This window comes from Oncorhynchus mykiss, chromosome 25 (genome assembly GCF_057628025.1).
Source record: "Oncorhynchus mykiss isolate SJ-2025 chromosome 25, ASM5762802v1, whole genome shotgun sequence".
NCBI lineage: Eukaryota > Metazoa > Chordata > Actinopteri > Salmoniformes > Salmonidae > Oncorhynchus > Oncorhynchus mykiss.
Genome location: NC_143046.1, coordinates 86,269,161 through 86,413,339, shown reverse-complemented (window position 1 = coordinate 86,413,339; position 144,179 = coordinate 86,269,161). Strand labels below are relative to the sequence as shown.

At 42.2% G+C, this 144,179-nt stretch overlaps 2 protein-coding genes across 2 annotated transcripts; both read left to right on the top strand.

The window, feature by feature from the left end:
- Positions 1-34,213: 34,213 nt before the first annotated feature.
- On the top strand, positions 34,214-96,011 carry LOC110505924 (gamma-2-syntrophin-like). The gene is made up of 17 exons (XM_036962738.2): positions 34,214-34,420; positions 42,439-42,576; positions 52,170-52,226; positions 54,108-54,165; positions 55,488-55,531; positions 55,886-55,927; positions 57,938-58,025; positions 59,204-59,295; positions 64,137-64,264; positions 70,717-70,846; positions 72,634-72,672; positions 76,754-76,870; positions 77,739-77,810; positions 78,031-78,240; positions 94,086-94,178; positions 94,337-94,447; positions 95,737-96,011. The coding sequence occupies exons 1-17, from the start codon at positions 34,352-34,354 to the stop codon at positions 95,860-95,862; spliced, it is 1,614 nt and encodes a 537-aa protein (XP_036818633.2). The 5' UTR covers positions 34,214-34,351; the 3' UTR covers positions 95,863-96,011.
- Positions 96,012-99,381: 3,370 nt separating this feature from the next.
- tpo (thyroid peroxidase) lies at positions 99,382-143,406 on the top strand. Its single transcript, XM_090219337.1, has 16 exons — positions 99,382-99,463; positions 100,825-100,915; positions 101,055-101,215; positions 101,541-101,673; positions 102,052-102,181; positions 110,587-110,793; positions 110,959-111,477; positions 116,757-117,015; positions 117,897-118,067; positions 118,247-118,484; positions 118,879-119,087; positions 128,712-128,752; positions 129,918-130,073; positions 140,473-140,551; positions 140,775-140,850; positions 143,280-143,406. Exons 1-16 carry the CDS (start codon positions 99,382-99,384, stop codon positions 143,404-143,406), a joined length of 2,679 nt encoding a protein of 892 aa, XP_090075463.1.
- The last annotated feature ends 773 nt before the right edge of the window (positions 143,407-144,179 follow it).

Genomic DNA, 144,179 nt, shown 5'->3' with positions numbered 1-144,179 from the left:
CATTGGGCGATTGTCATTGGGTCTACACTCTTCTAGCCTGAATTAATGTACAGTGGGGCAAAAAAGTATTTAGTCAGCCACCAATTGTGCAAGTTCTCCTACTTAAATAGATGAGAGAGGCCTGTAATTTTCATCATAGGTACACTTCAACTACGACAGACAAAATTAGAAAAAAAATCCAGAAAATCACATTGTAGGATTTTTAATGAATTTATTTGCAAATTATGGTGGGAAAAAAAGTACTTGTTTGTTGGCAATGACAGAGGTCAAACGTTTTCTGTAAGTCTTCACAAGGTTTTCACACACTGTTGCTGGTATTTTGGCCCATTCCTTCATGCAGATCTCCTCTAGAGCAGTGATGTTTTGGGGCTGTGCTGGGCAACACGGACTTTCAACTCCCTCCAAAGATTTTCTATAGGGTTGAGATCTGGAGACTGGCTAGGCCACTCCAGGACCTTGAAATGCTTCTTACGAAGCCACTCCTTCGTTGCCCGGGCGGTGTGTTTGGGATCATTGTCATGCTGAAAGACCCAGCCACGTTTCATCTTCAATGCCCTTGCTGATGGAAGGAGGTTTTCACTCAAAATCTCACAATACATGGCCCCATTCATTCTGTCCTTTACACGGATCAGTCGTCCTGGTCCCTTTGCAGAAAAACAAAGCATGCCCCAAAGCATGATGTTTCCACCCCTGCTTCACAGTAGGAATGGTGTTCTTTGGATGCAACTCAGCATTCTTTGTCCTCCAAACACGACGAGTTGAGTTTTTACCAAAAAGTTATATTTTGGTTTCATCTGACCATATGACATTCTCCCAATCTTCTTCTGAATCATCCAAATGCTCTCTAGCAAACTTCAGACGGGCCTGGACATGTACTGGCTTAAGCAGGGGGACACGTCTGGCACAGCAGGATTTGAGTCCCTGGCGGCGTAGTGTGTTACTGATGGTAGGCTTTGTTACTTTGGTCCCAGCTCTCTGCAGGTCATTCACTAGGTCCCCCCATGTGGTTCCATTAATACAGGTAACGAGTGGAGGACAGAGGAGCCTCTTAAAGAAGAAGTTACAGGTCTGTGAGAGCCAGAAATCTTGCTTGTTTGTAGGTGACCAAATACTTATTTTCCACCAAAATGTGCAAATAAATTCATTAAAAATCCTACAATGTGATTTTCTGGACTTTTTTCCCTAATTTTGTCTGTCATAGTTGAAGTGTACCTATGATTAAAATTACAGGCCTCTCTCATCTTTTTAAGTGGGAGAACTTGCACAATTGGTGGCTGACTAAATACTTTTTTTGCCCCACTGCATGTGTCTGTCTGACAAAAGAAAAAAACAGTTGGGACAGCTGAAAAGATATGGGACTGTTCTGAGATGACAGCTGAAAAGATATGGGACTGTTCTGAGATGACAGCTGAAAATATATGGGACTGTTCTGAGATGACAGCTGAAAGGATATGGGACTGTCCTGAGATGACAGCTGAAAAGATATGGGACTGTCCTGAGATGACAGCTAAAAAGATATGGGACTGTTCTGAGATGACAGCTGAAAAGATATGGGACCGTCCTGAGATGACAGCTGAAAAGATATGGGACTGTCCTGAGATGACAGTTGAAAAGATATGGGACTGTTCTGAGATGAGAGCTGAAAAGATATGGGACTTTTCTGAGATGACAGCTGAAAAGATATGGGACTGTTCTGAGGTGAGAGCTGAAAATATATGGGACTGTTCTGAGATGACAGCTGAAAAAATACGGGCTGTCCTGAGATGACACCTGAAAAGGGACTGAGATACAGGACTGTCCTGTGATGACACCTGAAAAGGGACTGAGATACAGGACTGTCCTGTGATGACACCTGAAAAGGGACTGAGATACGGGACTGTCCTGTGATGACACCTGAAAAGGGACTGAGATACAGGACTGTCCTGTGATGACACCTGAAAAGGGACTGAGATACAGGACTGTCCTGTGATGACACCTGAAAAGGGACTGAGATACGGGACTGTCCTGTGATGACACCTGGAAAGGGACTGAGATACAGGACTGTCCTGTGATGACACCTGAAAAGGGACTGAGATACGGGACTGTCCTGTGATGACACCTGGAAAGGGACTGAGATACGGGACTGTCCTGTGATGACACCTGGAAAGGGACTGAGATACGGGACTGTCCTGTGATGACACCTGAAAAGGGACTGAGATACAGGACTGTCCTGTGATGACACCTGAAAAGGGACTGAGATACGGGACTGTCCTGTGATGACACCTGAAAAGGGACTGAGATACAGGACTGTCCTGTGATGACACCTGAAAAGGGACTGAGATACAGGACTGTCCTGTGATGACACCTGAAAAGGGACTGAGATACAGTACTGAAAATAGTTGATAAAATATTGAATTTGTCCTTTAATACTATGGCCCATAGAAACACATTGAATAACACATTCATAAATGGCAGTAAAGACAATCCTAAGGAATAAGGTTTTGAAGTGTCTGTCCTACATCTAAGATATAAGATAAGATATAAGATAAGATATAAGATAAGATATGAGATATAAGATAAGATATGAGATAAGATATAAGATAAGATATAAGATAAGATATGAGATAAGATATAAGATAAGATATGAGATAAGATATAAGATAAGATATGAGATAAGATATAAGATAAGATATGAGATAAGATATAAGATAAGATATGAGATAAGATATAAGATAAGATATGAGATAAGATATAAGATAAGGTATGAGATAAGATATAAGATAAGATATGAGATAAGATATAAGATAAGATATGAGATAAGATATAAGATAAGATATGAGATAAGATATGAGATAAGATATGAGATAAGATATGAGATAGGATATAAGATAAGATATGAGATAAGATATAAGATAAGATATGAGATAAGATATAAGATAAGATATGAGATAAGATATGAGATAAGATATAAGATAAGATATAAGATAAGATATAAGATAAGATATGAGTTAAGATATAAGATAAGATATGAGATAAGATATAAGATAAGATATAAGATAAGATATAAGATAAGATATGAGATAAGATATGAGATAAGATATGAGATAAGATATGAGATAAGATATAAAATAGCAGGAAATATTTTCGCCTTTTTGGACACACATTTATCCCCTTATTTTTGTTGGTACTAACTACAGTTCTTTGCGAAAGTATTCATCCCCCTTGGTGTTTTTCCTATTTTGTTGCATTTCAACCTGTAATTTAAATAGATTTTTATTTGGATGTCATGTAATGGACATACACAAAAGAGTAAAAATTTAGTGAAATGAAATGAAAAAAATGACTTGTTTCAAAAAATTAAACAAAATATAAAACTGGAAAAGTGGTGCGTGCATATGTATTCACCCCCTTTTCTATGAAGCCCTGAAATAAGATCTGGTGCAACCAATTACCTTCAGAAGTCACACAGTTAGTTAAATAAAGTCCACCTGTGTGCCATCTAAGTGTCACATGATAAGTCACATGATCTCAGTATATATTCACCCGTTCTGCAAGGCCCAGAGTCTGCAACACGACCAAGCAAGCGGTACCATGAAGACCAAGGAGTTCTCCAAACAGATCAGGGACAAAGTTGTGGAGAAGTACAGATCAGGGTTGGGTTATAAAAATATATCAACATTTTTGAACATTAAATGTATTGTAAAAAATGTAAAGAATTTGGTACCACAACAAACCTGCCAAGAGAGGGCCGCCCACCAAAACTCACACACCAGGCAAGTATGGCATTAAACAGAGAGGCAACAAAGAGACCAAAGATAACCCTGAAGGAGCTGCAAAGCTCCACAGCAGAGATAGGAGTATCTGTCCATAGGACCACTTTAAGCCGTACACTCCAGAGTTGGGCTTTACGGAAGAGTGTCCAGAAAAAATCCATTGCTTAAAGAAAAAAATGAGCAAACACGTTTGGTGTTCACCAAAAGGCATGTGGGAGACTCCCCAAACATATGGAAGAAGGTACTCCGGTCAGATGAGACAAAAATGTAGCTTTTTGGCCATCAAGAAAAATGCTATGTCTGGCGCAAACCCAACATTTCTCACCACCCTGAGAACTCCATCCCCACAGGGAGCTAGGGTATAACAAATGCTGCCCTGCCATACCCACTGATGTCCCTGCCCTGGGCCCCCGTAATACACACTCTATACACACCGGACACACGCACACACAGACAGACAATACAGACAGACAATACAGACAGACAATACAGACAGACAAGACAGACCAGACAGGGAACATCAGAATAGACAAACAGTGATGTTGAAGGTTAGGTAGCCTCAGATATCGGAGGAAAACTGCTGGAAATAGACATCAGCAGAGACTGAGAAATAGACATTAGAATGTAAAATCGAGGGAGATTCCAGTCAGCTGAGGTCACCAGCCCAGGTCAACACCTGCACAATGATTCCCGTAGCAACCAAAACGCCCCCTTGACAACGCTGAAACCACCCCAGAAGCCCCCTGTTGAATCAACAAGTTCTCTACGGAGACGATATATTTTATGGTGGCTGGTGGGGTGGTTCTGAAAACACCACACACACACACACACACACACACACACACATCGTAGTTAAGACATTCTGCCACAAAGTAGGCTACCAGGATAAATATAGTTTGTCCATGTAATGTATCTGTCTATCTTACCTTCAGTAGATGCACACGCCCGGCCCACAAAACAACGAACGACAGATGTGCGTGAACAGCAGGAGATTCTGCGCGCAGCCTATGGAGACTTTAACCATGACATCATAAAAATAATGCTTTATTTGTCCAGTGCCTTATGAGTTTTTATTTTCTTGGGATATCTTCCACCTTTAAAGAGGGTATGTACTGTAGAACATTTGTCTCTGGAGATGCTGTAGAACCAAAAAAAAAAAGGTCCCTAATTGGACATAAATTCTGTCCAGAAATAACCAATGGCCAATTGGGGCACAACTTCCCACACCCATGAGCAAAAGCATATCGTTTGCCTAAAAATATTATTTGTGTGGTTTCCTGAGATAATATTCTATTACAGTGCATTCGGGAAAGTATTCTGTCCCCTTCACTTTTTCCACGTTTTGTTACGTTGTAAAATGTATTACATTTATTTTATTTCTTCATGAATCTGCATACAATACCCCATAATGACATCACAATACCCCATAATGACATCACAATACCCCATAATGACATCACAATACCCCATAATGACATCACAATACCCCATAATGGCATCACAATACCCCATAATAACATCACAATACCCCATAATGACATCACAATACCCCATAATGACATCACAATACCCCATAATGACATCATAATACCCCATAATGACATCACAATACCCCATAATGATAAGGCAAAACAGGTTTTTAGAAATGTTTGCAAATGTATTACTATAAAAAACTGAAATATTACATTTACAGTAGTATATTCAGACCCTTTACTTAGTACTTTGTTAAAGCACCTTTGGCAGTGATTACAGCATTGAGTCTTCTTGGGTATGACGCTACATGCTTGGCACACCTGTATTTGGGGAGTTACTCCCATTCTTCTCTGCAGATCCTTTCAAGCTCTGTCAGGTTGGATGGGGAGCATCGATGCACAGAGATGTTCGATTGGGTTCAAGTCCGGGCTTTGGCTGGGCCACTCTTGGAAGGTGAACCTTCACCCCCAGTATGAGTTCCTGAGTACTCTGGAGAAGGTTTTCATCAAGTATCTCTCTGTACTTTTATCTGTTCATCTTTCCCTCGATCCTGACTAGTCTCCCAGTCCCTGCCACTGAAAAACATCCCCACAGCATGATGCTGCCACTATCATGCTTCACAGTAGGGATGGTGCCAGGTTTCCTCCAGATGTGACAGTTGGCATTCAGGCCAAAGAGTTTAATCTTGGTTTCATCAGACCAGATAATCTTGTTTCTCATGGTCTGAGAGTATGCCTTTTGGCAAACTCCAAGTGTGCTGTCATGTGATTTTTACTGAGGAGTGACTTCCGTCTGGCCAGTCTACCATAAAGGCCTGATTGGTAGAGTGCAGCAGAGATGGTTGTCCTTCTGGAAGGTTCTCCCATCTCCACAGAAGAACTCTGGAGATCTGGCGGAGTGGCCATTGGGTTCTTGGTCACCTCCCTGACCAAGGCCCTTCTCTCTCCCCCGATTACTCAGTTTGGCCGGGTGGCCAGCTCTAGGAAGAGTCTTGGTGGTTTCCAACTTCTTCCACTTAAGAATGATGGAGGCCACTGTTTTCTTGGGGACCTTCAATGCCTAGACACAATCTTGTCTCAGAGCTTTACGGACAATTAATTTGACCTCATGGCTTGGTTTTTGCTCTGACATGCACTATCAACTGTGGGATCTTATGTAGACAAGTGTGTGTCATTCCAAATCATGTCCAATCAATTGAATTTACCACAGGTAGACTCCAATCAAGTTGTGAAAACATCTCAAGGAAAATCAATGGAAATAGGATGCACCTGAGCTCAATTTCGAGTCTCATAGCAAAGGGTCTGAAAACTTACAGTTGAAGTCGGAAGTTTACGTACACCTTAGCCAAATACATTTAATTTCCGTTTTTCACAATTCCTGACATTTAACCCTAGTAAAAATTCCCTGTTTTAGGTCAGTTAGGATCACCACTTTCTTTTAAGAATGTTAAATGTCAGAATAATAGTAGAGAGAATGATTTATTTCAGCTTTTATTTATTTTATCACATCCCCAGTGGGTCAAAAGTTTACACACACTCAATTAGTATTTGGTAGCATTGCCTTTAAATTGTTTAACTTTGGTAAAATGTTTTGGGTAGCGTTCCACAAGCTTCAGGGCTTTGTGATGGCCACTCCAATTCCTTGACTTTGTTGTCCTTAAGCCAATTTGCCACAACTTTGGAAGTATGCTTGGCGTCATTGTCCATTTGGAAGACCCATTTGCGACCAAGCTTTATCTTCCTGACTGATGTCTTGAGATTTTTTGTCAATATATCCACATAATTTCCCTGCCTCATGACGCCATCTATTTTGTGAAGTGCACCAGTCCACCTGTAATGTGGATATAGATTCTTTCGTACCTGTTTCCTCCAGCATCGTCACAAGGTCCTTTGCTGTTGTTCTGGGATTGATTTGCACTTTTCACACCAAAGTACGTGCATCTCTAGGAGACAGAATGCGTCTCCTTCCTGAGGGGTATGACGGCTGTGTGGTCCCATGGTGTTTATTCTTGCGTACTATTGTTTGTACAGATTAACATGGTACCTTCAGGTGTTTGGAAATTGCTCCCAAGGATTAACCAGACATGTGGAGGTCTACAAATTTTCTTGGCTGATTTCTTTAGATTTTTCCATGATGTCAAGCAAAGAGGCACTGAGTTTGAAGGTTGGCCTTGAAATACATCCACAGGTACACCTCCAATTGGCTCAAATGATGTAAATTAGCTTATCAGAAGCTTCTAAAGCTATGACTGTTATGGTGAGTGAATGAGGACCCAAAAGCGAACTAACTTAAACAGAGCTTCTTAAATAACCAAACATAGGTAGGCTCAGATAGACCGGCAGATTCCGACAGGACAGGACAAGGTTACAGCAAACATGACGATAGTCTGGCTCAGGCATGAAACACAACAAACAAGAATCCGACAAGGACAGGAACAGAAACAGAGAGAGATATAGGGACCTAATCAGAGGGAAAAAGGGAACAGGTGGGAAACGGGGTGAATGGGTAGTTAGAGGAGACAAGGAACAGCTGGGGGAAAGCGGGGGAGAAAAGGTAACCTAACAACGACCAGCAGAGGGAGACAGGGTGAAGGGAAAGGACAGAGACAAGACACAACATGACAGTACATGACAGTACCCCCCCACTCACCGAGCGCCTCCTGGCGCACTCGAGGAGGAAACCTGGCGGCAACGGAGGAAATCCTCGATCAGCGCACGGTCCAGCACGTCCCGAGAGGGAACCCAACTCCTCTCCTCAGGACCGTACCCCTCCCAATCTACGAGGTACTGGTGACCACGGCCCCGAGGACGCATGTCCAAAATTCTACGGACCCTGTAGATGGGTGCGCCCTCGACAAGGATGGGGGGGGGGGGGGGGAAGACGAGCGGGGGCGCGAAGGACGGGCTTGATGCAGGAGACATGGAAGACCGGGTGGACGCGACGAAGGTATCGCGGAAGAAGAAGTCGAGGAGCTGTTCTGACCAAGACGCAGGGTTACGAAAAGAAAGACTGCGTAAGATGCGACCAATAGTCTGATTGGCCCGTTCTGCTTGACCGTTAGACTGGGGGTGAAAGCCGGAAGAGAGACTGACGGAAGCCCCAATCAAACGGCAAAACTCCCTCCAAAATTGAGACGTGAATTGCGGACCTCTGTCCGAAACGACGTCTGACGGAAGGCCATGAATTCTGAAAACATTCTCGATGATGATTTGTGCCGTCTCTTTAGCAGAAGGAAGCTTAGCAAGGGGAATGAAATGAGCCGCCTTAGAGAACCTATCGACAACCGTAAGAATAACAGTCTTCCCCGCTGACGAAGGCAGTCCGGTGACAAAATCTAAGGCGATGTGAGACCACGGTCGAGAGGGAATAGGAAGCGGCCTGAGACGGCCGGCAGGAGGAGAGTTACCGGACTTAGTCTGCGCGCAGACCGAACAAGCAGCCACGAAACGACGCGTGTCATGCTCCCGGGTGGGCCACCAAAAACGCTGGCGAATGGAAGCAAGCGTACCCCGAACGCCAGGGTGGCCGGCTAACTTGGCAGAGTGAGCCCACTGAAGAACGGCCAGACGAGTAGGAACGGGAACGAAAAGAAGGTTCCTAGGACAAGCGCGCGGCGACGGAGTGTGAGTGAGCGCTTGTTTTACCTGCCTCTCAATTCCCCAGACAGTCAACCCGACAACACGCCCCTCAGGGAGAATCCCCTCGGGGTCAGTGGAGGCTACTGAAGAACTGAAGAGACGAGACAAAGCATCAGGCTTGGTGTTCTTAGAGCCCGGACGATAAGAAATCACGAACTCGAAACGAGCGAAAAACAGCGCCCAACGCGCCTGACGCGCATTAAGTCGTTTGGCAGAACGGATGTACTCAAGGTTCCTATGGTCAGTCCAAACGACAAAAGGAACGGTCGCCCCCTCCAACCACTGTCGCCATTCGCCTAGGGCTAACCGGATGGCGAGCAGTTCGCGGTTACCCACATCATAGTTACGTTCCGACGGCGACAGGCGATGAGAAAAATACGCGCATGGGTGGACCTTGTCGTCAGAGAGGGAGCGCTGAGAAAGGATGGCTCCCACGCCCACCTCTGACGCGTCAACCTCGACAACGAACTGTCTAGAGACGTCAGGTGTAACAAGGATAGGAGCGGATGTAAAACGATTCTTGAGGAGATCAAAAGCTCCCTGGGCGGAAACGGACCACTTAAAGCACGTCTTGACAGAAGTAAGGGCTGTGAGAGGAGCTGCCACCTGACCGAAATTACGGATGAAACGACGATAGAAGTTCGCGAAGCCGAGAAAGCGCTGCAGCTCGACGCGTGACTTAGGGACGGGCCAATCAATGACAGCTTGGACCTTAGCGGGATCCATCTTAATGCCTTCAGCGGAAATAACAGAACCGAGAAATGTGACGGAGGAGGCATGAAAAGTGCACTTCTCAGCCTTCACAAAAAGACAATTCTCTAAAAGGCGCTGGAGGACACGTCGAACGTGCTGAACATGAATCTGGAGTGACGGTGAAAAAATCAGGATATCGTCAAGGTAAACGAAAACAAAGATGTTCAGCATGTCTCTCAGGACATCATTGACTAATGCCTGAAAGACAGCTGGAGCGTTAGCGAGGCCGAAAGGAAGAACCCGGTATTCAAAGTGCCCTAACGGAGTGTTAAACGCCGTCTTCCACTTGTCCCCCTCCCTGATGCGCACGAGATGGTAAGCGTTACGAAGGTCCAACTTAGTGAAAAACCTGGCTCCCTGCAGGATCTCGAAGGCTGAAGACATAAGAGGAAGCGGATAACGATTCTTCACTGTTATGTCATTCAGCCCTCGATAATCTATGCAGGGGCGCAGAGACCCGTCCTTCTTCTTGACAAAAAAAACCCCCGCTCCGGCGGGAGAGGAGGAGGGGACTATGGTACCGGCGTCAAGAGCTACAGACAAATAATCTTCGAGAGCCTTACGTTCGGGAGCCGACAGAGAGTATAGTCTACCCCGGGGGGGGGGTGGTTCCCGGAAGGAGATCAATACTACAATCATACGACCGGTGTGGAGGAAGAGAGGTGGCCCTGGACCGACTGAACACCGTGCGCAGATCGTGATATTCCTCCGGCACCCCTGTCAAATCACCAGGCTCCTCCTGTGAAGAAGAGACAGAGGAAACAGGAGGGATAGCAGACATTAAACATTTCACATGACAAGAGACGTTAGAATTACTAGACCAATTAATGGAAGGATTATGACAAACTAGCCAGGGATGGCCCAAAACAACAGGTGTAAAAGGTGAACGAAAAATTAAAAAAGAAATGGTTTCACTATGATTACCAGAAACAGTGAGGGTTAAAGGTAGCGTCTCACGCTGAATCCTGGGGAGAGGACTACCATCCAGGGCGAACAAGGCCGTGGGCTCCTTTAACTGTCTGAGAGGAATGTCATGTTCCCGAGCCCAGGTCTCGTCCATAAAACAGCCCTCCGCCCCAGAGTCTATTAAGGCACTGCAGGAAGCTGACGAACCGGTCCAGCGTAGATGGACCGACAAGGTAGTGCAGGATCTTGAAGGAGAGACAGGAGTAGTAGCGCTCACCAGTAGCCCTCTGCTTACTGACGAGCTCTGGCCTTTTACTGGACATGAAGTGACAAAATGACCAGCGGAACCGCAATAGAGACAGAGGCGGTTGGTGATTCTCCGTTCCCTCTCCTTAGTCGAGATGCGGATACCTCCCAGCTGCATGGGCTCAGCACCCGAGCCGGCAGAGGAAGATGGTAGTGATGCGGAGAGGGAGGCGACGGAGAGCGCGAGCTCCCTTCCACGAGCTCGGTGACGAAGATCAACCCGTCGCTCAATGCGAATAGCGAGTTCAATCAAGGAATCCACGCTGGAAGGAACCTCCCGGGAGAGAATCTCATCCTTTACCTCTGCGCGGAAACCCTCCAGAAGACGAGCGAGCAAGGCCGGCTCGTTCCAGCCACTGGAGACAGCAAGAGTGCGAAACTCAATAGAGTAGTCTGTTATGGATCGATTGCCTTGACATAGGGAAGACAGGGCCCTGGAAGCCTCCTCCCCAAAAACAGATCGATCAAAAACCCGTATCATCTCCTCCTTAAAGTCCTGATACTGGTTAGTACACTCAGCCCTTGCCTCCCAGATTGCCGTGCCCCACTCACGAGCCCGTCCAATAAGGAGAGATATGACGTAGGCGACACGAGCAGTGCTCCTGGAGTAAGTGTTGGGCTGGAGAGAAAACACAATATCACACTGGGTGAGGAACGAGCGGCATTCAGTGGGCTCCCCAGAGTAACACGGCGGGTTATTGATTCTGGGCTCCGGAGATTCGAAAGCCCTGGAAGTGGCCGGTGGATCGAGGCGGAGATGGTGAACCTGTTCTGTGAGGTTGGAGACTTGGGTGGCCAGGGTCTCAACGGCATGTCGAGCAGCAGACACTTCCTGCTCGTGTCTGCCTAGCATCGCTCCCTGGATCCCGACGGCTGAGTGGAGAGGATCCGAAGTCGCTGGGTCCATTCTTGGTCGGATTCTTCTGTTATGGTGAGTGAATGAGGACCCAAAAGCGAACTAACTTAAACAGAGCTTCTTAAATAACCAAACATAGGTAGGCTCAGATAGACCGGCAGATTCCGACAGGACAGGACAAGGTTACAGCAAACATGACGATAGTCTGGCTCAGGCATGAAACACAACAAACAAGAATCCGACAAGGACAGGAACAGAAACAGAGAGAGATATAGGGACCTAATCAGAGGGAAAAAGGGAACAGGTGGGAAACGGGGTGAATGGGTAGTTAGAGGAGACAAGGAACAGCTGGGGGAAAGCGGGGGAGAAAAGGTAACCTAACAACGACCAGCAGAGGGAGACAGGGTGAAGGGAAAGGACAGAGACAAGACACAACATGACAGTACATGACAATGACATCATTTTCTGGAATTTCCAAGCTGTTTAAAGGCACAGTCAACTGTGATGTGGCTGATATCTTTAGATTTTTTTTGAAGGTAGGCCGTGAAATACATCCACATGAACACGTCCAAGTGACTCAAATGTCAAGCAAAGAGGCACTGAGTTTGAATGTCTATGTGTCAGGGGAGAAGCTCCAGGTGGTATCCGATTTTAAGTACCTTGGCATCATACTTGATTCCAACCTCTCTTTTAAAAAGCATGTGAAAAAGGTAATTCAAATAACCAAATTCAACCTAGCTAATTTCCGATTTATACGAAATTGTTTGACTACAGAGGTAGCAAAACTGTACTTCAAATCTATGATACTCCCCCACTTAACATACTGCTTGACTAGTTGGGCCCAAGCTTGCTGTACAACATTAAAACCTATTCAGTCTGTCTACAAACAGGCTCTCAAAGTGCTTGATAGGAAGCCCAATAGCCATCATCATTGTCACATTCTTAGAAAGCATGAGCTCTTGAGTTGGGAAAATCTTGTGCAATACACCGACGCATGTCTTGTATTCAAGATCCTTAATGGCCTGGCTCCCCCTCCACTCAATATTTTTGTTAAACAGAAAACCCAGACATATGGCAGCAGATCCACAAGGTCTGCCATGAGAGGTAGTTCCCCTAAGGAAAAGCACCTTTAGTAAATCTGTATTCTCTGTGAGAGCTTCCCATGTCTGGAATACACTGCCATCAGACACACATAACTGCACCACATATCACACTTTCACAAAATGCTTGAAGACATGGCTAAAGGTCAATCAGATTTGTGAACATGGTCCCTAGCTGTGTGTTGTTGCCGCTTTCCATGTTGTCTGTTGTCTGTAGCTTGTGAGGTGTGGAAACACTTTGTTGCTTTTATGAATTTTGTCTTGCTGCTTTTTGTTTTATGTTGCTCTGTCTGTATGCTACGTCTTGGTTGTCTTATGGTACTCTGTCTGTATGCTACGTCTTGCTTGTCCTATGTTGCTATGTCTGTATGCTACGTCTTGCTTGTCCTATGTTGCTATGTCTGTATGCTACGTCTTGCTTGTCCTATGTTGCTCTGTCTGTATGCTATGTCTTGCTTGTCCTATGTTGCTATGTCTGTATGCTACGTCTTGCTTGTCCTATGTTGCTCTGTCTGTATGCTATGTCTTGCTTGTCCTATGTTGCTATGTCTTGCTTGTTCTATGCTGCTATTGTCTATATTGTAATTGTTTTTAATAACCTGCCCAGGGACTGCGGTTGAAAATTAGCCGGCTGGCTAAAACCGGCACTTTTACTGAAACGTTGATTAATGTGCCCTGTCCCTGTAAAAAAAAAAAAAATGATGTAAATTAGCCTATCAGAAGCTTCTAAATCCATGACATCATTTTCTGGAATTTTACAGTACGGTATTTCTGTTGTTTATTTGCAATAAATCTGCAAACATTTTCAAAAACCTGTTTTCGCTTTGTCATTATGCGGGATTGAGTGTAGATTGATAAGAAAAAAACTAGTTTTTAATCAATTTTAGAATAAGGCTGTAACAAGTGAAGGGATCTGTATTCTCTCTGAATGCACTGTACATGTTTATGAATCATACAGCCAAATTCCAAGACAAATTGTGACGTAAACAATAATCATCTAGTACAGTGGCTTCAGGAAGTCTTCACATCTCTTGACTATTTCCACATTTTGTTGTGTCACAGCCTGAATTTAAAATGGCTTATATTGATATTTTGTGTCACTGGCTTACTCACAACACCCCATGATGTCAAAGTAGAATTATGTTTTTCAAAAGTTTATCAAATGAATTGAACATGAAAAGCTGAAATGTCTTGAGTCAAAAAGTATTCAACCCCTTTGTTTTGGCAAGCCTAAATAAGCTCAGGAGTAAAAATGTGCTTAACAAGTCACATAATAAGTTGCATGAGTGCAATAAAAGTGTTTAACTTGATTTTTGAATGACTACCTCATCTATGTACCCCACACATACAACTGTTTGTAATGTTCCTCAGTTAAGCAGTGAATTTCAAACACAGATTCAACCACAATGTCCAGGGAGGTTTTCCAATGTCTCACAAGGAAGGGCACCTATTGGTAGACAGGTAAAAATAAGAAACGGACATTGAATATCTCTTTGAGCATGGTGAAGTTACTAATTGCACATTGGATGGTGTATCAATACACCCAGACACTACAAAGATACAAACGTCCTTCCTAACTCAGTTGCCAGGAAGGAAGGAAGGAAGGAAGGAAGGAAGGAAGGAAGGAAGGAAGGAAGGAAGGAAGGAAGGAAGGAAGGAAGGAAGGAAGGAAGGAAGGAAGGAAGGAAGGAAGGAAGGAAACTGCTCAGGGATTTCACCATGAGGCCAATGGCGACTATAAAACAGTAACAGAGTTTAATGGCTGTGATAGGAGAAAACTGAGGATGGATCAACAACATTGTAGTTCCTCCACAATACTAACCTGATTGACAGAGTGAAAAGAAGGAAGCCTGCACAGACTAAAAAATATTAGAAAAACATGCGTCCTGTTTACAGCAATGTACTAAAGTAATACTGCAAAAGATGTGGCAAAGCAATAAACCTTTTGTCCTGAATACAAAGTGTTATGTTTTGGAAAAATACAATACAACACATTACCTCATATCACTCTCCAAATTTGCAAGCGTAGTGGTGGCTGCACCATGTTATGGGTCTGCTTGTAATCGTTAAGGACTGGGGAAAATTCTAGAGGAAAACCTGGTTCAATCTGCTTTCCAACAGTCCACCAATACTTTCTGAAGGCACTATATACAATGTATATTTTTGTGAAATGCAGACTTCATATGGATAAATTGGTTTCCAGAGCTCTGTTAACTCTACTGTGTTTTGTCAAAGAGTGGATGGTGTGCTAATGCTGAGTGGTCACTTCTCGTGGCTGGAGTTCTTGGGGGAGATTTATATGGCAGAGCCATCAGCAGTTTGTTTACAACTGTGCCAAGTTTGTGTCGGATCGCGGCCTGCCCCGGAGCGCTGTCAGATCAATAGCCGGGATGATCCGAGACCTGTTCCCTCAGCTAGCTGGTCAGTCAGATCTTTAACCTTTATTCAGCGATTCTTAAACTTTTTTCACCTCGAGAAATTGACCATCCTCCAGTGAACCAAATCGTCCACCAACAACCAAAATTAAGAAGAAACTGTTTGTGATTCTAGATATATTCTCATAACTTGTGACCAACCTCTGACATGCCCAGGGCCCACTTTGGGTCCCAAACCATAGTTGAAGAAACCCTGCCTTTCTCATATTGATATATTGCATGTTTATTTCCCCTAGATTGGACTTGCCCAAAATGCTTTCCTTAATCTCTGATTGGCTGACAGTGTTTGCCCCGCATCCCTCCTGTTCACCAGAGCACACTCTTCCACTTCCTAACTGACACCTGTGTCACTGGGCGTGTGTCTGTGTTGAAGTGATGGTGTATATACACAAAGTTCTGTTGCCATCATCTAGGCAAATGCTGCTACAAGCTGTTGTGGGCGGAACCAGTCACCTGTCAATCAGACAGAAACACCTGGAGGTGGATGTACCCCCTACACCCTTCCCCCAGGCACAGGTGATATAGAACGTGTGTGTGTGGTTCCACTCTCTCTCTCTGGACGATGAGTGTGTTCTGTCTCTCTGGACAATGATGAGGGTGTATTGTCTCTCAGGGTGATGATGAGGGTGTACTGTCTCTCAGGGTGATGATGAGGGTGTTCTGTCTCTCAGGGTGATGATGAGGGTGTACTGTCTCAGGGTGATGATGAGAGTGTTCTGTCTCTCAGGGTGATGATGAGTGTGTACTGTCTCTCAGGGTGATGATGAGGATGTTCTGTCTCTCAGGGTGATGATGAGTGTACTGTCTCTCAGGGTGATGATGAGGATGTTCTGTCTCTCAGGGTGATGATGAGTGTGTACTGTCTCTCAGGGTGATGATGAGAGTGTTCTGTCTCTCAGGGTGATGATGAGGGTGTACTGTCTCTCAGGGTGATGATGAGTGTACTGTCTCTCAGGGTGATGATGTGGGTGTTCTGTCTCTCAGAGTGATGATGAGTGTGTACTGGCTCTCAGGGTGATGATGAGTGTGTACTGGCTCTCAGGGTGATGATGAGAGTGTTCTGTCTCTCAGGGTGATGATGAGTGTACTGTCTCTCAGGGTGATGATGAGGATGTTCTGTCTCTCAGAGTGATGATGAGTGTGTAATGTCTCTCAGGGTGATGATGTGGGTGTTCTGTCTCTCAGAGTGATGATGAGTGTGTAATGTCTCTGGAAGAGCTCCGGAGGCTCAAAGAGGAGGAGGGGCCAGACTGAACATACCACAGGACCATAGTCTAGACGGACAGGTAGACACACACACACACATACACACACACTGCTAGCTTGCCTGCCCCGGTCTGCTAATTGCTAGCTTGCCTGCCCCGGTCTGCTAACTGCTAACTTGCCTGCCCCGGTCTGCTAACTGCTAGCCCCTGTTAATTGATTGCTTGCTAACCCGGTCTGCTAACTGCTAGCTTACCAGCCCCGGTCTGCTAACTGCTAGCCTCAGCCTACTAACTGTTAGCGTGTTAGCATCGGCCTGCTAACTGTCTGAATCGCCGCGTCCCCAGTCAGCCCAACCACTCACTGGACCCATATGTTCACTTGGCTATGCATGCCTCTCTCTAATATCAATATGCCTCATCCATTACTGTCATGGTTAGTGATTACTGTCTTATTTCACTATAGAGCCTTTAGCCCTGCTCAATATGCCTTAACCAACCATGTTGTCCCACCTCCTATATATGCGATAACATCACCTGGTTTAAACGTCTCTAGAAACTATATCTCTCTCATCATTACTCAATGCCTAGGTTTACCTCCAATGTACTCACATCGTACCTTACCTTTGTCTGTACACTATGCCTTGAATCTATGCTATCGTGCCCAGAAACTTGCTCCTTTTACTCTCTGTTCCGAACGTGCTAGACGGCCAGTTCGTATAGCATTTAGCCGTACCCTTATCCTACTTCTCCTCTGTTCCTCTGGTGATGTAGAGGGTAATCCAGGTCCTGCTGTGCCTAGCTCCACCCCCACTCCTTAGGTGCTCTCATTGGTTGACTTCTGTAACCGCAAAGCCTTTGGTTTTATGCATGATAACATTAGAAGCCTACTCCCTAAGTTTGTTTTACTCACTGCTTTTGCACACTCTGCCAACCCAGATGTCTTAGCCGTGTCTGAATCCTGGCTTAGGAAAACCACCAAAAACCCTGAAATCTCCATCGCTAACTATAACATTTTCCGCCAAGATAGAACTGCCAAAGGGGGCGGTGTTGCAATCTGCTGCAAAAATAGCCTGCAGAGTTCTGTATTACTATCCAAGTCTGTACCCAAACAATTTGAGCTTCTACTTCTAAAAATGCACCTTTCCAGAAACAAGTCTCTCACTGTTGCCACTTGCTATAGACCTCCCTCTGCCCCCAGCTGTGCCCTCGATACCATATGTGAATTGATTGCCCCCCCATCTATCTTCTGAGCTCCTAGCTACTAGCTACTAGGTGACCTAAACTGGGACATGCTTAATAACACCCCTGCCATCCTACAATCCAAGCTTGATGCCCTCAATCTCACACAAATGATCAATGAACCTACCAGGTACAACTCCAAATCCGTAAACACGGGCACCCTCATAGATGTCATCCTAACTAACTCGCCCTCCAAATAGACCTCCAAGACCACCCCTCAATGCTGTCAAACGCTCCCTAAAACACTTAAGCAAGCAGGCCTTTCTAATCGACCTGGCCGGGGTATCCTGGAATGACATTGACCTCATCCCGTCAGTAGATGATGCCTGGCTATTCTTTAAAAATGCCTTCCTCATCATCTTAAATAAGCATGCCCTATTCAAAAAATGTAGAACTAGGAATAGATATAGTCCTTGGTTCACTCCAGACCTGTCTGCTCTTGACCAGCACAAAAACATCCTGTGGTGTTCTGCATTAGCATCAAACAGCCCCCGTGATATGCAACTTTTCAGGGAAGTTAGGAACAAATATACACAGGCAGTTAGGAAAGCTAAGGCTAGCTTTTTCAAACAGAAATTTGCATCCTGTAGTACTAACTCAAAAACGTTCTAGGACACTGTAAAGTCCATGGAGAATAAGAGCACCTCCTCCCAGCTGGGACACTGTAAAGTCCATGGAGAATAAGAGCACCTCCTCCCAGCTGGGACACTGTAAAGTCCATGGAGAGTAAGAGAACCTCCTCCCAGCTGGGACACTGTAAAGTCCATGGAGAATAAGAGCACCTCCTCCCAGCTGCCCACTGCTCTGAGGCTTGGAAACACTGTCACCACCGATAAATCCGCTATAATTGAGAATTGCAATAAGCATTTCTCTACGGCTGGCCATGTTTTCCACCTGGCTAACCCTACCCCGGTCAACTACCCGGCACCCTCCACAGCAACCCGCCAAAGCCCCCACCATTTCTCCTTTACCCAAATCCAGATAGCTGATGTTCTGAAAGAACTGCAAAATCTGGACCCCTACAAATCAGCCGGGCGAGACAATCTGGACCTTCTCTTTCTAAAATTATCTGCCGAAATTGTTGCAACCCCTATTACTAGCCTGTTCAACCTCTCTTTCGTATCGTCCGAGATTCCCAAAGATTGGAAAGCTGCCACGACCATCCCCCTCTTCAAAGGGGGTGACACTCTAGACCTAAATGGCTACAGACCTATGTCCATCCTACCCTGTCTTTCTAAGGTCTTCGAAAGCCAAGTTAACAAACAGATTACTGACCATTTCGAATCCCACCGTACCTTCTCCGCTATGCAATCTGGTTTCAGAGCTGGTCATGGGTGCACCTCAGCCACGCTCAAGGTCCTAAACGACATAATAACCACCATCGATTAGAGACATTACTGTGCAGCCGTATTCATCGACCTGGTCAAGGCTTTTGACTCGGTCAATCACCACATTCTTATTGGCAGACTGGACAGGTTTCTCAAATGATTGCCTCGCCTAGTTTACCAACTACTTCTCTGATAGAGTTCAGTGTGTCAAATCGGAGGGCCTGTTGTCCGGACCTCTGGCAGTCTCTATGGGGGTGCCGCAGGGTTCAATTCCCGGGCTGAATCTCTTCTCTGTATACATCAATGATGTTGCTCTTGCTGCTGGTGATTCTCTGATACACCTCTACGCAGACGACACCATTCTGTATACTTCTGGACCCTCTTTCTCTCACATTAAGCATCTCCAATCCCAAAATTAAATCTAGAATTGGCTTCCTATATCGCAACAAAGCATCCTTCACTCATGCTGCCAAACATACTGACCATCCTACCGATCCTCGACTTCGGTGATGTCATCTATAAAATAGCCTCCAACACTCTACTCAACAAACTGGATGCAGTCTATCACAGTGCCATCCGTTTTGTCACCAAAACCCCTTACACTACCTACCATTGAGACCTGTACGCTCTTGTTGGTTCGCCCTCGCTTAATACTCGTCGCCAAACCCACTGGCTACAGGTTATCTACAAGTCTCTGCTAGGTAAAGCCTCGCCTTATCTCAGCTCACTGGTCCCCATAGCAGCACCCACTCGTAGCACGCGCTCCAGCAGGTATATCTCACTGGTCACCCCCAAAGCCAATTCCTCCTTTGGTCATCTTTCCTTTCAGTTCTCTGCTGCCAATAACTGGAACAAACTGCAAAAATCTCTGAAGCTGGAGACTCATATCTCCGTCACTAATTTTAAGCATCAGCTGTCAGAGCAGCTCACAGATCACTGCACCTGTTCATAGCCCATGTAAACAGCCCATCTATCTACCTACCTCATCCCCATACTGTATTTATTTATTTATCTTGCTTCTTTGCACCCCAGTATCTCTACTTGCACATTCATCTTCTGCAGATCTACCATTCCAGTGTTTAATTGCTATATTGTAATTACTTCGCCACCACGGCCTATTTATTTCCTTATCTTACCTCATTTGCACTCACTGTATATAGACTTTTTGTTTTCTTTTGTTCTACTGTGTTATTGACTGTATGTTTTGTTTACTCCATGTGTAACTCTGTGTTGTTGTAAGTGTCAAACTGCTTTGCTTTATATTGGCCAGGTTGCAGTTGTAAATGAGAACTTGTTCCCAACTGGCCTACCTGGTTAAATAAAAATAAAAACACACACCACTGTGGAGTGGAGTACTGTGACTATGTAGTTGTACTGTTTCTCCAGAAGGAGGCAGACCTTGTCCAGTCTACTGTGAAAGCCAGAGGAGAGCTGCTGCTGGGGAGAATGTTGAAGAAGAGCTGCTGCTAGGGAGACTGCTGAAAGAGGCTGGGGTTACAGACACAGCCAAACCCAAGAGGAGGTGAGAGGGTCTGGGGAAGAGGCTGGGGTTACAGACACAGCCAAACCCAAGAGGAGGTGAGAGGGTCTGGGCAAGAGGCTGGGGTTACAGACACAGCCAAACCCAAGAGGAGGTGAGAGGGTCTGGGGAAGAGGCTGGGGTTACAGACACAGCCAAACCCAAGAGGAGGTGAGAGGGTCTGGTAAAGAGGCTGGGGTTACAGACACAGTCAAACCCAAGAGGAGGTGAGAGGGTCTGGGCAAGAGGCTGGGGTTACAGACACAGCCAAACCCAAGAGGAGGTGAGAGGGTCTGGTAAAGAGGCTGGGGTTACAGACACATGTTTTGTTAAAAAAAACACAGTAATAAACAATATTTCAACTACAGTCCTTTAAAAGTTGTGAGCTTAGAGGTACCCAGCGTCATCACGGCGTCATTGCTCCAGACCACCACAAGGGGGAGTTAGAGCACTCATTATGCATTTGGGTCCCAAGGTTTTTATGTGACAAATCATATTGAGTGGTTCCAATGACGAATTTGACGCAAGCCACCAGTCCCTGGTGACTTTCTTCAGCAAAGATGGCTGACGAAACTTTATAGTGGAAACAAATGTAAGTAATTATAACGTCATAATGAGTCAAGCAAAAAATGTTCAATTGACAGGAATATGTTAGTCAAATGATTGTGCATATTTTTGTCATAAAGTTAATTTATGAAAATCGCTATTTAGCAAGTTTATTTCCAGTCAAATCCAAGACCAGGTGTATCAAACTCCATTATTTGAATGATGCTGTGTCTGCATGTATGTATTACATTTATACACTTCAACAGTGTTTACCACTCCTGCTCCTGGGACATCAGCGATTACACATTGCAACTATGCAATAGACTAGAAACATGATTTAAGTAAAGGCTGATTTGTAATTCATATATACAGAATAAAAAACAGTACTTTGTGCCAGCACGCCCACAAGCGAGCCACTCAGGCGGAGAATGACATGTGGAAGAGGGGGAGGAACGAGATGGGAGTAACAATCCAGGCTATTTCCTCTGAGACCTGCATAAGAATGCAATGAAAGAAGCAAGGAGCAGGTTTCGCACCCTCAACATTCTAGCCTGAAGTCCAGCACGCCATCGACTGTGCATAAATGTATTATTTGGGGTTGGGGCTGATTGTGGCTAAAAACAACTTTATCTTTTGGAATCATGAACATGAGGAAAGGGGACTATTATTATTAGCTTTTCACAAGCGTAGCAGGATGGGCTATTAGCTGAACAATACACTATTCAACCTTTACTAAAGAATTGTCTAATAGCAGAGCTAGGTGTGAACCCCCCCCCACCCCTCCCCAACCTGAGCTAGGTGTGAACCCCCCCCCACCCCTCCCCAACCTGAGCTAGGTGTGAACCCCCCCCCACCCCTCCCCAACCTGAGCTAGGTGTGAACCCCCCCCACCCCCCCCCCAACTTGAGCTAGGTGTGAACCCCCCCCCCCACCCCTCCCCAACTTGAGCTCGGTGTGAACCCCCCCACCCCTCCCCAACCTGAGCTAGGTGTGAACCCCCCCCCACCCCTCCCCAACCTGAGCTAGGTGTGAACCCCCCCCCCACCCCTCCCCAACCTGAGCTAGGTGTGAACCCCCCCACCCCTCCCCAACTTGAGCTAGGTGTGAACCCCCCCCCACCCCTCCCCAACCTGAGCTAGGTGTGAACCCCCCCACCCCCCCACCCCTCCCCAACCTGAGCGAGGTGTGAACCCCCCCCCACCCCTCCCCAACTTGAGCTAGGTGTGAACCCCCCCCCCCACCCCTCCCCAACCTGAGCTAGGTGTGAACCCCCCCCCCCCCACCCCTCCCCAACCTGAGCTAGGTGTGAACCCCCCCCCACCCCTCCCCAACCTGAGCTAGGTGTGAACCCCCCCCCACCCCTCCCCAACTTGAGCTAGGTGTGAACCCCCCCCACCCCTCCCCAACTTGAGCTAGGTGTGAACCCCCCCCACCCCTCCCCAACTTGAGCTAGGTGTGAAACCCCTCCCCTCCCCTCCCCAACTTGCAACAAATAATTTGTATATACCTTTCCACATCTACCTACACACTACACACCTACACACGGTTAATGTTCTGAAAAAAAGAATATATATATATATATTGGTCATTGCTCCAGAGTGGCGCAGTGGTCTAAGGCACTGCATCTTGGAGCAAGATGCTTTACTTCAGTCCCTGGTTCTAATTCAGGCTGTATCACATCCGCAGCCATAGGGCGGCGTACAATCGGCCCAACATCATCTGGGTTTGGCCGGGGTAGGCCGACATTGTAAATAAGAATTTGTTCTTACCTGACTTGCCTAGTTAAATAAAGGGTACATTTAAAAACAACTGGCGGCAACTGCAGCACAATCAATAGGAGGGGAACAGGGGCTGGTGCTGAAAATATAGCGAACTTGTTGCACGGCAACAGATGGGGGAAACCTACACCAGTCGAGCATTTCATTTCAACAATAATCTTCATTTGAATTTGACTTTACAAACAACAAGAGGGCTTAATTTGAGTATTTCTTCGGAGCCTAGACCTTTATGAAATAACTTAACTGGCTGAGGTAGGCTATGTGAGGGCGAAGGCCCATTTATAGAACTTAACTGGCTGAGGTAGGCTATGTGGGGGCGAAGGCCCATATAAAGAACTTAACTGGCTGAGGTAGGCTATGTGGGGGCGAAGGCCCATATAAAGTAACTTAACTGGCTGAGGTAGGCTATGTGGGGGCGAAGGCCCATATAAAGAACTTAACTGGCTGAGGTAGGCTATGTGAGGGCGAAGGCCCATATAAAGAACTTAACTGGCTGAGGTAGGCTATGTGGGGGCGAAGGCCCATATAAAGAACTTAACTGGCTGAGGTAGTCTATGTGGGGGCGAAGGCCCATATAAAGAACTTAACTGGCTGAGGTAGGCTATGTGGGGGCGAAGGCCCATATAAAGAACTTAACTGGCTGAGGTAGGCTATGTGGGGGCGAAGGCCCATATAAAGAACTTAACTGGCTGAGGTAGGCTATGTGGGGGCGAAGGCCCATATAAAGAACTTAACTGGCTGAGGTAGTCTATGTGAGGGCGAAGGCCCATATAAAGAACTTAACTGGCTGAGGTAGGCTATGTGGGGGCGAAGGCCCATATGAAGAACTTAACTTGCTGAGGTAGGCTATGTGGGGGCGAAGGCCCATATAAAGAACTTAACTGGCTGAGGTAGGCTATGTGAGGGCGAAGGCCCATATAAAGAACTTAACTGGCTGAGGTAGGCTATGTGGGGGCGAAGGCCCATATAAAGTAACTTAACTGGCTGAGGTAGGCTATGTGGGGGCGAAGGCCCATATAAAGAACTTAACTGGCTGAGGTAGGCTATGTGGGGGCGAAGGCCCATACAAAGTAACTTAACTGGCTGAGGTAGGCTATGTGGGGGCGAAGGCCCATATAAAGTAACTTAACTGGCTGAGGTAGGCTATGTGGGGGCGAAGGCCCATATAAAGAACTTAACTGGCTGAGGTAGGCTATGTGGGGGCGAAGGCCCATATAAAGAACTTAACTGGCTGAGGTAGGCTATGTGGGGGCGAAGGCCCATATAAAGTAACTTAACTGGCTGAGGTAGGCTATGTGGGGGCGAAGGCCCATATAAAGAACTTAACTGGCTGAGGTAGGCTATGTGGGGGCGAAGGCCCATATAAAGAACTTAACTGGCTGAGGTAGGCTATGTGGGGGCGAAGGCCCATATAAAGAACTTAACTGGCTGAGGTAGTCTATGTGGGGGCGAAGGCCCATATAAAGAACTTAACTGGCTGAGGTAGGCTATGTGGGGGCGAAGGCCCATATAAAGAACTTAACTGCCTGAGGTAGTCTATGTGAGGGCGAAGGCCCATATAAAGAACTTAACTGGCTGAGGTAGGCTATGTGGGGGCGAAGGCCCATATAAAGAACTTAACTTATTGAGGTAGGCTATGTGGGAGCGAAGGCCCATATAAAGAACTTAACTGGCTGAGGTAGGCTATGTGAGGGCGAAGGCCCATATAAAGAACTTAACTGGCTGAGGTAGGCTATGTGGGGGCGAAGGCCCATATAAAGTAACTTAACTGGCTGAGGTAGGCTATGTGGGGGCGAAGTCCCATATAAAGAACTTAACTGGCTGAGGTAGGCTATGTGGGGGCGAAGGCCCATATAAAGTAACTTAACTGGCTGAGGTAGGCTATGTGGGGGCGAAGGCCCATATAAAGTAACTTAACTGGCTGAGGTAGGCTATGTGGGGTCGAAGGCCCATATAAAGAACTTAACTGGCTGAGGTAGGCTATGTGGGGGCGAAGGCCCATATAAAGTAACTTAACTGGCTGAGGTAGGCTATGTGGGGGCGAAGGCCCATATAAAGAACTTAACTGGCTGAGGTAGGCTATGTGGGGGCGAAGGCCCATATAAAGAACTTAACTGGCTGAGGTAGGCTATGTGGGGGCGAAGGCCCATATAAAGAACTTAACTGGCTGAGGTAGGCTATGTGGGGGCGAAGGCCCATATAAAGAACTTAACTGGCTGAGGTAGTCTATGTGGGGGCGAAGGCCCATATAAAGAACTTAACTGGCTGAGGTAGGCTATGTGGGGGCGAAGGCCCATATAAAGAACTTAACTGGCTGAGGTAGGCTATGTGGGGGCGAAGGCCCATATAAAGAACTTAACTGGCTGAGGTAGGCTATGTGGGGGCGAAGGCCCATATAAAGAACTTAACTGGCTGAGGTAGTCTATGTGAGGGCGAAGGCCCATATAAAGAACTTAACTGGCTGAGGTAGGCTATGTGGGGGCGAAGGCCCATATGAAGAACTTAACTTGCTGAGGTAGGCTATGTGGGGGCGAAGGCCCATATAAAGAACTTAACTGGCTGAGGTAGGCTATGTGAGGGCGAAGGCCCATATAAAGAACTTAACTGGCTGAGGTAGGCTATGTGGGGGCGAAGGCCCATATAAAGTAACTTAACTGGCTGAGGTAGGCTATGTGGGGGCGAAGGCCCATATAAAGAACTTAACTGGCTGAGGTAGGCTATGTGGGGGCGAAGGCCCATATAAAGTAACTTAACTGGCTGAGGTAGGCTATGTGGGGGCGAAGGCCCATATAAAGTAACTTAACTGGCTGAGGTAGGCTATGTGGGGGCGAAGGCCCATATAAAGAACTTAACTGGCTGAGGTAGGCTATGTGGGGGCGAAGGCCCATATAAAGAACTTAACTGGCTGAGGTAGGCTATGTGGGGGCGAAGGCCCATATAAAGTAACTTAACTGGCTGAGGTAGGCTATGTGGGGGCGAAGGCCCATATAAAGAACTTAACTGGCTGAGGTAGGCTATGTGGGGGCGAAGGCCCATATAAAGAACTTAACTGGCTGAGGTAGGCTATGTGGGGGCGAAGGCCCATATAAAGAACTTAACTGGCTGAGGTAGTCTATGTGGGGGCGAAGGCCCATATAAAGAACTTAACTGGCTGAGGTAGGCTATGTGGGGGCGAAGGCCCATATAAAGAACTTAACTGCCTGAGGTAGTCTATGTGAGGGCGAAGGCCCATATAAAGAACTTAACTGGCTGAGGTAGGCTATGTGGGGGCGAAGGCCCATATAAAGAACTTAACTTGCTGAGGTAGGCTATGTGGGAGCGAAGGCCCATATAAAGAACTTAACTGGCTGAGGTAGGCTATGTGAGGGCGAAGGCCCATATAAAGAACTTAACTGGCTGAGGTAGGCTATGTGGGGGCGAAGGCCCATATAAAGTAACTTAACTGGCTGAGGTAGGCTATGTGGGGGCGAAGTCCCATATAAAGAACTTAACTGGCTGAGGTAGGCTATGTGGGGGCGAAGGCCCATATAAAGTAACTTAACTGGCTGAGGTAGGCTATGTGGGGGCGAAGGCCCATATAAAGTAACTTAACTGGCTGAGGTAGGCTATGTGGGGTCGAAGGCCCATATAAAGAACTTAACTGGCTGAGGTAGGCTATGTGGGGGCGAAGGCCCATATAAAGTAACTTAACTGGCTGAGGTAGGCTATGTGGGGGCGAAGGCCCATATAAAGAACTTAACTGGCTGAGGTAGGCTATGTGGGGGCGAAGGCCCATATAAAGAACTTAACTGGCTGAGGTAGGCTATGTGGGGGCGAAGGCCCATATAAAGAACTTAACTGGCTGAGGTAGGCTATGTGGGGGCGAAGGCCCATATAAAGTAACTTAACTGGCTGAGGTAGGCTATGTGGGGGCGAAGGCCCATATAAAGTAACTTAACTGGCTGAGGTAGGCTATGTGGGTGCGAAGGCCCATATAAAGAACTTAACTGGCTGAGGTAGGCTATGTGGGGGCGAAGGCCCATATAAAGAACTTAACTGGCTGAGGTAGCCTATGTGGGGGCGAAGGCCCATATAAAGTAACTTAACTGGCTGAGGTAGGCTATGTGGGGGCGAAGGCCCATATAAAGTAACTTAACTGGCTGAGGTAGGCTATGTGGGGGCGAAGGCCCATATAAAGAACTTAACTGGCTGAGGTAGGCTATGTGGGGGCGAAGGCCCATATAAAGTAACTTAACTGGCTGAGGTAGGCTATGTGGGGGCGAAGGCCCATATAAAGTAACTTAACTAGCTGAGGTAGGCTATGTGGGTGCGAAGGCCCATATTAAGAACTTAACTGGCTGAGGTAGGCTATGTGGGGGCGAAGGCCCATATAAAGTAACTTAACTGGCTGAGGTAGTCTGAGGCTTAACAGCCTAATAGAAGTAGGATTTATTTTATTTTATTTGGTCTACTTACAATTGCAACTGGTCAAAAATGTAGCATTCGACATAGAACAATCATTTAAATAGAAAAAGTCTGCACGTTCAAACTAAAACAATGTAATTAAAAAAGAAAGTACATATTTGTAAACCCCAAAATTTAAAAGTAATTGGAAAGGTAGATACAAATGATGTGTGTCATTGGTGTTTACAATAAAGAAAGAACAAGAATGTAAACAAGACGCTGTGTTTTTATGTACAGTAGTGATGGACAACTGGAGGCATTTTGAAAACACCTGTTTTGCACAACTATAGCAGGTGAAGCCCATCATGCAAACGGTTCCTATTAGCAGGACAATAGACTTTTTTTATAGCCCAACTACTGTGGTGAAAATCCCTCAACTTGCAATGTATTCGATTGCTTAAGTACTCTAAAGTGTTACATTTCTAACTCAAAACAGCAGTCCAGTATTTATTCATCAACATCTTTATGCTCTGTTAATAGAATAACAAGAAAAAAAAATGCAAATGCAGATGTTTTTATATAAACTACATTATTAGTCACACTTCCACCCAGCTCCACGACCACAGGTAAAACCTTGCTGAGATGATCAACGATTTCCCTTTTTCTCGGAATAGAAACACCATAATGTTAATAAAATTAATGAAGCCAAATTTCTTAAAATCAATCCCATTTACCATGTTATTAAAAAAAAGGTTTTAAATTCTTTGGTAATGCCAATATGGAAAACTATCAAATGCTTCTCAAAGATGCCCTCTGGTGGTCAAACTAGCAATAACTTGCATTAACAGAAAAAATGGCTGACAATTAGATAACGTGCCACAGAATGCTGCAGCAGCACGAAAAGGTGAGCTGCAGTATAACACAACCCTTTAAATGTGGAACCACTGTACTGCTTAAAAATTATGACAAGGGCTTTGATATGTTATTCATCAGGACAGATATATTTCCATTCAGTTATCAACATCGTAATAACACTGGGAGAAAGCTTAGTAATATGAATATGGTCAGATAAAGCAAAATGTCACATTGTTAACAATGCATTTGATGAAATCTTCAATGGGATGTACAGTATGAATGATGTTCTCAACTAATTATCAAGTCATATTTTTTAAGACAAATCACCTAACCAGTTACAAAATATGCTAATTCAAAAATAGTTATTCAGCAAAGAGACGGAATGTACATCAATCAAATCAAATCAAATTCGCAATCAAATCAAATTCTCAATCAAATCAAATCAAATCTTATTTGTTACATGCTTGTAAACCAACAGTGAAATGCTTACTTACGTGCCCTTCCCAACAATGCAGAGAGAGAAAAAATTATATATATTAGAAAAATAATAACATGACGACAGGGTTTTATGGCTTGGGAGTAGAAGCTGTTCAGGGTCCTGTTGTTTCTAGACTTGGTGCATCAGCACCGCTTGCCGTGCGGTAGCAGAGAGAACTGTCTATGACTTAGGTGGCTGGAGTCTTTGACCATTTTTAGGGCCTTCCTCTGACACCGCCTGGTATAGAGGTCCTGGATGGCAGGGAGCTCAGCCCCAGCTCAGCCCTAGTGACTACCATCTGTAGTGCCTTATGGTCGGATACCAGGCAGTTTCCATACCAGGTGGTGATGCAGCCAGTCAAAATGCTCTCAATGGTGCAGCTGTAGAACTGTTTGAGGATCCAATCAAAATCAAATCAAATCAAATGTATTTGTCACATACACATGGTTAGCAGATGTTAATGCGAGTGTAGCGAAATGCTTGTGCTTCTAGTTCCGACAGTGCAGTAATAACCAACGAGTAATCTAACCTAACAATTCCAAAACTACTACCTTATACACACAAGTGTAAAGGGATAAAGAATATGTACATAAAGATATATTTAATTTTTAACCCAGGCAAGTCAGTTAAGAACAAATTCTTATTTTCAATAATGGCCTAGGAACCGTGGGTTAACTGCCTGTTCAGGGGCAGAACAACAGATATGTATGTACCTTGTCAGCTTGGGGATTTGAACTTACGGTTGCTAGTCCAACGCTCTAACCACTAGGCTACCCTGCCGCCCCATATATGAATGAGTGATGGTACAGAACGGCATAGGCAAGATGCAGTAGATGGTGTTGAGAACAGTATATACATATGAGATGAGTAATGTAGGGTATGTAATGAGGGCCGAATCTTTTGAACCTCCTGAGGGGGAAGAAACATTGTCATGCCTTCACAACTGTGTTGGTTTGTGTGGACCATGATAGATTCTTAGTGACACCGAGGAACTTGAGGCTCTCGACCCACTCCACTACAGCCCTGTTTGTGTGGATGGGGGTGTGCCACCCCCCATTTCCTGTAGTCACGATCAGCTCCTTTGTCTTGCTGACTTTGAGGGAGAGGTTGTTGTCCTGGCAAAACACTGCCAGGTCACTGACCTTCACCCTATAGGCTGTCTCATCGTTGTCGGTGATCAGGCTTACTTACCACTGTTGTGTCGTCAGCAAACTTAATGCTGATGTTTCGGTGTCATGCGCGGCCACGCAGTTGTTGATGAACAGGGAGTACAGGAGGGTAATGGATCAGTGAAGCAATTATTTTTCTTTCGGCTCTATACTCCAAAAGTTTGGATTTGAAATAAACCAATGAATATGAATGTGAGATTTATTTGAGTGTATTTTTTATCCATATCAGGTGAACCATTTAGAAATTACACCACTTTTTGTACACCATCCCCCCATTTTAGGACACTAAAAGTTATGGGACAAATGCACCTGTATGTGTATTGAAGTAGTCAAAAGTTTAGTAGGTCCCATATTCCTACCACATAATGATTACACCAAGCATGTACTTTCTAAACGGTTCACCCGATATGGATGAAAATACCCTTCAGTTGAAGCTGACAGTCTGCACTAACCTCATACGCATTGTATCATTTCAACTCCAAAGTGCTGGAGTACAGAGCCAACAAAAAAAAACATGTCACTGCTCCAATAATTATGAAGGCCACACTGTATGTGAGAATGAATCGAGCGGACAGGAAGCAGGCTCTCTGTGGCAAGAACAAACGCTTCATGACCAATAAGTGGTGCGATAGGAGGGGGGGTAGCAATATAGGAACTTGCGAGCTTCTGCTTGGAATACTTGGACATCAAATGTCGTCCTTTTAACCTTCCGAGAGAGTTCTCAGGGATTATCGCCATGGCTGTGTACATCCCGACCCCTTAAGCTGGCACCAAAAAGGCTCTCAAAGATGTTCATTGGACCCTGAACAAACTGGAGACAGCGTATCCTGAGCCAGCATTCATTGTCGGAGGGGGACATTAACAAAAGTAATTTAAGGACTGTGCCGTATTACTATCAACACATTGACTTTCCAACTCACGGACATTCAACTCTTGACTACTGCTATGTGCCTTTTCCACAATTTTATAAGGCCCATCCTCCCTTTGGCAAAGCTGACCACGACTCCATTTTGCTCCTCCCTACCTGCAAACAAAGATTCAAGAGGGAAGTTCTGGTGGTCAGGTCTGTACAACGCTGGTCTGACCAATCAGAATCCATGCTACAAGACAGTTTTGATCACGTGCCCTGGAATATGTTTCGGGTAGATAGTATGGTTAAACTACAAACACGAACCTACGTAGATCGTTCAAGATGCCGAGACACAGGTATCGGGACAAAGTAGAGGAGAAATTCAGTGAGTCGGACACGAGGCATATGTGGCAGGAACTTCTAATGATTACTGATTACTAAAAGAAAGCCAGTCACGTCGCGGAAACCAATGCCGCCCTACCAGACGAGCTAAACACCTTTTTCTCACGCTTTGAGCATAACAACTCTGAGTTGCAGAGGAGAGCCCCTTGCGGTGTCCATGGAGGACATATGTAAGTCATTCAAGTGCGTTAACCCTTTCAAGGCAGCCGGCCCAGACATTGTGTTTTCGGACATTTTCTCTCTCTAGCTCAAGCCATTATCCCCACCTGCTTCACGATGTCCACTATCATCCTAAGTGTCCAAGAAGGGGAAAGTAACTGACCTGATTGACTACCGACCCGTAGCACTCACTTGCTTCGAGAGGCTAGTCAAAGATCACATCACCTCCTCTCTCCCCGACACACTTGACCCTAACACTCGACCCTACCGCCCGACAGATCCACGGAAGATGCAATTGCCATTGCACTGCACACTGCCGTCACCCAGCTGGACAAAAGTAATGCATATGTCAGGATGCTGTTCATTGACTACAGCTCTGCCTTCAATTCCATAGTGCCCTCTAAGCTCAACATAAAGCCCACAGCCCTGGGTTTGAACTCCTCCCTATGCAACTGGGTCCTGGACTTCCTGACAGGCCGCCCTCATGTGGTGAAGGTAGAAAACATTACCTCCTCCACACTGATCCTCAACATGGGGGCCCCACAAGGGTGCGTCCTCAGTCCCCTCCTGTATTCCCTGTATACCCACGACTGCGTGGCCTCACACAGTTCCAACTCCATCATCAAGTTAGCTGATGACACGACAGTAGTAGGGGCCTGATTTCCAACACCGACGGCGTGGTGCCAGGTAAACAACCTCTCCCTCAATGTCAGCAAAACAAAGGGAGCTGATTGTGGACTTCAAGAGGAACCAGGCCGGGCACGCCCAAATCCTCATCAATGTGGCCAGCATGTAGATGGTCAAAAACTAATAGTTCCTCTGCGTAGTCATTTCCGAAGAGCTGAAATGGTCAAACCACATTGACACCATGGTGAATAAGGCATGACAGCGACACTTCAACCTTCAACAAGAGGGCTCTCAAAATGTTCTACAGTTCCACCATCGGGAGCATACTGTCGGGTTGCATCACAGCCGGGTATGTCAACTCCACCGCCACTGACCACAAGGCTCTACAGAGGGTTGTTCGCTCAGCCGAACGCACCATCGGGAGCATACTGTCGGGTTGCATCACAGCCGGGTACGTCAACTCCACCGCCGCTGACCACAAGGCTCTACAGAGGGTTGTTCGCTCAGCCGAACGCACCATCGGGAGCATACTGTCGGGTTGCATCACAGCCTGCTACGTCAACTCCACCGCCACTGACCACAAGGCTCTACAGAGCGTTGTTCGCTCAGCCAAACGCACCATCGGGAGCATACTGTCAGGTTGCATCACAGCCTGCTACGTCAACTCCACCGCCACTGACCACAAGGCTCTACAGAGCGTTGTTCGCTCAGCCAAACGCACCATCGGGAGCATACTGTCAGGTTGCATCACAGCCGGGTACGTCAACTCCACCGCCACTGACCACAAAGCTCTACAGAGGGTTGTTCGCTCAGCCGAACACACCATTGGGTGCACACTGCCTGCCCTCCAGGGACCTCAGCCAGCCCAACCATGGCCTGTCCTCCCGGATTCCATCACTCAGACGCAGACAGTATGAGAGGTATCATGGCAAAAAACTGCACCTTGCCAAGCATTTGCCATACCAAGCAGTGATGCAGCCAGTCAAGATGCTCTCAATATTGTGCAGCTATAAAACGTTTTGAGGATCTGAGGACCCATGCCAAATCTTTTAAGCCTCCTGGGGGAGAAGAGGCATCAGAGCCAGCGTAGTAGGATTCTTCTTCCATAGAAAGATCTTATGCTTTGCAATAATGGAAAGATTTTCAGAGTTGACATGTTAGACTGCAGTGTTTCATTTTCGCTTCAATAATTGAAATAACACCTCAAGTACTTCCTCTCATCAGGTGCATCGATTTATTTTTGTCAAAACTGCAACATTTCGCTTGCACCATTTAAACAGGCTTCCAACGGGAAGTGCAAATGAATCCTTCCAATTTCTGAATCCCGGGCTGAATCAAACACATGGAATCTGAGACGACATAACTTGAGTATGAGGAGAGACATGCTAAAAACAGTACCACATTGGTTGCAGTGAGAGTGATCCATACCATGGGCAGTTAGGCTGGAGAAGAGGGATCTTTTTCCATTTGAGGGTGACGGAAATGTGTAAGAAGTGAAAAGCCCCTCTGCAGAGTCACACATATTCTAACCTCCAGGCTATTCCCGAAAACTGTAGACGGCAAAGAATATATTGTAAACTATATCCTCCTGTATTGTATTTACTCTAAAATGTTTATTCTATTCTACTTTCGTTTACTTTAGGTTCATTCTCATCGTTAATTATTTCTTATTGTTGTTGCATTGTCCAGAAGGAACCTGCCACCAGTAAGCATTTCGCTGGGTGTGTATCCTGTACATATGACATATAAAACGTGGAACTATATTGCCCTTACATCTGTTATTGTTAGCGTTCGGGAAGCATTCACAGCGTTGTGCTCCCTTTCCAAATACATTCTTAACAATGTTTTTCAAAACAACAATACATTTGAATCATGGATTGAATGTGTAAGATACATTTCGAGGTCTGTTGCCGAGAGTCTTGGACGTTTGAAGTCCTGCTCCCTTTGAAATATGACAAAATCAACATTAATTTATTCAAAATGTAGATGTTAACTATGTTCTTTATTATTGAGAGGAATAACTCATAGCCGTATGGCTGAAGGTTCTGTTGATTAGACACATAAAGGCCTAACTAACCATTTTAATCATGGAAATCCATGCTTAATAAAACATTAGTATACATTGTTTTTTTAATAATATAAAATGAATTTAATTTTCTTACAATGACAACAGGTGGAGACAACATACAGGCGGTGTGTTGTGCGCCTCACCAATCACGACACAGAACGCAGCGAAGAGCAGCCGTAGCTGTTTTAACCTCACTTATGGATTCATCTAGCTAACATTTTGAGCTGTGCATCTATTTTCAGATAGTTACCATTAATTGCGTGACTATCTACCAGATCTAGAAACACCGTCGGGAAATGTCACATAGCGACTAGACAGTGCACTGTTGAGCGAAGTAGTCTGCCTGCCTACCTTTGAAGTCTACCCCGTTGCGCACTGGCTATATGCTTGGTCAGTCTGCTCTTCCGTGTGTCTCTTGGTGAATGGGACGTTGTAAAACGGCATTAACCGACTATTGTTGGATAAATGACTCACTCATGAAAGTCTCTTCGAGGTCTTGCGGACAGAGCCAGCGGCTGAATGGGAAATGAATGTGACCGGGAAACAGCTACCAGAACAGATAGAGCGTCCAGCCAGCCTCTTGGTTCCAACTTGGGCAAGTACAGGCTCTCTCTCTCTGCCTTTTTAAAATACCCTACTAAATATGTATTTTGTTTAGTTTGTTTAATCAGATATGCCCCCAGTTCTGCTGGAAAGAAAATGTCAGGATTTAAAACAAAATATCACATCAGTAGATAATTTCCCCCATGGATGCTTGAGAAGCAGGAAGTAGGAGAATTTTTATAAATATTCCATCATGTAGCTCGCTATGCAGCTTGCACTCAAAGAAAGTTGTTTTTATTCTACCTTGACACAATCTATTCTGCATTCACGCGTTCATTGTGTTCCTATATGGATGAGTTCTTCTGTTCCTACATGGCGTGTGGTTCTCAATAATCGCCGATTTGTCCTCCTGCAACGCTATAGGTAAATAAGATGATCAAAGTAGATTGAAGTTGTGATTGTAAAAAGTACACAATGAACCCTTTTACCTTATTCTCAACCTGCTGGTAGAGCCTTTTTTTTTGACAGTGGATTTAAAAGTTGATGTGAAAACAATCTTAACTTGAACACGATTGGTCAACTCAGCCCCCTGCATCAATTGAAATAATTTGTATTCTTTTGGGTTTCTGCAGTTCAGTCATGGCTGTGGTACTCTAATTTAGCCCAGTCAGAGGGCTGTAAGAAAACTCGGGAGTTGGTCCCCAAAGATATGGGATAAAAGGCAGGAATTCGGTTGGTGAGGGATTAATGTTCCACTATTCCTGCTAGTACTGTAGAGACCTTGAAGAGGAGGAATGTGAAATAAATAGTCAAAATTTAAAAAGACTCAAAAAGCAAAAATTGGCCAACCAGGTGGTTCATATCTCAGTACTGTGGACTAAGAAAAGGGTACTTACTATATTATAACAAATACTTAATTTAGTCAAACATATGATTGAATTGTTGACAACACACTAGATTATGCATCATAACATAGCATTCATTGTCCTCTGAGATCAAGGTTTAATCCACCAATCTGATATTTCAGTCCCCCCCTCCTCCCTAACGTGACCTTAATTGTTACTTGTTAATAATTGTTGTTTGTTAATAATTGTTACTTGTTAATAATTCCCCCTTATGTTCTTCCATTAATGAAAGTGAATATCCCTAATTTATTTGTTTTTATAAAACAACCCTCCAATTTATTTATTTTTATTTCACCTTTTTTAAACCAGGTAGGCTAGTTGTTCTCATTTACAACTGCGACCTGGCCAAGATAAAGCATAGCAGTGTGAACAGACAACACAGAGTTACACATGGTGTAAACAATTAACAATATCAGACAGACCTGTAGTGATGCAAGTTGATTATTTGATATAAGAGAATCCACAGTTCCTACACCCATTTTTATTTAATTTTTTACGTATAAATTAAATGTAATTTTGATATCATAGATGGTCAGTCCTTGCACCCATAGCTCTGCCTATACATTTGAGAGTGGTTCCATTTCTCCAGGCCCATCCGTCTTTTTTTTTACACTACCAAAACAAATGCAGGGTTTGCAGTTTGTTATGGTTTCTAGCTTTTAAAAAGGTTGATATGACCGTAATCATAAGTAGAGCGGTAACTTCAGACACACACACACACACACACACACAAAGATAGTAGCGTACAAAACATTAAACAATAAAACATTCATAAGAACACAAGTGAATAACAGAAGCATTGTCTTCTGCTATGAATCTCAGTAATGATTCAAGGTGTTTAACCATTCATCTTCTTCCCACGGGATCAACAGCCCCTATTTCCACAGATGCTCTGGGTTTTTTTTTAAGGATAATTACAGAGACAATTGGACGTCTGTATACCATTTTGTTGTTTATTTGTTCTAAATGGATTTGATGCTCTGTTGCTTTTCAATGTGAGCCTCTAAACTGCCCCGGTCTGCCCTTTAAAACTCTTTAGAATTATGTTTACACTCTTCTTTTTCTGTTTAGATGACTCCACGTCCTATAGCTGTAGATTCAGCCATAAGGCTCAAGCCCAACGAATGGGAAAGATACTACCTGATCTAGTCATGTCAATTAGTTCCAGTCTTAAGTGTCATGGGATGGGCCAACCTGGCGCTCGTTAAGTCCCATCACTTCAGTTACATTCCCCAAGGAATGATCATCCATTGTGAGGTATATTCAATGTTCAACATTCCTGTCTGTGGTGCCAGAGGCCAAGCAGTATGTGTACTATCAAGCCATATTCTAGTCTGCCTTCAGGATCTGATCTTTTTGGGTTATTATTCTTTAATGAAACACCTCCTTTGATTTTTGCTGTAATGAAAACTGTGATGTACATGGGGGGGGGGGGGGGGGGGGGGGAGCATGCACAACTCCCCCTGGTCAAAGGCCTGGAGGTTCCTCTTAGCATGGAACATAATTACACCCCAGTGGAGTGTGAAAGTCGATGGAGTTGTAGCCAGGAAATCAATCAGGCTTAATATTAAACCATGTGAGTCCTACTGACGTTTCTGTTTGGAAAATGTCATATCCACAGCCATCTTGGTGGCTTTTAACTTGACTCTCTATATGATACTGGCTGTAAGCGATGCAATCTCAACCAGAAAATGATTCTCCTATATATGATTCCTATAAGTTCAGCTAGGCTGATACCGATTTTAAAATCCTTTCCTGAGATGTTTACTTATCAAATAAAAAAAAAATGCAACTCCTGCACTGCATTGTTATTAGTGACCCACAACATTTTCATTTTGATCTAAGGCAGAGAGAGAGACCTCATGAATTTGAATGATGTCCAATGCATTTCAAAATGAGATTTTTTTTTTTTGTTGCCTTCTCTAAAAATGGGATATTTCCGAAGTGTTTGCTCACACCAGGTTCTACTGATTTGCATAATACCTGTTTAACCTCGCTGTCATACTGCTGATGATGTGTAATTATTATTAATATTATATTTACTGTGTATCATTATGCTGGATTGTATTCCCCTTGAATTCCTGAATGATCACAGATCACAATAGGTGTACTTTTGGTGTAATTTTGACCGCCCAAAATGGTATTACAATTTAGGATATTCCCTTAAAAGTGTAAACAGATTATGCTTGGCCCTCAACTGAGCATCGCTTTGCTGACATTATCCCTCGAGGGAAGGTTTGAATGACCTCCAACCAGGGGGAAGGTTTAAATGACTTCCAACCAGAGGGAAGATTTAAATGACCTCCAACCAGAGGGAAGGTTTAAATGACCTCCAACCAGAGGGAAGATTTAAATGACCTCCAACCAGAGGGAAGATTTAAATGACCTCCAACCAGAGGGAAGGTTTAAATGACCTCCAACCAGAGGGAAGGTTTAAATGACCTCCAACCAGAGGGAAGGTTTAAATGACTTCCAACCAGGGGGAAGGTTTAAATGACCTCCAACCAGAGGGAAGATTTAAATGACCTCCAACCAGAGGGAAGATTTAAATGACCTCCAACCAGAGGGAAGATTTAAATGACCTCCAACCAGAGGGAAGGTTTAAATGACCTCCAACCAGAGGGAAGGTTTAAATGACTTCCAACCAGAGGGAAGGTTTAAATGACTTCCAACCAGGGGGAAGGTTTAAATGACCTCCAACCAGAGGGAAGATTTAAATGACCTCCAACCAGAGGGAAGATTTAAATGACCTCCAACCAGAGGGAAGGTTTAAATGACCTCCAACCAGAGGGAAGGTTTAAATGACCTCCAACCAGAGGGAAGATTTAAATGACCTCCAACCAGAGGGAAGGTTTAAATGACTTCCAACCAGAGGGAAGGTTTAAATGACTTCCAACCAGAGGGAAGGTTTAAATGACTTCCAACCAGAGGGAAGGTTTAAATGACCTCCAACCAGAGGGAAGGTTTAAATGACCTTCAGTTCACCTGTGTTCTACTGGGTTCATCTGTATTCTTCTTAGTTCATCTTTATTCTACTAAATTCACCTATATTCTACTGTATTCTACTTAGTTCACCTGTATTCTACTTAGTTCACCTGTATTCTACTGAGTTCACCTGTATTCTACTGAGTTCACCTGTATTCTACCGAGTTCACCTGTATTCTACTGAATTCATCTATGTTCTACTGAGTTCACCTATGTCCTACTGAGTTCACCTGTATTCTACTGAGTTCATTTGTATTCTACCACACCTGTATTCTACTGGGTTCACCTGTATTATTCTTAGTTCATCTGTATTCTACTTAGTTCATATTTATTCTACTAAATTCACCTGTATTTTACTAAGTTCATCTGTATTCTACTGAGTTCACCTGTATTCTACTTAGTTCACCTGTATTCTACTTAGTTCACCTGTGTTCATCTGAGTTCACCTGTGTTTTACTGAGTTCACCTGTGTTCTACTGAGTTCACTTGTATTCTACTGAGTTCACCTGTATTCTACTGAGTTCACCTGTATTCTACTGTGTTCACCTGCATTCTACTGTGTTCACCTGCATTCTACTGAGTTCACCTGTATTCTACTGACTTCACCTGTATTCTACTGAGTTCATTTTGATTCCAAACTGAGATCACAAAGGGAAACAGATAGAAGACCAAGCTTGACGATAGCACTGATTACGACACCTACTAAGAACACCCAGTACTTGCCATGTATCTATATCCTTTTGTGAATATATCTATCCATTGCTGCATGTGAAATAGTTTGTATGCTTTAATAATTAATGACATTATGACAAATGTTAAGAAAATGTTGAAAAATGTAATCATTTCAAATAAGCTACATTACGCGTTATGTTGGCTGACATTGCAGGGTGGCAGATAGCCTAGTGGTTAGAGCGTTGGACTTGTAACCAAAACTGTTGCAAGATCAAATCCCCAAACTGACAAGGTAAAAATCTGTCATTCTGCCCCTGAACAAGGCAGTTAACCCTCTGTTCCTAGGCCATTGAAAATAAGAATGTGTTCTTTTAACTGACTTGCCTATTTAAATAAATGTTAAATATATATATTTTTTAATTGTTAGCTACGCTATTCTTACGAACCACGTAGCTTTACAGCAGTTACCTAATGTTAGTTGGCTACTAATACATTGAAGTTGCCAGGCATTATATTAACTGTCTGCTATCTAACTAACTTCCCAAAGTTGAATGACTTGATTATTTACATTCTAAGTGTTATTAGTCATGCGATTCAACAACGATCTACTCCGATTTCAGAGCACTCTCGCGCAGAATAACTCATGAATTTACGAATGCTCGTTGAATATGGCCGGTGTCAGTAAACATAGGCAAAAATAAATGCAATTGTTGCCAGCAGCACAGATACAGTCACCAACGCGCTGGATAACATGAAAACAGCCTAATCAGCTCTGCTAGGGCGAGTAAAATAGTCAGTGAGGTGTTCTCTCACTTGTGTCTGGAAGTAGCTAGCCAACGTTAGCCAGTTAGCTTGGGTGCTTGACTGCCGTTGAAAGCTCGGATCAAACCTACTCCTCGGCCAGAGAGTTCTGTGTGGGCTCTAAACGCTCTGAGAGTGAAACACTCCGAATTTATGAACGGACAATCTGACAACGCACTGGATTTACATCTGACAACGCACTGGATTTACATCTGACAACGCTCTGGATTTACGAAGGGTTTAGCTAGTGATTTGTTATGCTAACAAGCTAGCAAGAGGTTGCATAACAATAGCATCAACTTCCGGTAGACAGGCGAAGCCTAGTACACTCAACTGCAAGGATACCGTTTGTTTACAGTATCCTAAAATGAACTAAAAGTATGTAGTTAGTATGGGTATTCAAACCAAGCTTATGTGTTCACTGTGTTCACTGCTATGAACTGTACTTCAGTTCAGTTTTAAGTGGCTTTCCCACTAAACTCGAACCACATTGTCATTCTGTAATCTGCGATGATGGAATTTATTAAAATTATTCAAAACAATACCTACCTGGAACCAGATGAAACATGGTGAGGTTTTTGTAAAAGGAAGTGTAGTTACTATGCAGTTCTCAGGTAATTATCATTTTAATAATTCATTTCTAAGTAACGTTCTAAGCAGTGGTCTGTAAAATAAAGTGTTACTATATTTACCCTAATGAGCTGCCCCATAATGCATCAGCATTTAAGACATCCTACACAAACACTTCATAGAAATAATCCATTATTTGAAATATTTATTCAACACTGTAATCATTTGTGACACTGGTGTGGGTCTGTTTACCAGATTACATTTGTTCTATGTCAAGATAAGACCAGTGTTACCATGAATCCCGAAATTCATGAATATTTAATGTACAGTATATTTTGTTTCACTGCCCAGCTCTGTTTCCTCCCAGTTCATAATTTTGTTATTGTAGCCTTTGGTAAGAACGTTGAGACGGTAACCTAAAGGTTGCTAGTTCGAATCCCCAAGCCGAAAATGTGCACAACCTGCCGATGTGCCCTTGAGCAAGTCACTGAATTATAATCGCTCCAGGGACGCTGGACAACGGTGACCCTGGGCTTGACTCCACTTTCCGAGGGTGTCTCAGAAGGATGTTGGGATATGCAGAACACACATTGCAATTTACACATGCGTATTAGTACGCACTTCTACACATGTGAAATAGAACAAATATAAACCAAATTATTATTATAAAATATGTTTCTATTGGGGTGAGAACTTTATTCATGAATTAATTAATTTATACTTATTTATTTATAGAGATGGTGGCAGTGCTCTTATTGTCCATTCAGGAACCCTCACCCATTCACCCACAATGTTGTCATTACGACTCTGAACCACTTCCCTGTGGTTTTTAACGTGTGGCTGTGTTCGGGCTTGTTAAACATCATGTTTGGCGGTACGTTACCACGGAAAAAACCTCCAACGACAAACGTAGTGAAAACCTCCATTTAGGTAGATATTATTTGCAGTCATTGGCTTATTGCACTAATAAGATGCCAGGATTCAATTTACGCTTTCTTTTCACCCCAACTGCATCCCCTAGAGAGAGGATGCCAGATATAATTATTGTCTTGTGTCCCCTCATGTATATTGTCCAGATGCGTTTTCCCTTAGTCGCTACATAACACTTTAAATAATAGTTATCTCCTTCTGGAAGTCAAGGGAAAATGCCTGACCTAAATTCCAAAACTGTCTTTGAAAAAGAATTGGGACCCTCCTCTACAACTTTAAAAGAGGCATGGATCAAACATTTGTGCTATCAAGAGATTACATCCCATCTACTTCCTAACGCGGTATGGGAATCAAACATAGGACCTTTATAGAGTCAAGTATTTTATTTAAAAGAAATGTTTTAACTAGGCAAGTCAGTTAAGAACAAATTCTTATTTACAATGACGGCCTGGGAACAGTGGGTTAACTGTCTTGTTCAAGGGCAGAATGACCGATTTCTACCTTGTCAGCTCAGGGATTCGATCTAGCAACCTTTCGGTTACTGGCACACAACACTAACCACCTGCCGCAAAAACCTGTTGTCTCTTTGTCATTATTGGCTATTGTGTGTAGATTGATGAGGGGAAACAATTAATTTAATACAATTTTAGAATAAGGCTGTAACCGTAACAAAATGTGGAAAAAGTCAAGTGGTCTGAATACTTTCCCGAATGCACTGTATGGTACTTAGGGCTTCAACAAAAAATGCTGCTTAGTTAAGCATTGTTTTAATTCAAATGTATTGTTTATTTTTATCTGTATTGCCTCTGATAAAATCCGATAATACCCGAGTGGAGCTTTGTTAAGAAAGACAGAGTTCTAGAATTTTCAAAGATTTGAAATAATTTGCCAAATGTGCTTTCTGTTCATTTTTGATCGTCCTTGCAGGTTTTTTTCCTTTCTTCTTCTAGCCTATTAGGACAAAAAGCAAGAGATGGAACGACAAACAAGGCGTAGAAATAATCCATGGAGGATATCATGTGAACAGAAGTAAAAGCACAACACTTTAGAGGGGGGAAAAAGTTTGTAAAAAAAAAAAATACAAAAGCCTTTTTTTTTTTTGTGAAGCAGCTCTTTGAGTTCCTGTTGTTAGTGAGAGAACTAGGTCACTATAGCAACACAGTAACTCAGGCAGGTAAAATGTATTTTTTTCTATCTATCTCAACAGACAAAATCTGGAATTGCCCTGCTGTATAACAAGGAGACCAGTAATACTTATGATGTCCATCTGAAGCTGACCAAAGAGGTGTTGACCATACAGAAGCTGGATGTGGTTTGCACGAGAGGGGGTGACCCACAATTAAATGTAAGTACTGAGGCTTTACCTTGACATTAGGGGGTGGGTTTGCCCATACTTGGGTTAACCAGGCACACATAACTAACACTTTAAACTCAAACTGGTATTTGTGCTCCTGTTACTCATTGTTCATTGACAAGAAATGACTTCAGTTCCGTTCACATTAATACCTATCCCTGATGATGACGAGACCACAGCTGACTCAAGCTTTTCACATCCTGACACTGATGTGTATAGCTTACGATAGCTTTAGTTGGATGTAATGGGGACATGAAAGATGTGATTCACATTTAGCCTTAGTATAGTAGCTTTAGTTGATATGCTTTGCGTCAACCCTTTCTAAAGAAGCCACACCCTCTTGTGTACATTTGTTTTAATATACTGTATTGAAAGTATCTAAAATGGCAGGGGCGGACTGGCCATCTGGCAATTCTGGAAAATGCCAGATGGGCTGCACCATTTTTTTTGTTGGGTCTGTTAAGATTTACAAAGTCAAGTGTTTCATCAAATAGAAGAGAATATGGATAGTTAAACATGTAAAGGGTGCCTTTAAATGTTTGGTCAAACAGTAAAATGCATTATCCTCATGATTCCGGTAATTCAATTGTCTGCCCTGCCGCTGTGCCTGTTCCCTCGCTTGGGCCTGCTGCTGTGATGAGCGAGCCACTCTCCTCTCCCTTGACGCGCTCAATCATTTTTTGTTTGTTCTGATTAAGATTTCAAAATGCAATTGCGGGAAAAACACAGCTTAGGAAGTTTCCTCACCTTGTCCACGTCGAAGAAAGGATGGTCTCAACTTGCTGTTTGTACAGTGCCTTCAAAACACAGGAAGTTGGTGGCACCTTAATTGGGGACGACTGGCTCGTGGCCGGAGCGGAATGGAATCAAATACATCAAACATGAGGCCATTCCATTCTCTCCATTATCCATTATTTATTAAGTCAGTTAAGAATAAATTCTTATTTACAATGACTGCCTACACCGGCCAAACCCAGACGACGCACCAGCCAAACCCAGACGACGCACCAGCCAAACCCAGACGACGCTGGGCCAATTGTGCGCCACCCTATGAGACTAACAATCACAGCCGGTTGTGATATAGCTTGGATTTGAACCAGGGTGTCTGTAGTGATGCCTGCGTCACTCAGGAGCCCCATAAGAGTGTAAACCCTGTCTAAGCCAGGGAAGGGGGTTTCTTACTAAGCTATATGGAATTGTTTTAGGAAGATATTAATATTAAGACCTCTTGAATTATCAAAAAAATATATAAAAAAGTATTTGATGACACATTCACCTCAAATATAAAATATATTTTGATTTGTTTAACACGTTTTTGGTTACTACTTGATTCCATATGCGTTATTTAATAGTTTTGATGTCTTAACTATTATTTTACAATGTAGAAAATAGTAAAAATAATGAAAAACCCTAGAATGAGTAGGTTTAGGTTGGAGTCATTAAAACTTGTTTTTCAACCACTCCACAAATCTCTTGTTAACAAACTATAGTTTTTGGCAAGTCAGTTAGGACATCTACTTTGTGCATGACACAAGTAATTTTTCCAACAATTGTTTACAGACAGATTATTTCACTTATAATTCACTGTATCACATTTCCAGTGGGTCAGAAGTTTACATAAAACTAAGTTGACTGAGCCTTTAAACAGCTTGGAAAATTCCAGAAAATTATGTCATGGCTTTAGAAGCTTCTGATAGGCTAATTGATATAATTTGAGTCAATTGGAGGTGTACTTGTGGATGTGTTTCAAGGCCTACCTTCAAACTCAGTGCCTCTTTGCTTGACATCATGAGAAAATCAAAAGAAATCAGCCAAGACCTCAGGAAATAAATTATAGACCTCCACAAGTCTGGTTTATCCTTGGGAGCATTGATCAAACGCCGGAAGGTACCACGTTCATCTGTACAAGCAATAGTACGCAAGTATAAACACAATGGGACCACGCAGCCGTCATACAGATCAGGAAGGAGACATATTTTGTCTCCTAGAGATGAATGTACATTGGTGCGAAAAGTGCAAATCAATCCCAGAACAACAGCAAAGGACCTTGTGAAGATACTGGAGGAAACAGGTACAAAAGTCTATATCCACAGTAAAACAAGTCCTAGTTCGACATAACCTGATAGGCCGCTCAGCAAGTGAGAAGACACTGCTCCAAAACCATCATAAAAAAGCCAGACTACGGTTTGCAACTGCACATAGGGACAAAGATTGTACTTTTTTGAGAAATGTCCTCTGGTCTGATGAAACAAAAATAGAACTGTTTGGCCATAATGACCATCGTTATGCTTGGAGGAAAAAGGGGGAGGCTTGCAAGCTGAAGAACACCATCCCAACCGTGAAGCATGGGGCTGGCAGCATTATGTTGTGGGGGTGCTTTGCTGCAGGAGGGACTGGTGCATTTCACAAAATAGATGGCATCATGAGGAAGGGAAATTATGTGGATATATTGAAGCAACATCTCAAGACATCAGTCAGAAAGTTAAAGCTTGGTCGAAAATGGGTCTTCCAAATGGACAATGACCCCAAGCATACTTCCAAACTTATGGCAAGATGGCTTAAGGACAACAAAGTCAAGGTATTGGAGTGGCCATCTCAAAGCCCTGACCTCAATCCTTTTGTTGGCAGACATTTGTTGGCAGAACTGAAAAAGCGTGTGTGGGCAAGGAGGCCTACAAACCTGACTCAGTTACACCAGCTCTGTCAGGAGGAATGGGCCAAAATTCACCCAACGTTTTGTGGGAAGCTTGTGGAAGGCTACCCGAAACTTTTGACCCAAATTAAACCATTTAAAGGAAATGCTTCCGAATTCTGATTGAGTGTATGTAAACTTCTGACCCACTGGGAATGTGATGAAAGAAATACAAAGTTGAATAAATCATTCTCTCTACTATCATTCTGACATTTCACATTCTTAACATAAAGTCGTGATCCTAACTGACTTAAGACAGGGAATTTTTAGTAGGATAAAATGTCAGATAATTGTGAAAAACGGAGTTTAAATGTAGTTGGCTAAGGTGTATGTAAACTTCCGACTTCAACTGTATATACACTCTGGTCTCCAACATTGCTTATCCTAATATTATGTATTTCTTAATTCCATTTTTCTACTCCAGATTTGTGTGAATTGTTAAATATTACTGCATCTGCTATATATGTGTATGCAACCAATACATTTTTGATTTGATTTAAAATGTCAAAATAATTATGGAATTATGGAATTATGTTGTTTTACATGTAGTCTACCTCTTCATTATGACAAGCATAAATACGTTCAGGAGTAAACATGCATAACTAGTCCCCAAGGGAGGCAGGAACCTAGGAGGAAACCTAGAGAGGAACCAGGCTCTGAGGCGTGGCCAGTCCTCTTCTGGCTCTGCCAGGTGTATATGATTAGAGTACATGGCCATTAAGGCCAGATCGATCTTCGAGATGTTCAAACGTTCATAGGAAAGGTCAAATAATAATCACAGTGGCAACTGGTCAGCACCTCAGGAGTAAATGTCAGTTGACTTGTCATAGCTGATCATTAAGAGGTCGTGACAGAATATATGTTAGACAGAGAGAGAGAGAGAGAGAGAGAGAGAGAGAGAGGCAGAGAGAGGGAGAGGCAGAGAGAGAGGGAGAGGGAAAGAGAGGGTCGAAACAGTTGGTCTGGGACAAAGTAGCACAACCAGTGAACAGGTCAGGATTCCATAGCTGCAGGCAGAACATCAGAAACTGGAACAGCAACACAACAATGTAGCACGTCTGTTGAACAGGTCAGGGTTCCATAGCTGCAGGCAGAACAGTAAACACTGGATTAGCAGCATGATCAGGTGGACTGGGGACAGCCAGGAGTCGTCAGGCCAGGTATTCCTGAGCCATGGTCCTAGGGCTCAGGTCCTCCAGGAGTGGAGATAGAGAGAGAGATAAGAGAATTAGAGAGATTATACCTAAATTCACACCAGACACCAGATAAGACAGGGAAATTACACCAGATATAACTGGCTGACCGTAGCCCCCCGGCACATACACTATTGCACAGGTACACAGGTACTGGAGACTGAGACGGGGGGTCGGGGACACTGTGACCCCGTCCAAAGTGCTTTGCCAAAGCACAGCACCCACACCACCAAAAGGATATTGCTACCCTAAGACAAGTGCGAGCATAGCCCACGAAGATACCCCACCCACTGCCCGAGGACATGAAAAAAGATCACGTCAGTGACTCAACCAACTCATGTTGAGTATAGTGAAGGAAGCCTGGCACAACATGATGCACCCCTCCCAAGGACGGCATGGGAGAGCACAAGCAAGCCAGTGACTCAGCCCCCGTAATAGGGTCAGAGGCAGAGAATCCCAGTGGAGAGAGGGGAGCCAGCCAGGCAGAGACAGCCAGGATGGTTCGTCATTCCAGTGCCTTGCCATTCACCTTCACACGCTGGGCCAGACAACACTCAATCATAGGACCTACTGAAGAGATGAGTCTTCAGTAAGGACCTAAAGGTTGAGACCGAGTCTGCCTCTCTCACATAGATTGGCAGACCCTTCCATAAAAATGTAGCTTTATGGAAGAAAGCCCTGCCTCCAGCTCTTTGCTTAGAAATTCTAAGAAAATTAAGTAGGCCTGCATCTTGTGACTGTAGCAGACGTGTACGTATGTACGGCAGGACCAAATCAGCGAGATAGGTCCATGTAAGGAGCAAGTCCATGTAATACTTGGTAGGTTATCAGTAAAACCTTGAAATCAGCCCTCGGCTTAACAGAAAGCCAGTGTAGAGAGGCTAGCACTGGAGTAATATGCTAATTTTTGGGGGGTTCTAGTCAAGATTCTAACAGCGATATTTAGCACTAGCTGAAGTTTATTTAGCGCTTTCCAGGTGGACAAGGAGTGGAGCATTGCAGTAGTTTAATGTTGATGTGACATTAGCATGGCTTAGATTTTCTGCATTTTTTTTGGTAAAGAGTGTCCGATTGTTTTGCAATGTTACGAACATGTAAAAAGGCTGCTCCTGAAATATTTTGAATATGTTCGTCAAAAGAAATATCAGGATCCAGAGCAACGCCAATGTCCTTCAAAGTTTTATTTGAGACGACTGTACAACCATCAAGATTCATTGTCAGATCCGACAGAAGATTTCTTTGTTTCTTGGGACCTAGAACTAGCATCTCTGTTTTGTCCGAGTTTAAAAGTAGAACATAAGCCGCCATCCACTTCCTTATGTCTGAAACACAGGCTTCCAGGGTAGGTGATTTTGGAGCTTCACCATGTTTCATCAAAATATACAGCTGTGTGTCATCTGCATAGCAGTGAAAGTTGACATTGTGTTTCCAAATACACCCAATCACTACATAGATACGTGGCGTCCTTACTAACTCAGTTGCCGGAGAGGAAGGAAACAGCTGAGGGATTTCACCATGAGACCAATGGTGACTTTAAAACAATTACAGAGTTTAATGGCTGTGATAGGAGAAAACTGAGGATGGATCAACAACATTTTAGTTCCTCCACAATACTAACCTAATCGACAGAGTGACAAGAAGGAAGCCTGTACACACAAAAAATATTCCAAAACATGCATCCAGTTTGCACCAATGTAATATTGCTAAATATCTATACTTTGATTTACTGAGTACCATTCTCCATATTTTCAAACATAGTGGTGGCTGCATCGTGTTAAGAATATGCTTGTAATCATTAAGGAGGTTTTCAGGATTAAAAAAAAGAAGCAGAAGGGAGCTAAGCACAGGAAAAATCCTAGAGGAAAACCTGCTTTCCACCAGACACTGGGAGATTAATTCACCTTTGTTAGAATTTTTTTTTCAAATGTTTCTTTTACTTTGAAATTAGAGTTTTCTGTGTAGGTCGTTGACAAAAAAAAAAGTCAAATTAAAACCAATTTTAATCCCACTTTGTAATACAACAAAATGTGGGGGAAAAAATCAAGGGGTGTGAACACTTTCTGAAGGAACCGTATACTTCATATTTCTCAACTCTCAATATTTAGCTCAATGGCAACTATTTTAAAACGAAGGAATTTGAAATGGCTTTGATATATGGAGCGGTAACACGCTCTAAATCCTCACCGGCCATTACGAGCCCATAGGCCAATAGGTAGCCTACAATTGCAAAGTTTTTTAAACATTTACTGTTGGATGACTACATGGCTAGTAGCAGTGGGTATTGTATTTAGAGTTAGAAATCTAGATTAAGGATGAAACGTTTACCGGTTTCACGATAAACCACGGTAACATTCCAGACGGTTTGTCTTACCGTTTCAAATGTTAATTATCATTAAAACCGTGTTTGAATACCACAGTTTGAAAAACTCATGGTAAATACTGTGTAGGTTTTGTTTTGTGTGAAAACATGGAGGAAGGCAGGGAACGTGCTCAGGAGATTTTTCAGTCTTCAAAGAGGACCAAATCTGAAGTGTGGTCGTATTTTGGGTTTTACAAGAGTGCTGAGGGAAACTTAATCGAAGATGATCAACCCGTCTGCAGAATATGCAAAAAAAAAAAAAAAAAAAACGCACTTCAAATCTCTCGAGTCATCTCACCCACTACTTTATAGCGAATGCAAGGTAAGTTAACTTTTACCTCAATGCATGATGTGGAGACTTCGGAATGGGGGGGAAAATGTCATAGTTTGTCTAACTTGTTAATAGCTTGTCAATAATGTAAACTGAAGCGTTCAGTTTGACCTACTGTTGTAAAACACGACGCGTTGTCTGCAGACTCTATTCGCCCATTACACACGATAACACGTTATGTAGTTTAGTCACCCAACCAACACATTTTGTTCATTTAAAATCCGTCAGTCGTCGACTTGGTTGTAAAAGTGTTCCAACAGGAGACTCCTATACAAGACTCCTGTAATGATGTCAATTGTTGGGCTCATTGCAATTACTATCACTGTCTACTTAAGACTCATTTGTATTTATGTACATTTGTGCATGGGGTCATTGCATATACTAAAATGTAACTTTGAAGATAGACTGTGTGTGTGTGAGTGAATAATTATAACAATAATTCTAATGTAACAACACTAATAATAATAATAATAATAATAATGCATTTGCCATTGACTTGTTTACAGAGTGGCCAGGCAGCAGGCAAACCCAGTGATGCTACTGGTCCCTCCTCATCTACAGTTGTGACACAGACACTCCAGCAAAGGCAGGCTACTTATGCATCCACATCAAAAAATGCTCAAGACTTCACTGCAGCTCTTTCATATTACATTACAAAGGACATGATGCCATTTCAAACTGTTGAGAGGCCTGGCTTTCTGAGGCTGATGAAGGCTGCCGTGCCTCGAGGCCTGGCTTTCTGAGGCTGATGAAGGCTGCCGTGCCTCGCTAAAAAGTGCCATCACGAACATTCTTTTCCAAGCCTGAAATCCCAAACTTGTACTACCAGGTTAAATCTGATGTTGGAAAAAGTTTGGCTCAAGACACATGGTTTTCTGCAACTACTGACCTCTGGAACAGTGAAAGCTAAGGGTGGTCAACCCTACAACTGTGGAACCCTACAACTGTGGAAACACAGTTGTTCCTAGAAGATCATTCGGCTCACAACATCAGTTTTTTGAAAATATTTTGGAAGAGTGGGGGAGGGGTCAACAAAAATACCTGGTCTACATAACCACAGACAACGCAACAAACATTATTTGTTTAAATCTTTATTTAACTAGGCAAGTCAGTTAAGAAGAAATTCTTACTTTCAATGATGGCCTAAGGAACAGTGGGTTAACTGTTCCCAGGTGGTCTAACATACATACAGGATGTTAGACCAGCAGCACCTTATGTAGGTGACCAAATACTTATTTTCCACCAAAATGTGCAAATAAATTCATAAAAAATCCTACAATGTGATTTTCTGCATTTTTTTCTCATTTTGTCTGTCATAGTTGAAGTGTACTTATGATGAAAATTACAGGCCTCTCTCATATTTTTAAGTGGGAGAACTTGCACAATTGGTGGCTGACTAAATACTTTTTTTGCCCCACTGTAGATGTACATTACCATTCAAAAGTTTAGGGTCACTTAGAAATGTCCTTGTTTTTGAAAGAGAAAATATGTTTTTGTCCATTTAAAATAACATAAAATTGATCAGAAATAGGGTGTAGACATTGTTTATATTATAAATGACTATTGTAGCTGAAAACGGCAGATTTATTTATGGAATATCTACACTGGTCACGATAACAACACGTAGCACGCGCTCTAGCAGGTATATGTCACTGGTCATCCCCAAAGCCAACACCCCCTTTGGCCGCCTTTCCTTCCAGTTCTCTGCTGCTAATGACTGCAACGAATTGCAAAAACTGCTGAAGCTGGAGACTTATATTTCCCTCACTAACTTTAAACATCAGCTATCTGAGCAGCTAACCGATCGCTGCAGCTGTACATAGCCCATCTGTAAATAGCCCATACAATCTACCTACCTCATCCCCATATTGTTTTTATTTACTTTTCTGCTCTTTTGCACATCAGTATTTCTACTTGCTCATCACCATCTGCTCATTTATCATTCCAGTGTTAATTTGCTAAATTGTAATTACTTCGCTATTATGGCCTATTTATTGCCTTACCTCATCACTCCATTTGCACACACTGTACATAGACTATTTTTTGTGTTATTGACTGTACGCTTGTTTATTCCATGTGTAACTTTGTGTTGTTTGTGTCGCATTGCTTTGCATTATCTTGGCCAGGTCGCAGAACTTGATCTCAACTAGCCTTCCAGGTTAAATAAAGGTGAAAAAAAAAAAAAAAAAAATAGGTGTAAAGAGGCATTCCAATGGCACGTTGTATTAGCCAATCCAAGTTTATCGTTTTAAAAGGCTAATTGATCATTAGACAACCCTTTTCCAATTATGTTAGCACAGATGAAAACTGTTGTTCTGATTTAAAGAAGCAAGAAGTCTGTCCCTCTTTAGACTTGTTGGAGCATCAGCAATGAGGCCCTTTATCTACTTGCCCAGATTCAGATGAACTCATGGATACCATTTTGATGTCTCTGTATGAACGTTAGAGGTAGTTTTGCCAGCCAATGCTAACTAGCATTAGCGCAATGACTGGAAGTTTTTTTTTTTACCTTTATTTAACTAGGCAAGTCAGTTAAGAAGAAATTCTTACTTTCAATGACGGCCTAAGGAACAGTGGGTTAACTGCCTGTTCAGGGGCAGAATGACAGATTTGTACCTTGTCAGCTCAGGGATTTGAACTTACAACCTTCCGGTTGCTAGTCCAACGCTCTAACCACTAGGCTACTAGCATTCTAAACTACCTCGAACTTCCTTCATACTGGACACAAAGACATAAAAATGGTATCCGGTGGGAGTTGGCAGCAGGCACTGTGATATGGGCTGGTGTGTATAAAGTGCCAGGGACGGATTCTTGTCCCAGTCCTCCCCTGATAAGAAGCTGTTACTGCGTTCTTTATTTATTTTTCTATGGAGGCATGCTGTATCTTTCAATGCTATGGTTTTGATCGTAAAGACTATCAACTGGAAATTTAGCACCACAGTGTTACACTCCAAACTTGTTTCAATATTTAAATATTATTTTACCAAGGTCAATTCCCATTTTTTAAAGCACAGAACTGTCGTACTCCGAAGACAGGCAGCTCGAGGTCTGGGTATCAGCATCAAAGTAAGTGGTTCATTTTCATCAATACAAATACTGGGCCTTTTAATTGGGGGATTTCAATGCACACATGGTATAGATGAGGAAGTTCCTGGTACTGCGTCTGCTAGATCAACGTACAGTTCACACATGGTACAGATGAGGAAGTTACTGCGTCTGCTACAGTTGAAAGTCGGAAGTTTACATGCACCTTAGCCAAATACATTTAAGCTTAGTTTTTCAAAATTCCTATAATTTAATCCAAGTAAAAAATCCCTGTCTTAGGTCAGTTATGATCACCACTTTATTTTAAGAATGTGAAATGTCAGAATAATAGTAGAGAGAATAATTTCAGCTTTTATTTATTTTATCACATTCCCAGTGGGTCAGAAGTTTACATACACTCAATTAGTATTTGGTAGCATTGCCTTTAAATTGTTTAACTTGGATCAAACTTTTCGGGTAGCCTTCCACAAGCTTCCTACAATAAGGTGGGTGAATTTTGGCCCATTCCTCCTGACAGAGCTGGTATGACTGAGTCAGGTTTGTAGGCCTCCTTGCTCGCACACGCTTTTTCAGTTCTGCCCACGAATGTTCTATAGGATTGAGGTCAGGGCTTTGTGATGGCCACTCCAATACCTTGACTTTGTTGTCCTTAAGCCATTTTGCCACAACTTTGGAAGTATGCTTGGGGTCATTGTCCATTTGGAAGACCCAAGATTTAACTTCCACTGATGTCTTGAGATGTTTTTTTTCAATATATACACATAATTTTCCTCCCTCATGATGCCATCTATTTTGTGAATAGCACCAGTCCCTCCTGCAGCAAAGCACCTCCACAACATAATGCTGCCACCCCCGTGCTTCACGGTTGGGATGGTGTTCTTCGGCTTGCAAGCCTCCCTCTTTTTCCTCCAAACAGTTCTATTTTTGTTTCATCAGACCAGAGGACATTTCTCCAAAAAGTACGATCTTTGTCCCCATGTGCAGTTGCAAACTGCAGTCTGGCTTTTTTTGGCGGTTTTGGAGCAGTGGCTTCTTGCTTGCTGAGCGGCCTTTCAGGTTATGTCGATATAGGACTCATTTTACTGTGGATATAGATACTTTTGGACCTGTTTCCAACAGCATCTTCACAAGGTCCTTTGCTGTTGTTTCTGGGATTGATTCGCACCAAAGTACGTTCATCTCTAGGAGACAGAATGCGTCTCCTTCCTGAGCGGTATGACGGCTGCGTGGTCCCATGGTGTTTATACTTGCGTACTATTATTTGTACAGATGAACGTGGTACCTTCAGGTGTTAATAAATTGTTCCCAAGGACGAATCAGACTTGTGGAGGTCCACCATTTTTTTCTGAGGTCTGAGGCTCATTTCTTTTGATTTTCCCGTGATGTCAAGCAAAGAGGCACTGAGTTTGAAGGTAGGCCTTGAAATACATCCACAGGTACACCTCCAATTGACTCAAATTATGTAAATTATGTCAATTAGCCTATCAGAAGCTTCTAAGCCACATAATTTTCTGGAATTTTCCAAGCTGTTTAAAGGCACAGTCAACTTAGTGTATGTAAACTTCTGACCCACTGAAATTGTGATACAGTGAATTATAAGTGAAATAATCTGTCTGTAAACAATTGTTGGAAAAATTACTTGTGTCATGCACAAAGTCGATGTCCTTAACCGACTTGCCAAAACTATAGTTTGTTAACAAAAAATGTGTGGAGAGGTTTAAAAACGAGTTTTAATGATTCCAACTTAAGGGTATGTAAACTTCCGACTTCAACTGTATATCAACGTACAGTTCTTTGTGGAATGAAACTTTGATCTGCTTGCTTGTTCAGTGCATATTTTCCGTAGATTTATATGAAGTTACACTTTGTGATTAATAATGACCTTTCTCTTGTGACTCTCAGGGCGGTGCTGAGCATAAAGTGCCTGTGGTCATTTCAAAGATATTTAAAGATCAAGCAGGTAAGTATTGAATGTTTCTCCCAGTGATGTGGACTGAAACATCTGACATTTACACTGCTGTTAAGAAGGATATCAAGTTACAACATTTTAGGTTAAGTTGCTTTAATGTCATGCAGTTACTGTATGACTACTAAACCAGAATGCAGTTGCTCAGGTATAGATGGAAATCTGCTGATGAGGTATAAATCAGTGGTTTAATTGTAATGGATAGAAACTAGACACGTTCTGTTTCAACTTAGCCATTAGAACCCCCCCCCCCACCCTTCTGGTAGTGAAAGCATGAATGCATGCTTCTAATAACCCAGAGAGTAAGTTAACATCTTGCCTCTAATCAACCAGAGAGGAAGTTAACATCTTGCCTTTAATAAACCAGAGAGGAAGTTAACATCCTGCCTTTAATAACCCAGAGAGGAAGTTAACATCCTGCCTCTAATAACCCAGAGAGGAAGTTAACATCCTGCCTCTAATAACCCAGAGAGGAAGTTAACGTCCTGCCTCTAATAACCCAGAGAGGAAGTTAACATCCTGCCTCTAATAACCCAGATAGGAATATGTCTTTAATAAACCAGAGAGGAAAGTTAACATCCTGCCTCTAATAACCCAGAGAGGAAGTTAACATCCTGCCTCTAATGAACCATAGAGGAACATGTCTTTAATTAACCAGAGAGAAACATGTCTTTAATTAACCAGAGAGAAACATGTCTTTAATTAACCAGAGAGAAACATGTCTTTAATTAACCATAGAGGAACATGCCTTTAATTAACCAGAGAGAAACATGTCTTTAATTAACCAGAGAGGAACATGCCTTTAATTAACCAGAGAGGAACATGTCTTTAATTAACCAGAGAGAAACATGTCTTTAATTAACCAGAGAGGAACATGCCTTTAATTAACCAGAGAGAAACATGTCTTTAATTAACCAGAGAGGAACATGTCTTTAATTAACCAGAGAGGAACATGTCTTTAATAACCCAGAGAGGAACATGTCTTTAATAACCCAGAGAGGAACATGTCTTTAATAACCCAGAGAGGAAGTTAACGTCCTGCCTCTAATAACCCAGAGAGGAAGTTAACGTCCTTCTTCAAGAGAGCCATGGAAATCTTTTCACCAGTTAAGAAGTTTCATTGTTTAGTAAATCGCTGCTGCAAATTACTTATTAGTTCCATATTTCATGGTTTCCTGTGTTCCTGAGAGCTCTGTGGTGTCAGTGGAGATTAAGCAGACAGGAACATTGATTGCTATTTCCATCGTGAATGGGAATTAGTAATTATTTTCTAATGTTTTCATTAACCTTTGACTCTCAACGATTGCCTCCTGCAGCAGATCAAACTGGGAAGCTGTTCGTCGGGGACGCTATGTTACAGGTTAGTACACTGGCTCTTAGCTTTTATCTGTCAAAGCTGCCTGAGGTCAGAGGTGAGAGACAGAGAGATATGCTCTTTTGAATTTGAATTGAGCTGCCCTCTTCCATCGGAGTGTGAGTTGTAATTTCAAAAGATGCTATTTGACCCTGCCACAAAATACATGGAATTTGAATTTGATCATAGATCCAACCGATAAACAAAAATGTATATTTATTTGCTTAACTTTTCTGCTCTGTGTGTCTCTCATCAGATTCAACGTATGGCTGTAAAATAACCGAACAATATTTACAATGACACTTTTAAATCAGTTAGTTTGCTAACTGTGCTTCATACTTTCTCCTTTACTCTGTTTAGATCAATGGCATTAATGTCGAACATTGTAGTCATGAAGAAGCTGTGAGTATCATTTAATTAGCTGCTGCACAGACATTGTCACGTACTCTTTTCCCAGATTTGAAAGCAAAATCATTCCACGTGATTGCCAAAAGCTGAGACATGCTTCGTCAAGCGAACAGCTCTGTCATGTCATACAGGAGACTAATTTAGTTTGTCTTGTTTTCTCGTCCTGACTGTGACAAATCAATATGGAGTATATTCATTAGACAAAAGCTGCACAGAACTTGAGTCTCCGAGTATAGGGGGAACTATCAGCAATTCTAGCTCTCATGCTCTCTCTCTGTCTCTCTCTCTCTCTCTCCCTCTCTCTCTCTCTCTCTCTCTCTCTCTCTCTCTCTCTCTCTCTCTCTCTCTCTCTGTCTCTCTCTCTCTCTCTCTCTCTCTCTCTCTCTCTCTCTCTCTCTCTCTCTCTCTCTCTCTCTCTCTCTCTCTCTCTCTCTCTCTCTCTCTCTCTCTCTCTCTCTCTCTCTCTCTCTCTCTCTCTCTCTCTCTCTCTCTCTCTCTGTCTCTCTGTCTCTCTCTCTCTCTCTCTCTCTCTCTCTCTCTCTCTCTCTCTCTCTCTCTCTCTCTCTCTCTCTCTCTCTGTCTCTCTCTCTCTGTCTCTCTGTCTCTCTCTCTCTGTCTCTCTGTCTCTCTCTCTCTGTCTCTCTCTCTCTCTCTCTCTGTCTCTCTCTCTCTCTCTCTCTCTCTCTCTCTCTCTCTCTCTCTCTCTCTCTCTGTCTCTCTCTCTCTGTCTCTCTGTCTCTCTCTCTCTGTCTCTCTCTCTCTGTCTCTCTCTCTCTCTCTCTCTCTCTCTCTCTGTCTCTCTCTCTCTCTCTCTCTCTCTCTCTGTCTCTCTCTCTCTGTCTCTCTGTCTCTCTCTCTCTGTCTCTCTGTCTCTCTCTCTCTGTCTCTCTCTCTCTCTCTCTCTCTCTCTCTCTCTCGCTCTCTGTCTCTCTCTCTCTCTCTCTCTCTCTCTCTCTCTCTCTCTCTCTCTCTCTCTCTCTCTCTCTCTCTCTCTCTCTCTCTCTCTCTCTCTCTGTCTCTCCTCTCTCTCTCCTCTCCCCCCTCCTCTCTCTCTCTCTCTCTCTCTCTCTCTCTCGCTCTCTGTCTCTCTCTACTTAGCTCCAAACAGCTGTTCTCTTCTATTCACCTCCAGAACGTCAGAGACATCATGAGCAATTCATTTCGGGAAAATGTAAAGCGTATATAGCCAAGCTGTCTCAATAGTCACCGGCTATAGCAACAAGGGCAAACGACTGATGTTGTTGGGAAGAAGTAGAATATATTAATTGCTGACAACAAAGCTGAGGGTAGTTGGAAAGGAAAGGCTTTCATTTGGATACAAATCTGAAAAATAAGCATGAACATTTGTATAATTGTAGGCCTACTGCTAAAAAACAACCTTATTTCTTGACTTGGCTCTGTCTGTGCCATATCAAGTGCAGATACCTTCTAGAAATCAGATAATGGGTTTGTGTGATCTCAGACATTGAGAGAGTAATTACTTTATATTATTGGCTTGTATTTTGCTAGCTTCTCACCAGGCAAATGAATGGCTATATTTGAAGTTATGGTATTGTATGTGATTACTGAAGTGACATCAATTCAGACAGGGCTTAACTGCTGATTGCATATTCTGTATTTTGCTCAAGTGGTGCGTTGCGTGTGCTTAAGTGCTGTACAGCTACATGTACTTGTGGCTTGCTATTTTATTCATCTGAGATGACAAGCTCTCATTCTCTCTCTCTCTCTCTCTCTCTCATCCTCTCTCTCTCTCTCTCTCTCTCATCCTCTCTCTCTCTCTCTCTCTCTCTCTCTCTCTCATCCTCTCTCTCTCTCTCTCTCTCATCCTCTCTCTCATCCTCCCATTCTCTCTCTCTCTCTCTCTCTCTCTCTCTCTCTCATCCTCCCATTCTCTCTCATCCTCCCATTCTCTCTCATCCTCCCATTCTCTCTCTCTCTCTCTCTCTCTCTCTCTCTCTCTCTCTCTCTCTCTATCTCTATCTCTCTCTCTCTCTCCTCTGGCAGGTTCATCTCCTGCGGACTGCCGGGGAGGAAGTCACCATCACTGTGCGGTACCTCAGGGAAGTTCCATCTTTTCTAAAGCTCCCATTGGGTAAGAGTTCTGAGTGGATTCACCATTACATGTTTCATGTCGTATTCTGTACTGTAACTAGAGGCATCACTACAGATACCCTGGTTCAAATCCAGGCTGTATCACAACCGCCCGTGATTGGGAGTTTGGCCCAGGTTTGGCCGGTGTAGATCGTAATTGTAAATACGAATTTGTTCTTAACTGACTTGCCTAGTTAAATAAAAAGCAAAACATTTGTATTAACCTCTGAGGTTTGCTGTATTCTTCAGAAGATTGGCTAGAACAGTAGCTGGGGCTTCAGTACCTAAGCTAATGCCACATCAAACACCTGCATTTGTCTTTGTTGGCCTCCCTGCTTGACCTACAGCATGCAAGAATACACAGTGAAGGGGAAAGTCATGCAACAGACTGCTGTCATCTGCTCTTACATTGAAGGTTGTTTTTTTTGGTCTGTTTTTGACCATGTGATCACCCAATAGCACCCAATAGCTTTGATGTCCAGAATCCTAGCAACCTTATTGAGTCTAGAAATGGACCTTTGAAGTTGTCGGCTTGATGACTCAACAATGAAGAAGTAGAGCTTTATGCTGATTGGTTGGATGAGAGAGTGTAAAAAGAGCTCCATTAGACCTAGTTGTATTCTTAGCTATGCTAATGAACCACATGGTCCGGGTCCCAGGTTAGACACATACTAGCACAAGAATCTTAAGATTCTCTACTGACTGGCCACGGTGTTATGATACCTGTGGTGCCCAGAGAGGCAGCCACGGTGTTATGATACCTGAGGTGCCCAGAGAGAACAATGCTGTCTCTATACTGTATACACTGTTTATCATCTGTACATTCTATATATATATATATATATATATATATATATATATATATATATATATATATATTCTGTCTATATATATTCAATATTCTGTCTGTTTATTCTGTTTACTGTGGCACATTCTGTTCATGTACTGTACATGAACCTGGCCTATAAAGGTGATTGAGGTAGAGCCTAAGGCTGATTTTGAGGCTGATTCTCAGGCTGAGGCTAATTTCCAGGCTGATTTCTGAGACTGATTCCCAGGCTGATTTCTGAGACCGATTCTGAGACTGAGGCTGATTCTCAGGCTGATTCTGCGGCTGAGGCTGAACACATTAAGTATTTCATGTTTCAACAATATAACATTTGCTCTCATGGTTTTCAGGCTCTCCTGTACCACCCGCTGATCAAAGTAGCAGAGTATCTTCACCACTATGTGACAGTGGTTTACATTTAAATGGGAATTCTAGCAACACGGTAAGTAAACCTTTATACAATTGCATTGTTTTTCTTCCATTAAATGTGCTTGTGATTCCAGTAGCAGGCATTAAAGTCACACTAATACAAACTGACAATTTGAGAAAGCTCCCAATACCCGGTTTGAGGATTTGATATCTGGTTTAGACTGAGGGAGGCGGTGAGGATGGAAGTTGACAGGTATTCCTACAGTCTCCCCGTAGCCAGATTTAAAGCACAATTCTTGAAATTAACAAAGCATTGCTACAACCATACTCACTTGGCAGTGAACCAATGATGTAGATGGAAGCCAATCAGAGTGATCTTAGCATGTGGCAAAGCGACGTTGCCTTCCTCGGCCCTGAAGTAATGTAACCCATGTTCATAACAGCTCCCAGATTCTGTAGTATTAGTGGATATGACAGGGACTAGTTTAGGAGGGCAGGATACTGTTGTGGCTCCTCTCATGAGACCTGTCTCCCTGAAAAACATCTTGAACCTCTGCGATCTACTGGCAATAGGGGAAACTGAGTGTACTATTGAAACCGAGACCGTTAGTACACGCTACAAAAAATATTTTAACTGGCCAATTGTTCCTTGTCTTGCAGCTAGACTGTGAGTGGTTTCCCATTCTACATTCTTCACAGTGATTTGAATGTTCCTGGTCTAAAAACAGTGCAGAATATTTTCCCAGCATGCACATTTCCTGCCATGCAAATGGACCTTCTTGCAACAGCTATCTATAGTTTTCACACCTGATGGAAACCAAAAGCACACTCCGATTGTGTTTTGTAATCTCTAGTACTGGTACCTGACTGACCTTAAGCTTTATTATGAATGAGTGTAGCATATTCAATTCTCAAAAGACTTCATTCCCTGGTAGTCTTTGAACATGAAATATTTAGGATGGCGCAGGAAGGACGTCAGAAGGCCCCATTTTCAGAGGAAATCTAGCCCTGTGTCTGTTCAGTCTATTGTTATCTTCCCCAACAGCTAGAGAATGTCAATCCTGGAGCACTGAGCTCTGTGGACTGCATTATCACTGCATTATCACTGTATTCAATTGCGGTATCGCTGCATCATCTCTGCATTATCACTGTATTAACGGTGTTGTCACTGTATTCGCTGCAGTATCACTGTATACTCACTGCATAATCACCACGTAATCGCTGCATTATCACTGCATTAACAACATGGTCACTGTGTTCGCTGCAGTATCACTGTATACTCACTGCACAATCACTACATAATCACTGCATTATCACTGCATTAACAACATGGTCACTGTATTCGCTGCAGTATCACTGTATACTCACTGCATAATCACTACATAATCACTGCATTATCATTGTATTAACAACACGGTCACTGTATTCACTGCAGTATCACTGTATACGCACTGCATAATCACTGCACTATCACTGTACTAACAACATGACCACTGTATTCACTGCAGTATCACTGTATACTCACTGCATAATCACTACATAATCACTGCATTATCACTGTATTAACAACATGGTCACTGTATTCACTGCAGTATCACTGTATACGCACTGCATAATCACTGCACTATCACTGTACTAACAACATGACCACTGTATTCACTGCAGTATCACTGTATACTCACTGCATAATCACTACATAATCACTGCATAATCACTGTATTAACAACATGGTCACTGTATTCGCTGCAGTATCACGGCATAATCACTGCATTAACTATATTATCATTGTATTCACTGCACTATTACTGCATTCATGTGTTCTTTTCAACTGTGGGATAATATACTCTGACACATGCTTACCTATGCGTAAACAGGTCAGGTTTTGACTTAATGCGACATCATGGATCAGCTGTCTGGGTTCTCGTAATAGATCATCTGTCTGGGTTCTCGTAATAGATCAGCTGTCTGGGTTCTCGTAATAGATCAGCTGTCTGGGTTCTCGTAATAGATCATCTGTCTGGGTTCTCATAATAGATCATCTGTCTGGGTTCTCGTAATAGATCAGCTGTCTGGGTTCTCGTAATAGATCAGCTGTCTGGGTTCTCGTAATAGATCAGCTGTCTGGGTTCTCGTAATAGATCAGCTGTCTGGGTTCTCGTAATAGATCAGCTGTCTGGGTTCTCGTAATAGATCAGCTGGCTGGGTTCTCGTAATAGATCAGCTGGCTGGGTTCTCGTAATAGATCAGCTGTCTGGGTTCTCGTAATAGATCAGCTGTCTGGGTTCTCGTAATAGATCAGCTGTCTGGGTTGTCGTAATAGATCAGCTGTCTGGGTTCTCGTAATAGATCAGCTGGCTGGGTTCTCGTAATAGATCAGCTGGCTGGGTTCTCTACATTAAATTCTGAGGTTGAGAGTGCAGGTGGCTGACAAACACGATTAGCTGGTCGGTTTTCTAACCAGAAAAGACCCTCATGAGGTCAACAACATACAATAGCAAAAGCTTCACGCTACGACAAACTGCTCCAGTCAAGAGTAGTAGGCTAACTAACACCAGTCTAATTCGGTTTATTATTTCCTTAAAGCGTTTGTTTTTATTCCTTGCTCTTTTTCAATGCAGTATCAATTATGCCTCCTAGTGTTTTTCATAGTGAAAAAGTAGGACTGAAATGACAGCCATGTTTTAGTTTGGTTTATTCTACAGAATTATATAATATATCAGTGAACAAACTTTCAAGCATGTAGACTAAATACTGGAAACCATGTAGACTAAATACTGTAAAAGAAATAGACTAAATACTGGAAACCATGTAGACTAAATACTGTAAACCAAATAGACTAAATACTGGAAACCATGTAGACTAAATACTGTAAACCATGTAGACTAAATACTGGAAACCATGTAGACTAAATACTGTAAACCAAATAGCCTAAATACTGGAAACCATGTAGACTAAATACTGGAAACCATGTAGACTAAATACTGGAAACCATGTAGACTAAATACTGGAAACCATGTAGACTAAATACTGGAAACCATGTAGACTAAATACTGTAAACCATGTAGACTAAATACTGGAAACCATGTAGACTAAATACTGGAAACCATGTAGACTAAATACTGTAAACCAAATAGACTAAATACTGGAAACCAAATAGACTAAATACTGGAAACCAAATAGACTAAATACTGGAAACCATGTAGACTAAATACTGGAAACCATGTAGACTGAATACTGGAAACCATGTAGACTAAATACTGGAAACCATGTAGACTAAATACTGTAAACCAAGTAGACTAAATACTGTAAACCAAATAGACTAAATACTGTAAACCAAGTAGACTAAATACTGGAAACCATGTAGACTAAATACTGGAAACCAAATAGACTAAATACTGGCAACCATGTAGACTAAATACTGTAAACCAAATAGACTAAATACTGGAAACCATGTAGACTAAATACTGGAAACCATGTAGACTAAATACTAGAAACTATGTAGACTAAATACTTGAAACCATGTAGACTAAATACTAGAAACCATGTAGACTAAATACTTGATACCATGTAGACTAAATACTAGAAAACATGGTTGACTGGCCTTTTTTCACCTGATTCTCTCTGCAACTAAAGGAGGTACGATCTTAGAAAAAAAGGCGCTATCTTTAACCTAAAAGGGTTATTTGGCTGGCCTGACAGGAGAACCCTTTAAAGATCCCTTTTTGGTTCTAGGTAGAAACATTTTTCTTCCAGGTAGTACTCTTTTGGGTGCCATGTAGAACCCTTTCCACAGAGAGTTGGATCCCTGGATCCCAAAAGGGTTCTACCTGGAACCCTTCTACCTGGATCCCAAAGGGGTTCTACCTGGAACCCTTCTACCTGGATCCCAAAAGGGTTCTACCTGGATCCCAAAAGGGTTCTCCTATGGGGACAGCCAAAGACCCCTTATGGAACCCCTTTTTTTCTAAGCGTGTAGATGAAGCGTGTAGATGAAGCGTGTAGATGAAGCGTGTAGATGAAGCGTGTAGATGACACTGCTGGTGGGAAAACATAGTGCCCTGTAATTGCATAGTTAACACATAATGCTTAACCCAGACAATATTTCCCCACTATTTTGCCTTCCTTTAGCATTCTTGTGTTTGCTTTGCCTGCAGGTGATTATAATTCTCTAAGCTTGTCATCTCCTGTATGTGGCGTTGACATTGAAATGATTGACAGTGTTTTCCTTTCATTGCCCCCAGGATAGCTTCCTATGGATTCATTTACATGCCTCCAAAATAATTACGCTTCGGTCTATTTTGTCGTCTCAGAAATATCACGAGCTATGGGAGAGTGAATGATATGAAGGACAAGAGTGGCAGCTTAGCATCTTGTTTCCCAGGTCCTTGGTGAAAACTGACAACTCGTCACTCTAATCCGTGTTGACGTGCCGATAGTATTCCATTTCTTGTAATCTTTACCACTCCCTTGCACAGCACAACTTGAAAGTCAAGTGTAATTATTAAGCATTGGTCTCTAATTGCTCTCTACATGAACTGACAAAGGGAGAATCATTTGCTCTGAAAAGTAGACATAATTGGTTATAGCCTTTGATTTGCTCAGAGGGGAGGAAAAGCAAATCATTTGTGCAAGAATATGTGCCAGGTGCTGCGATTGACTTGTAGAGAAATGCCATTGTGAAATCCCAGGACACAGTAAGTAAAAGGTGTGCTCGCTAGGTGACCATAATGATCATCAATAATTAATAGCATACAGTAGCTAGGAAGTAACAAGGATATCATCCTTTCAAGTGCAGTAGGAACTGAAAGTAGGACATTGTTGTTTTCGAATGCACTTTGAATGCACAATGATTAAAGTGACCTAGCCTGTGATTGAGACGAGACCATCACTGTCTTCTTCACTTGTACCCTGTAGGCTCCATCCTCGCCTTCCTCACCCTCGGCTAATGAGCCAAAGTATGAGAAGCGCTGGCTGGATGCAGTGTCCCTACCCTTGTTGATGGCCCGAGTCTCTAAATACAAAGCCGGAACGGATAAATTAAGGTAAGGTAATCCTGTGTGATGAAATTCACCTCTGAGGCGCACAGTTCACCAAGCGCTGCTGTTGGTTTTGCAAGCACTTTTCATTTAGGTGAAAGGTTGTAACTCCAATATCTATGCACAGGCATGCAATGTGTTAAAAGGTCAGCACTGCTGCAGGGCCCAGATGGTGAAGCCATGATAGGATGGGAAGGTTTAACTTTAATACACTGAATTGGTTCTTTTTAGAGATTTAAACAATATCAAATGAAGGCAGGAAATCCCAGGAAATGTTATTTTCATTCCTTCCTCTGCTAGATAACATGATGTAAGAGATATGGCTGTCCTCTAGATCCCTAATGGAGCTGTTATTTAGAAAGAAATAAAGTGGTAATCAATGGGTATCTTTCTTACGTAGAACTCAAATAAGTTATCGTTGTTAGTCACAACCTGATACAATATGATGCATTATGGTGCTTGTTTCTGTCAATTCCAAAGAAAAATGAACTCCATGTATGAAAAGAGTGGAAGTATAATAATTTTTTAAAAATTGTATTGATACCCATAATCACACTTTTCACGCTTAATCCTTGAAGACAAGACTAAGTGGACATATTTTATGAGAAGTAAAGCATTTCTTCAGGCATATTAATGGGAAGACTTCAAATAAACATAAGACAGAGATTGAGTGGACGTATGGCTGATGCAAACAACGTCTTGATTGCAGATATTCCATTTTATGAGTTCAATCCTAATGAAGGATGATACCGGATTAGTGTTATTATCGTTAACAACGTGGCATAACTTCATTTGAATAACTGAGTGGTTATGATTAACTTTTTACCAGAATGTGTATGTAAACATGAGACATGAATCATCTGTGAACAAGATTATTTCTCTCTCTTGTCATCATTACCCCCCACCATCTACATCATTTCCCCCACCAGCCACATAATTGTCCCTACCATCTACATCATTTCCCCCACCAGCTACATCATTATCCCTACCATCTACATAATTTCCCCCACCAGCTACATCATTATCCCTACCATCTACATCATTTCCCCCACCAGCTACATCATTATCCCTACCATCTACATCATTTCCCCCACCAGCTACATCATTATCCCTACCATCTACATCATTTCCCCCACCAGCTACATCATTATCCCTACCATCTACATCATTTCCCCCACCAGCTACATCATTATCCCTACCATCTACATCATTGTCTCCATGGTCTACATCATTATTCCATCAGCTAAATCATTATCCCCACCAGCCACATCATTATCCCACCAGTTAAATCATTATCCCACCAGCTAAATCATTATCTCCATGGTCTACATCATTATTCCATCAGCTAAATCATTATCCCCACCAGCCACATCATTATCCCACCAGTTAAATCATTATCTCCATGGTCTACATCATTATCCTCACCTACTAAATCATTATTCCTAACAGCTATATCATTATCCCACCAGTTACATAATTATCCCACCGGCTATATCATTATCCCCACCATCTACATAAATTTTCCCACCAATTACATCATTATCCCCACCAGCTACATCCTTATATGTATATACTGCACTCAATACCATCTACTGTATCTTGCCTATGCCGCTCTGTACCATCACTCATTCATATATCTTTATGTACATATTCTTTATCCCCGTACACTTGTGTCTATAAGGTAGTAGTTTTGGAATTGTTAGCTAGATTACTTGTTGGTTATTACTGCATTGTCGGAACTAGAAGCACAAGCATTTCGCTACACTTGCATTAACATCTGCTAACCATGTGTATGTGACAAATAAAATTTGATTTGATTTGATTATCCCCACCAGCTACTTCATTATCCCCACCAGCTACATCATTATCCTCACCTTCTAAATCATTATCTCCACCAGCTACATCATTATCCCACCCGCTCCCTGTCTCTATTGCTCTTATTGAAGTCTCGATTGCTCTTGACATCCCCTGAAAAAGTGTGTACAGGCAAGGAGGCCTACAAACCTGACTCAGTTACATCAGCTCTGTCAGGAATGGGCCAAGGCAATGCTACCAAATACTAATTCAGTGTATGTAAACTTTTGACCCACTGGGAATGTGATGAAAGAAATAAAATCTGAAATAAATCATTCTCTCTACTATTATTCTAACATTTCACATCCTTAAAATAAAGTGGTGATCCTAACTGACCTAAGACAGGGAATTTTTACTAGGATTAAATGTCAGGGATTGTGAAAAACTGAGTTTAAATGTATTTGGCTAAGGTGTATGTAAACTTCCGACTTCATCTGTACTTGCATACATACATGCATACATACATACATACATACATACATACGTACGTATGTCCGTACATACATAAACTCAGCAAAAAAACTCCCCTTTTCCAGGACCCTGTCTTTCAAAGATATTTCGTAAAAGTCCAAATAGCTTCACAGATCTTCATTGTAAAGGCTTTAAACACTGTTTCCCCTGCTTGTTCAAAGACCCCCCCAAAAATAAATGAAAATGCACCTGTGGAACCGTTGTTAAGACACTAACAGCTTACAGATAGTAGGAAATGAAGGTCACAGTTATGAAAATGTAGGACACTAAAGAGGTCTTTCTACTGACTCTGAAAAACACCAAAAGACCCTGCTCATCTGCGTGAACGTGCCTTAGGCATGCTGCAAGGAGGCATGAGGACTGCAGATGTGGCCAGGGCAATAAATCGCAATGTCCGTACTGTGAGACACCTAAGTCAGTGCTCCAGGGAGACATGATGGACAGCTGATCGTCCTCGCCGTGGCAGACCACATGTAACAACCCCAGCACAGGATCGGTACATCCGAACATCACACCTGTAGGACAGGTAGAGGATTGCCAAAACAACTGCCCGAGTTACACCAGGAACACACAATCCCTCCATCAGTGCTCAGACTGTCCACAATAGGCTGAGAGAGGCTGGACTGAGGACTTGTAGGCTTGTTGAAAGGCGGGTCCTCACCAGACATCACCGGAAACAACGTCACCTATAGGCACAAACCCACCGTCGCTGGACCAGACAGGACTGGCAAAAAGTGCTCTTCACTGACGAGTCGCGGTTTTGTCTCACCAGGGGTGATGGTCGGATTTGCGTTTATTGTCGAACGAATGAGCGTTACACCGAGGCCTGTACTCTGGAGCGGGATCTATTTGGAGGTGGTCTGTCATGATCTGGGGCGGTGTGTCACAGCATCATTGGACTGAGCTTGTTGTCATTGCAGACAATCTCAACGCTGTGCGTTACAGGGATGACATCCTCCTCCCTCATGTGGTACCCTTCCTGCAGGCTCATCCTGACATGACCCTCCAGCATGACAAGGCCACCAGCCATACTGTTAGTTCTGTGCATGATTTCCTGCAAGACAGGAATGTCAGTGTTCTGCCATTGCCAGCGAAGGGCCTGGATCTCAACGGCCAAGACAGAGACAGTCTGGGTTTCTGAGGACCAAGACAGAGACAGTCTGGGTTTTAGAGGACCAAGACAGAGACAGTCTGGGTTTTAGAGGACCAAGACAGAGACAGTCTGGGTTTCTAAGGACCATGACAGAGACAGTCTGGGTTTCTGAGGACCAAGACAGAGACAGTCTGGGTTTCTGAGGACCAAGCAGAGACTGTCTGGGTTTTAGAGGACCAAGACAGTGACAGTCTGGGTTTCTGAGGACCAAGACAGAGACAGTCTGGGTTTTAGAGGACCAAGAAAGAGACTGTCTGGGTTTTAGAGGACCAAGACAGAGACAGTCTGGGTTTTAGAGGACCAAGACAGAGACAGTCTGGGTTTTAGAGGACCAAGACAGAGACAGTCTGGGTTTTAGAGGACCACGCTGCAGTGTGCTGATAGTTGAAGCAGAACATTCCACTATCCAGGCAATCTCAGAAACAAGTCAAGCAGACAGAGTAAAGCTGTATCTATCACTGCGGCTTGCATTCATTCAGATAATGTTATCTCCAAACGGTTGTTTTATATGTTTTGATCTCTCTCTTCATATATATTCTCACTGCATTTTATATAGGTCAATTTACACGTGCACCCTACCCTACACATCAAGAGGATTTGTACTTAACTTTACAATTGAGCATCCCTCAGTCTGCACTCAGTGGAACAAAGATTTATAACAAGCCAATTGTACACTTGCATTGCATATTATTAAGGGCGTTTTCAACAGAAGAACCAAGGTTCCCTAAAGGATCTTTGTAACATTGTAACACGATGTCTGAGTTTCAGGGAGAGTGTGTGCAAGCTCTGGTTATTTTAATCATTGATTGCAGTGCTTTCATAATTCTCTACGTTGTCCTCATGTTTCTCAACATCCCTCTATAGAAGATTCTCCTCAAATCAAAATCAAATCAAATGTATTTATAAAGCCCTTCTTACATCAGCTGATGTCTCAAAGTACTGTACAGAAACCCAGCCTAAAACCCCAACCAGCAAGCACTGCAGGTGTAGAAGCACGGTATATCCTCAAATTTCTCTTCTCAACATCCCCCTACAGAACATTCTCCTCAAATTTCTCTTCTCATCATCCCCCTACAGAACATTATCCTCATATTTCTCAACATCCCTCTATAGAACATTATCCTCATATTTCTCTTCTCAACATCCCTCTATAGAACATTATCCTCATATTTCTCTTCTCAACATCCCCTTCAGAACATTCTCCTCATATTTCTCTTCTCAACATCCCTCTATAGAACATTCTCCTCATATTTATCTTCTCAACATCCCTCTATAGAACATTCTCCTCATATTTCTCTTCTCAACATCCCTCTATAGAACATTCTCCTCATATTTCTCTTCTCAACATCCCTCTATAGAACATTCTCCTCATATTTCTCTTCTCAACATCCCTCTATAGAACATTCTCCTCATATTTCTCTTCTCAACATCCCTCTATAGAACATTATCCTCAAATTTCTCTTCTCAACATCCCCCTACAGAACATTCTCCTCATATTTCTCTTCTCAACATCCCCCTACAGAACATTCTCCTCATATTTCTCTTCTCAACATCCCCTACAGAACATTATCCTCATATTTCTCTTCTCAACATCCCCCTACAGAACATTCTCCTCATATTTATCTTCTCAACATCCCTCTATAGAACATTATCATCATGTTTCTCAACATCCCTCTACAGAACATTCTCCTCATATTTCTCTTCTCAACATCCCGTACAGAACATTCTCCTCATATTTCTCTTCTCAACATCCCGTACAGAACATTCTCCTCATATTTCTCAACATCCCCTTCAGAACATTCTCCTCATATTTCTCAACATCCCTCTATAGAACATTCTCCTCATATCTCTTCTCAACATCCCTCTATAGAACATTCTCCTCATATTTCTCTTCTCAACATCCCTCTATAGAACATTCTCCTCATATTTCTCTTCTCAACATCCCCTTCAGAACATTCTCCTCATATTTCTCAACATCCCGTACAGAACATTCTCCTCATATTTCTCAACATCCCGTACAGAACATTCTCCTCATATTTCTCAACATCCCGTACAGAACATTCTCCTCATATTTCTCAACATCCCGTACAGAACATTCTCCTCATATTTCTCAACATCCCTCTATAGAACATTTTCCTCATATTTCTCAACATCCCCTTCAGAACATATTCACTGCTGGATGTCCAACACTTCATCCATTCATCCATTCAGCCTATGGAGAGTTTGCTTAACATTTGACACTTTTCAAGATCTGTGTGATAAATGTGATTGCCTAACCGTCAGAGAAAAGCTGTTTTGATGGCATCGTCATGTTCAATGGTGTTTTTGTTTTAAAACTATTGACAGTTGTTTCTAAGTCTAATTGATCTGGAGTGTTTTTCAAATGCACAAAAAATGAAATGGTAACAAGCGTCACCTTTAAATATAAATGATGAAAGGGATTCGATGCACCTGTACGCCATTTTACCCTGCCGGTGTCCTTATCGGTGACATGCAACAAACGATGATGTACTTTGAAACCGAGCTGTAATTTGCAACCATCTGATATTCTGATTTTGCGCTTGCTCCTGAAGTCATTCGGGTGTGCTGTGGCCATTACATATGCAATCAAATATCTCAGAATTAAGTCTTTTTTTTTTTTTTTTCTCTATACTTTTCTCTCTCTAGTAAAGTGTGGAGTGCATTGTAAAGATCAGCCAAAATAAAGGCTATAACGCTACAGAATGTGGAATCTGTTTAAGAGTGTATATGTACTTGTTCAGGGCTCTGTATTTCCTTAATTCTCTATGTTAGTTGCCATGGTTATCGAATGCAGGTGAACTGTAATGTTAATTAGCATCGTAACACTGCCTGTCCTCACTTCAGTGAAAGAAACAGCTTGGTTTAAAGGTTTTCCACTCTGACCATTCTAGTTCAAAAAAAGTGCTTTTAACTGTACAGTACAGTACATCTCTAACCTGAACGTTCATACCCCCTCCAGGTCGAACAGCTTTGAAGTCTGCGCCTTAGATGGAACGAGCATCAATATTCTACAATTTTGCACTGCAGCAGAAAGCACTGACTGGCTTCAAGCAATATCAACCAATATCAGTGATTTGACACTGGAGAATGTAAGTCTACTGTATAACCAGGTAAAAATTTATTATTATTTTTTTTTTTATCCAGATACAGATTGAATGGACAGGATCAAGGGCCAAAGCACAAGTAACTCAACAGAAGATGTGTGCTAAAATCCCAGGGGTATCCGAATTTTTGAATTCCATTCTCATTAGAATGTGATGCCTATTATTAATGTCCTCTCCTTCTCTTCTAGAAAATAGGTATTCATGGGCATAATGAATTAGTGCCTTGTAGTAATCCATCATTAATACTCTCACGTGATCGCTAGCGTTTAGCTATCTCATTTCCATTATTCCCTGTTGATTAGTACACTGATGATCTATCACTATGTGTCGCTAAGGATCCAGAAAGGCTGCTCTGAGCTACACAACTACACAGCTGCTCTTTTTTCTAAAGTAGGATTCATTCAGTCGTGCGTCACCTGATTATGGATGAGTAGTCGGATGGATGAGTAGTCGGATGGATGAGTAGTCGGATGGATGAGTAGTCGGATGGCGAAACGTTCATTCAGCATGTAATTGTGAGAGGAGCTGGTGAAGCAGAACTCTTGACTTTTATTGTGGTGACCAACAACCTAGAAATAGACTGTGACATCCTAATGGGTCCTGGCATGTTCATCAACAGAGAATGACTTGATATGATACTGCAGCTGACCTGCAGCTTGCTTATTAGAACGTCAGTTGTTGTTGATTTGACCATGCCACAGTATCAGTCTCAGTAAAATATAAGAGCTAGTCTGACCATGCCACGGTATCAGTAAAGTATAAGAGCTGGTCTGACCATGCCACAGTATCAGTAAAGTATAAGAGCTAGTCTGACCATGCCACAGTATCAGTAAAGTATAAGAGCTAGTCTGACCATGCCACAGTATCAGTAAAGTATAAGAGCTGGTCTGACCATGCCACAGTATCAGTCTCAGTAAAATATAAGAGCTAGTCTGACCATGCCACGGTATCAGTAAAGTATAAGAGCTGGTCTGACCATGCCACAGTATCAGTAAAGTATAAGAGCTAGTCTGACCATGCCACAGTATCAGTAAAGTATAAGAGCTAGTCTGACCATGCCACAGTATCAGTAAAGTATAAGAGCTGGTCTGACCATGCCACAGTATCAGTAAAGTATAAGAGCTGGTCTGACCATGCCACAGTATCAGTAAAGTATAAGAGCTAGTCTGACCATGCCACAGTATCAGTAAAGTATAAGAGCTAGTCTGACCATGCCACAGTATCAGTAAAGTATAAGAGCTGGTCTGACCATGCCACGGTATCAGTAAAGTATAAGAGCTAGTCTGACCATGCCACGGTATCAGTAAAGTATAAGAGCTAGTCTGACCATGCCACGGTATCAGTAAAGTATAAGAGCTGGTCTGACCATGCCACGGTATCAGTAAAGTATAAGAGCTAGTCTGACCATGCCACAGTATCAGTAAAGTATAAGAGCTGGTCTGACCATGCCACGGTATCAGTAAATTATAAGAGCTGGTCTGACCATGCCACAGTATCAGTAAAGTATAAGAGCTGGTCTGACCATGCCACGGTATCAGTAAATTATAAGAGCTGGTCTGACCATGCCACGGTATCAGTAAATTATAAGAGCTGGTCTGACCATGCCACCGTAGCAGCATGGGATTTGTTATAAAGTTATAAAGTTCTGTGTGGTTTCATTGCATCCAATGTCAGTGTCCACAGTAAGGTAACACAAGGAGTGCGCCTGTGGATTTGCCAGCTCTAACGCAGTTCCACTTAAAATTGCAATCCCTTGTTTTCTCCTCTAACAGATGAAAATGATTAACAGATATTGCTCTCCGGATGATCAGGTATGTCCTCACCCCATGAGCTATACGTATCTTCGTCTATAGCTATCTTCATCTATAGCTATCTATAGCTGTCTACATCTATAGCTATCTTCATCTATAGCTATTTATAGCTATCGTCATCTACAGCTATCTATAGCTATCTTCATCTATAGCTATCTATAGCTTTATACATCTATAGCTATCTATAGCTATCTACATCTATAGCTATCTTCATCTACAGCTATTTATAGCTATCTTCATCTACAGCTATCTATAGCTATCTTCATCTATAGCTATCTATAGCTGTCTACATCTATAGCTATCTTCATCTACAGCTATCTATAGCTATCTTCATCTATAGCTATCTATAGCTTTATACATCTATAGCTATCTATAGCTATCTACATCTATAGCTATCTTCATCTACAGCTATTTATAGCTATCTTCATCTACAGCTATCTATAGCTATCTTCATCTATAGCTATCTATAGCTGTCTACATCTATAGCTATCTTCATCTACAGCTATTTATAGCTATCTTCATCTACAGCTATCTATAGCTATCTTCATCTATAGCTATCTATAGCTGTCTACATCTATAGCTATCTTCATCTACAGCTATTTATAGCTATCTTCATCTACAGCTATTTATAGCTATCTTCATCTACAGCTATCTATAGCTATCTTCATCTATAGCTATCTATAGCTGTATACATCTATAGCTATCTTCATCTACAGCTATCTATAGCTATCTTCATCTACAGCTATCTATAGACATCTACATCTATAGCTATCTTCATCTATAGCTATTTATAGCTATCTTCATCTACAGCTATCTATAGCTATCTTAATCTATAGCTATCTATAGCTGTCTACATCTATAGCTATCTTCATCTATAGCTATTTATAGCTATCTTCATCTACAGCTATCTATAGCTATCTTCATCTATAGCTATCTATAGCTATCTACATCTATAGCTATCTTCATCTACAGCTATTTATAGCTATCTTCATCTACAGCTATCTATAGCTATCTTCATCTATAGCTATCTATAGCTGTCTACATCTATAGCTATCTTCATCTACAGCTATTTATAGCTATCTTCATCTACAGCTATCTATAGCTATCTTCATCTATAGCTATCTATAGCTCTATACATCTATAGCTATCTTCATCTACAGCTATCTATAGCTATCTTCATCTATAGCTATCTATAGCTGTCTACATCTATAGCTATCTTCATCTATAGCTATTTATAGCTATCTTCATCTACAGCTATCTATAGCTATCTTCATCTATAGCTATCTATAGCTGTATACATCTATAGCTATCTTCATCTATAGCTATTTATAGCTATCTTCATCTACAGCTATCTATAGCTATCTTCATCTATAGCTATCTATAGCTGTCTACATCTATAGCTATCTTCATCTATAGCTATTTATAGCTATCTTCATCTACAGCTATCTATAGCTATCTTCATCTATAGCTATCTATAGCTGTATACATCTATAGCTATCTTCATCTATAGCTATCTTCATCTACAGCTATCTTCATTTATAGCTATCTTCATCTATAGCTAAATTGATCTATAACTATCTTTAACTATAACTATTGTCATCTGTAACTATGTTCATCAAACTCAGCAAAAAAGAAATGTCCTCTCAATGTCAACTGTGTTTATTTTCAGCAAACTTAACATGTGTAAATATTTGAATGAATGCAGGTGTAGAAGCACGGTGGCAAGGAAAAACTCCCTAGAAAGGCCAAAACCTAGGAAGAAACCTAGAGAGGAACCAGGCTATGAGGGGTGGCCAGTCCTCTTCTGGCTGTGCCGGGTGGAGATTATAACAGAACATGGCCAAGATGTCTAAATGTTCATAAATTACCAGCCTTTCTAGGGAGTTTTTCCTAGCCACCGTGCTTCTACACCTGCATTGCTTGCTGTTTGGGGTTTTAGGCTGGGTTTCTGTACAGCACTTTGAGATATCAGCTGATGTACGAAGGGCTATATAAATACATTTGATTTGATTATGTTGGGATGTACCGATCCTATGCAGGTGTTGTTACATGTGGTCTGTCACTGCAAGGATGATCAGCTGTCCGTCATGTCTCCCTGTAGCGCTGTCTTAGCCGTCTCACAGTACAGACATTGCAGTTTATTGCCCTGGCCACATCTGCAGTCCTCATGCCTCCTTGCAGCATGCTTGAGGCACGTTCACGCAGATGAGCAGGGACCCTGGGCATTTTCGTTTTTTTTTTTTTCAGAGTCAATAGAAAGGCCTCTTTAGTGTCCTAAGTTTTCATAACTGTGACCTTAATTGCCTACCGTCTGTAAGCTGTTAGTGTCTTAACGACAGTTCCACAGGTGCATGTTCATTAATTGCTAATGGGTCTTTGAACAAGCATGGGAAACAATGTTATTAAACCCTTTACAATGAAGATCTGTGAAGTTATTTGGATTTTAACAAATGATCTTTGAAATACAGGATCCTGAAAAAGGGATGTTTCTTTTTTTGCTGAGTTTCTAACTCTGTAACTATAGCTACAGTTGAAGTTGGAAGTTTACAAACATCTTAGCCAAATACATTTAAACTCTGTTTTTCACAATTCCTGACATTTAATCCTAGTAAAAATTCCCTGTCTTAGGTCAGTTATGATCACCACTTTATTTTAAGAATGTGAAATGTCAGAATAATAGTATAGAGAATGATTTATTTCAGCTTTTATTTCTTTCATCACATTCCCAGTGGGTCAGAAGTTTACATACACTCACTTAGTACTTGGTAGCAATTGCCTTTAAATTGTTTAACTTGGGTCAAATGTTACGGGTAGCCTTCCACAAGCTTGCCACAATAAATTGGGTGAATTTTGGCCCATTCCTTCTGACAGAGGTGGTGTAACTCAGTCAGGTTTGTAGGCCTCCTTGCTCGCACACGCTTTTTCAGTTCTGCCCACAAATGTTCTATTGGATTGAGGTCAGGGCTTTGTGATGGCCACTCCAATACCTTTACTTTGTTGTCCTTAAGCTATTTTGCCACAACTTTGGAAGTGTGCTTGGGGTCATTGTCCATTTGGAAGACCCCGCGACCAAGCTTTAACTTCTTGACTGATGCCTTGAGATGTTGCTTCAATATATCCACATAATTTTCCTGTCTCATGAAGCCATCTATTTTGTGAAGTGCACCAGTCCCTCCAGCAGCAAAACACCCCCACAACATGATACTGCCACCCCCGTGCTTCACAGTTGGGATGGTGTTCCTTGGCTTGCAAGCCTCTCCCTTTTTCCTCCAAACATAAGGATGGTCATTATGGCCAAACAGTTCTATTTTTGTCTCATCAGACCAAAGGACATTTCTCCAAAAAGTACGATCTTTGTCCCCATGTGAAGTTGCAAACCGTAGTCTGGCTTTTTTATGGCGGTTAAGGAGCAGTGGCTTCTTCCTTGCTGAGCGGCCTTTCAGGTTATGTTGATATAGGACTCGTTTTACTGTGGATATAGATGCTTTCGTACCTGTTTCCTCCAGCATCATCACAAGGTCCTTTGTTGTTGTTCTGGGATTGATTTGCACTTTTCGCACCAAAGTACGTTCATCTTTAGGAGACAGAACGCGTCTCCTTCCTGAGCTGTATGATGGCTATGTGGTCCCATTGTGTTTATACTTGGGTACTATTGTTTTTAATGATGTCAATTAGCCTATCAGAAGCTTCTAAAGCCATGACATCACTTTCTGGAATTTTCCAAGCTGTTTAAAGGCACACTCAACTTAGTGAATGTAAACTTCTGACCCACTGGAATTGTGATACAGTGAATTATAAGTGAAATAATCTTTCTGTAAACAATTGTTGGGAAAATGACTTGTGTCATGCACAAAGTAGATGTCCTAACCGACTTGCCAAAAACTATAGTTTGTTAACAAGACATTTGTGGAGTGGTTGAAAAACGTGTTTTAATGTCTCCAACCTGGGTGTATGTAAACTTCCGACTTCAACTGTATCTTTAATAAAGACAGATCCACTCATAGCATATTGGTTCATTAAAAATAACAACAAAAAAAATGCAACCGAATGGATTTTCATCCCTTGAACCTTGCCTCTGCAGATTGTCCACATGGGTTGGGTGTGTGGAAACCCGCATCCTGATGATGCTGCTCCATCCAGTACCTTCAAGTTCCTGGCATTGAGAGGCCCTTGGCTCTACATCTTCAGGAGTCCTCCTGTACGAACCTCTCATTGATTTCCTCCTCATCCATTAACTGTTCAGGAGTCCAAGGATTTACACGTTCAAATTTTATTCCACCATGATAGTCCATTAAATGTTCCTTTAGCCGGGAGCATGTTGGTGGGCTATGCTCAGTGTGTAGCTACAGTTCAGGTTATTCTGTGGTGGGCTACGCTCAGTGTGTAGCTACAGTTCAGGTTATTCTGTGGTGGGCTACGCTCAGTGTGTAGCTACAGTTCAGGTTATTCTGTGGTGGGCTACGCTCAGTGTGTAGCTACAGTTCAGGTTATTCTGTGGTGGGCTACGCTCAGTGTGTAGCTACAGTTCAGGTTATTCTGTGGTGGGCTACGCTCAGTGTGTAGCTACAGTTCAGGTTATTCTGTGGTGGGCTACGCTCAGTGTGTAGCTACAGTTCAGGTTATTCTGTGGTGGGCTACGCTCAGTGTGTAGCTACAGTTCAGGTTATTCTGTGGTGGGCTACGCTCAGTGTGTAGCTACAGTTCAGGTTATTCTGTGGTGGGCTACGCTCAGTGTGTAGCTACAGTTCAGGTTATTCTGGATCTTTTCATTCCTGCTTTTACAATTACATCGTCTATTTCTGAAATGAGTTTTGACCCCGAACCACCGACAATACAAATCATGGGTATTGAAACCATGTAATTGTCTTCCCAAGGTTAGGTTATTTGATTGGGTAAGATGGGTTAATGTAGAGCTTCCAAATGACGTTTGTCAGGCACACTATGTGTTGGTTCATTTACTGTGGTTCAAAGTGTCTTAAATCCTGTCTGTAAGACATTACATTGATGAGAAGATGAAGGCTTATAATATACTCTCACTTTTGTCCCCCCCCCCCCCCCCATCTCAGGTTAGTGCAACTGACTGGGGACAAGCTGAAACCCTGTATATCCTTTATGAGGTTCTGTTCAAGGTTCACAAGGTACTTTCAAAATTCGCATGCAGAATAAGATACTAGCATCGACTGTCGGCGGAATTTGAATTATGTGCATGTTACTCTAAATTTCGCGTGGATCATGTGTTGATGTAGATCTGCACCAACATGACAGTTACTCATATAGAAGGCTGTTCATATCAAGTTAAAATATGGTTCCCAGTGAATAGAACTGATGATTATGATGATGTTGGATGTGGTGTTGTAGCTGTGGATGGCAGAGGACTGTTGGATCCAGGCCAAGTTCTACCTTGGCCTCCAGCAGGATGAGGAGCTGCAGGACGGAGAGCCTTTCTGTTTCAGTATCCTGGTCGGCCACGGCCAGAGTCACACCTTCAGTGTGGAGATGACCTCTGACCTCTCCGTGTGGGAGAAGTCCTTCCAAAGAGCCGTCTTCATGGAGGTGCAGAGAGTCGGGGTAAGTGGAGAACAGCAAAGTGGTTTGTTTGGAAATGACGTGATGCTTGGGGGTTCTTAGAAGTAGTGCTGAGATATGACTGACATTTTGCTAATTTTGAACTGGGCCACATTCCCCAGAGAGCCTTCATAGTGTTATCACACATTGAAAAATGTTAACTGCAGCCGAAATACAGTGCCAACCCAGTGGGAACACCACATCATTCCAGAGTGGATTACTGGGTAATAATAGGTTGAGTCGTTCATCAATGAGAAATAATTCAAGTTTAAGAACAAGACTAAATCAAATCAAACATTAAATGAACTTTCACAGAAAGTTTGAGTTGATTTGGGAATTATTTATCTTCAATTGGTTGAGGTGGAGACGTGAATCCAACATATCAATTATTGATTTAAATGATATGTGAGTGATATGGTATGTGAGTGATATGGTGTTGTGAGTGATATGGTGTGGTATTGGTATGTGGCATGGTCACATTTATTTTGCTCTCTGTTAAACCTACCCTGTGGAATGACTTTGACAGGAAGAGTGAATCTATTTTTTTTTATTTTTTTTTTCCCAGTGTAGATTTGCTCAACAATCACTCTCACGATAGCACATTGGTAAGAGCCAAGTGTCATAGCTGGGACAAGGGACAAGTGTCATAGCTGAGCAGGGCCTGATTAAAATCCTGAATAGAAGACCAAAGGACATCTGTAGATACATCATTTGTCCAGTAGGAGGTGCTATTCTATTGTTTTATTCTTCTTCTGATCGTGGATATACTGTAACGTTGAAGACAAGACATTGTTTTAAAGGTACAAATAAATTCAACATATTTTATACAAAGTTTGTCTGTGTTGAAATGTGGTTACCAATGATGACATTATCCCGTGGTTGAAATTTCACCCTCAAAAAAAAAAAAACAGTTTACTTTTTTAAATTTATTTTTTAAATCCAACGTATTTTCCATGTAGATTCCACGTCATGTTGACCGATTACGTTGAAACAACATTGATTCAACCAGTTTGTGCCTGGTGGGAATTCATTAAATTCAGCAATGCGTTCATTTTTATAATCTCTTAATTTTAGTGGATTATTCGAGAGAAGTACTCAGAGTTCACGTGACAAAGCTTTGCAAAATGTATGTCACTATGAGGAAGAACATACTTAATGCATTTTTTTTTGGGGGGGGGGGGGGGGGGGGACACGATACAACTGCTAGAGGCTATGTGATAGTTTTTTTATGGAAACTTTAATTTGTCCAAGTAGGTGACATTTCCAAGAGACAAAGTGGATTTTAATTACTGATCCAGGGCTGCTTTTAATTTCTCTGACAAGGAAATCAATTGCACAGAGAATTGGAAGACGGCAGTTTCTTTTCACGGTTTGTTCTTTTTGAAAACATTAGTGTTAGTTTAATAAAATGTAGCTTAAAGGGATCTAAAGAATTAGTCCTCACCTCATTGAACCATTAAATTGCCTGTTACAGTAAGGTCTGCAACAATATGGTGATGAGCTCTGGTACGGTAAGGTCTACAACAGTATGGTGATGAGCTCTGGTACGGTAAGGTCTGTAACAATATGGTGATGAGCTCTGGTACGGTAAGGTCTGCAACAATATGGTGATGAGCTCTGGTACGGTAAGGTCTACAACAGTATGGTGATGAGCTCTGGTACGGTAAGGTCTGTAACAATATGGTGATGAGCTCTGGTACGGTAAGGTCTGCAACAATATGGTGATGAGCTCTGGTACAGTAAGGTCTGCAACAATATGGTGATGAGCTCTGGTACGGTAAGGTCTGCAACAGTATGGTGATGAGCTCTGTTACCGTAAGGTCTGCAACAATATGGTGATGAGCTCTGGTACGGTAAGGTCTGCAACAATATGGTGATGAGCTCTGGTACGGTAAGGTCTACAACAGTATGGTGATGAGCTCTGTTACGGTAAGGTCTGCAACAATATGGTGATGAGCTCTGTTACCGTAAGGTCTGAAACATGATGGTGATGAGCTCTGTTACCGTAAGGTCTGAAACATGATGGTGATGAGCTCTGTTACCGTAAGGTCTGAAACATGATGGTGATGAGCTCTGTTACAGTAAGGTCTGTAGCATAATGGTGATGAGCTCTGTTACCGTAAGGTCTGCAACAATATGGTGATGAGCTCTGTTACCGTAAGGTCTGCAACAATATGGTGATGACCTCTTTTACGGTAAGGTCTGAAACAATATGGTGATGAGCTCTGTTACCGTAAGGTCTGCAACAATATGGTGATGACCTCTTTTACGGTAAGGTCTGCAACAATATGGTGATGAGCTTTGGTACGGTAAGGTCTGTAGCATAATGGTGATGAGCTCTGTTACCGTAAGGTCTGCAACAGTATGGTGATGAGCTCTGTTACAGTAAGGTCTGCAACAATATGGTGATGAGCTCTGTTACAGTAAGGTCTACAACAGTATGGTGATGAGCTCTGTTACGGTAAGGTCTGCAACAATATGGTGATGAACTCTGTTACAGTAAGGTCTGAAACAATATGGTGATGAGCTCTGTTACAGTAAGGTCTGAAACATGATGGTGATGACCTCTTTTACGGTAAGGTCTGCAACAATATGGTGATGAGCTCTGTTACCGTAAGGTCTGCAACATGATGGTGATGAGCTCTGTTATGGTAAGGTCTGCAACAATATGGTGATGAACTCTGTTACAGTAAGGTCTGAAACAATATGGTGATGAGCTCTGTTACAGTAAGGTCTGAAACATGATGGTGATGAGCTCTGTTACAGTAAGGTCTGGAGCATAATGGTGATGAGCTCTGTTACAGTAAGGTCTGAATCAATATGGTGATGAGCTCTGTTACAGTAAGGTCTACAACAACAATATGGTGATGAGCTCTGTTACAGTAAGGTCTGAAACATGATGGTGATGAGCTCTGTTACAGTAAGGTCTGAAACAATATGGTGATGAGCTCTGTTACAGTAAGGTCTGAAACATGATGGTGATGAGCTCTGTTACAGTAAGGTCTGAAACATGATGGTGATGAGCTCTGTTACGGTAAGGTCTGAAACAATATGGTGATGAACTCTGTTACAGTAAGGTCTGAAACAATATGGTGATGAGCTCTGTTACAGTAAGGTCTACAACAATATGGTGATGAGCTCTGTTACAGTAAGGTCTGAAACATGATGGTGATGAGCTCTGTTACGGTAAGGTCTGAAACAATATGGTGATGAGCTCTGTTACAGTAAGGTCTGAAACATGATGGTGATGAGCTCTGTTACAGTAAGGTCTGAAACAATATGGTGATGAGCTCTGTTACAGTAAGGTCTGAAACAATATGGTGATGAGCTCTGTTACGGTAAGGTCTGAAACATGATGGTGATGAGCTCTGTTACAGTAAGGTCTGAAACATGATGGTGATGAGCTATGTTACAGTAAGGTCTGAAACAATATGGTGATGAGCTCTGTTACAGTAAGGTCTACAACAATATGGTGATGAGCTCTGTTACAGTAAGGTCTGAAACATGATGGTGATGAGCTCTGTTACAGTAAGGTCTGAAACATGATGGTGATGAGCTCTGTTACGGTAAGGTCTGAAACAATATGGTGATGAGCTCTGTTACAGTAAGGTCTGAAACATGATGGTGATGAGCTCTGTTACAGTAAGGTCTGAAACAATATGGTGATGAGCTCTGTTACGGTAAGGTCTGAAACATGATGGTGATGAGCTCTGTTACAGTAAGGTCTGCAACATGATGGTGATGAGCTCTCTTACAGTAAGGTCTGAAACAATATGGTGATGAGCTCTGTTACAGTAAGGTCTGAAACATGATGGTGATGAGCTCTGTTACAGTAAGGTCTGAAACAATATGGTGATGAGCTCTGTTACAGTAAGGTCTGAAACATGATGGTGATGAGCTCTCTTACAGTAAGGTCTGAAACAATATGGTGATGAGCTCTGTTACCGTAAGGTCTGCAACATGATGGTGATGAGCTCTGTTACGGTAAGGTCTGAAACAATATGGTGATGAGCTCTGTTACAGTAAGGTCTGAAACATGATGGTGATGAGCTCTGTTACAGTAAGGTCTGAAACAATATGGTGATGAGCTCTGTTACAGTAAGGTCTGAAACATGATGGTGATGAGCTCTGTTACAGTAAGGTCTGAAACAATATGGTGATGAGCTCTGTTACCGTAAGGTCTACAACAATATGGTGATGAGCTCTGGTACGGTAAGGTCTGAAACAATATGGTGATGAGCTCTGTTACAGTAAGGTCTGAAACATGATGGTGATGAGCTCTGTTACAGTAAGGTCTGAAACAATATGGTGATGAGCTCTGGTACAGTAAGGTCTGAAACATGATGGTGATGAGCTCTGTTACAGTAAGGTCTGAAACAATATGGTGATGAGCTCTGTTACGGTAAGGTCTGAAACATGATGGTGATGAGCTCTGTTACAGTAAGGTCTGAAACATGATGGTCTTTCTTTCAGCATTTAATGTATTGTTATTTAATCTTTAATATTATCTTGACCTGTATATGTAAAAGATGTGCTAAAGGTTAGACAGCATTAAATGACTTAGATACTCATCATTACAGCCAAAAGGTACAGTCTCTTACACCTAGACTGACTCACCTCAGCTAATGATAGGAATAACCTACTCAATCTACACAGTGGGCCTGCTACTGTCAACCGTGTGTATAGAGGTGTTATTGATTGTTTCAAGACAAAAGTACCAATAAGGTCATTTCTGATACTCACGTAGAGCATTTTAAAGGAATGTACAGGGCTTCATAACACCTGAAGTGTCTCTATGAGTGTTCCAGGACACTTCATAACACCCGAAGTGTCTTTATGAGTGTTCCAGGACACTTCATAACACCTGACTTAGCACTGTCTGTTCAACTGGACACTCGTCGAAACCTTTACAGATACTTTTTTTCACAATTAGATTAGATGGTTTTTTTTCCCCACAATAACTATGCTCCCTTTTTTTTAAAACTCATTTCTTTTCATGATCATTCATTTGAACCAAGAGTTTTTAAAAAAATTATACAAATAAAAAGTATGCTAGATGTCAAGTCGGGACCTCATGGAATGGCCGGCAGGGTTCTGTATAATCCTCCTCTTCAAAAGCAGCCAACCAAAGGCAAAAGGCTGAGTAAAAAGCACAGTTAAGCCTGAGGGCTATGATGCTCAGGAACCCCTTTAACTACAGACATGTATAAATAATACAGAGGAAAGAACCTGTCAGAAGAGATGTAAATCACCGCAGTGCTGAAATACATTTCAAGGGCAAAGCGTGAACCGACAAAAAATTCCACAATTTGGTACCGCATTAACTGTCCTCACCAACCCATGTCAGTTATTCTGTTAAGGCCATCCGACTGTTAAATACTGTTAAATAGCCATCACTAGCACATTAGAGGCTGCTGCCCTATATATATATAGACTTGAAATCACTGGCCACATTAATAATGGAACACTAGTCACTTTAATAATGTTTACAGTATATACTGTATTCTATACTATTTAGTATCTTAGTCTATGTCTTACTCATCTCATATGTACATACTGGATTCTGTTCTATTCTACTGTATCTTAGTCTATGCCGCTCTGACGATTGCTCATCCAAATATTTATATATTCTTAATTCCATTCCTTTACTTAGATTTGTGTGTATTGTTGTGAAATTGTTAGATATTACTGCACTGTTGGCGCTAGAAACACAAGCATTTCGCTACACCTGCAATAACATCTGCTAAACAAGTGTATGTGACAAATACCATTTTATTTGATTTTGATATTAAACTAGCAAATGTAATCACACAGCTTTAAATGGTTTACCAGACGCAGGTTCCTAAAATTCATTGGCTGTTGAGAAAATAAGTCATCAATCTGACAATCTTTGAAGGCAAATATTTCCCTTTTATGTTCCATAGAGTGCGTTGTGCGGTCATGGATAGTTTAGGATCATGAGTCAATTAAGTTTCCTCTTAATTCTGAGGACATTCATTCCTTAGGCAAGTTCTCAACTGTACCAGAAGAAAATGTCAACATATGAACTGCAGACTCAAACAAAATTAAGCCCAATGAAATAACAGCCTCTCTTAATCTTTCATAGAATGAACCCTTGAAAGCAGGAACAGATGGGAATGTCCTGTGTGCTCTGATGTATCCTGTACTTCAGTGGACTGGGACTTGCTGTTTATTGAAAAACGTTTTTTCTAAATACAACATTAATACGACGTACAGTAGTTGGCCTTGTTCACTATGAAGGACATAGTTGGCCTTGTACACTATGAAGGACATAGTTGGCCTTGTTCACTATGAAGGACATAGTTGGCCTTGTTCACTATGAAGGACATAGTTGGCCTTGTTCACTATGAAGGACATAGTTGTCCTTGTTCACTATGAAGGATATAGTTGGCCTTGTTCACTATGAAGGACATAGTTGGCCTTGTTCACTATGAAGGACATAGTTGGCCTTGTTCACTATGAAGGATATAGTTGGCCCTGTTCACTATGAAGGACATAGTTGTCCTTGTTCACTATGAAGGATATAGTTGGCCTTGTTCACTATGAAGGACATAGTTGGCCTTGTTCACTATGAAGGACATAGTTGGCCTTGTACACTATGAAGGACATAGTTGGCATTGTACACTATGAAGGACATAGTTGGCCTTGTTCACTATGAAGGACATAGTTGGCCTTGTAAATTACAAAGGACATGGTTGGCTTTGTACACTATGAAGGACATAGTTGGCCTTGTACACTATGAAGGACATAGTTGGCCTTGTAAATTACAAAGGACATGGTTGGCGTTGTACACTATGAAGGACATAGTTGGCCTTGTACACTATGAAGGACATAGTTGGCCTTGTACACTATGAAGGACATAGTTGGCCTTGTAAATTACAAAGGACATGGTTGGCTTTGTACACTATGAAGGACATGGTTGGCTTTGTACACTATGAAGGACATAGTTGGCCTTGTACACTATGAAGGACATAGTTGGCCTTGTTCACTATGAAGGACATAGTTGGCCCTGTTCACTATGAAGGACATAGTTGTCCTTGTTCACTATGAAGGATATAGTTGGCCTTGTTCACTATGAAGGATATAGTTGGCCTTGTTCACTATGAAGGACATAGTTGGCCTTGTTCACTATGAAGGACATAGTTGGCCTTGTACACTATGAAGGACATAGTTGGCATTGTACACTATGAAGGACATAGTTGGCCTTGTACACTATGAAGGACATAGTTGGCATTGTACACTATGAAGGACATAGTTGGCCTTGTTCACTATGAAGGACATAGTTGGCCTTGTAAATTACAAAGGACATGGTTGGCTTTGTACACTATGAAGGACATAGTTGGCCTTGTACACTATGAAGGACATAGTTGGCCTTGTAAATTACAAAGGACATGGTTGGCTTTGTACACTATGAAGGACATAGTTGGCCTTGTACACTATGAAGGACATAGTTGGCCTTGTTCACTATGAAGGACATAGTTGGCCTTGTTCACTATGAAGGACATAGTTGGCCTTGTACACTATGAAGGACATAGTTGGCCTTGTACACTATGAAGGACATAGTTGGCCTTGTTCACTATGAAGGACATAGTTGGCCTTGTACACTATGAAGGACATAGTTGGCCTTGTACACTATGAAGGACATAGTTGGCCTTGTTCACTATGAAGGACATAGTTGGCCTTGTACACTATGAAGGACATAGTTGGCCTTGTACACTATGAAGGACATAGTTGGCCTTGTACACTATGAAGGACATAGTTGGCCTTGTACACTATGAAGGACATAGTTGGCCTTGTACACTATGAAGGACATAGTTGGCCTTGTACACTATGAAGGACATAGTTGGCCTTGTACACTATGAAGGAAATAGTTGGCCTTGTACACTATGAGGGACATAGTTGGCCTTGTACACTATGAAGGACATAGTTGGCCGTGTACACTATGAAGGACATAGTTGGCATTGTAAATTACAAAGGACATGGTTGGCTTTGTACACTATGAAGGACATTGTTGGCCTTGTACAATATGAAGGACATAGTTGGCCTTGTACACTATGAAGGACATAGTTGGCCTTGTACACTATGAAGGACATAGTTGGCCTTGTTCACTATGAAGGACATAGTTGGCCTTGTACACTATGAAGGACATAGTTGGCCTTGTACACTATGAAGGACATAGTTGGCCTTGTACACTATGAAGGACATAGTTGGCCTTGTACACTATGAAGGACATAGTTGGCCTTGTACACTATGAAGGACATAGTTGGCCTTGTACACTATGAAGGACATAGTTGGCCTTGTACACTATGAAGGAAATAGTTGGCCTTGTACACTATGAGGGACATAGTTGGCCTTGTACACTATGAAGGACATAGTTGGCCGTGTACACTATGAAGGACATAGTTGGCATTGTAAATTACAAAGGACATGGTTGGCTTTGTACACTATGAAGGACATTGTTGGCCTTGTACAATATGAAGGACATAGTTGGCCTTGTAAATTACAAAGGACATGGTTGGCTTTGTACACTATGAAAGACATAGTTGGCCTTGTACACTATGAAGGACATAGTTGGCCTTGTACACTATGAAGGACATAGTTGGCCTTGTAAATTACAAAGGACATGGTTGGCTTTGTACACTATGAAGGACATAGTTGGCCTTGTACACTATGAAGGACATAGTTGGCCTTGTACACTATGAAGGACATAGTTGGCCGTGTACACTATGAAGGACATAGTTGGCATTGTAAATTACAAAGGACATGGTTGGCTTTGTACACTATGACGGACATAGTTGGCCTTGTTCACTATGAAGGACATAGTTGGCATTGTAAATTACAAAGGACATAGTTGGCCTTGTTTACTACTAAGGACATATGGTGCATTCGGAAAGTATTCAGACCCCTGGACGTTTTCCACATTTTGTTACGTTACAGCCTTGTTCTAAAATGGATTAAAGGCATTTTTTCCCTCATCAATCTACACACAATACACCATATTGACAAAGCATTTTTTTTGCATATTTATACAAAATTTAAAAACAGAAATATCTTATTTACCTACGTATTCAGACCCTTTGCTATGAGAATCAAATTGAGCTCAGGTGCATTCTGTTTCCATTGATTATCCTTGAGATGTTTTTACAACTTGATTGGAGTCCACCTGTGGTAAATTCAATTGATTGGACATGATTTGGAAAGGCACACACCTGTCTATAAAAGGTCCCACAGTTGACAGTGCATGTCAGAGCAAAAACCAAGCCATGAGATGGAAGGAATTGTCCTTAGATCTCCGAGACAGGTTTGTGTCGAGGCACAAATCTGGGGAAGGGTACCAAAACATTTCTGCAGCATTGAAGGTCCCCAAGGACACGGTGGCCTCCATCATTTTTAAATGGAATAGGTTTGGAACCAACAAGACTCTTCCTAGAGCTAGCAGCCCGGCCAAACTGAGCAATCAAGGGAGAAGGGCCTTGGTCAGGGAGGTGACTAAGAACGCGATGGTCACTCTGACAGAGCTCCAGAGTTCCTCTGTGGAGATGGGAGAACCTTCCAGAAGGACAACCATCTCTGCAGCACTCCACCAATCAGGCCTTTATGGTAGAGAGGCCAGACGGAAGCCACTTCTCAATAAAAGGCTCATGACAGCCTGCTTGGAGTTTGCCAGAAGGCACCTAAAGGACACTCAGACCATGAGAAACAAGATTCTCTGGTCTGATGAAACCAAGATTGAACTCTTTGGCCCGAATGCCAAGCGTCATGTCTGGAGGAAACTAGCACCATCCCTACGGTGTAGCATGGTGTTGGCAGCATCATGCTGTGGGGATGTTTTTCAGCGGCAGGGACTGGGAGACTAGTCCGGATCGAGGGAAAGACGAACATAGCAAAGTACAAAAAGATCCTTGATGAAAACCTGCACCAGAGTGCTCAGGACCTCAGACTAGGGTGAAGGTTCAACCTTCCAACAGGACAAAGACCCTAAGCACACAGCCATTACAACACAGGAGTGGCTTCGTGACAACTCTCTGAATGTCCTTGAGTGGCCCAGCTAGAGCCCAGACTTGAACCCGATCTAACATCTCTGGAGAGACCTGAATATAGCTGTGCTGCAACACTCCCCATCCAACCTGACAGAGCTTGAGCGGATCTACAGAAAAGAATGGGAGAAACTCACCAAATACAGATGTGCCAAGCTTGTAGCGTCATACCAAGGAAGTCTCAAGGCTGTAATCACTGCCAAAGGTGCTTCAACAAAGTACTTAATAAAGGGTCTGAATACTTATCCAAATGTGATTTAAAAAAAAACAATTATGTATACATTTGCAAACATTTCTAAAAACTCGATTTGGCCTTGTACACTAGGATATAGTTACCCTTGTACACTACCAAGGACATAGTGTACAAGGCCAACTATATCCTTCATAGTGTACAAGGCCAACTATATCCTTCATAGTGTACAAGGCCAACTATATCATTGGTAGTGTACAAGGCCAACTGTGTCCTTCATAGTGTACAAGGCCAACTGTTTTTCGTTGTGTACAAGGGTAACTATGTAGGACGTAGTTGGCCTTGTACACTATGAAGGATATAGTTGGCCTTGTACACTATGAAGGATATAGTTGGCCTTGTACACTATGACGACTCTGGGAGGAATCCCTGTCCTGCCGAAGACAGATTAAATCCACTTCATGTTCAAAATGATCAAGCATTATGGTCCATGTCTCAGCAGAACCACAAATACAAATAGAATAGAAGAAATTGTCCATGTGTATTCTCTGAGTGAGCCTAGTCTGAACATTATCCTGATGTGTTAACAGCTGATAGTGAGCCTAGTCTGAACATTATCCTGAGGTGTTAACAGCTGATACAGTGAGCCTAGTCTGAACATTATCCTGAGGTGTTAACAGCTGATACAGTGAGCATAGTCTGAACATTATCCCGAGGTGTTAACAGCTGATACAGTGAGCCTAGTCTGAACATTATCCCGGGGTGTTAACAGCTGATACAGTGAGCCTAGTCTGAACATTATCCCGGGGTGTTAACAGCTGATACAGTGAGCATAGTCTGAACATTATCCCGAGGTGTTAACAGCTGATACAGTGAGCCTAGTCTGAACATTATCCCGGGGTGTTAACAGCTGATACAGTGAGCATAGTCTGAACATTATCCCGAGGTGTTAACAGCTGATACAGTGAGCCTAGTCTGAACATTATCCCGGGGTGTTAACAGCTGATACAGTGAGCCTAGTCTGAACATTATCCCGAGGTGTTAACAGCTGATACAGTGAGCATAGTCTGAACATTATCCCGAGGTGTTAACAGCTGATACAGTGAGCATAGTCTGAACATTATCCCGAGGTGTTAACAGCTGATACAGTGAGCCTAGTCTGAACATTATCCCGGGGTGTTAACAGCTGATACAGTGAGCCTAGTCTGAACATTATCCCGGGGTGTTAACAGCTGATACAGTGAGCATAGTCTGAACATTATCCCGAGGTGTTAACAGCTGATACAGTGAGCCTAGTCTGAACATTATCCCGGGGTGTTAACAGCTGATACAGTGAGCATAGTCTGAACATTATCCCGAGGTGTTAACAGCTGATACAGTGAGCCTAGTCTGAACATTATCCCGGGGTGTTAACAGCTGATACAGTGAGCCTAGTCTGAACATTATCCCGAGGTGTTAACAGCTGATACAGTGAGCATAGTCTGAACATTATCCCGAGGTGTTAACAGCTGATACAGTGAGCCTAGTCTGAACATTACCCGAGGTGTTAACAGCTGATACAGTGAGCCTAGTCTGAACATTATCCTGAGGTGTTAACAGCTGATACAGTGAGCCTAGTCTGAACATTATCCCGAGGTGTTAACAGCTGATACAGTGAGCCTAGTCTGAACATTATCCCGCGGTGTTAACAGCTGATACAGTGAGCCTAGTCTGAACATTATCCTGAGGTGTTAACAGCTGATACAGTGAGCCTAGTCTGAACATTATCCTGAGGTGTTAACAGCTGATACAGTGAGCCTAGTCTGAACATTATCCTGAGGTGTTAACAGCTGATACAGTGAGCCTAGTCTGAACATTATCCTGAGGTGTTAACAGCTGATACAGTGAGCCTAGTCTGAACATTATCCTGATGTGTTAACAGCTTATACAGTGAGCCTAGTCTGAACATTATCCTGAGGTGCATAGTGTGGGCAGCACAAACGGCATAATTAAAATGTGGTCTTACCCCTCTGTCACTCTGTGAAAAAGCTATAATAATTAGCATTTTCCACCATTCATTATGTAAACTTGGGACAAGCCTCCTGTAGTTTCAGACCAGAGTTGAACTAAGTCTCCTGTGGTTTCAGAAAAGCTGTCAACAGAGTTGAACTTGGGCTAAGTCTCCTGTGGTTTCATATCGGAGTTGAACTTGGGCTAAGCCCGGAACTGAAAACTGATTGGATGGGCGTCAGCTTTAAAAAATATATATATATATTATTTAGGACAAACGTACACTGTCTGTCCCTTACATGTTTACATGGAGGTAAGTTTTTATTTAACCCTTAATTTAACCCCCTTTTCCCAAGTAAGTTGACTGAGAACACATTCTCATTTACAGCAACAACCTGTGAAACAGTTACAGGAATGAGCTAATTGTAAGCTGGGGATGATTAGGTGACTGTGTGAGGGCTCGATTGGGAATTTAGCTAGGACACCCGTTTAACATCTGATCTGAAAGACAGCAACCTACACAGGGCAATGTCCCAAATCACTGCCCTGGGGCATTGGGATATTTTTTTAGACCAGAGGAAAGGGTGCCTCCTATTGGCCCTCCAAACACCACATCCAGCAGCATCTGGTCTCCCATCCAGGGACCGACCCTGCTTAGGTTCAGAAGCAAGCAATGGGATGCAGGGTGCTATGCTGCTGGTGTTGGTGCATTCACATTAAACTTAGACAGGGTTATACTCATGAGCCAATTTAATATATGTTTTTTGTTGTATTGTGTTGAGTAGAACAACAGCACTAACCCTATCTCTGGAATAGAAGTTTCTTAAAACCACTGCATGTTGAATTCTCCCAATCCCTGTTGAGGAAGCTGTCCAATTAGCAACGTGTAGTCTGTGTTTAGCGTGACACAACAAATTATCACACAAGGATTTTTTTTCTTTCTTTTCATGGCAACTCAATTTCATCCAGGCACCTCTGTGGAGAAGAGGTTATTTTTAAACAGCAAGACACTCAAGAGTCCAACTGCATTCACTGTTCACTGGTAGTCAATCATTAAAAACAGCAGGTTTCCCCAACAGCCTTGTGAGAGAGAGAGTGTGAAAGGAGCAACACCTGAAATTCACAGCAAAATGTGTCAAAGTGACCGAAGCGGTAAGGAACGGTAGTTGTATCCCTTTTTTGAGTTCAGCTTCGTTTGCTGAAGAACGGAAACATGGGGAAGATAGGGTTTCTACACAGCACCTTATTCATTTCCACAAAGATCTACACTTCACTACAGAGACACATGCTCACACATCACTGCTTTCAGTAAGACTTGTGAAAAGCATTATGTCACACGTTTGGTTGTTCTTGTCGGGGGGGCAGTAAAATGGAAGGCTACAGACTGGAGGCAACCCTGTAGATATTTCACTTTGTTCTTTTAAATGTTATATTGTCAGGTTCTGAACAAACAGAGTAAAAACTCAAACTGACAACTAAGGAAAAGCTCAAACCAAGTTTATTCACCCACTGGGTCATACAGCTGCAAAGACAAGTTATGATGACACAAGCATAGCTATTTTATAACCTCTTACTAGCTTGGGTCAACTCCTTACACATCTAGACAGCCAATACACATCAAATCAAATTGATTTAGTCACATGTGCCCGAATACAACAGTTAGAGTGACTATATACGGGGGGGGTATCGGTACAGAGGCAATGTGTGGGGGGCACCGGATCGTTGAGGTAATATTTACATGTAGGTACAGGTGTTAAAGTGACTATGCATAGCTGATAACAGAGAGTAGCAGCGGAGTGTGTGTGTGTGTGTGGGGGGGGGGGGCAATGCAAATAATCTGGGTAGCCATTTGGTTAGTTACATCACTGTTGCTAGGCAGGAACTTAATTGGTTCCTCCCACTGGTGTAGTCATGGCCCTGCCTTATGCTAAAACCTTGATGGGCGTGGAAATAATTATGCTTGACACAAGACTGCAGTAGGAGGGTCGTTGTGGTGGGCCCCTCTGTGTGAACATAGGACTGCAGTAGGAGGGGGTCGTTGTGGTGGGCCCCTCTGTGTGAACATAGGACTGCAGTAGGAGGGTCGTTGTGGTGGGCCCCTCTGTGTGACATAATACTGCAGAAGGAGGGTCGTTGTGGTGGGCCCCTCTGTGTGAACATAGGACATCACTAGGAGGGTCGTTGTGGTGGGCCCCTCTGTGTGACATAGGACATCAGTAGGAGGGTCGTTGTGGTGGGCCCTCTGGCCCCACCTCTAGAGGTTTTTCTCACTTCATCTGTTGACTTGACCTGGAGCCGAATTCCTCGCTCCTTCCTAGTTACGCAGCTGGCCTGCCTATCAGTGACGACCTGTTGCACTTCAGCTGGCCTGCTTATCTGTGACGACCTGTTGCCCTTCAGATGGCCTGCTTATCAGTGACGACCTGTTGCCCTTCAGCTGGCCTGCTTATCAGTGACGACCTGTTGCCCTTCAGCTGGCCTGCTTATCAGTGACGACCTGTTGCCCTTCAGCTGGCCTGCCTATCAGTGACGACCTGTTGCCCTTCAGCTGGCCTGCTTATCAGTGACGACCTGTTGCCCTTCAGCTGGCCAGCTTATCAGTGACGACCTGTGGCCCTTCAGCTGGCCTGCCTTATCAGTGACGACCTGTTGCCCTTCAGCTGGCCTGCTTATCAGTGACGACATGTTGCCCTTCAGCTGGCCTGCTTATTAGTGACGACCTGTTGCCCTTCAGCTGGCCTGCTTATTAGTGACGATCTGTTGCCCTTCAGCTGGCCTGCTTATCAGTGACGACCTGTTGCCCTTCAGCTGGCCTGCTTATCAGTGACGACCTGTTGCCCTTCGCCACCCTCCTTAGAAACATTGATTTTAAACAATAACATGTTTGAACAGAATATTACGTTTCTGCACTCCCCCTTGTCTCACTCAGTAACTTTCCATACACCCCAGATCCTATCCACCCTCCATTGACCCAAACCTATTACATTCCTAATACGTGTAAAGTAATCAATACGTTCTAGTATGGTAACATGAATAAGTATATTTTAACTAGTTTAGAAGAATTCTCAATTGACACAATCTAAATTCCTCTCAAGCATATTGGATTGAACACACCTGCAGCAATAGCAGAGCTATATAAATGGATAGCCTATTTCTGCATTGCACGTTCACAATTATGTTTGTTGATCCTTTAAGAGGGTTGGGTGTATTCAAAGCTCAGAGGAAGTTCAAGCATTGGAAGAAATTAATTTCACAATAATCCATATGTAGACTGTACTCTGACCCCGACAGCAGTTCCTAAGCTTTCACACACACACAAAAAAAAAAGCTTAAACAGGATCCCCTAACTACTCATTTTGTAAACCATCCACCTAACATACACCCTCAATGAAAACACAATGAACATGTACATTATTTCAACATTTCTTCAGGAGCTGCTTTGTTCTGATAAGCCCCCCCCCCACACACACACACACAGATTTTTGTTGTTGTTGCAGAATATCCTTTTACTTTGAGATGCTCTAGACTGACATATTGAATCTTTCCGTTACACAATGTACATGTTGAAATGTGTGATTTGTTCTCTAAAATACCGATCTGTCTCTCAACAGTCAAAGACCTACATGTGCAGCAGCCAGAGTAAAGTACTGTGTTTGACCATAGACTTTGGATCTGGCTTCACTTGTTCTGAGAGCTCCTCGAAGGTGAGTCATCGTTCATTCACTATTCTAACTGAATGTTCAACAGGCTATACAGTAGGGGGGGGGGATATTATCCATGCTAGACTGGTTAATACCTACTGTTTATTGATTAGTTAGTAATAATAAACCCTTGCTCTATTGTCAACTTTTATCCTCTGTAGAAGATATTATGGAGATACAAATTCTCTCAACTGAAAGGCTCCTCTGATGATGGGAAAACAAGGGTGAAACTCCTCTTCAAGAACGCTGAAAACAAACAGATAGAGATGAAGGTACACTCTATACTCCTCTGTAAACCGGTCATCTCTGGGTACCTGTCGCAAGACCCACTGGTCGATGCTCATTTGTAAAACCCTCTTAGGCCTCACTCCCCCACATCTGAGATATCTACTGCAGCCCTCATCCTCCACTTACAACACCCGTTCTGCCTGTCACATTCTGTTAAAGGTCCCCAAAGCACACATATCCCTGGGTTGCCCCTCCTTTCAGTTCGCTGCAGCTAGTGACTGGAATGAGCTGTAAAAAACACTCAAACTGGACAGTTTTATCTCTTCATTCAAAGACTCAATCATGGACCCTCTTACTGACAGTTGTGGCTGCTTCGCGAGATGTATTGTTGTCTCTACCTTCTTGCCCTTTGTGCTGTTGTCTGTGCCCAATAATGTTTGTACCATGTTTTGTGCTGCTACCATGTTGTGCTGCTGTTGCCATGTTGTGTTGATGTTGCCATGTTGTGTTGCTACCATGTTATTGTCATGCTGTGTTGCTACCATGCTGTGTTGCCATGTGTTGCTGCCATGCTATGTTGTTGTCTTAGGTCTCTCTTTATGTAGTGTTGTCTCTCTTGTCGTAATGTGTGTTTATATCCTATATATATATTTTTTTAATTTATTATTTTTAATCCCAGCCCCCATCCCTGCAGGAGGCTTCTTTCTTGCCTTTTGGTGGGCCGTTATTGTAAATAAGACTGACTTGCCTAGTTAAATAATTAAGGTTAAATTAAATAAATATCTACTCAAGTTCCATTGCATTGCAGTGACCTCTCCGAGGAGTGTATTGGTAGACGGCAGAATGTTAGAATATTGTGTTCCACAGAAGGCTGGTGGCACCTTTAAATCGGGGTGGTTTTCATGTGTTTCATTCCCTTCACGTCGTTCCAGCCATTACTATGAGCAGTCCTCCCCTCAGCCGCCTCCACTCCCGTGGACACTTAATAAAATCAGCTTTTGCTACCTCATCAATATATAGAATCAAACTATCTCTGGTAAATGCCATGTTGGGAACCAGTAGAGTAATATTATTAACTAAGATTATTGTTGTTTTTTTGTTGTTAGTAGTAGTAATAAATACAAGTGCCTATTTGTTACAAAAGTAATTGGGACATTTTTATGTACAAAAAAATGTCCCAATTACTTTTGTAACAAATAGGCACTTGTATTTATTACTACTACTAACAACAAAAAAACAACAATAATATTAGTTAATAATTTTGTACGATGTTATGCCAACTCTTAAGAGTAATTGTTCTAATTTGTATTCAGGGTTTTTCTTTCCATTGCAGGAGCTGGAGTTCTCCAATCTGACGGCAGTCCTCCATTGTATTCATTCTTTTATCGCTTCCAAAGTGGCCTCTGTGGACCCCGTCTTTGTCAACAGTCAAAGCATCTCTGGAAAGTACATGATTTAGACACTTCTTTGTGTCGTCGTGTACAGTTTAGTCACATGAGCTAATTGACTATTTTATGCACATTCAAATTAAATTGATGTATATCTTGTTCCTGTTATTTTTGTAAGGCTCTTGTTAAATAATAATAAGGACAATATTTTAAAAAAACATATTTGACTTTGGAAGTAGAGGATATTTATACTTGCATTAATTGGTTGTTATTGACATTACAGTATGAATATGCTTAAAATTATATATATATTTTTTTCCTACATATTCATGGGTTGCATGTTTCGTCACAATATTGTTTTGAGCGTTCGTTTTGAACTGATGCCTGAACTGAGCATTTTACTCAAAGCATTGTCAATGAGCGCTGATGAAGATTTCATCATAAGTGCATTACAGTAGCTTGGAAATTCAAAAGGAGGCAAATAATTAGTAGGAAAACCTTTTGTCATCTTTTTGACGTCACCAGATTGGCTTTAGATGCAGTGTAACGTTAGCTAGCTAGCGTAGATTGAGGGAAGGCCACCAGATTGGCTTTAGATGCAGTGTAACGTTAGCTAGCTAGCGTAGATTGAGGGAAGGCCACCAGATTGGCTTTAGATGCAGTGTAACGTTAGCTAGCTAGCTAAGATTGAGGGAAGGCCACCAGATTTTTAGCTAGCTAACATTACCATTGCAAATTTTTTTTTTACAAACTGATAGCTAACGACAACATTGCCATGTGTCTACAGTAAATTTGACGACATGTTAATTCTGGCAATGTTGTTTCCTACTAAATATTTGATTACTTTATCAGTCATCATATTTCCAGGCACTATCGTGTAATTTAGACGAAACAGTTGTTAGCCTGGGCGTATCACCGCTTTAGAGCACCACTATGGCGACGCCGATAGTGGACAGCTTGAGAACGTTCATGACGGCATGACGCGACCCAGTGACGGAGGTACAACCTATGAATAGGCCTACAGTCACAAAGAGGGTTTCTATGTTCTAGGTTCACTGCAAAGTTTTGAATTCATGTGTAGGTTTTTTTTCTTCCATATTTGCAAAGTAAAAGCAGAACAGATTATACTGTACAAATCAATACACGTGAAAACATTTTGGAATTAGTATTCTACTGGGCTATACTCTCTGGTTGATTTAACTTATTCCACGACTTCAGCATGACTTCAGAGCGTGGCTGCTGCGTGATTTTGGAAAAAAAGTGTCTAGAGAGTTTTGTGTTGAGGCGCACAAATGCAGGGCTTGGTGGAGGCGTTCGTGACACCAGAGGGTGTTTTAGTTTATGTAGACAGTCACTGCTAGTCACTGATATTCTCCCATAACAAAGGGTTGTGCGGAAGGACACTGGGGAAGAGGATGCAGGCTTATTGTAGCAAAGCTATCTTAGGATACCTTATCTGTCAGATGACTAAAATGCTAGTTTATGAAATGAAATCAACATGTATGTTTTAAGTTTTGTAATCTTTTACTTTATGAAGCCATGCAGTCTGACAGTCATTATTACAAACGCTTACCATGATACACATCTGTATGTATTTTCACTCAGCCTCTTTTGTTTTATTTTCTATTACTAAATAAATCCCAAATCATTCTTTCCTTGTTGTCAAATGGTCTTTTAATGAAGTCTGCGCCCTACCTTAAAATGTTCACAGCTATTGATGGTGGAAATAAACGCAGACTAACAAATCAATATTCTTGATTTGCTGCGGAACAAAGACTGCTTGAGAGTCTTGAATAGGGCAAGAAGGAAATTGAGACCAGTGACAGGAAAAAAACTCTTTGTTAAATTATACAGCAATAACATTTAGCTGAAAACTTTGTTGTCCCGTTCTTGGATCCAAAACGTTGTTTACTGGGGCTCTGCTTGGCATTTGGTTTTCCTAATTGGAGGATGGAAGGTATTCTGCCACCTACCCGCTAGCTTGACTTTGATCAGATTGCTAAGTTTTGTTTTGTTGAGCTCTGTATGGAATGTCTAAAGAGCCGAAACAAATGGTGAAGAAACAAACAAAATTATGCACGACTGAATTGTCTGCTGAATGTTCCAATGCTCTCCAATTGTCTTTCAAATCCATCTCATTAGATGGCCAGTCCCTCAGGTTCTCCACTGCAGGGGCAACCTCCGGGCACTTCTTCCCAGTGGTTCAGAATGTCACACCACATGCAACTGTCGGTGCACAATCTTTCACTTTTTCTATACACTGTACCTGCTAGGCCAGGGCCTCCCAGCCGGTGCTAAACAGGGACTGGTAACAGAAGGCGCTGTACAACAGGCTCCTAAATAGTACCTCTCACACCTGTAGACTGAGCCATTTGCACCGTTCAGGTTTCTTCCGTAGCACCATCATTTTTTGGGTGAAGACAAGTGCAGAAACAAAAATCTGAACCCGATATACAGAATGTCTCTGTGAGAGAAATCAAGACACCATGAAGAACAACAACAAGATGGAGAGTTTCAACGAACATCCTGAAGACATGGACCATGTCCTTCCGCTGAACTGAAGTCACGCCTGCTTGGTAATGCTATGCAGTTTCATCAGCAATTTGTCAAGTACAGAGCTCAAGTGCCTCACTCAATCTCCCGGGGGGCCATGACACCCACTCTTGACGACAGAGGCAACAGTAAGCTCTGAATGCTAACTGAAGCATTTGTGATTAGGGGCGTCTGAGGACATCTCCAGGAGAACTGGTACCTACTCTCTTATTACACGAAATCCTGAAGACTGTTTTAGAGAATTAGAAAAAATAGGTTACTGTACTGTTAAATTAAGCCAATTACAAATAACAACGTGAGAGGACAGAAGGATATGGGAGCAGGAGCGTGAACATAAAAAATAAAACAAATTGACTATCTGAAAGAAACGCATAACATCTGTGGACACACAGTTAGCCACTGTAGTGGAACGAAAACTGCCTGACAGAAAATATCCAACCTTGCAAGGAGATAAATCACTATCAATGCAGCAGGACTACAGGGAATAAACAGTGTCAGTCACTTTGACACGAACAATACATTGGGAGGAATTCTGATGTTAGCAAAAGCCTTCTATTAAAATGACATGTCATACGATTGTACATTTATGCAAAATCTTCCATTGTAACGGTTACCACATTACAATAACATCTCAGAATTTTACAAATATACATATAATATATAACATGGCCAGTATCTAAATGTCATTACTCTATAAAATACAGGATGGTACCTTTCTTATGGATAGAATGGCAGTGATGTTTCCTGCTCAGACATAATAAAGGCCAAGGTAATCTCACGCTGAGTCAGAAAGGTAAATTTTTTCCCTTTCTTTTTCCTAGCTCAAATAAGCACGACTTTGATGCACAATTCAATGGCGAGACATGCATGGTGAGATACATGGAAGAATAAGTTGTATCCCTTCTTGACGTGTCTTCGCTGTCTTCTAAATGCGTAGGCAGCGCAGGCAAAGTGTGCAGCTGAAGAAAACAAGGTTTGAAGTGTTTCTGCAACGTAGTCAACCAAGTATAACTGAACCTCTTATAAGGCCAGACACTATGAAACCAGACCAACGAGACCGTTTTCTCCTCGCCGACACAGACGACAAGAGTCTCTTCTCTGAGACAAAACGTCAAAAAGGTGGGCAAATATGTTGTTCGATCGGAGCTTTGGTGTAACTTCTTGAAATACTCATCATAGCAGTTACTAGGGGTTGCTTTAAACATGTCACGCATTAAATAATCATTTTTTATAATATATATATATATATATATTTCTGCGATTGACTTACTGTACATGCAGGTTTCACCAAACCATGGCTGGACATTTCAACCTGATTAAATATGCCATTGTATACTGCGCAATTCTTATGAGGTTTTTAAGTGACGAGGCCAGAAACTCCAAACGTGAGTACTATTTCTTTTGTTTATTTATTGTTCCTATCGATTATTTTATTATCTGTGCATGATTCAATTAAACACAGATGTATTTTGTATTTTGCACATATTCTATATTCTAAATCGTGTCAACTTTACCACCCGAGGACATAAAAAACTTTTAGAATACTATGGATTATATAATTGAGAAGTTGGTCATTAGAGAACAGTCTAATTCCTTCATCCAGGGAGGATGGGGGAATTAGACTGTTCTCTAATGACCAACTTTTACCTGGCAGTCTCCCTCCCAATAGGGATTTGCTAGTGCGATGTATCTCGGGGAGATTGTCAGGGAGGAAATGCAGCTATTAAATAGGGCATATTAAACATTCATCTTTTTAAAATGTTTTTTTTTTTGAAGAAAATGAAAACCCACATGATATAGTTGATATGAGAAGGGTATCAGATGTGTGCAATTGAAAGCCTTGTGAAAGTGACATGTGACTGCTCATTCTAAAGCCCTATTGTCCGAGGGGTTATTTCCTGAATCACATCAGTCTGTATTGGGTTCAGTATCTACTTCCCCCTCCACGGAATGTCATGATGTCGATACAAGTCACTTCGGGTAACCGAGAGAGGTTACTAATTATCTCCTGCTCAGCCACATTAGGTGCCATTCAAAAGATATATACAACTTTCCTTCACTGCTTTACAGGAGATATAGTAACAGAGCAGAGTGTCACTGTCACTTTCTTTTATATTTTATTGTTATATTTTACTAGGAAAGTCAGTTAAGAACAGATTCTTATTTTCAATGACGGCCTAGGAACAGTGGGTTAACTGTCTTGTTCAGGGGCAGAACGACAGATTTGTACCTTGTCAGCTCGGGGGTTTGAACTTTCCGGTTACTAGGCCAACGCTCTAACCACTAGGCTACCTGCCGCCCCTTTCTTCTTTGCCAAATTACTACAAATTACTACTTTATTATTTTCCTAATAATATTCTTTAAAAAAAAAATGTGTATACATTCTCTAACAATTTGTAAATAAATATAAACGCTCTCTATATGATGGTTCCATATTATATAGCACGGTGGGTTTCTAGTTTTTTATTTTTCTCTTCCAGGAGCATCATTTGACAATGAGGGATTGCTATTTTCCTCTTTTCAAGAAAGCCTTCAGATGGTGGAAACAGCATTATGTCACACCAGGACAGAGTAATGAACCTAATGACAGTGTGTGCATGGTTCATGTGAGAGTGTTCCTAGATACATTACTTTCACCTTTTTTTTATTTTTAAAGCAGGGGGGGGGTCCACTATTTCACTACTTATCTGCCAATTCCACTGAATCACAGGCGAGGCACACTCCGGTCCCCAATGCAGCTGTTTACATTTCTCCGGCAAGCAGAGCCTGAGACCCAAGAGATTTCCAGAGCTGCAGAGGTGTTTGACACAACTTTATATATTCTAAAGGACAGAGCCAGCCGGAGACATAAAAGGGCTCTTGTTGCATCAGGTAGGTCTATGGTCATATTTCACGTCAACCGTTATCACACAATATGCTATATGCTTGCAATGGACAGCTGAAAAAGGTCATGTCTATTCTGTGGTTTATTCAAATAACTTCCTGTGTGGTTCTAACTGGAGCCAGTTACTGGTACGAAATAGAAGAGATGCATGCTGGATGCTCACTTCACTTAGTTAAACGTCAAAGATGAGCCTCTCGCATATACAGTGTCAGCAATATTATTGAATTGCAAAATGGCTGCCCCGACCAGCCTAATTAGACGATCTGTTGCCGACTATTTGCATTAGTTAACTCAGTGCTGTCACTTCTCAAGAGCTCCTTTCATTGGAGGACTTGGCGCTGATTGCAGACCTGTCAGGTTGTCCTCCACCCGTTCTCCCAGCCTTCTGTCACAACGATTGCCTCGCCAACAAGTACCGTTCCATATCTGGAGTCTGCAATAATAGGTGTCTGGTATATTTCCTATATCGTTGTCATTAAATCTGAACATCCACAATACGTTTTGTTCATAGTTACATTTTACATTTCTCAAAATAGGTTAGAAAGTAGATTTGTTTTCTTTATAGATTCAAAAAATGACTGTAGTATTTGATGTTTTTTTAAGTAACTAGAAATTGAATCCCCCCCCCCACACACACACACACAAGCTAAACACACACACACACACACACAGCTATTTTCTGTTGATTTCCACACAATTCCTCTAGAAACTCCCACCATGCACTATAATTAATTTATTCTCTGTGTTGTGTTGCAATCGGAGATGGCATCCACACCTGTTTTGTATTGTGGGGTATTCTGACAGATTTAAACATATTTTTCAGGCAGAAGCCTTTCTGGGGCACAGCCAACAGCGCCTTGGCCAGATGGCTTCCGGCAGAATATGAAGACGGAGAAAGACAACCAAAGGGCTGGAACCATGGGCAACTATATAATGGCTTCCAACTTCCCCCGGTAATCTCTAAATTGTGAGACTGCAGGTGCACCATGTTTTCATAAAAAAAAAGCTACTTGAAAGGAGTCTACTTTAGTTTTCCAGTGTTATCTGCTTTCTATTAAAACGTGTGTAGAATATCCATTGCATTTAAATAACTACAAAATTAGGTTAGTAAATGATATGGACAGCACACATGCTGCATGCAATTCATTAGTCAGGTACCAGAGATATGAACTATTTCTGGTTATAGAAAATATATATATATTTTTTTATCATACTGAGAATATGTTAATGTTGTTTTTTTTTGCCAAGAGGAATATTATCCGATTTGCATTTATATTTGCATTTCAGATATTTTCAGCCATTGTATTTCATGTTATCGCCACACACTGACTGGATTTTTAAAAACGGGAGAAAAACCTCATTAAAATATACATTACATTACGTAGCTACACAGCCTGCAGTTTGCACAGTGTTTAACCCACTAAATGGAACCTGTAATTTATTTGCCTGTATTACAACATATTTTTTTTACTGTGATTCTGAAGCTACTGTAAATCCCAATTTTTCCTCCGAGGTTGTGAAGTTGGTAAAACACTCCTTGAAACTAACTGAAATTGTCCGTGAAAATGTAACTAAATGTAATCTAAAATGTAACATATGTAATCCCCAAAAGTAACTATAAATCACGAGAGGGCCTTAAACAATAGCTGGTAATGCTGAAAATATTAAAATCTCACCTTTCTGATAAAAAAAATGTGTTGTAAATTGTTGAGGTATAGTCACTTTTGAGGACACAAGCTCAAGTAAATACAACTATGATAAAATATGACAAAAAATATTTTGATATGATGTATTTCTTACTGAACAAAACTATATGAATAAGGTTTGAAATTACTGATATGCTTTCTAAATACAGCATAATTAAATTACTAACTACATTATTTAACCTTCCTTATACCTGTAAAATACATATTTGTGCATATTTTCTAAGTGTCTCTCCTGATCAAAACATCTGCCCCACTGCTGGGAACATCACAGAGCTCCGGCTTAGCGTCCTGAACTCAATAGGAACTGGCCTATCTTCTTATATTAATCGTCCGTCTGTGACAAACAGAAAGTGTATTTTTGTTTAAAATCTACAAATTGTTTTAGATTACTGGCTAAAAAGCGAACTCTAAATGTTCTAGAGAGATGAAACCACTTCCTCCTGCTGTGCTATGATGTAAGGAAACCACTCCTCTTTCGATTCTGGTTAGGGCCAGTTTGCGCTGTTCTGTGAAGGGAGTAGTACACAGTGTTGTACGAGATCTTCATTTTCTTGGAAGTTTCTCACATGGAATAGCCTTCATTTCTTAGAACAAGAATAGACTGACGAGTTTCAGAAGAAAGTGCTTTGTTTCTGGCCATTTTGAGCCTGTAATCGAACCCACAAATGCTGATGCTCCAGATACTCAATTAGTCTAAAGAAGGCCAGTTTTATTGCTTCTTTAATTAGCACCACCGTTTTCAGCTGTGCTAACATAATTGCAAAAGGGTTTTCTAATAATCAATTAGCCTTTTAAAATTATAAACCTGGATTAGCTAATACAACGTGCCATTGGAACACAGGAATGATGGTTGCTGATAATGGGCTTCTGTACGCCTATCTTGATATTCCATTAAATCTGCCGTTTCCAGCTACAATAGTCATTAACAATGTCTACACTGTATTTCCGATCAATTTGATGTTATTTTTAATGGACCAAAAAAAAGGACATTTGTAAGTGACCCCAAACTTTTGAACGGTAGTGTACACGGCGAGAAGTTGCTTAACGTGACCACACTCCCGGGTAGGGTACATCCGTAGAGTACTCTCATGTAATAAGCCTAACTTTGGCGGCATCCTAAGCAAACTACTGACACTTTTTTGATGTTTTAATGAAGGTTTTCAGCAGCGTCATTACTAACATACGTGGTTGTCACAACACCTCATTTTTTTTTACCTTTATTTAACTAGGCAAGTCAGTTTCAAACAAATTTTTATTTACGATGACGGCCTACCGCGGGCAAACCCTAACCCGGACGATGCTGGGCCAATTGTGCGCCACACTACAGTATGGGGACTCCCAATCACGGGCGGTTGTGATTACAGCCAGGAATCGAGATGCAGTGCCTTAGACTGCTGCGTCACTCGGTAGCGCAAATTATTTGCATGATACGTCTTCTGCCACTCTATTGTTTTACCCTGCTAACACCGACAGTAGAGCTAATACAGCTGTCACTGTTTGTTAACCCCTAGCTTTTTTTGCCTGTAAACTGGCTGGCTAGCGAGAGAAGTTAATCACGATTGAATTAGCTAGTCTTAGATATGTCGCGTAACTACTTCCAGTGTTTGCCTGCCCTTGTAGGGTCTAGGTATTTAGAAAGTTGATTCTTGTTGGCTTGCCTATACAGTACCAGTCAAAAGTTTGGACACACCTACTCAATTCAGGGATTTTTATATATTTGTACTATTTTCTACATTGTAGAATAATGGTGAAGACATGAAAACTATTAAATAACACATATGTAGTGACCAAAAAAGTGTTAAACAAATCAAAATTATGTAATACATGTATCACTAGCCACTTTAAACTATGCCACTTTGTTTACATACTCATCTCATATGTATATACTGTACTCGATATCATCTACTGTATCTTGCCTATGCTGCTCTGTACCATCACTCATTCATATATCCTTATGTACATATTCTTTATCCCCTTACACTGTGTATAAGACAGTAGTTTTGGAATTGTTAGTTAGATTACTTGTTGGTTATTACTGCATTGTCGGAACTAGAAGCACAAGCATTTCGCTACACTCGCATTAACATCTGCTAACCATGTGTATGTGACAAATAACATTTGATTTGATTTGATTTGAAAATATATTTTATAGATTCTTCAAAGTAACCACCCTTTACCTTGATGGCAACTTTTGCACACTCTTGGCATTCTCTCAACCAGCTTCATGAGAAATTATTTTCCAACAGTCTTGAAGGAGCTCACGCATATGCTGAGCACTTGATGGCTGCTTTTCCTACACTCTGCGGTCCAACTAATCTCAAAACATCCCAATTAGGTTGAGGTCGGGTGATTGTGGAGGCCAGGTCATCTGGTACAGCACTCCATCACTCTCCTTTTTGGTAAAATAGCCCTTACACAGCCTGGAGGTGTGTTGGGTCATTGTCCTGTTGAAAAACAAATAATAGTCCCACTAAGCGCAAACCAGATGGGATGGCGTTCTTGCCATAATATGGACTATTTTACCAAATAGGGCTATATTCTGTATACCACCCTACCTTGTCACAACACAACTGATTGGCTGAAAAACATTAAGGAAAGAAATTCCACAAATGTACTTTTAGGAAGGCACACCTGTTAATTGAAATGCATTCCAGGTGACTACCTCATGAAGCTGGTTGAGAGAATGCAAAGAGTGTGCAAAGCTGTCATCAAGGCAAAGGGTGGCTACTTTGAAGAATCTCGAATATACAATATATTTTGATTTCTTTAACATGTTCTGGGTTACTGCATGATTCCCTATGTGTTATTTCATAATTTTGATGTCTTCACTATTATTCTACAGTGTAGAAAATAGTACAAAATTAAGAAACATCCTGTAACGAGGAGGTGTGTCTAAACTTTTGACTGGTACTGAATGTCCTTTCAACTTTCCTGGAGACCAGCTGGGGAGACCATCCTACCAAATGGCCCAAAGTAGTGGAGGCAGCCTGCTGGTAGAGGCAGCCTGCTGGTAGAGGCAGCCTGCTGGTGGAGGCAGCCTGCTGGTAGAGGCAGCCTGCTGGTAGAAGCAGCCTGCTGGTAGAGGCAGCCTGCTGGTAGAGGCAGCCTGCTGGTAGAGGCAGCCTGCTGGTAGAAGCAGCCTGCTGGTAGAGGCAGCCTGCTGGTAGAGGCAGCCTGCTGGTGGAGGCAGCCTGCAGGTAGAGGCAGCCTGCTGGTAGAGGCAGCCTGCTGGTAGAGGCAGCCTGCAGGTAGAGGCAGCCTGCTGGTAGAGGCAGCCTGCAGGTAGAGGCAGCCTGCAGGTAGAGGCAGCCTGCAGGTAGAGGCAGCCTGCAGGTAGAGGCAGCCTGCTGGTAGAGGCAGCCTGCTGGTAGAAGCAGCCTGCTGGTAGAGGCAGCCTGCTGGTAGAGGCAGCCTGCTGGTGGAGGCAGCCTGCAGGTAGAGGCAGCCTGCTGGTAGAGGCAGCCTGCTGGTAGAGGCAGCCTGCAGGTAGAGGCAGCCTGCTGGTAGAGGCAGCCTGCAGGTAGAGGCAGCCTGCAGGTAGAGGCAGCCTGCAGGTAGAGGCAGCCTGCTGGTAGAGGCAGCCTGCTGGTAGAAAGCCCAAAGCTTTCCGTCATCATAGTGGCCTAACAGCCTGAAACCATGATGTTCTTTTCACCTGGTTTTTGGGCAGTGCTGGTCTTTTCTCCTACTGTTGTTTAAACAAACAGCGTGTTTTTAGATAGCATGTTTAAGAAAGTCCGTTAGAATCGTCACTTTCGACTGATGATCGTGATCGTACATTCCGTTCGACAGTTATCTGTTCATGCTAAACATTTTTACGTTCAGAATGAAAGTGTTTTTAGTTATGATGTAGTTGATTAAGACAACATGGAAGTCTCAAGCATATCCCAAATGTTTCTAGAATGATAAAAAAAAAAAAAACACCTGTTATCTGGTAATGAGTAAAGTTGGCAATTTAACAGAGGAGAAACGGGAGTACTGAGTCTGTACTGTACTCAGGGGACCTGGGCATGTTAAGCCCTGCTTCGCCGTGTGTATCTATTCCAGGCATGTTGCCACGTTCATGTGCTAGTCAGAACTAGGAAGCTGTGACATTTTCCACGTGCTAACAGGTTGTAAGGTGCCGCGTTTCCCCGTGCTAACTGGTTGTAAGGTGCCGCGTTTCCCCGTGCTAACAGGTTGTAAGGTGCCGCGTTTCCCCGTGCTAACAGGTTGTAAGGTGCCGCGTTTCCACGTGCTAACAGGTTGTAAGGTGCCGCGTTTCCCCGTGCTAACTGGTTGTAAGGTGCCGCGTTTCCACGTGCTAACTAGTTGTAAGGTGCCGCGTTTCCACGTGCGGCGGTCAACAAGTTAGCGAGTCAAACATTTCTGAGAGTCCTAGTTCCGACTAGCATGTGAACGTGGCGTGTGCTTTGTCAGTGTCGTAGGGTTCAGCTAGGAGTTGTTGGATAGTCGGAAGAGAGAATGAAATGGTAGGAGGGACATCCCAACTTCAAGTGGTGTCAGATTTCACAGGCGGAAAATATTCACTGATTTGTCTGTGAGAACCAGGGCTATCGCTCAATGCAAGCCATTTCTTTTTTTTACCCCTTTTTCTCCCCAATTTCGTGGTGTCCAATTGTTTAGTAGCTACTATCTTGTCTCATTGCTACAACTCCCGTATGGGACCAGCCGTACTGCTTCTTAACACAGCGCGTGTCCAACCCGGAAGCCGGCCGCACCAATGTGTCGGAGGCTACACCGTGCACCCGGCAACCTTGGCTAGCACGCACTGCGCCCAGCCCGCCACAGGAGTCGCTGGTGCGCGATGAGACAAGGAGATCCCTACCAACCAATCCCTCCCTAACCCGGACGACGCTAGGCCAATTGTGCGTCGCCCCACGGACCTCCCGGTCGCGGCCGGTTACGACAGAGCCTGGGCGCGAACCCAGGGACTCTGATGGCACAGCTGGCGCTGCAGTACAGCGCCCTTAACCACTGCGCCACCCGGGAGGCACAATGCAAGCCATTTCAATCTATGGTTTCCACGGATCGATTTATAAGCAAATCTGCCAGGTTGAAACCTGTACCAGAACCATGCAGGTCCCATAAACAGGTGATTTTTAAATCTAAGAGGTTATTTAAAGGCCATCTTTGTTGAGAGACAAGGACATGGGCTATGGTCATGCTTGCAGTGTACTTGTGTTTGTGAACAGTGAAGCTGTTGATTTCTTCATTATCCTGTACGAGGACTAGTTTAGAACCACCAAAAACACAGACGCTCCAAAATATCAACATTTCTCATCTAACCTCATCATGTTCCCACTGTATTACCAGGTACATGAAGTCATCATGCTCCCACTGTATTACCAGGTACATGAAGTCATCATGTTCCCACTGTATTACCAGGTACATGAAGTCATCATGTTCCCCCCACTGTATTACCAGGTACATGAAGTCATCATGTTCCCCCCACTGTATTACCAGGTACATGAAGTCATCATGTCCCCACTGTATTACCAGGTACATGAAGTCATCATGTTCCCCCCACTGTATTACCAGGTACATGAAGTCATCATGTTCCCCCCACTGTATTACCAGGTACATGAAGTCATCATGTTCCCACTGTATTACCAGGTACATGAAGTCATCATGTTCCCCCCACTGTATTACCAGGTACATGAAGTCATCATGTTCCCACTGTATTACCAGGTACATGAAGTCATCATGTTCCCCCCACTGTATTACCAGGTACATGAAGTCATCATGTTCCCCCCACTGTATTACCAGGTACATGAAGTCATCATGTTCCCCCCACTGTATTACCAGGTACATGAAGTCATCATGTTCCCCCCACTGTATTACCAGGTACATGAAGTCATCATGTTCCCCCCACTGTATTACCAGGTACATGAAGTCATCATGTTCCCCCCACTGTATTACCAGGTACATGAAGTCATCATGTTCCCACTGTATTACCAGGTACATGAAGTCATCATGTTCCCCCCACTGTATTACCAGGTACATGAAGTCACCATGTTCCCACTGTATTACCAGGTACATGAAGTCATAATGTTCCCACTGTATTACCAGGTACATGAAGTCATCATGTTCCCTCCACTGTATTACCAGGTACATGAAGTCATCATGTTCCCCCCACTGTATTACCAGGTACATGAAGTCATCATGTTCCCACTGTATTACCAGGTACATGAAGTCATCATGTTCCCACTGTATTACCAGGTACATGAAGTCATCATGTTCCCCCCACTGTATTACCAGGTACATGAAGTCACCATGTTCCCACTGTATTACCAGGTACATGAAGTCATCATGTTCCCACTGTATTACCAGGTACATGAAGTCATCATGTTCCCACTGTATTACCAGGTACATGAAGTCATCATGTTCCCCCCACTGTATTACCAGGTACATGAAGTCACCATGTTCCCACTGTATTACCAGGTACATGAAGTCATCATGTTCCCCCCACTGTATTACCAGGTACATGAAGTCACCATGTTCCCACTGTATTACCAGGTACATGAAGTCATCATGTTCCCACTGTATTACCAGGTACATGAAGTCATAATGTTCCCACTGTATTACCAGGTACATGAAGTCATCATGTTCCCCCCACTGTATTACCAGGTACATGAAGTCATCATGTTCCCCCCACTGTATTACCAGGTACATGAAGTCATCATGTTCCCCCCACTGTATTACCAGGTACATGAAGTCATCATGTTCCCACTGTATTACCAGGTACATGAAGTCATCATGTTCCCACTGTATTACCAGGTACATGAAGTCATCATGTTCCCACTGTATTACCAGGTACATGAAGTCATCATGTTCCCACTGTATTACCAGGTACATGAAGTCATCATGTTCCCCCCACTGTATTACCAGGTACATGAAGTCATCATGTTCCCACTGTATTACCAGGTACATGAAGTCATCATGTTCCCCCCCACTGTATTACCAGGTACATGAAGTCATCATGTTCCCCCCACTGTATTACCAGGTACATGAAGTCATCATGTTCCCACTGTATTACCAGGTACATGAAGTCATCATGTTCCCCCCACTGTATTACCAGGTACATGAAGTCATCATGTTCCCACTGTATTACCAGGTACATGAAGTCATCATGTTCCCACTGTATTACCAGGTACATGAAGTCATCATGTTCCCCCCACTGTATTACCAGGTACATGAAGTCATCATGTTCCCACTGTATTACCAGGTACATGAAGTCATCATGTCCCCACTGTATTACCAGGTACATGAAGTCATCATGTTCCCCCCACTGTATTACCAGGTACATGAAGTCATCATGTTCCCCCCCACTGTATTACCAGGTACATGAAGTCATCATGTTCCCCCCACTGTATTACCAGGTACATGAAGTCATCATGTTCCCCCCACTGTATTACCAGGTACATGAAGTCATCATGTTCCCCCCACTGTATTACCAGGTACATGAAGTCATCATGTTCCCCCCACTGTATTACCAGGTACATGAAGTCATCATGTTCCCCCCACTGTATTACCAGGTACATGAAGTCATCATGTTCCCCCCACTGTATTACCAGGTACATGAAGTCATCATGTTCCCACTGTATTACCAGGTACATGAAGTCATCATGTTCCCCCCACTGTATTACCAGGTACATGAAGTCAGCAAGAAGATACTGCAGAGCTCCAGCAGACCGATGTTGCTAGATGCTGCTTATTGTCAGATGCTAGTGGACTGGGGCCAGTACATCGACCATGACATATCCTTCACTCCTCAAAGCACAAGCAGAGCTGCTTTCTTGGGAGGACTGGACTGTTTAAAGACGTGTGAAAACATAAACCCCTGTTTCCCTATTGAGGTAACCACTCGTAATCACCCCTAATGAATACGCGTTCACATCAGTTGTCTGTCTGCTTCCCAAATCCTACCAATCCCTTTTAATTAAGGAGACAAAAGTGTTGTAAAGTATAGCTTTTGGAAAACAACATGTTTGGCTCAGACTAACTTGTGTTCTTTCTTTCAGACATTCCCTGATGACAAACTGTCTGGGAACAGAAGCTGTGTGCCATTCTTTCGTTCATCGCCAGCCTGCTTCTCCGGTAATGCACAGGCTGCGACAACGGACATCAAACAAGTGCTACAGCGTCAACAAATGAACTCAATCACGTCTTTCCTGGATGCATCCACTGTATATGGCCACACCCCATATTTACAGAGTGCCCTTCGAGACCTCTCAAACTCTGAGGGTCGGCTGGCTGTCAACAGCAGATTCACTGACAATAGTGGCAGACCCTACCTGCCCTTTGTCCCCAACACCCCGTCTCCATGCTTCCAAGATCCAGGGGATCTGCAGGGGGAAAGGGTGGATTGTTTTCTGGCTGGGGACAGCAGGGTGAATGAGGTTCTGACCCTGGCGGCTCTACACACTTTGTGGATGAGGGAACACAATAGAATCGCAGAGGCCTTGAATAGCCTCAACCCACACTGGAGCTCAGAGATTATTTACCAAGAGGCCCGCAAGATCATCGGAGCTCTGCACCAGGCAAGTCCTACTGTACATGATGGAACGTCACGATAATATTGTATGAATTCTATTAAAATACATAGTCGTGTAGTATTTTCACTTTGGGGGAGCCTTGCTTTGTTGTGGGATGACCCAGCACCAGGCAAGTCCTACTGTACATCATGGAACGTCTTTGTTGTGGGATGACCCAGCACCAGGCAAGCCCTACTGTACATGATGGAACGTCTTTGTTGTGGGATGAACCAGCACCAGGCAAGCCCTACTGTACATGATGGAACGTCTTTATTGTGGGATGACCCAGCACCAGGCAAGTCCTACTGTACATGATGGAACGTCTTTGTTGTGGGATGACCCAGCAACAGGCAAGCCCTACTGTACATGATGAAACGTCTTTGTTGTGGGATGACCCAGCACCAGGCAAGCCCTACTGTACATGATGGAACGTCTTTGTTGTGGGATGACCCAGCACCAGGCAAGCCCTACTGTACATGATGGAACGTCTTTGTTGTGGGATGACCCAGCACCAGGCAAGCCCTACTGTACATGATGGAACGTCTTTGCTGTGGGATGACCCAGCACCCCTAGTTCCTGGTTCCTGATGTATGGTGTTAGTTATTGTAGTGAGATTATCAGAGTGTTATTAGCATTATCCAAGTAAAAAAAAACATATTTCTTTTAGGTCAGAGGTCAATCTCTTAATTCAGAGTTCTTATCTGCATCAGAATGGGGTTTGATTTTAAAGTGCACAAATAACTTCCTAAAAACGGCCATTGGTCTTACATTAGTCAAAAAGATGTAATCAATTATACTGAACAAAAATATAAACACAACATGTAAAGTGTTGGTCCCATGTTTCATGAGCTGAAATAAAAGATCCCCACATTTTTCCATGGGCACAAAAAGCTTATTTCTGTTAATGAACATCCCTGTTAGTGAACAGTTCTCCTTTGCCAAGATAATCCATCCACCTGACAGGTGTGGCATTTCAAGAAGCTGATTAAACAGCGTGATCATTACACAGGTGCACCTACAATAAAAGGCCACTCTAAAAGGTGCAGTTTTGTCACACAACACAATGTCACAGACGTCTCATGTTTTGAGGGAGCGTGCAATTTGCATGCTGACTACAAGATTGTCCAACAGAGCTGCTGATGTTGATTTCTCTACCATAAGCCGCCTCCAACATTGTTTTAGAGAATTTGGCAGAACGTCCAACTGGCCTCACAACCATAGACCACGTGTAACTACGCCAGCCCAGGACCTCCACAACCACAGACCACGTGTAACTACGCCAGCCCAGGACCTCCACAACCACAGATCACGTGTAACTACGCCAGCCCAGGACCTCCACAACCACAGACCACGTGTAACTACGCCAGCCCAGGACCTCCACAACCACAGACCACGTGTAACTACGCCAACCCAGGACCTCCACAACCACAGACCACGTGTAACTACGCGAACCCAGGACCTCCACAACCACAGACCACATGTAACTACGCCAACCCAGGACCTCCACAACCACAGACCACATGTAACTACGCCAGCCCAGGACCTCCACAACCACAGACCACGTGTAACTACGCCAACCCAGGACCTCCACAACCACAGACCACGTGTAACTACGCGAACCCAGGACCTCCACAACCACAGACCACATGTAACTACGCCAACCCAGGACCTCCACAACCACAGACCACGTGTAACTACGCCAACCCAGGACCTCCACAACCACAGACCACATGTAACTACGCCAACCCAGGACCTCCACAACCACAGACCACATGTAACTACGCCAGCCCAGGACCTCCTTTTGATGGGGAAAACTGCCTTTTGATTGGCTGGGCCTGGCTCCCCAGTGGTTGGCCTATTCCCTCCAAGGCCCAATCATGGCTGTGCCCCTGCCCAGTCATGTTAAATCCATAGATCAGGGCGTACTGAAGTTATTTAAATGGATAGATTTCCTTAAATTAACTGTAACTGTAAAATCGTTGATATTGTTTCGTTCACTTCTTATCTTTTCAGGTCGAAAGTCAGTTTAGAAAGTCAAGAGGGGATCAACATGCTTTCTTAGTCCATCTGGCATAGAATGAGGCGAACCGAATCGCCTGCATGCACTTCTGCCATTTCAAAATGTGGTAGAAAATGGCCCCATGGCAATCCCAGAGTGGATATAAGGATAACACTATAACCCTCGTGGTGTTCGTTTTAACTGCTTAGGAATCCCCCTTGACCACAGAGACAGGGAATTATGAAGATTAAAGGCCAGGTAGACTACTAAATACTGTCGCCTGTCTCAGCGGGATAAAAAACGGCGTTATATTGGTCAAAGAAGAATCTGTAAGGCTAAGCGCAACCCAGCCCTCCTTACATTGAAATGACAGGGAGAGAACGTATGATGTTTTGTTAGAGAGAAGTTAAAAGAGTGCACCAACCACCAGAAAACAGTTGTTTCAACAAAGTCTCCGAAGGGTTGATTTTCTATAAGATGATCAAATTGTCTGTCTTGTCAAATGTGAAGAGAGCAAGGCTTCACATACTTACTGTACATACTGCAGTCTCTGTGTGATACAGTGTCCTGTACATACTGCAGGGTCTATGTGTGTGATACAGTGCCCTGTACATACTGCAGTCTCTGTGTGTGATACAGTGCCCTGTACATACTGCAGTCTCTGTGTGTGATACAGTGCCCTGTACATACTGCAGTCTCTGTGTGTGATACAGTGTCCTGTACATACTGCAGTCTCTGTGTGTTATACAGTGCCCTGTACATACTGCAGTCTCTGTGTGTTATACAGTGTCCAGTACATACTGCAGTGTCTCTGTGTGTGATACAGTGCCCTGTACATACTGCAGTCTCTGTGTGTGATACAGTGTCCTGTACATACTGCAGTGTCTCTGTGTGTTATACAGTGCCCTGTACATGTTGCAGTTTCTGTGTGTGATACAGTGCCCTGTACATACTGCAGTCTCTGTGTGTGATACAGTGTCCTGTACATGCTGAGCCTCTGTGTGATACAGTGTCCTGTACATGCTGAGCCTCTGTGTGATACAGTGCCCTGTACATACTGCAGTCTCTGTGTGTGATACAGTGCCCTGTACATACTGCAGTCTCTGTGTGTTATACAGTGCCCTGTACATGCTGAGCCTCTGTGTGATACAGTGTCCTGTACACTGTACATACTGCAGTCTCTGTGTGTGATACAGTGCCCTGTACATACTGCAGTATCTGTGTGTTATACAGTGTCCTGTACATACTGCAGTGTCTCTGTGTGTTATACAGTGTCCTGTACATACTGCAGTGTCTCTGTGTGTTATACAGTGTCCTGTACATACTGCAGTGTCTCTGTGTGTTATACAGTGTCCTGTACATACTGCAGTCCCTGTGTGTGATACAGTGCCCTGTACATACTGCAGTGTCTCTGTGTGTTATACAGTGCCCTGTACATACTGCAGTCTCTGTGTGTAATACAGTGCCCTGTACATACTGCAGTGTCTCTGTGTGTTATACAGTGTCCTGTACATACTGCAGTCTCTGTGTGTGATACAGTGCCCTGTACATACTGCAGTGTCTCTGTGTGTTATACAGTGTCCTGTACATACTGCAGTGTCTCTGTGTGTTATACAGTGTCCTCTGTAATTATTAGGACGGTGAAGCATGTTTTTCTTCTCATGGCTCTATACTACCAAAAATGTGAATTTGAAATAAACCCATGACTGTGATTTTAAAGTGTAGATTGAGGGTATTTTCATTCATATCGGGTGAACTGTTGTGAAATTATAGCACTTTTTGTACACAGTCCCCTAATTTTAGGGGAGAAAACGTGTTAGGACAAATTCATTTATGTGTATTAAAGTAGTGAAAGTGAAGTGTTTTGGTCCAATATCCACAGCACTCATAGACTACATCAAGCTTGTGACTCTACCCATGTGTTGGATGCATTTGCTCTTTGTTTTGGTTTGTGTTTCAGATTATTTTCTGCCCAATAGAAATGAATGATAAATAATGTATTTTCTTTTCCATTTTTTTGGAGTCACTTTCAATGTAAATGAACACTTCTACATGAATGTGGATGCTACCAGGATTACATATAATGCTGAATGAATCGTGAATAGTGATGAGGGAGAAAGTTACAGACACAGAAATGTCATACCCCCACATAAATGCAAACCTCCCCTGTTATTGTAATGGTGAGAGGTTTAGCATGTCGTGGGGGTATGATGTGAAATGCTAACCTCCCCTGTTATTGTAATGGTGAGAGGTTTAGCATGTCTTGGGGGTATGATGTGAAATGCTAACCTCCCCTGTTATTGTAATGGTGAGAGGTTTAGCATGTCTTGGGGGTATGATATGAAATGCTAACCTCCCCTGTTATTGTAATGGTGAGAGGTTAGCATGTTTTGGGGGTATGATGTGAAATGCTAACCTCCCCTGTTATTGTAATGGTGAGAGGTTAGCATGTCGTGGGGGTATGATATGAAATGCTAACCTCCCCTGTTATTGTAATGGTGAGAGGTTAGCATGTTTTGGGGGTATGATGTGAAATGCTAACCTCCCCTTTTATTGTAATGGTGAGAGGTTAGCATGTCTTGGGGGTATGATATGAAATGCTAACCTCCCCTGTTATTGTAATGGTGAGAGGTTAGCATGTCTTGGGGGTATGATATGAAATGCTAACCTCCCCTGTTATTGTAATGGTGAGAGGTTAGCATGTCTTGGGGGTATGATATGAAATGCTAACCTCCCCTGTTATTGTAATGGTGAGAGGTTAGTGTGTCTTGGGGGTATGACATTTGTGCATGTGTAACTTTCTCACTCATTATTATTCAGGATTCATTCATGATGATCCTAAATCTTGGTAGCATCCACATTAATGTAGGCGTGTTAAGAAACGTTTTCTATTCTTATTTACAATAAAAGTTACTCCAAAATGACACGATACATTATTTACATTGAGGCCAAATGACATTTTCTGAGGTGAACCACAGGGGAACAAATAAACAATATCTCCAAGCGCGCATAAAATATCCCAAAATACCATCTCAGTAGAATATATTCAGATGAATGTATACAGCCTGTCCTAGATAATCTTGCTAATTTTCTGCAAGGATATCTGGTGGCAGTGCATTAATCTGAACCCTGAGGGTAACTTGTCCTGTTCCAACTTGGACTACAGTAAATATATATTTTTAATGGACTGGACATGGAAACTTGTAGTGTGCAAAATGTATTCTTAAAAAAAAAAAAAAAAAAAACTTAAAGTCTCCTTTTTGCTTTGTTCTGTATTTGCCCCCAGATTATAACCACCAGGGATTATGTTCCCAAAATTATTGGAAGAGAGGCTTTTGATCTTTACATTGGTCCCTATGGGGGCTATGATGCAACTACAGAGCCCTCAGCCTCCAATGTATTCTCGACTGCTGCATTCCGATTCGGCCATGCCACTATTCCCTCAGTTCTCCGGAGACTCAACCAGAGCTTCCAGGAGCATGAACACTTCTCCTCTTTGAGTCTGCATAAGACTTTCTTCAGTCCCTGGCGACTCATCAAAGAGGGTTGGTATTCTCATATGCTGCATACATACTTCGGGGCGGCAGGTAGCCTAGTGGTTAGAGCTGTAGGGACCAATAACCGAAAGGTTGCTGGATTGAATCCCCGAGCTGACAAGGTAAAAATCTGTCGTTCTGCCCCTGAACGAGGCAGTTAACTCACAGTTCTCCGGGAAGGCTGTCATTGTAAATAAGAAATTGTTCTAAACTGACTTGCCTAGTTAAATAAAGGTTCAATTTAATAAATAAATACATTACTATTGGAACTAATAGGGTGGACTGTTGCATACTAAACACTTAAAAGGGCCAATCCTTAGATGAAACAATAACAAAGGGTGTCCCCCACCTCTGTTTTGTTAAAGGCTATCAAAGGAGTCTCATTTCAGGCTATACAGCATGATGTTTTTGTGCAGTACACACCCAGACTGGCCTCCTCTACTTAATGTAACCTCTGAAGTCTATAACTACATGTACCTTACTACAGTTGACATGGCAACTCCCTTTTTAAAGTACTCTTAGTACTGTTCATGGGATATTGTTAATCTGACAGAGACTTGGCACTGTTATTTTGAATTTTAAATAGGAATAATCATGTGAGCTGCTCCAGAATACATTACTGAACATCCAAAGTGATGCATAACTATACCAGCCAAAGCCAGTTCTCAGTGGTTACTAGCAGACTGAATGATTTAGCCCCACAGATATGCATTTTATTGCAATGAAAGGGATCATATTCACATAACTAGCTCTGCTGGAGGCATGTGAAACTTACATAACTACCCTAGAACTAATTTGACTGGAAGTATTTGCGGAGAATAATAATGTGTTTATAGTGCAAAGTGTATTGTGAAATGTTGTCATCTTTTTTTTTTTTTTTTTCACGAAAGGTGGACTAGAGCCAGTCCTCCGAGGCCTGTTGGGGACGCCGGCGACTGTAGTGAGCCCAGAAAACCTACTGACTGAGGAGCTGACAGAGAGACTGGTTGTGCTTACTGTCCCAGGGGGCTTGGACTTGGCCGCACTCAACCTGCAGAGGGGACGTGATCATGGACTTCCAGGTCAGTGTTACCCATAAACAGGAGTCAATAATTAGGACAATTTAAACTAAATCTATTTGAAATCCAACCCAAAAAAATAATAATTGGTATTAATCGCTCTCCACAACTCCACTGTGAGGATCTGTTTTGAATCCTCTAGTAAGCAGGCATAATGCAATTGCGCCATAATTACGTCCCAGGTTACAATGACTGGAGGACGTTCTGTGGACTGGACAGAATAGAGACTCGAGACGACTTCAGAGAAGTTGTAAAAGATGCAAGTGTTGTTGGGAAGATCATGGACTTGTATCGACATCCTGACAACATTGACGTGTGGCTAGGAGGACTGGTAGAGGAACCTCTGTCTGGCTCCAGGACTGGTCCACTCTTTTCATGTCTCATTGGAAAGCAGATAAAGATGATTCGAGATGGGGACAGGTGAGTTTATTGAAACACGTGAACAGATGCTACGTAGAAAACATACACTATATCCATGGAGGGGTTTGGAAGGTAACTGGTAGTACGTGGGGCGGCAGGGTAGCCTAGTGGTTAGAGCGTTGGACTAGTAACCGGCAGGTTGCAAGTTCAAACCCCCGAGCTGACAAGGTCGTTCTGCCCCATAACAGGCAGTTAACCCACTGTTCCTAGGCCGTCATTGAAAATAAGAATTTGTTCTTAACTGACTTGCCTCGTTAAATAAAGGCAAAATAAATTACAAAATTTAAAAAATACGTACATTGTTGTAGTATTTGCTGCTTGGACCCCTATAGCCTTCTTTTGACTATATTGGACTGATTATTATTATCAATTACTGTGTGGGTTTTTTTTTCAGGTTCTGGTGGGAGAGTGAGGGTGTGTTTACACTGGGTCAGAGGGTGGAACTACTAAGGCATTCTCTATCTCGCGTGATCTGTGACAACAGTGAAGTGAAAGAGGCCCCACTTGATCCCTTCAGGTTTGGGAAATACCCTGACGGTTTTCTCTTGTGTGACAATATACCATCAATGAACTTGGAGGCCTGGAGAGAGGAGCCTAGCCCAGGTATGATGTCATTTACAAAACGCAGTATTTGTGGTTTAGTGAGTCTGCCAGATCAGAGGCAGATGAACACATGTCATGTTGATAGGTGTGTTATTTTGATAGGTGTGTTATATTGATAGGTGTGTTATATTGATAGGTGTGTTATATTGATAGGTGTGTTATATTGATAGGTGTGTTATATTGATAGGTGTGTTATATTGATAGGTGTGTTATATTGATAGGTGTGTTATATTGATAGGTGTGTTATTTTGATAGGTGTGTTATATTGATAGGTGTGTTATATTGATAGGTGTGTTATATTGATAGGTGTGTTATATTGATAGGTGTGTTATGTTGATAGGTGTGTTATATTGATAGGTGTGTTATATTGATAGGTGTGTTATATTGATAGGTGTGTTATATTGATAGGTGTGTTATATTGCTAGGTGTGTTATATTGATAGATGTGTTATATTGATAGGTGTGTTATATTGATAGGTGTGTTATATTGATAGGTGTGTTATATTGATAGGTGTGTTATATTGATAGGTGTGTTATTTTGATAGGTGTGTTATATTGATAGGTGTGTTATATTGATAGGTGTGTTATATTGATAGGTGTGTTATATTGATAGGTGTGTTATGTTGATAGGTGTGTTATATTGATAGGTGTGTTATATTGATAGGTGTGTTATATTGATAGGTGTGTTATATTGATAGGTGTGTGAATTGGACCATTTTGCTGTCCTGCCCGAGCATTCAAAATGTAACGAGTACTTTTGGGTGTCGGGGGGAAATGTATGAAGTAAAAAAATATATTATTTTCTTTAGGAATGTAAGTGAAGTAAAAGTTGTCAAAAATATAAATAGTAAAGTACAGATATCCCCAAAAACGACTTAAGTAGTACTTCTAAAATGTTTTATTTAAAGGACAAATCCACCCAGAACCACTCATTAATATACAGTGTCAAATAACACTAATATGTGAGACTAATATTTTTTTATGAACAAATGTTTAATTTTAGCGTTATAATATGATTGGTAGCAACATGGGAAATCATTGTGGAAATCTGTTGCAGCTCAAGTCGTCTACGAAATCCACAATGCAATGATCTCTGTACGGGCTGGCTGACTAGCTAGCCAGGTAGCTGCACACAATAATACTGAAGACAATAGCAGTACGTAAAGTAGCTAGTTAGCTGTAAAATCGGTCAAACAAACTGCACTATCAGTTTAAGAGTCGACAATCTCACTAACCTGTAGATTGATGTGGGTCTAACATTAGCAATGGCAGATATACTTTTGAGGAGATGGAAAACGTCAATAGTACATCAATGGGCTGCACTGTTCATTCTGGGACAAAGAGCGCTCTCCTTCAAGGAGTGAATGGGAGTCTATTGGGCGCTAGCTCAAATACCCAACATTACAAATCTTTTCCGAGATGTAAGATTTTTATTTATTTTACCTTTATTTAACCAGGTAGGCAAGTTGAGAACAAGTTCTCATTTACAATTGCGACCTGGCCAAGATAAAGCAAAGCAGTTCGACAGATACAACGACACAGAGTTACACATGGAGTAAAACAAACATACAGTCAATAATACAGTATAAACAAGTCTATATACAATGTGAGCAAATGAGGTGAGAAGGGAGGTAAAGATAATTAACTTGCTATCTGTAATATCGTATAGCTTTGGAACAGTGACGTTACGTATTTTCGAGGAAAATAGTCAACTTTCTCGACGTACACACTGACTTTGAGAAGGGGTTGCGTGACGATTGGCTTAGCAACGTGCAACGCAGCAAGACAACGTGAACGTGATTGGTCGACAGTCGGTGTGGGGCGTTATACCTTCCTTCATTCATTGGATTCTCAACTCTTTTCTATCTCTGGCAACCGCACCATGCAATGCACCCTGGATTAAAGAGGCAGGCAAATAGGAGAAATGTGCTTGATCCTCTGTTAAATTACAAATTTCTCCAGGTTGGAATATCGCAACAATATGATCAATGGCTCATTTGAGAGAAGAGTTATGACGTCGGCCAGTATTGAAATCTGACACGTGTGATAGACGTTTTAGAGATCTAAAAGTTGTGTTCCTATTAAGTTCCAGTGGAGTGAGAGAGACTTTATAACAGTACTACGTCATACTGAGAGAGACTTTACCACAGTACTATGTCATACTGAGAGAGACTTTACCACAGTACTATGTCATACTGAGAGAGACTTTACCACAGTACTATGTCATACTGAGAGAGACTTTACCACAGTACTATGTCATACTGAGAGACTTTACCACAGTACTATGTCATACTGAGAGAGACTTTACCACAGTACTATGTCATACTGAGAGAGACTTTACCACAGTACTACGTCCTACTGAGAGAGACTTTACCACAGTACTACGTCATACTGAGAGAGACTTTATAACAGTACTACGTCATACTGAGAGAGACTTTACCACAGTACTATGTCATACTGAGAGAGACTTTACCACAGTACTATGTCATACTGAGAGAGACTTTACCACAGTACTATGTCATACTGAGAGAGACTTTACCACAGTACTATGTCATACTGAGAGAGACTTTACCACAGTACTATGTCATACTGAGAGAGACTTTACCACAGTACTATGTCATACTGAGAGAGACTTTACCACAGTACTACTGAGAGACTTTACCACAGTACTACGTCATACTGGGAGAGAGACTTTACCACAGTACTACTGAGAGAGACTTTACCACAGTACTACGTCATACTGAGAGAGACTTTACCACAGTACTACTGAGAGAGACTTTACCACAGTACTACGTCATACTGAGAGAGACTTTACCACAGTACCACGTCATACCTTCTGGATATCTGCCTGCTTGAACACTAATAACACAGATACACACAAAAACATGAAATGACCCAGGGAATCAATAGAACATCATTCAGAGATGTACAAAAAAAACAATCTAACTTTCAAAATGGCTGCCTTTCCTTTAATGAAGTACTTTACACCACTACGCTGCACCAGAATCACAGAATTTCAATCAGAAGCCAAGTTGAAGAGAAACGTAATACCAGTAGTTAGTGAGAGGAAATCAGTCTTCCATCCAATCAAATATATTGAATTCTGTGATGTAACCAAGGATACTACCAGTGACAATCTAATCCACCCAGTACTATCTGTCTCACCCTGTATTAACTTCTGTGTCATCTTGCCTTGGTTCTTAACCCCCCCCCCCCACCACCACCATTGTGGGGTGAAAAGTGTGAAAGCACGATGTCGCCTGCAGTCACTTTGTGAATTTTAAATAGGAATTATGTCTATGAGTGATTGCATAGCCTGAGGAAACACACATTGAATACACATTGTATTTCCCAATTTATTTTCAGACACCTACAGCTAAGACGAGAAGCAAGAGATCCTCCATGAAAACATTGGCCTGTGTTTTATTTTGCTCTATGTTTTCATGCTTTTTATCCTGTATATTTTAACTACTGTTTCCCCTGCAATGCCTTTTTATCTTTGTGAATATCATTGTACTTCAGTGCAACGTAGTTGGGATGAATAAAGTTATAAGAGGTAAACAAAGTCAGTGTATGCTTATTAAAAAAGACACAGCCGTAATTACTGTCAATCATGTTTCCTCTCTCTATGTCATTTCTGTTCTTGGTAGGGGAGAGTGGGGTAAATGGGGCCGTCCTTGTTTCTAGGAAACCATACACCAAATGAATAATTTGACCTACTATTTAGGAAGATGTAATAATTGAATGGAGTCTGTGAAGGAAGAAAGCACATGGAAAAACGGTAAGCAAGTTAGGTCCAGGTCAAAGAAATGTACTGCATTGAAGGTTTCATGATGCTTGTATCTAAACCAACGTAGATAGTTTTAAGATTGTTCTATACATCAGTTGGGGTCTGGATCAACTTCAATATGAGGTCCTAAACCTATTATGAAAGTGCATCGTTCTAGCTGCATGGGCTAATATAGTCAAAATGTTTGCCTTGGGGTAAGTTGAGCCAATCGTTGAGCCGTGGCAAGTTGAGCAAATTTGAGTGTTTTTTTCCCCCAGGCGTAATGCAAGCATTATGACTGTGGATATGAGGTAACAGCAGGGCCTAGCCGATGTTAAAAGTGTTTTAAAAAAGTACAAAGTGTTTGTTAGGTGTTAAGCCTGCATTTAATGCTTAAAATGCTTAAAAGACAAATAAGTGATTGTAATTGTGTTTGGGAAATAAAGAGATGTGATTTAAAAAAAAGTAGTGGTAATATTTAATTCAGGACAGACGTTTGTAAGTGGCTTAACTTACCCCATATCCCGGGTAAGTTGGGCCAAGAGACTAGAGAGAGAGGGAGACAAAAGACACCAGAGAGAGACCAGAGAGAGAGAGAGAGAGAGACCAGTGAGAGAGAGAGAGACCAGAGAGAGACCAGAAAGACACCAGAGAGAGAGAGAAAGAGAGACCAGAGAGAGAGATACCAGAGAGAGAGAGAGAGAGACCAGAGAGCGAGAGACCAGAGAGAGACCAGAGAGCGAGAGACCAGAGAGAGAGAGAGACCAGAGAGAGAGAGAGACCAGAGAGAGAGACCAGAGAGAGAGAGACCAGAGAGAGAGAGACCAGAGAGAGACCAGAGAGAGAGACCAGAGAGAGAGAGAGACCAGAGAGAGAGACCAGAGAGAGAGAGACCAGAGAGAGAGACCAGAGAGAGAGAGAGACCAGAGAGAGAGACCAGAGAGAGAGAGACCAGAGAGAGAGAGACCAGAGAGAGAGAGACCAGAGAGAGAGACCAGAGAGAAAGACCCATACCACTCATGCACACCAAAAATCTGAGGGGAATGGGGAGTCTTATTCAGGAATTGTTTGCTTTTCTAAAGTCTACCAACATTGCCAGCAGGCAAAATAGTTAGACAAGCTAGCTACTCTAACTTGATTGATAGCCTGAAATTGCCTCCTGGTAGCATATCTGGGCTAGCTAAAATTGCTAGGTGGCTAGTATTATTACAGAGAAACAACAACAACATATATACTTTTTTTTTTTAACAGGACAAATGTGAGGGGACATATGACTCTGTGGACCCTGTGGGCCTGATGCATCTGATCACGTTCACACTAATGTTCATGACTCACCTCTGAAACACTTGTATGCAACAATATGCTATTCATGGGTGACTAACATTGATGCAAAACCAGCTTGGTGATGAGTTTAAGGAAGGAGATTTCCAACTGATACTTTATCTGGGGTAACCAGGGCAGTTTGTAGAGTTACGATGAGCCTGATGCTTTATCTGGGGTAACTAGGGCAGTTTGTAGAGTTACGATGAGTCTGATACTTTATCTGGGGTAACCAGGGCAGTTTGTAGAGCTACGATGAGTCTGATACTTCATCTGGGGTAACCAGGGCAGTTTGTAGAGTTACAATGCGTCTGATACTTTATCTGGGGTAACCAGGGCAGTTTGTAGAGTTTACGATGAGCCTGATGCTTTATCTGGGGTAACTAGGGCAGTTTGTAGAGTTACGATGAGCCTGATGCTTTATCTGGGGTAACCAGGGCAGTTTGTAGAGTTACGATGAGTCTGATACTTCATCTGGGGTAACCAGGGCAGTTTGTAGTGTTACGATGAGTCTGATACTTCATCTGGGGTAACTAGGGCAGTTTGTAGAGTTACGATGAGTCTGATATTTTATCTGGGGTAACCAGGGCAGTTTGTAGAGTTACAATGAGTCTGATACTTCATCTGGGGTAACCAGGGCAGTTTGTAGTGTTACGATGAGTCTGATACTTCATCTGGGGTAACTAGGGCAGTTTGTAGAGTTACGATGAGTCTGATATTTTATCTGGGGTAACCAGGGCAGTTTGTAGAGTTACAATGAGTCTGATACTTCATCTGGGGTAACCAGGGCAGTTTGTAGAGTTACGATGAGTCTGATATTTTATCTGGGGTAACCAGGGCAGTTTGTAGAGTTACGATGAGTCTGATACTTCATCTGGGGTAACCAGGGCAGTTCGTAGACTGCTGGCCTACATTACTAGCGTAAATTCTTCTTCTGACACAACAAGGGATTGAATCATTTGTATGAGCTGTTCTGATGGAATACATATCTAGCTAAAATAAAATAGAAACACTTTTTTTTTGTGTGAAAATGTGGTATTTTATAGAAGGATTTGGAAGGACTTCCAGCTGGCCGCAAGTTGACCATGATCCAAGTTGACCATTGATGTGCAGTTGTTTGAGGATCATGCCAGCGTCTGGTCTATCCCTTAAGCCCCAATCACTGAAAAACATGTCATTACAGAGCACATATATCATTATGATCAAATGCAAAGCAGTTATTAACAGGAGGAAACGGTGTAACCTGACGCCATTTTTACCTTTATTTAACTAGGCAAGTCAGTTAAGTCAAGTCACTTATTTTCAATGACGGCCTGGGTTAACTGCCTGTTCAGGGGCAGAACGACAGATTTGTACCTTGTCAGCTCGGGGGTTTGAACTTGCAACCTTCCGGTTTCTAGTCCAACGCTCTAACCACTAGGCTACCCTGCCACCTCTACACTCTAACCACTAGGGTACCTGCCACCTCTACACTCTAACCACTACCCTGCTACCCATGCGTGACACAGCCAGGTGTCTTCCACCCCAAGTTAAGTTGGACACCACCACAAGTCAGACCCTGTAACTTGGTACACTTTTTACATTTAGCTTGAAAGTTGAATGAACTGTTAGTGTCTAATAAAAAATAAACAAATAAAACACTAATTAAATAAGTTTTTCAGTGTCAGTCAAACGATTTGACTACAACAAAACTATATACATATATATTTGTTTGTGGAAAAAACTAATTTCAGTGAAATATGTAGGTTGAAGCAAGTGTGTAGGCCGGTTGTGTATTGTAATGGCTTTTGGGGAGTTTTTGTGGGCATTATTGCTTTGTTCAAATTCGCAAACACTTTCTAAAAATAATTGTAATCATGATAAAATATCTTGAATAACACAACGTATGTACCAATAACCAATAGGCCAGTAACTAGCACCACACTAGAGTTGTACACTAGGGGATTGAGGTTATTTTTCATGTACATACACAAATGATGGTAACCCTTTATTCGAAGGAATCTTTTATCTACATATTGTTATACCCGTTAATCATGTTGCTAATTCATCTTTTCCATTGTGAGTTTATGTGTAAATATTCTACATTTGCAAACTGTTAAGTAGTGTACCACATAACAATGCTCTACTGTACAGTACAGTACGTAACTATCATATCAAATTCTAGACAAATTAGCGTTAGTGACGATCTCTATATCTATTCTGGCTTTTTTATTTTTTTTGTCAATAGGAATTTCTTTATCTTCGTATTCTGTGTTTGTATTCATTATGTTTCATCAGCATTTTCAGAGAAACAGGCTTCCTTCTTCACGACATGCCAAAACTCAAGACAGCTAAATCACGTCAAACTCATTCCACCGAGGGCCAAGTGTCTGTGGATTTTTGGCTCCTCCCTTGTACTTGCTTGATGAAATAAGGTCATTAATTAGTAAATAACTCCCTTCACCTTGTTGTCTAGGTCTTAATTGAATGGAAAAACCATAACCCACAGGCATTAGGCCCTCCATGGAATGAGTTTGACACGCCTGGGCTATATGCTAGGATGAAGTTTTCTTGTGTATGGTTTTGAACATTGTGATGCTAGGCTGTGCCCAGCCCCAGCATGCAGAGGAAATGTTCATTCATAAAACACATTGCGCTATATGACAAGGTGAGAGGACATCTCGTACCTGAGGCTACGTGTGAAAATGTCCGGGTGTAACTTTGCTAAACTGCAACACAGTAAGTATATATGTTGTACTAGACAAATTTTGTTCTTGCTTATATGAGTGTTAAATCCCAAATGTTTCCAAAACTGTAGGCCTATTGGAAGTGAGACGTATTTGCATTTTAGTCAGTGGGATGGGATTAAACAGAGTGTCAGGATTCTATTCACGAGGGAGCCAGCTGTGATTAGTAGGCCTACCAGCTGAGAACCCCGCAGGCTGTGAACTGGTTATAGCCCACTTGGGTTCTTGAGAGCTACATTAAGCCTGAAACTGATATTTCTGGTGAAAGGTTGACAATATATGGCAATTGTGGCATCAGGCAAGTTGAGCTTGCTCTGCGGTTGCTCCATTAGGCAGCTGATTTTTAAAAACTGAACACAACCAACTGCTAATAATTCCAGTAGCCCAACGATGGAGCTACACTGGGGTGTCACTAAAACGGTCAGTCGTTTTTTGTTTTAAATGTTGTTTTCTCAGAAGTCTTCCTGTTATTAGAATGTCCTTATTTCAACTATCGTTCTCAAAGGTTGCTCAAGGCCTCCACCTTTTGTTGTGGTAAAGTACTCCCTGAATGGGATCTTATTCAAATTAGACACTTGTTTACATGGAAGGGCCCATACATCAGATATCTGCGTTGTTCAGATATCTGTACAAAGATGCTACCTGGGACATTTAGATTATCTTCCTTCAGATTGGAAATTTGTTTTGTGTCTAAAGAACTATTGTTTTGTTTTTTGTAGTTCTCTTTTCTTTTTTTTTAGAGGAACAACTTTGTGCTGGAATCAGCAGGTGGGTTCAGTACTTCCTTGATTAATGTGCATGGTGTGAGAAATTGCGACTCACTGAGTTATCATTTGTGAACATGTATTTTTCATGACCATTTCCTACAGCTCACAACTGGGAGCAACACCTGTTGTCTGGCGATTCCTCTGAATCCCTTTACAATTTTAACTTCTCTGAATATGCCCGTTCCTTAGTAATAAGCTTTTTATTAAATGCATCAGGGAGTGTTGTCTGTAGCAACGGTCACATTTCTCTCCTCTTATTTGTTGTTTCTCGTGTTGATGTCACAGTCACAGAAATGCCAATTGGAAAGCAAAAAATAATATCTCAACAGAGATGTGGAAGCTTCTGTTCTGTATAAGGCTCTTCTGGATTACTCCAGCATGGTATGTTTAATCCCAGAGTCAGAACAAAGTGTTGGCAATGTGTAGACTTTGTCAATGGGAACTGTTTCTACCTTTCCAGAAGCCCAACATCAGCAGTCCAGCTAGAACACATGTCCTTGATGCCATCGGACAGCTCAAAATCAACAACTTCATAAAAGGCACAGCGGAACGACGCTGGTTTTGTTGACAAGTGGATCCAGAAGAAGCTACAACCATTCTTGGAATCTCCATTCGGGAATATCCATTCTGTCTCAGATCCAAGAAGTTCAGTTGTCAGACCTACCCAATTGTGCATGTAATGCCATGATACCCAGTGCCATCTTCAATGCAATGGGTGATATGCCTACAATTGAATAAGAAGTTAAGGTAACATAGGCTCTGTTCTCTGTCTCCGTGTTGATGCTCTAAGCAACCAGTCAGCCTCCATGGACAGAACAACAGAGTGATATTCACTCATTTCATCCGTTCCTTTAGAGAAATGACTCATTGGGTAATAAATGATTCTGGAAAGCAGAAACATCCACACTTCTCTGGGCCAATCCACTCAAGTCATCTGCTTAGGGGGATTTAAATGATTTAGTTTCAGATCCCATCTGTCTCGAACACCAGTGGAAGCACTGACTGGCTCCTGAGGAACTTTGGCATCTTTTCTGTTTTTGCAGAACTGCATGAGTTACACGACCTCAATCCCGGCTTCTCCAGCGTAAGTGGCCTAAGTGTTTTGTCTGGATGGTTATCCCCTCAATAACATTGCTGTGCAACTCACTGACATGCGCCACTTTATTTTTTCTTTCCAGTTTTATTTGTAGAAGGAATCATTGTCGCTGCTAACCTCAACCAAAATGGCACAGATGACATTGAACTCTGGAACATTGAATGACACAGATGACATTGAACTCTGGAACATTGAATGACACAGATAACATTGAATGACACAGATGACATTGAACTCTGGAACATTGAATGACACAGATGACATTGAACTCTGGAACATTGAATGACACAGATTACATTGAACTCTGGAACATTGAATGACACAGATAACATTGAATGACAGAGATGACATTGAACTCTGGAACATTGAATGACACAAGATGACCTGAACATTCTGTTTTGAGCGGATGGAGAAAGGAGTCTTTCAAAAAATATTGGTGAGTTTCTGACGCAACTGAACGCAAAGGAAGAGCTAATGCATTTTGGAGGAAGGGGAGAGGGGGGTGGGGGGGGGGGGGGGGGGTGACTGCATGCTTTCAACTTGACAAATAGCAATCCCCTGTGTCTCCCCTGTGTCTTCCTTGGTGGAAAGTGAAAGACACCAAATGAGCAACCTATCAATCTTGTACTTTAATTTATCAGTGGCAAAGCCATGATGAGTTGTGCTGATGACCTCTGGTGTTTAAACAGATTCCTGACATCCATTCAGTCATTAACAATGTGATGAATTGGACGTTTACCATCAGCCTTCAATTCCCACAGTTGGAAATCCTTACTTACATGGTTTGAAGACATGTTACTTTTCGTATGGTATGTAATTCACTTGTAGATGTCCCATCATCCATTTCGTATGACATGTTACGAATTGCAATTGCAAAGAGTAGAGAAACAAAGTGGAGTCACATTTCAACGGCTCAGACACGAGACGTATGTGTCAGGTTCTACAGATGATTTTTTACTTAACTAGGCAAGTCAGTTAAAGACAATTTCTCATTTACAATGACAGCCTACACCGGCCAAACCCGGATGACGCTGGGCTAATTGTGCACCGCCCTATGGGACTCCCAATCATGGCCGGTTGTGATACAGCCTGGAATCGAACCAGGGTCTGTAGTGACGCTAATGCAGTGCCTTATACCACTGCGCCACTCAAGAGCCCAATCACAGATTGCAAAGGGAAAACCAGGCGCGTCTCGGACACCATCTTGTCCCAGGACAAGCTAAACTGCTTCGCTCGCTTTGAGGATAACACAGTGGCACCGACGCAGCCCGCTCCCAAGGACTGTGTGCTCTCGTTCACCGTGGCCGACGTGAGTAAGACATTTTAGCGTTCATCCACCCGCACCAACCACCATACTTTAGTTTTTTGCCTTTTAAGTAACTTTCTGTTTTATGTAGCCACACCAAATGTAACATACTACTTTGAGTGTCCCGGATTTTCATTCACTATTTTACATCTAGTCCAGGTTGTGTGAGTAGGGGCAACTTCCTATTAAAATGAGCCATGGATTATTGCAAATGTCAAGTATACATATATATATTTTTTACCCATTTACAGTGTAAGAGGAATGCACAGAGCATTCCCATAGAACTTCTGTGTAGAAGACAAGGAATCACAGGAGCCCTGCTGAAATACCTGGTGATATCTGTTCACGTTGTCTGTCTTCTGTTGTAGCGGACAGTCGACATGTTGCTTCCTTGTCTAAAGAAATCCATGTATGCTACTCCATATTTAAAAAAAATCTAAATCACCATTCATGTCTTTTAGTTTGCCAGCAGTGTCACGTTCTGACCTTTATTTCCTTTGTTTTGTCTTTATTTAGTATGGTCAGGGCGTGAGTTGAGGTGGGCCGCCAGAGCCGTCAGCCAGCCAGGAGCCGCCAGAGCCGGAGGCCCCCGCCTGTCCGGCACTGCCGGAGTCTCACGTCCATTCGGGACCCATTTCTAGGGTCCCCAGTCCGAGGTCGGCGGTGAGGGTTGCCGCTCGTAAGAGGCCACGGAGGCGGACAATGAGGCGGAGAAAAAGTGTGGTGAAGTGGGGTCCAGAGCCGCCACTGCGGACAGACGCCCACACAGACCCTCCCCTATAGGTTCAGGTTTTGCGGCCGGAGTCCGCACCTTTGGGGGGGAGGTACTGTCACGTTCTGACCTTTATTTCCTTTGTTTTGTCTTTATTTAGTATGGTCAGGGCGTGAGTTAAGGTGGGCAGTCTATGTTTGTTTTTCTATGTTGGGGTTTTGAGTTCAGCCTAGTATGGTTCTCAATCAGAGGCAGATGTCGTTAGTTGTCTCTGATTGAGAATCATACTTAGGTAGCCTGGGTTTCACTTTTGGTTTGTGGGTGTTTGTTTTCCGTGTGTGTGTTTGTTGCTACACGGTACTGTTTCGGTTTCACGTTTATTGTTTTGTAGTGTTCAGTTTATGTCTTTAAATAAACGTTATGGACACTTACCACCCTGCGCATTGGTCCTCCGATCCTCCTCAGAAGAGGAGGAATGCCGTTACAAGCAGGAAATGTGCAATGTGGCTGACTAGCTTATAATCAACCTGGGTCCATAATCCAACTACACAACCTATTCTGATCTCAAAGACTTTTTAAACATCTCAGAGGTAAAACAATTGGTTTGCTAGTCTTTTTTTTGAAAGTGCACCATTGGATTCTTGTCATTTGATGCTGCTTACGTGGAGATTTGGCTGGATAAGGCAGAATGCATTCGTGTTCTGTCTTCTCCTCCCCAGGTGGCAGTTCTAGACTCCCTCTCGCCAAACCAGAATGCTGAGCTGATACTGGACCCCACGAACCTGTCAAATGCAACTCTTGCAAACTTAAAGGACCCTACAACATTAACGTTGATTGCCCTCATATTTACAAATACTCTCGAGTAATATGCTAGGAGTGGAGTGTTTGCTTTGGATATTAGTGACCGGTGACCATTGTCCCAAATCAGATTATTATCTGAATGTACAGGGTGCTACATTTTGGAAAGCTGTTACATCAATGAAGAGTTGTCTCCTCTTCTCTTCCCCCAATAGATTCATTTAGATTCTGGCCCTATTACTGACAATTGATATCATTCATGCATTAAATCACAATTTTATCTCTGCGGGCTACATATTTGAATGCATTTCAAAGACAGCTCTTAAAAAAAGAGTAGTTTGGATGTTGATGTTGAAAATCTGTTGAATGATACTGAAAATGCTGGTCAGGAGTTTTATTTTTGGAAATTCACTGACAAAGTAGTCCTGGATGTTTTGCTAACATTACACCAAAACAAATCCACAGGGGCTGATCATTTGGATCCTGGCCTAAGTGTGTAGCTCAGTAGCTCACATTTTTTAATTTAACATTGTTTTCAAGAAGTATTCCAAAAACATGGAAATCCGGATATGAGCCACCCTCTATAAGGGTGGGCATACAAATGATCTTGACAACTATCGGCCCATTTTAATACTACATTGTTCACAGTAGATTCTTGAATCCTTGGTTAAGGTACAACTTTGCTTCTTTTTACCTGATAACTGTATTTTCAATATAAACCAATCGGGGTTTAGGCCTGGGCGTACTACTACCACAGCAATCACGCTAGTTGTTAATGATCTTGTCAATGCCTTGGATGCTAAAAAGAACTGTGCTGCCATGTTCATTGACCTGTCAAAGGGTTGATCATTCTGTTATCAAGAATAGGCCTGGGATATACAGTTTTTTTTTTTTTTCAGAATTATCTTAGCAACATAACTCGACAGATGGGGTTGAATCTGAATTTCTTGATATTCAAAAAGGTGTTCTTCAGGGTTCTATTTTGGTTCCATTATTGTTCACCTTGTATATTAATGACATAGGAAACACTGTTGTAACATTCATATATATGCAGATGACAGTTTAGTATTCCTGTGCCAACCCAGTGCAGCAGGCTATTCGTGAACTTCATCATGAAATCACTTACAGATCTTAAATTAGTGTTAAATACAAGTAAAACCAAGCTCATGCTGTTATCTAGGTCACAAAATGTTGACTCTGAGGACCTGTTCATGTGCGCTAATAATGGAGCCCAAATTGAGCTTGTTTCTCAATATAAGTACCTGGGTGTCTGGAAATAGCATATAGAGAATCTGACTAATAAGCTAAGATATTTTTTTTAATTTATTATATCGAAATAAATTATGCCTCAGTATTGAAAATAGGAGAAAGATTGTTCAAACAACGCTTCTCCCTGTATTGGATTTTGGTGACATTGTTTACATACATGTGGCACAACATCTGTTTTAAAAATAAAATTTGATTTGATTTGAAACCCTTGGGCACAGTCTACCATTCTGCAATACGTTTTATCACAGGGGGCAATTTTAGGACAAATCTTTGTCTGTGTAAAAATTTCAGGATGGACCTCTGTAAGAAGAGCTGCACTCTCTCATTTATTTACAAAGCAATCTTACAGAAACTCCCTTCATATGTAACTTCCTTAATTAAGTTAAGAATCATAAGTTACCAAACCCGTCCTCGGGAATGGGCAACACTAGAGATACCTTCAGTCTCCACAGATTTGGGAAAATCTTGAGTTTTTTTTTTTTTTTTTGCCCCTAATTTGTGGAACAATCTGCAGAGTTCACTGCAGCTAGTTGTGCTGGTGCCAGTTTACATTATTGATTTGAGATCCTCTATGTAGTTGAATATGATTGGTTTTATTAAATATGTTTATTTTGTTTGCTGAATTCTATTGTTTTATACAAATACATGTGTGTATTTATTATTCTGTTTTTATTGTAATGTATACAGGGCTCTCTTGTAAAATAGATTTTTAATCTCAATGTGACTCCCTGCTAAAATAAAAAATAGTGCAATGTGAGTTTCAGCTCTGTTTAAAGGGACTAATGATTATTGAATATGATTTGGCATATACAGTTGAAGTCAAAAGTTGAACTACACCCAGGTTGGAGTCATTAAAATTCATTTTTCAACCACTCAAAACATTTCTTGTTAACAAACTATAGTTTGGGCAAGTCGGTTAGGACATCTACTTTGTGCATGACACAAGTCATTTTCCCAACAATTGTTTACAGACATATTATTTCACTTATAATTCACTGTATCACAATTCCAGTGGGTTAGAAGTTTACAAACACTAAGTTGACTGTGCCTTTAAACAGCTTGGGAAATTCCTGAAAATTATGTTATGGCTTTAGAAGCTTCTGATAGAAAAATTGACATAATTTGAGTCAATTGGAGGTGTATCTGTGGATGTATTTCAAGGCCTACCTTCAAACTCAGTGCCTCTTTGCTTGACATTATGGGACAATCAAAAGAAATCAGCCAAGACCTCAGAAAAAAAAGTTGGGTTCATCCTTGGGAGCAATTTCCAAATGCCTGAAAGTACCACATTCATCTGTACAAACAATAGTACGCAAGTATAAACACCATGGGACCACACAGCTGTCATACCGCTCAGAAAGGAGACAAGTTTTGTCTCTTAGAGATGAATGTACTTTGATGTAAAAAGTGCACATCAATCCCAGAACAACAGCAAAGGACCTTGGGAACATGCTGGAGGAAACAGGTACAAAAGTATCTATATCCACAGTAAAACAAGTCCTATATCGACATAACCTGAAAGGCCGCTCAGCAAGGAAGAAGCCACTGCTCCAAATCCGCCATTAAAAAAGCCAGACTACGGTTTGCAACTGCACATGGGGACAAAGATCACACTTTTTGGAGAAATGTCCTCTGGTCTGATGAGACAAAAATAGAACTGTTTGGCCATAATGACCATTTGTTATGTTTGGAGGAAATAGGGAGGCTTGCAAGCCGAAGAACACCATCCCAACCGTGAAGCACGGGGGTGGCAGCATCATGTTGTGGGGGTGCTTTGCTGCATGGAGGGGCTGGTGCACTTAAATGGCATCATGAGGCAGGCAAATTGTGGATATAGTGAAGCAACATCTCAAGACATCAGTCAGGAAGTTAAAGCTTGGTCGCAAATGGGTACTCCAAATAGACCACGACCCCAAGCATACATCCAAAGTTGTGGCAAAATGGCTTAAGGACAACAAAGTCAAGGTATTGGAGTGGCCATCACAAAGCCTTGACCTCAATCCCATAGAAGATTTGTGGACAGAACTGAAGAAAGCATGTGCGAGCAAGGAGGCCTACAAACCTGAGTTACGTCAGGAGGCCAAAATTCACCCAACTTATTGTGGGAAGCTTGTGGAAGGATACCTGAAATGTTTGACCCAAGGTAAAAAAAAAAAAAATTAAAGGCAATGCTACCAAATACTAATTGAGTGTATTTAAACTTCTGACACACTGGGAATGTGATGAATGAAATAAAAGCTGAAATAAATCTCTCTACTATTATTCTGACATTTCACATTCTTAAAATTAAGTGGTGATCCTAACTGAACTAAAACAGGGATTTTTTACAATGATTAAATGTCAGGAATTCTGAAAAACTGAGTTTAAATGTATTTTTCTAAGGTGTATGTAAACTTCCAACTTCAACTGTAACTGCCAAATGCTGTATATTCTAGATGTCTATTCTACACAATTGCTGTTAGTATGTGGTCTTGTCTTTTAAAAAAACTGTTTTGTCACACAGCATCAAGGGTAACGTGGTCCATCAACTGTCACTGAAGTAGTCCAAGCAAACCTTCATGTTCACCTTGGATTTTTGACAGGCCAATCCATTGAAGTTAGGTAACACAATAACTCCTCAAACTCAAAATACTATGTCTGTGGGTGCTATCTGTTTGTTTCAGTGTGTTTCCTGGCCTTATTGTTACACTTATTTTTAAAAATGCAATTAGCTTTCGGCTGCACTAAAGTCAATTTGAAGCAGACACAGAGGTGGCAGCAATTTTAACAACTCCTGAGCACAGTTTTAACTAACACAGAAATACAAAATAACTCTGTGCTTTATTTTATACCTTTATTTAACTAGGCAAATCAGTTAAGAACAAATTCTTATTTTCAATGACGGCCTAGGAACAGTGGGTTAACTGCTTGTTCAGGGGCAGAACGACAGATTTGTACCTTGTCAGCTCGGGGGCTTGAACTTGCAACCTTCTCGTTGCTAGTCCAACGCTCTAACCACTGCCACCCCATCAAAATACATATAGATTTACTAAAAACACCAAAGTCTATTTTATTCTATTTTTTTGATAACATTTTTTTTGACAGACGCTAACTAGCTAGCATAACATTTTTTTGACAGACGCTAACTAGCTAGCATAACATTTGTTGACAGACGCTAACTAGCTAGCATAACATTTTTTTGACAGACGCTAACTAGCTAGCATAACATTTTTTAAAGGTTCAGTGCAGTCAAAACCGTGGTTTCCTGTGTTTTATATGCATTTCCACACCGGGGTTGGAATAATACTGTGAAAATGTATAAGAGCTGTTTGAAAAGACTGCTAGAAATGTCAGCCTGTTTTGCTGGGATCGAGTTTTGGCCTTCCTGGTGACATCAGCAGGCGGTAAATTGGATAATAGACCAATAAGAAAGAGTTCCAAACCTCCCTGCCCCAATGACAGCTAGGTGACAATGACAGCTAGTTAGTCCAGATAGTCCAAGCAAAAATCTTGCTTGATAATTGCTTTTGCTAAGAAGCTATTTTTGTTTGTTTTCAATTAAAATGGTAAAGAAACTGTCAGGTATTTAGCTAGTTGTTACCCAGAAATGATATTGAGATAAAAAAAAAAATGGCTGCATTGGGCCTTTTAAGCTTTTACCCCAAAGCCATAAGACTCCTGAACAGGTAACCAAATGGCTACCCTGACTATTTACATTGTGTGCCCCCCCAACCACTCTTTTTACGCTGCTGCTACTCTCTGTTTATCATATGTGCATAGTCACTTTAACTATACATTCACGTTCATACTACCTCAATTGGGCCGACCAAGCAGTGCTCCCGCACAGTGGCTAACCGGGCTATCTGCATTGTGTCCCACCACCCACCAACCCCTCTTTTACGCTACTGCTACTCTCTGTTCATCATATATGCGCAGTCACTTTAAACCGTATCTACATGTACATACTACCTCAATCAGCCTGACTAACCGGAGTCCGTATGTTGCCTCGCTACTGTATGTAGCCTGTCTTTTTACTGTTGTTTTATTTGTTTACATACCTATTGTTCACCTAATACCTTTTTTGCACGATTGGTTAGAGCCTGTAAGTAAGCATTTCACTGTAAGGTCTACTACACCTGTTGTACTCGGCGGACGTGACAAATAAACTTTGATTTGATAAACATATTTCCCCCGTTTTACCTCAGACAAAAATAACCCCCCAAAAAACTGCTGCACACTATTAAACCCTCACGAGTTGGTATTATACATGTGACGGCATTTCCTATTAATATTGGAAGGTTTTACTTACCTGTGCCGTGACAGAGTTCCCACAGTGTACAGTAAATCAGGAGAATCTGAGTGTAGCAGCTGGCTTGCTAGCTAGGCAGCTCTGGTACATTCTTGACCTTGGTTGATGTCATAGAACTGATGTCATAAGAGGCCCAACACCAGAATGGATTTGTGGAATGGAACACTCATCTGGGACCAGTTCTATTGGTGCTTCCAAGACAACTGGGAACTCATTTTTTTTTAAAATGTAAAATGCCACATTGGAATTCCGAGTTGGATGAAAGTTCAAAACAATTTAGCAATTATGACACACCTTTCATATTCCCTTTGCATGCAGGTAGGAGGAGGGGGGGGGGGGGGGGCGTTCAGCAACACACACTTTTTTGGAACGTTCAGATATAAATATGTGTTAGGCCACGCTCATCTCTGACATGTAGAATAAGGAATCACATTGGTTCTTTTCATGGCATTTCCATCTGCAACGTTTGGCTACTGAACGTGACCCAGATGTTGCATGTATTATTTAACTTGTTGCTTCCCTATTACCACCATAACAGAGTGTCATCGCCATCTATTGGACTGATGGAATAACTAAAGCTATAAATAACAAATAGGTAGATTGTCACCAGATTTGGTCCCGTTCCCCCAAGTATTCTCCTGTGTGTAGACTACGATGACAGGGATTGGCTTGGAAGCAACTTTGAACAATTCCAGACCTAAGCTTCATATTTGGACTTTGTGACCCTGAAGAGTGATTTCAATGGAGTAAGTCACAAGGTGTTGTCAGTGTTACTATTTTATTTATTAGAGTTCTGAGTCTGAAGCTATTTTTCGATTTTACATTAAATGAGCTAAGCATCAGCTGTTTTTAATTGAAGTGGTAAAATAACCTGAAATCTGTCGTGAGGTCCTTTAAGAAGGGTGTAACGTTAGACACCTCTTTTTAAATAGTTTTTCATTTCCAGGTTTTGAAGCAGCAATTCTCCTCATTCCTATCTTAGCTGGCTCAGCTCGCAAAAAAATCCCTCCCAATTTAATTAAAGGGGCACATGGCAGCCATCGGTCCGGCTAACTTTGGACTGTTCTTTGACATGCACTGACCTGCTATTCAGGTACACATCTGTCTACTGGCCTTTCAGCATTGACGTTTCTGATTTTAATTGTATTTCTACAATCCTGAAATTGTTTTGACAGATATCAGTAAAGTAATGTTTACTATATTTTATTTAGTATTGCTAATTTTTATGTCCAAATGTGCTCACAATTCAATATGTTGTTGCCAATTGTAAAATGGTCTGGCTCTGTCTCTCTCTCTCTCAAGCAAGCCTTTGCCTTTTGAAACTAGGCCACTAAGCTCGTTATTTCTGCATTAGGGTCTCCTGTTTTTTTTCTCTGGAAACTGTCAGAATGTCATTACACCGACTAGAGTAACACTCAGAATGTCATTACACCGACTAGAGTAACACTCAGAATGTCATTACACTGACTAGAGTAACACTCAGAATGTCATTACACTGACTAGAGTAACACTCAGAATGTCATTACACCAACTAGAGTAACACTCAGAATGTCATTACACTGACTAGAGTAACACTCAGAATGTCATTACACTGACTAGAGTAACACTCAGAATCTCATTACACTGACTAGAGTAACACTCAGAATGTCATTACACCGACTAGACTAACACTCAGAATGTCATTACACTGACTAGAGTAACACTCAGAATGTCATTACACTGCTCTCTACACTGACTAGAGTAACACTCAGAATCTCATTACACTGACTAGAGTAACACTCAGAATCTCATTACACTGACTAGAGTAACACTCAGAATGTAATTACACTGACTAGAGTAACACTCAGAATGTCATTACACTGACTAGAGTAACACTCAGAATGTCATTACATTGACTAGAGTAACACTCAGAATGTCATTACACTGCTCTCTACACTGACTAGAGTAACACTCAGAATCTCATTACACTGACTAGAGTAACACTCAGAATGTCATTACACTGACTAGAGTAACACTAAGAATGTCATTACACTGCTCTCTACACTGACTAGAGTAACACTCAGAATCTCATTACACTGACTAGAGTAACACTCAGAATGTCATTACACTGACTAGAGTAACACTAAGAATGTCATTACACTGCTCTCTACACTGACTAGCGTAACACTCAGAATCTCATTACATTGACTAGAGTAACACTCAGAATGTCATTACACTGACTAGAGTAACACTCAGAATGTCATTACACTGCTCTCTACACTGACTAGAGTAACACTCAGAATCTCATTACACTGACTAGAGTAACACTCAGAATGTCATTACACTGACTAGAGTAACACTAAGAATGTCATTACACTGCTCTCTACACTGACTAGCGTAACACTCAGAATCTCATTACACTGACTAGAGTAACACTCAGAATGTCATTACACTGACTAGCGTAACACTCAGAATGTCATTACACTGACTAGAGTAACACTCAGAATGTCATTACACTGACTAGAGTAACACTCAGAATGTCATTACACTGACTAGAGTAACACTCAGAATGTCATTACACTGACTAGCGTAACACTCAGAATGTCATTACACTGCTCTCTACACTGACTGGAGAAATCACCCCCAGGGCACAGACGTTAGTTCAATGCCTAGTTTTGATTTTACATTTGGTTGAGTGGTCAACTAACATGAATTCATCTTGAAAATAACAATAACATAAAACGCACCATGTTATTTTAGGTTATAATTCCCTTATGTTGATGGAATTTTTCAAATCGAATCAATTTTCAATGTTAATTCAATGTCTTCACATTGCATTTTTTGGGGTTGAAGTAACATGGAATCAATATTTATTCAACCCGTTTTTGCGCAGTGGGACCGAGGGAAATATACAGCAATCCTCTACTCTTCCTGGATGGTATGGATTGGAGTCTGAAACTGTACCTCTATCTGCTTCTAGGGACCTACAGTAATTCAGGTGTTTCACACGGGTCCATAGTGATAAAAATAAAAAATAAATGCATTTGAACAGTCCTTTTGTCTTAGAGCCAACACCACTGCAACGCTATGGAAACGGAAGCTTCCACTCATTTTTGAGAACCACGTTCCTTGGCTTCGGATTCCCCCGACCTGTCAATGCTTTTAACTCGAAAGGTCAGACGCACGCCAAACCTGAAGTAATGAGGACTTTTTAATCTTCTTCTTTGTATCCAATGGTAGAACACAGCCAATCAGCATTCAGGGCTTGAACCACCCAGTTTAGAACATTGGATTTAGTACAACTTCAAGTGTCTTTAGTGATCGATTGGTAATCAGTAATTCTCCTGGCATTGCAGCTCCTGAATTCCACAACCTCCTCGGCGCAGAGTCACATCCTCAGTCAACCTGACGTGGTTGGCAACGGTTCCAACACATGTACTAGGAAGCAGCTATTCTACTTCCTGAATTGTATTCTTGTTTTTGAAGGTACTTGGTAATGAGTATTTTACACATTTTCTTTTTCGGCCCAATTTTGAAATGAACAGAAAAGTGTTGAGAACATGGGGCATTTTCAGCCCAACCCATCCCGTTTCTCTCCTCAGGAGGATGTCCCCGATGCTGTGAAGCAGCTGACCTTTCCCCCGTGTCTGGTCTTTAGCTCTGAACAGCGGCGATAGGTCAGAGGTGATTGCCTGGTTTAACCTCACCAGGAGCCTCGTCAGAGATCATCTGAAGTACAAAACACCTTTCACCCCCCCCCCCCTCCCCCTTTTTATTAATTGACTGAGAGAATCCTGAATCTTTTCTTTGCACGTTAGATTATATAAAACACCATGCATAGCCTTTGTTCCTATCACAAAGGTTTGACACTGGCTAAAACACTCCACTAAGCACACAGCCATATTCCTGTGGACATGATTATCTCCTGTAAATCCTCCACTGAGATGATTCATCTGTCATAGGATGTGTTTTATCCATTGCAGGTTGTTGACTAACATTTATTTGCGAATGATGCCAGCATGTGATGACGTAAGTGCATTGACAGATGCTCGTTCTTCTGTTTCTCTGTAAGGCTTTGGACCTAAGTGCCAAAGACCCAGAGCTGACCTTCACCGACATGTTTCTGAACTACTCTCTCTCTCTCTGGAGGACCTCGACTCCCCTTGAAACAACCTTTTTTAGATGTTCAGTCCCCAAAATGGGGGACTTTTAAGCGGTTCTGGACCGGTTCAGACTGACATTTTGGTGTTCAAAGCGCCCTGTGAACGCCGTAATGTCTTACAGTCTCACAAAGCCTATCTGTCTGCTCTCTCCTCCAACTCTCTCAGCAGCGCTGACTTCAAATGAGTACACCTCAGCAATTGAAAACTATTTTATTTACCAGAAAGTTGAGCCTCAGACCTTTCCAAAACTATGCAACGTCATTGTTCATGGCCATCTCATGAAAAATAATTATGTTTGGTAATGTCTATTTAGGTGTAAATATAAATGTTGACCTATTATGAATGATACAGGAATCGTACACTAGAAGTGTAAATAAGACAGTGTATGAATAACTGTGTCATTGGGTTAGAAGATTATCTACTTGGAGAACCGGTTCTTTATCAACACAGCTATACTAACGTAACCTCCTAACATCACACTGTCACAACCTGATCTGTTTCACCTGTCCTTGTGCTTGTCTCCACCCCACTCCAAGTGTCGCCCATTATCCCCCGTGTATTTATACCTGGGTTCTCTGTTTGTCCGCGTTTCAACCAGCGTTTCTGTTCTCAGCTCCTGCTTGTACCAGTCTCGCCTTTTTTCTCGCCCTCCTGGTTTTGACCCTTGCCTGTCCTGATTCTGAGCCCGCCTGCCTGACCACTCTGCCTGCCCCTGAGCCTGCCTGCCGACCTGTAACTTTGCCCCAACTCTGGTTTACTGACCCCTGCCTGCCTTGACCTGTCTATCGCCTGCCCCTGTTGGAATATTTAAACCATTGTCAAATTGACATGTCTGCATCTGGGGCTTACCTTGATTTCTGATACACACACACACACACACACACACACTGAACGCCCACTTTCAACCCTCTGCGGTGAGTATCCTTTTATAGTGGTAGCAACAGTTGTAGTAGTGCTAAGATAAGGATGTCAGTAGTACAGTTTACAGTTCCTTGAATAAGTATTCACACCCCTATTGACTTTTTTACATGTCTTTGGGGATTAAAATAGATCGAACTGAGATTTTGTTTTTGTTACTGGCCTATAATGTCAGTGGAATTAGGCTTTTTGAGATATTTACCAATAAATTAAAAGCTGAAATGTCTTGAGTGAAGTACTCCTCCTTCGTTATGGCAAGCCTAAAAACGTTCAGGAGTAAAAATGTGTTTAAGTTGCATTGACTAATTTTGTGTGTAATAATAGTGTTTAACATGATTTTTGAATGACTACCTTATCTATGTACCCCACCTGTAAGGTCCCTCAGCCGAGCAGTGTATTTCCAACACAGATTCAACCACAAAGACCAGGGAGCTTTTCCAATGTCTCGCAAAGAATGGCACCTATTGGTAGATGGGTAAAAAAAAGCAGACATTGAATATCCCTTTGAGCATGGTGAAGTTATTAATTACACTGTGGATGGTGTATCAATACACCCAGTCACTTCAAAGATACAGGCGTCCTTCCTAACTGAGTTACCGGAGAGGAAAGAAACCACTCAGGGATTTCACCATGAGGCCAATGGTGACATTAAAACAGTTACAGAGTTGAATGGCAACATTGTAGTTGCTCCACAATATGAACCTAATTGACAGTGAAAAGAAAGACTGTACAGATATATATTCCAAAAACATGCATCCTGTTTGCAACAAGGCACTAAATTAATACTGCAAAAAATGTGGCAAAGCAATTACATTTTTATCCTGAATACAAAGTGTTACGTTTGTTTCAAATCCAACACAACACATCACTGAGTACCACTCTCCACATTTTCAGGCATAGTGTTGGCGGAATCATGTTATATGGGTATGCTTGCAATCACTAAAGACCGGGGAGTTGGCAGAAACAACAGCAGTTATTGTTGTAGTAGAATCTCTCTAGTAATAGCATCGTGTCGATAATGGTTAGAACCAAACTGAAAAGACACTAACAATAGTTGGTCTTGATAATTTGTTTTCCTTCAGACTTCCTGTCTTGTGTGAGGTCACAAGTACGGCCTGTGACTCTCTGGGCAAGACAGCCAGTATGGATATCCTGGACCATCTGAAGATATTCTGCAATGGAACGGAGGACCCTCAGGTTCATGTTTAGAAATGGAACAAGGAGAGCGTCATTGTTCTGAGTTTCTCATGATCAGTGGCATTCTATATTGTACATCTTGGTGGGGCAACCAAACAACAGAGGGGGGATGCATGCCAGCAAAGCCACGACACAACACTAAACAATACATGAGTTGCACTATAATGGTGACAAACGGTGCCCACAAACTGTTAGGGCCTACATAAAGCTGTCCCAACAGTAGTCTCAACACCTTACCACTGCTACACCTGGCTATCAGCGGAGCCTTGTCTGGCAGCGAAACAGTTCAATCAGCCTCATTTACTGCCTTTAAAAAAAAAACATAGCTGATACGGCTGACATGCATAAACAAATGTGGCTTCTACTGACAATTGAGGTGTACAAACTATGGAAGACAAGAGGATAAGAGACAATCCGTAATTTCAATTAATACATTAATGAGAGAGCTAGGACGGATGTAGGTAATGTAACTTTGTTTAGCACTTTTGAAATGTACAGCAACAGAATTCAGAACATGGGCCATTCTTACAGTGTTCTCCCTGTACCCCAAGTCAGAACCGTAGGATAAATAAAGGGAGCATATAAGCAGACAATGATAGCTCTCACAATATTAAATTATTACATTTCTCTAAAAACAGGTTATAGGCTACATGTGCACCACCAAGTCAAAACAGTAGGCGAAATTAAGAGGTGAAAATAGACCAAATTATTAGGATGAGGCACATGGGCTAATAACAGCTTACTACACAACATACACTTGGTACTGCTTTCTTAGCTACAGTATA

Bases quoted from the DNA above. Each gene is read 5' to 3' on its own strand.
- LOC110505924 (XM_036962738.2), top strand. From the start codon at position 34,352: ATGAATGTGACCGGGAAACAGCTACCAGAACAGATAGAGCGTCCAGCC. The intron at 42,577-52,169 runs GTAAGTACTGAG...CATTTTTTAAAG, and splicing joins GGGGTGACCCACAATTAAAT to CACAGAACTGTCGTACTCCG. The intron at 78,241-94,085 runs GTAAGTGGAGAA...GTCTCTCAACAG, and splicing joins TGGAGGTGCAGAGAGTCGGG to TCAAAGACCTACATGTGCAG.
- tpo (XM_090219337.1), top strand. From the start codon at position 99,382: ATGAAACCAGACCAACGAGACCGTTTTCTCCTCGCCGACACAGACGAC. The intron at 140,552-140,774 runs GTACTAGGAAGC...TCTGGTCTTTAG, and splicing joins TGGCAACGGTTCCAACACAT to CTCTGAACAGCGGCGATAGG. The intron at 140,851-143,279 runs GTACAAAACACC...GTTTTCCTTCAG, and splicing joins CTCGTCAGAGATCATCTGAA to ACTTCCTGTCTTGTGTGAGG.